The 108,030-nt window shown below is 38.8% G+C and overlaps 2 protein-coding genes across 10 annotated transcripts in view; both read left to right on the top strand.

Annotated features, from left to right (window-relative positions):
- Positions 1-12,603: 12,603 nt before the first annotated feature.
- Positions 12,604-83,405, top strand: Phf20l1 (PHD finger protein 20 like 1). Of its 8 annotated transcripts, none has more exons than XM_051159586.1 (21): positions 12,604-12,760; positions 14,795-14,914; positions 27,495-27,666; positions 27,805-27,889; positions 31,163-31,251; positions 31,483-31,560; positions 35,937-36,150; positions 36,673-36,798; positions 41,558-41,640; positions 45,099-45,348; positions 47,495-47,680; positions 47,893-48,102; positions 56,270-56,326; positions 57,481-57,588; positions 68,262-68,426; positions 70,771-70,952; positions 71,897-71,996; positions 73,564-73,759; positions 77,233-77,626; positions 78,769-78,931; positions 80,718-83,405. In XM_051159586.1, the coding sequence occupies exons 2-21, from the start codon at positions 14,832-14,834 to the stop codon at positions 80,858-80,860; spliced, it is 3,084 nt and encodes a 1,027-aa protein (XP_051015543.1). In that variant the 5' UTR covers positions 12,604-12,760; positions 14,795-14,831; the 3' UTR covers positions 80,861-83,405. The 8 variants fall into 8 exon arrangements, with proteins under 8 accessions (XP_051015543.1, XP_051015542.1, XP_051015540.1 ...); XM_051159585.1 differs by having other exon boundaries at positions 36,670-36,798; positions 78,766-78,931; XM_051159583.1 differs by having other exon boundaries at positions 31,471-31,560; positions 78,766-78,931.
- A 9,779-nt stretch (positions 83,406-93,184) lies between these two features.
- The window catches only part of Tg (thyroglobulin), a 175,191-nt gene continuing 160,345 nt past the window's right edge, over positions 93,185-108,030 (top strand). For both annotated transcript variants that reach the window (XM_051159577.1, XM_051159576.1), the window contains exons 1-8: positions 93,185-93,251; positions 93,683-93,791; positions 94,782-94,879; positions 95,822-96,025; positions 96,344-96,503; positions 104,059-104,165; positions 104,823-104,966; positions 105,165-105,350. In XM_051159577.1, coding sequence (XP_051015534.1) covers positions 93,185-93,251; positions 93,683-93,791; positions 94,782-94,879; positions 95,822-96,025; positions 96,344-96,503; positions 104,059-104,165; positions 104,823-104,966; positions 105,165-105,350 — 1,075 coding nt within the window. The remainder of the gene's footprint in view (positions 93,252-93,682; positions 93,792-94,781; positions 94,880-95,821; positions 96,026-96,343; positions 96,504-104,058; positions 104,166-104,822; positions 104,967-105,164; positions 105,351-108,030) is intronic.

Raw genomic sequence — 108,030 nt, 5'->3', positions numbered from 1 at the left:
CTGGCTTTCATCATTCCATCTTGTTCAGTTTTGCTCTCACCTTAGAGCCTTTGATATGCTACCTGTATGTCTCCCCCTTGTTCCTAAATTACTCTCTCTTCAATTCTCTCTGACACTCCTAGATCAACTTATAAAGTCCACAGCTCTCCACACTCTTCCTTTGGAGTGTGCAGTGTAGTTACACTTAATGAACTAAGAGTCTCTTGATGGTCTATCTCCTGCTTTACCATGAGTGTTGGGAGCTCAAAGCGCATGCTTTTCTTGTTATCTATCATGGTTTCTATGTTTAGAATGAGGTCTAGTACACATTAGGAATTTACAACTACAGGCATTGCATGACCACCATCTAAGTCAGTCTGGGCTTTTTGCCACACACACTACAGAGCTTTATCAGGCCCTGACATTGCCCTTCCAAACAAAGCCTGTGAAAGCTAATAGCCTGCAGAGGGTTGCAGGGCCACCGTTTTGTCACAGCAACTAGGCCACAATACAAACAAATATCTGAATCTGAGCTGTTTGTAGTGATATGCTTTTATTTTCCCAGGTGATGGCTTCCCAATTAGCTAAGCTGAACCTTCCCCAGAACTCTACTTCATTCTCTACCCAGCAACCTGTGCAGGGTGTGAAATGTGGAAATGGAGCAGGAGCCTTGGCTGGTTCTGTGAGGGTCCATGTGCTGCTTAGTTTTGACTCTCAGCTTGGCACAGGCAAGAATCGATGGAGGCAGGAGTCTTACTTGAGGACTTGCCTAGATCTGATTGGCCTGTGGCCATATCTAGGAAGGGGGAATGTGTCATGATGGTTGGTTCATGTAGGAAGAGCCAGCTCATTGTGGGCTGCACCATTTCAACGACTCTATAAGAGTAGAAAGAACTGCCTGAGAGCAAACAAGCAAAGATGTGTATATTCTGTCTTTGCTTTTAACTGTGGATGAGGTGTGACTAGCTGCTTCAGTTTCTGCCTTGACTTCCCCCAAAATGGTGTAGTGCAGCCTGGAATCGAAACCCATGCAAACTCTTTCCTCCCTTATGTTGCTTTCTGTCGGAATATTCGTCACAGCAACTAAGACAATCGCAGTAGGTCAGACGTGGTTTGTACCTCATTTGTGCATAAACACACAGGGCATTTCGATTTCTCTGTGGACCAAGTGCAAAGCTTCAGTCCACACTGAGTCCTCTTTGCCAGCCTCACAAAGCCTAGTTCAGAAGTAAGCATGGCTGTGAAGAAAGACCACCGGATTCTCTTCAAAGATGTTAGGTAGGAAGAGTTGGAACTCTCAGCTGGCATCAGGCCAACGTGGCTGGCCGTCTCTAGCAGATCTGATTCTAGTTGATTCATATGCGTTCCAGTTTTCACTGCTCTGCTCCCCTCTATGCTCACCTTCTGAACCTGACCAAACTGTCCCTTGAGGTCCCTTTCTGCGCCACTTATAAGAACACCAAACTTGACTCTAACCAACATGTATATTTGTGTGAGGTCTAATCCCTACTTTATAATTGCATGTCCCACATCATTCTTAGTTATTCTCCTTCTCTGCCTCAACTGGATTGACATGCCTTGTACTGGGTTGGCTGTACATTGGATATAGTCCAACATGCTTTGGACCATTACTGCATTGAATTTTTATGGAACTGGGTATTGAGCTTAAGGATTTACATATATTAGGCAAGTATTATACCGACAGCTACAGCCATCATTGTTTTAGTATCAAGGCAATAGAGAAACAGCCTCATAATGGATATCCCTCTTTACTTAAAAATATCTTCTCATTTCTGAGTGGAGTTTTGCCATATAGTACAGGATAAACATACTACAATACACAGATCATAAGTAACAAGGAGGATCCAAGGGAAGATGCTTAAATCTCACTCAGAAGGGGAAATAGAAAAGACAGAAATAGTGGTTGAAGAGAGGTAACAAGGTAGGAGAGGGAGCACAGAAAGGTATGAGGGTAGAGATCTGGCCTGGGGAAAGTGGGATAGGTGGTGGGAGACATTAAAGAGACTGAAGAGAAAAGAGAAACTGTGGACAAGGTTATCTCTGTGACAAGCTGGAGACCTAAGTCAAGGTAGGCTCCCGGGAAATATGAGGGGGACTCTGACAGAGACCCCCAGTATCAGGAACCATAGTGACTGAAGAGGATACCCGCTACCTAGACACAATTCCTAGTAGGGAGAAGAGAGCATCAACTCACCCACAAAAACTTTGACCCCAATATTTACCTTGTCTAATAGATTTGCAGAGATAAAGATAGGGCAGATAGAGCAGAAATTGAGGGATCCAACCCCCGACACTATTAATGATATTCTGCTACAACTGCAGAAATGAGCCTAGCAGAGTTGGCCTCTGAGAGGCTCCATTCAATAGCACATGGAAACATATGCTGAAAATCACAGTCAAACTATGGGTAATGTGTACGGAATCTTATGGAAAAGTGGGGGAGTGGGGTGGTGTGAGGAGAAAAGGACCTGAAGGGGACAGGATCTCCACCAACAGAACTAACTAAGCAGGGCCCAGAGGGGCTTGCTGAGACTGAAGCCTCTACCAAGGACCATGCATGCACTGGACCTAGGCCCCAACACAGATGTAGCCAATGAGCATCCCAGGCTTCATGTAGGTCTTCTAGTAAGGGGAGTAGGAGCTGTCTCTGACATGGACCGTGATGCCAGCTTCTTGGTCACTTACTTCCTTCTGGTGGGACTGCTGTGTCAGGCCACAGAGAAAAAGGACATGCTCAGTCCTGATGAGACTTGATGAGGTGGGGTGGGTGAGCGGGGGGGGGGGGGGGGGGGCTGTCCCTTTTCTGAGGAATAAGGGAGGGGAGAGGAGGAGAGAGAGGGAGGGTAAGACAGGGAGAAGAGGAGGGATGGGGCTATGACCCAGATGCAAAGTGAATAAAAATAAATTAATTTTTAAAAAGGAAAAAGTCTATTTTTAGAGATTTCTTTATTTTTATTTTATGCATATGAGTGTTTTACCTGCATGTATGAAAGTGCACCAAATGCACAGACTGAGTGACCAAGTGGTACTAAAGAGGACATTGGATCTCCTGGAACTGGAATTACAGATGGTTATTAGCTGGTTCTGGGAACATAACACAGTCCTCTGAAAGAGAAGCAAGAATTCTTACCTGGTGACGCATCTCTCTAGCTCAGACACCTCCATTTTAATGCAGAACAAAAAGAACAAGAGAATTTACAGAAACACACAATGACTTATAGAGCTCTTTTGTACAACTGGCATTTTAAATTTCTACTCGTGTCACGCATGAGTTGAAATAGGCTGAATGGCCAAGCTCAATGTCTACACAGTATAAAAGTTCCTTTTACCAGTGACAGCATCATAAGTCAAAGTAAAGGACAAGACAAACAGCAGATACCTGTTGAGGAGGAATTACTGAAATTTTAATTTATTATAGTCCTTCATTTTGATCTGAGATAGTTTATTGTGTATTGTGTATTCATTACTCCTCAGGGGACACTCAAGACCCAAATCAATCATGGCAGCAGAACCCAAGTCCAGGATCTCACAGTACCCTTTCCTCACTGTGCTCTGTCTTGATACTGAGGCCTTGAGGCCATCTTATCTTCTCTGTCCAAGAAGAAACAGGCAGAGTAACTTCCACCAAAACTCTAGGAAGAAGAGGTATGGGATGGCCTGGGAAAGACCAGAAGAACTCTGAAACTCGAGGTCCTACGTTCAGATGCTGCAGGATCCTGTAACCTGTGGGTGGGCAAAGTACTCAGTAGAGTGCTGGTTCTGCTCTGCAAACAATAACTCGGGTCACTGGTCTGGGCTTCTGCTTCTGGATACTAAAAGCTTTCATTTTCCATTGCACTCATTACCTACACCTGAAAGTTAAGAGAACAAGCTTTTCATGGGGCTGCAAAATTTCCCCAACAGACTTGCTACTTGCAGAATTGGAAAATGAAAAGATGCTCCAAGTCCCTGACTTCTCACAGTCATAGTTTTGGTTATGTACTACATCAAAATCACATTTGGCATATTTCTTCTGCTTTATTCCATCACATTTCCTATGTTTATGTCACTACCTATAGTTCACTTTAGACATGCTTCCATCTTTGCTTTAATTGTTGGCACATTGAGCTTACTCGATCACTGCTTCCAGGATTTCTACCAAGTGCTACGGGACTTATTCATGGACACTGTCTGTCTTAGTCACTGTTCTTTTGCTATGAAGAGAAGCCATGACCAAGGTAACTCTTATGAAAGAAGAAATTAATTGGGAGCTTGGCACACACATGGTGCTGGAGCTACATCCTGGTTCTTGGGCTGAGAGAATGACATTGGCCCTGGCTTGGGCTTTTGAAACCCCAAAGCCCACCTCCAGATAAATGAGCCACTGCGGAAGGGGAGAGGACCAATGGAAAGTGTCAGGCATCCAGACATTGCTCATAGTTTATGAAACATGAGTCCTGCTCTCTCCAATTAATTTATCACTACAGCTCCATGAAGTAGTTTTTCCATCAAGAAAAGTCAACCAGAGAAGTATCTATTCCACAAACTACTGGCAACATGTCAAGTCTAACATAATTTCTGATTTTATCCCAAGTGCCTGCTTCTGATACACCATTGACTGAGATAACTTCTGAATCAAGCACTAGCAAAGAACAAGCCAGCAGGCTTATTTCCTTTAATTTTACAGGTTTTACATTATGAGCTTTAAGATATTGCTACTCCTAAAACAACAACAGGAAAAAAAAAAAAAAAAAAAAAAGAACTGAGGACATTTGCCCTTATTGGGTAAAATTGTTTCAATAGATTGTTTTGCTAAGTCACAGGAGAGGAAGTCCCTGCAGCTGACCACAGGAGAGGTTGCCTCAGAATCTTACAAGGGGAAGCCAGAAAGCCAGAAGGGTAGCAATGCTGATGCTGAAGATGCTTTGGACTCAACTCTCCCTACCCCTGACCACAGAGAGGAACATCCTCTATCTCAAAGTCCATCAGTTACCTTGGGTTGTAGATATTGTTGTCTTATACTGGACAAGAGAACAAACAGTGAAGCAAATTACAAGTGGCTAGGATTACATGACCGTGTGTGTTCCTCCATACTAACACTCATATTCAACGCAAATGGCCCTTCACTGAAGTAGGTTTGCAATCCCATTTTCATGAAGTTAAGTCCACTTAACTTCCCTATTAAGTGTCTTCAGGCCAGGAACTGAAGGCTGGAAATACGGCTTAATGAGTTACAGCACTTGCTCTGTAAGTGTAAGGACCTGAGTTTGAGTGCCCAGGACCTACATCAAAAGCCTTGGCTGGTGGCATGAGTGCTAGAATTGGAAGATGGGTACAAGGGCATCCTTAAAGCTCACCAGCGAGCTAACCTAGCCAAACCAATGAACCAACGTGACACTCTGTCTCAAGATAGGGAGGTAGAGGGCAGTATTTCTGGCTCTGGCCTTTACATGAGGGGGCTTAGGTCCAAGTCCTGGCACAAACTCATGTGAATTCATCTCAACATACACTTACGCCTCGCACTGTTCTTAGAACATTTCAGATATTCAATGAATGCCTGTGTGAAAGAAATGGAAATAGAGTCAAAATTTTGTTGGCACTGACTCAAACCTATAAAGAGCTATAAAGTATTAATAATTACAGTCAGTGTTACTAGAGAGATGAAAGAAATGGAAATAGAGTCAAAATTTTGTTGGCACTGACTCAAACCTATAAAGAGCTATAAAGTATTAATAATTACAGTCAGTGTTACTAGAGAGATGGTTCAGCAGTTAAGAGTGCTTGTTGCTTTTTCAGAGAATCTGCGTTTTAGTCCCAGCACCCACAGAGAAGTTCACAACTGTGTGTAGTAACCAGTCCAGTGGATCCTACCTCTTCTGATGTTTGAGGGTACCAGACTTTCACATGGTGGCCAGAAATACATATAGGCAAAGCACTCATGCACATAAAGTGAATTAAAAATAATGTATAAAATAGTTGTAGTTTTCATAGAGCTGTTATGTGATGCTTACTTATCCTTTAAATCTAAGTTAGAAAATTTGTCCCTTTTCTCCATGCAGTCTCTCCTGGCCTACCTGGGAAGAATGCATGGAGTCCCATGACACCTCTACTTCCTGCTATTTTATGTATAGCTTCATATGATGTTTGTTTCTGAAGCCGTCTTCTATCGGGAAAGCCAATTTGGTGTGGGAACCTCCTTTTACTTTACTTTCTATTTCCTTACTTTATGTCACTCACATCTTAGCATTAGGTATGGGACGTGTAATTAAAAAGACACAACCCAAAACCCTGCAGACTGCTATGGGCTAAATATATACTCCCTAAATTCTATACTGATGTGCTACTCTTCAATGTGATGGTGTCTGGAGGTGGGGCCATTGGTAATTTTGGGGGTCATGAAAGTGGGGCCTTCACAAATGAGATTAGCTCCTTTAGAAGAGATATGAGAGGTAACCTCTTTACATGCTGTGAGGAAACAATGAGAAGATGGCCAACTACACACCAAAGAGAGTTCCTCAGTGAGTTAGCCCAGACCCAGAAAGAGATCCATGGTATATACGCACTACAATTGGATACTAGTCCAACATGGATGTTCTCTGAGAGTCTTCACTCAGTGTGAGATGGGGACAGATGCTGGGACTTGCTACTGGGACTCCAGGTGAGAGAGGTATGAGAGAATGGGGAGAAAGAAGGACCCAGAAGGTCCAGGAACCCCACAAGAAGACCATCGAGGCTAACAGATCTGGACCCACAGGGGCCTACACAAACTACTGTACCAACCAAGGACAATGCATGCAGCAAACCTAGAATTCCTATTCAGATAGAGCCAATGGGCAGCTCATTCTCCACAGTTGTGTGGAGAGCGGGGACTGACTCTGAAATGAATTCTAGTGCCCCCTATTTGACTACTTCCCCTTGGTGGGGAGGCCTGGTGGCAGTCAGAGAAGGGGAAGCAGGCTACCAGGATGAGACTTGATAGGCTGTGATCATATGGTAGGGGAGGATGTCCCCTTCTGTCACAGGCCTAGGGGAGGGGAGTAGGGTGAAAGAGGGAGGGAGGGGGAACAGGAAGATACAAGTGAAGGGATAACAATCGGCATATAATCTGAACAAATTATTTAAATAAAAAAATAAAAACTAAAAAAAAAGAGAGTTCCAAGACACAAATTGATCAGCATTTACATCTTGCACTTCTGAGTTTCTAGAATAGAAATGCACTTTGGGTTTTTAATCTGCCTCCTTTACGGTAGTATTGCAACAGTACCTAAGTGAACCAGAACTTCTAAGTGATTTAGTAAATGAATGATGAAGGAAGAAATGGAAACATTCGGGCTATCTACTGCATTTGAAGATGTCACCAGCCCTAAGCTCCTTCTTATTTCTAGGATAGCAGCTATTACCAAGAGAGCCTGCCTTACCACTTCCCTGTCCCAAATTATTTGCTGTTTTTATTTTTTGAGGTTATGAGGGATGGAACCCAGGCTGGGCAAGTGTTCTTCAATAGCCACCACTGAGATACTTCCTCAGTCTGATAATTTTGTATTCTTTTGCCATATTCAAAATGGTCTGAATGGAATGGCTAAAACCAATCATCTGTGCCTCATTTTAGGGAACTTTTAGGTTTACTTTTTAAGTAAACAATAGTCTTGTAGATTTTAAAATCCCAAGTTAAAATTTCAATAAATTTAAATAAAAGAATTCATTTTTTGGAAGGATCAGTGCTAGTGGCTGTTGATTTGCATGGATATCATGTTCTGCTAGTCAGTCTCCTTCCTGAAGTTGCAACAATCCCTAACAATGCATCTCTAAGTTGCAGAGACTGGCTGGGAAAGCAAACACTCAAGGCCTCTGAGACCAGCTCACACTGGTCTCTCTCTGGATTTGTCCTTCCTTGGGCTTGCTTTTCTAATTTTGCAGATCAGAAAGCATATGCTCAGCTGTGGAGGGTGGCTGTAACCTGTAATTTGGAGTTAAGATCAGTCAAGCCATTTGAGCTGAATATTAGTTATTTTTGTTGCCAATTTTCATTTTGCCGTTTAGAGGAAGCATCCTAATTTTGCTTTAAAGTTCCCCAGCACTTCCATCTCTCAACTCGCAGGGTTTTGGACAATTTCTATTTCTGCCTTCATGATCGAGATTTGAATCTCTTTCAGATCAGGCTCATGGCTTCCACTCTTAATTCAGAGATAAACTTAATTTAGGTCAGTGAAAGAGTGACTTCTAAGACTTGTTTTTGTGTTCTAGAATATTTGAAGGATAAGTCTGAAGCAGTTAGTGACCAGAATATTTGAAGGATAAGGCTGAAGTGGTTAATGACCAAAATATAGATGCTAAGACTCAACCAGCCTTAAAGAAGCAGAATGAAAGGTGTTATAATTTGATCCTTAAATCAAACTAACTCCAAATTTGATTTGATTGTTTTTATTTAATCTCTCTCTCTCTCTCTCTCTCTCTCTCTCTCTCTCTCTCTCTCTCTCTCTCTGTGTGTGTGTGTGTGTGTGTGTGTGTGTGTGTGTGAGAGAGAGAGAGAGAGAGAGAGAGAGAGAGAGAGAGAATGTGTGTGTGATATGTGGTAGACACATACCTGTGTGTATGTAGTGTCCTTGGAAGCCATAGGAAGATGTTGGATGTTCTGTTTATAAGTTTCCACCTTATCTCATTGCTATAGAGTCTCACTGAATCTAGAGTGAGGATGACAGCCAGCCCCCAGCTACTCTCCTGTCTCTGCCACACACCCCTGGAGTCACAGGCTTGTATAGCCAAGACAAGCCTTTTGTTGTTGTTTTGTATACAGGTGGTTGAGATTTGAACTCAGATCAGAATGCTTGCTCAGCAAGTCCTCGTGATCCAGCTTTCCAATGTCTCCATTCATCATAAGCAAGCAAGCAATTCCTCACATCCTTCAGGTCTGATACCTTTGTGCACATAAAGCCCATTTAGTGTGGCTTATTAAGGCGCTGCCCCCAAAACCAAAAGAAGAATTAGAACCTAAGAATTTGCATTTTAGCAAACAACTCAGGAGGGAGTAATACAGACAAGTGGGGGAATAGAACCTGAGAGATGATGATCTGGTGAGTAAAAGTGGCACCAGCAAATAAGAAGAATCCGAGGAGGTACCATCTGTTTCCATAGCAGCTAAAAGGAGAGAGCTGATCTTCTTTCTTGGAATGGCAAAGGGCAACATGTTTTGAGGCATCAAGAAGAATTCCCAAGTCAAGTGCTATTCCAAAAAAGAACCTGTACATTCTTATTTGCACTTTCCCTTGTTGTATATGACATGGCCCAATCTTTACTGAGACTGCCCAGGGGTCCATCTGTTGCTCTAGAATTATCATTAATAAATGGCACTTTCTTCCACTCTCAAAAGTGTTCAGGGTTGGATGATAAATTTTTTGGACATTCCTGGCTTCAGAACAATTGGCATACTAAGACACTTTGTCTCTCTTGTGGCGTATGTGCACATGCATGATCAAGTGCTCACATACACACACACAAACACACACACACACGCACGCATGCACACACACACACTATGATGTCCTCTGGCATGCCATTTTTAAAAAATCTTATATTTTAGTCAGTAAGACCTGAAGAATGAATTATTATTAGCTTTGTGAACAGATAGCTATGGTAACATCTGGAAATACGATGTCTCTAAGTTTGCTGCTAGCTTGGACGTCTGTCTGTAGTTGATACATTCTGAACAACTTGTTAACTGGATATAGCTACAGACACAAGACAAATGAGCCCTTATTGAACTGAAGTAAGTTATGTTAGTGCCAAGTTAAAGTACCTTAGAACAGGGAGTTTTGCCAGCACTGACTCTTGCAGGCACAGTTCTCCATTAAATTAGTCTATTAACGACGACAACAACAACAACAAAATCTTGAATTGTTTTAATTATTTGGTCTTTGTTGAAGCTAATTACAAACATTAAACAAGCAGAAAAAAAAATACCTGTCTTGTGTTTTCAAGGATGGCTTGTTTCCTTACTGTAAGCTACATACTCAGTTGTTAAATATTACAGCAAGTATTATGGTTCCACACTCATATTTCTAGTGTTGGAGGAATTTAGATCAATGATTTCTGTCTAACGAGTTGTTGTTTCAAGCTAATTTCCCCACTGCTTGTTTGGTTCTGCCCAAACACAGCTGTAAGGTCTTTCTTTCTATATTTGGAGTTGGAATGACTGATGGCTTACATCCACCATCTGGAAGAGGGTGTACTGAGTGGGAGAGAAGAGAGAGGAGATAGCAGTATGTGGCTTGGTTACATGGCTGGGGAGACACCTTTTGAGTCTTCTCTATTTTCTATCAAGTCCTGATCTTAAATTCAATGAGGGAGAACAACATGTGTGAAGGTTCTCTTTCTTCCTCTCATCTGTATGTAGTGTGTGTGTGTGTGTGTGTGTGTGTGTGTGTGTGTGTGTGTGTCTGAGAGAGAGAGAGAGAGAGAGAGAGAGAGAGAGAGAGAGAGAGAGATACTTATTCAGGGAGGTAGGGCCCCTCAGTTGGACCAGGAGTTTGACAGCACAGCTAATCTAGCTTACTCCAGGGATCCCCTTTCTCTGCCTTCTGAGTGCTACCACATCCACATGGCCACTCAGAATTTACATGGGTTCTGAATATCCAAGCCCTAGTTCCTATACTTATATGCAAAGTCCTTTAGTCACTGAGCCATGTTTCTAGACATAGGTGAATTTTTTTTTTTTTAGTTCTTTAATGTCTAATGACCCCATTTTAGAGTATATTATGTACCAATCTCTCCATAACTAAAGTATTTCCTAAAACACTTCCAAAATGTCAATATGACTGTGGCGTTGAAAATGACCCTCATAGGCTAGGGAAAGAGGGAGTGGCCCTGTTGGAAGGTGTGGCCTCATTGGAGGAAGTGCATCACTGGGGGTGGGTTTTGAGATTTTAGAACCCCAATCCAGGCCCAATGGCACTTTCTCCTCCTGCTGCCTGCCTTCGCAGATGTAGAATTCTCAAGCAACGTGTGCTCCTGTGTGCTGTCCTGCTTCTGACAATGACAATAGTACCTCTGAACTATATTCTATCCCCAATTAAATGTTTCACACATGAGACCCAGTTTTAGGCACATACATTTTAAAGCAAGTCTTTTTCATTCATACGAATGTCTGAATAAACATTCAAAAGTCATGCATGGCTTGGTGTGATTCTTCAAGCTGAAGAGCTGCATTGTGCATTTCAAGTAGACCTGGTACCTCTTTGTTAAATAGTAGAGATTCCCCATTGCAATTTAGTGACCACTAAGTATGACACTCCATTTTCAACATGCATTACTCAAGCCACTAATGTACATAAGACCTCATTCCCGTTTATAAAAAAACATACTTTTTTTTTTTATCTTGACAGTTTTATACACACATATCATAACTCACACTCCATTACCCCTCCTTGTCTCCTCTCTCACTGGATCCTTCTTCTAATCCTCTATTTGACTTTCACGTCTCCATTTTGTGTGTTGCTCACTGAGGTTGCTGAGGGTAACTTGCCAGAGTATAGATGGAAGGTCATTCTCATTTTTACTCTATGCTGTTTCATTTAGTAGTGCACTGGACTAATGAAAACAATGGAGGAAATTTCTCATATATTGAAAAGAAGAACGGGACGTTAAACACCATCTAACTACTGATTTATTTACATTGTTTGTGGGATCACCAAACTCAGTGGTACTCTGTATCTATTAGAAACGTACATATGAATGAATGCCTTACTAATAAAAGGATGAATATGAGAATGTTTGCTTACTACCAAATCTCATTATCATTGGAATTTAGAGTTATTTTGCTATTTTCATTGTACACGATGAAGCAAGGTAAATGTAATTGCCATCTGTATGCAAAGATGCTCTTTAAAATTTGGAAGGCAGGGTGAGGAGAAAAATAATAGACATTTCCTTTCAGTAGTACTTTGACTTGTTGGATCTTCTCAAAGCTGGGGCAGGATTCTCATGCTTAATACAGACTCTGGGGCAAAGGAGGCAGTTCAGTAAAGGTAGTCCCTATACCATTAGTTGTGTAAACTTATTCTATAACTGTCCTCCACTTCTTAAGAATGTCTGCTGTTTTGTAAGGATTTCTGAAATTGGCGAGTAGTATAAGCGTGCAGTTGTGATTGTCATGTGGTTTATTTATAGTTCAGTGTCAGCGATAAAGTATCCATTCAAGACATGTTTTTCTGATTTTGTAACAGAGATCAATGTGTCTGTCCTTAACGTGTGCTGGAACAGACATCGAGGAAAGTGTGTGGTGCATTTAAAAGTTTGCACAACAATCACAAGAGGCCTTCATCTTCTTCTTTTCACCTCAGAGCCTAGGTCTCTTTACTCGCCAGCAGCCCAGCCCTGGCCAAAGCCCCGCCCTTAGAACCTTCCTCCAATCAGCTACGCCAAGCGAGCCCGGCCCTCGCGTGTCACGTGACGTGACCCAGCCCGCTTCCGGCGCGTCGCGGGTGGCTGACGTCCGCGGCCGGCGTCGCGCCAGGGCTGGCCGGCGGTGGCGGCGGCAGCGGCTGCGGCGACGGCGACGGCGGCGGCGGCGATGGTAGCGGCCCCCGAGCGGACTTGAGGGCTCCGACCCAGCTTCCTCCCGCGCCTCCTTGGTCCGCCGCGGCGCCGCGGGTCCGGCTCGCCGGGCTCCTGCAAGCTCCCGGGCCGCTGCCCGAGCAGACGCGGAAAAGGCCCGCGCTGGCCGCCCTTACGCGCCCCGGCTCGGCCCCTGACGGCCCGGCTGCTGTGCGGAGACGAGGCCGAGTCGGTAAGAGGCGGCGGCGGGGCCTGGAGGCTGCGGGGTCCCCAGGCCGTGCTCGCGCCCGCGTCGCTCTCGGCCAGCGCCGGGCTCCCTGCCACTCGCCGGCCCTATTGTCTGCGCGCCGCCGCGCTCCCCTGCCTTCCTTCCCTTGCCGGGCGGGCGGCTGTCAACCTGCAGCTCCCGGGCTCTGGGCCAGCCGAGCCGCGGCCTTTCCTAGCTTCCCTTGCCACCCCTGCGTGCCCGCCTCGTCCCCCCCCCCCCCCACCTCTGCTTCGCTTCGCGGTCTTTCCCTCACCACTCTTGTTTCTTTCTCTTTCCTCGCTGTCATCTCTGCTAACTTCTACCGTCCTTACATCGCCGTTCTTTTTCTTTAACCGCTTCCCCTTCTCTTTTCGTTTCTTTTTGTTTCCTCTGCACTCTCTGTCTCCTTGTTAAACAGTTTCACTTTAAGGATCTGTCCAGTAGATTGTCTTTTGTAAGAGTTGTTAGTTCAGATGCCTCCCTTTTTTTCCCCTCTCCCCACGAGAGAATGGAAACCATCCGTGCCTTTTGAGGTACCTCATTCCTGAGAGTCACTGGAGGATTAGATTTACAGGCTGGAAGTTTGGTTTTAGGAAATGTTAGCGTGACTGGCAAACTGCCTCTTCAGCTTCTATTTCTGCGCATTTAAGTAACAGCCTTGTATATTGCACACTTACAAGGTTTCTATTTAAAATATTTATGTTTGTTACCATTACACCCAGTGCACCCTGGCTATGAATCTTAACCTCACTGATGCCTTGCCAAACTACTCTATAGCCCCTTAGCCATGAGCTTGTAAACTTGACACCCCTCCCTCCTCGTTTTTGTATCAAACATTGATACTATTTTTTTTTTCTTCCCTTTTCTGATTCTAAAAAAAATAGGAAGGGGCATTTGGAATTCTGTTTGCTGTTATGTTTTACCTATTTGAAATAGTGGCCAAACCATCATTAAAATTTTCATTTGTTTGGGGTTTGTTTGTTTGTGTGTTTGTTTTTAAGCTGGAAGGATCCTAGTCAGTAGTAATGTAAAACGTGTTTAAGGCATCTTCTTCCAACTATACCAGCTTTATACTCCTGATTACCAGCCAATTATACTTTTATGAGACTGTGCATTACCAATTATATTTTCATTCTGCTATTGATACTTTGAGAATGTGTTCAGTTTCCTCAAATACTCAGTAGTGAAAAGAAGGCCTCAAGTGTGCTAGGTTTGCCAGTGGGGCCTAATGAACAGTAAATATTCATGTGAATGAGCTACAGAGAACTAAAGTCTCCTCTGCAGTTTTTGGTTTTTTTTTTTTTTTTTTTTGTTTTTTTTTTTTGACAAGAAACTTTTTTTTTTTATTGTCATTGTGGGCGCTATATTGAATTAATGGTAGAAAGCATACTCAGAGTCAAACTCTGGTATTATTGATTATTAAATGTGAAATTTAAGAAAAATCCTGTGCAACTTTATGTTAAAAAGTTTGAGTGGAGTGCTGCTGAGATAGGATGTAGTAACCATCCTGATCTTACAGAAAGATTGGTGAGAAACCTCCCTGACATACTGCTTGTCTACTGCTTCCTCCATAGTGTCTTTTGTTTGTTTTTTTCCATTTTACATATGGTTGTACATCTTAACATACTAAAAGATTTTCTGGAAAGTAAGTGAAAAATGATTAAGCTGGTCCCTTCAGTAAGCAGAATTGTCTTAATTTTTAAAACACAACATTTATGGCCTTCTATGGGTGTAACTTTCTTGGGAATTTTTGAGTTAAGATTTGAGGCATTTACCCATTAATAAGTCTTGATAGCTTGTTTCCTCTTTTTAGCTCGTTTTCTTTTACTAATTCCTTACAAAGATTGCTTTCCTGTTCATGCTACCTACAGGTTTTAGTAATCTTTCAATTAAAAACCTGGCAAATATTGTAACTTCTATGTTTTATTTTGAAAGTTACTTAAATCCTGTCTCTACCCTTAAACAATTTTTCCTGTGTATTTAATTCCTTGAAATCTAACTTTCTTTTTTCTTCTTGAGGTAGTGGAAAGAAAATACTGAAGAATAGGATCTCAAGATGAGTAAAAAGCCCCCAAATCGTCCTGGAATCACTTTTGAGATTGGTGCTCGTTTGGAGGCACTGGACTACTTACAGAAATGGTATGGAAAATACAGAACTTGGACCCAAAGCACAAAATCTGTAGCTTTACTAAGTCATTTGCTATTCTAACCACCTGTCAGTCACATGACTATATTCATCCCTTAAATACACATGCACATTGGGTTTTAGGTTTAGGATTTAAAAACTTTAGACATTGTTTAGTACAGTTTGAGATTTGAAAGTATTTGTCTACAGGAAGAGCCAAATAAAGAGGTTTGTACCCTTGAATGACTACAGCTGTACTGGAGGAGGTTAAGGAAGGTTAATTCATACAATCAGCTTCCTATAAATTTGGCTAAAAACTGTGATGTGTCTATTTTCTTGCTCTTTACCAGCTAGTGTTAGTGGTTAGGACTTGTACATGTGCATCCTTCACTCTCCCCCTGAAAACCAAAACCACAACCTAACCATCTCCTTCCTTAAAGAGCAGAACTTCAAGGCTTGTTGCATCTGGCTGTTGTGCTAGAAAGCTAATCCTCTCAGAATGGCACTTTTTCCTCTTGTTCTGGTCATCCGTGCAGGTGGTCGTATAAACCCCCCATGCACGTCACTTACATAGTGGTGTAGGAAAGGGTGATACGCTAGTCTGATAGCCCTGTAGCTAGTAGAGGAGGGAAACAACACACAGGTCACTGGCTCACAGAGCAGTAAGGACAGGGGAACAAGTTGCTATTCCAACTAGTGGCTCATCACTCTGCTGTCTAGGCAAATGTCCTCTTGTTGCCATTCTTGGACCACTCAGAAGAGCATTTGATAGGTTCTACCTGGGACCAGTGCTACCCTTGCTCCCCTCTCCTGACGCTCATTTGTTTTGGAGAAGGGCCTAGTATCTTAGTTTTCCAGGACTTTATTCACTACACACTTTGACATTTTTTCTCACCATAGCTCCAGGAAAGCCATAATGGGAGCCCATAGATTTGCTTGTGATCAGTTTGCATTCAGTCAACTTACTGAATAGGCAATGGCAGGCAGAAACCTTTTCTAGTCATAGTATTGACTTGAGACTAGCCCTAGCCTTTGTTAACATTTAGCTTTAGACCTCACTAGCTTAAATGGCCTCACTTTTGTGCTCTTCTCTGGGAGAGTTTGAAAGACTGCTTTGAGGTTGAGTGACACAGTTATTTTGCCCCAGCTACTCAGTGGGTAGTTCTTTTTAGTATGTATATATAGTGTTCCGTTGAACTTGGGAAGCACCTGAGAAATAGGCTTCATGATAGCAAAGGTGATTAAAAAACAGAATCTATATTTTATCAACTGTCAGCTATGATGTGTCAATGACGGTGGTGAAATACTCCCAACTACAAAATAGTGCATTTACACCATGCAGCAGAAGATTCCAGTTTGTGTAGGGATGCTTCCTTGGTTGTGAGTCAGCCAAGATTGTTTTACTGTGGAGGTACATTATTGAAACTTTGTGAGGTATAAGTATAGAAAGAATCCATTTTTATGTAAATCTTCACTGGTTTTTAAGTGGCTGCTTTTGTGAATAACATTATCTCATACTCATATATTCTCTCAGGCTTATTAGTTCATGTAATAGTTTTTAGGGACATCAACATCATTTTAGCCTTGATATATAAGAAGTTTACTTTTGGAGGTGAAATGTCTTCTAATTCAGTAGCTATTAAATTTTGATCTGGTAATTAAATTAAAAGAAAATATTTTTAGAGAAATACTTGTTCAGACCTTGCCTGATTATACTTTAGTGGCCTATAATTGCTGAAAGCAAGTTGGAGTTGAGAATCTCTTCTCAAAAAGAGATTCATACTTATGAAGCTAATGAAGCTAATGAAATTAGGTTTTAATGTCTACATGTATTTCTAGTAAGTCCAGTGATAATGGTTTTATTGAGAAACATTGGCCAATAAAGCAGGTTTATTTTTCTGTTCTCAAGACATGTACACTGAACTGTATACTGTGGTGTATTTCCTTTTAAAAAGAAGCATTAGAGGGGTTGAAGAGATGACTCAGTGGTTAAGGGACCTTGCTGCTTTCCCATAGGATCCACATTTAGTACCCATGTGGAAAGGCTCACAACTGCCTATAACTCCCGCTCCATGGGATCTGATGCTTTCTTCTGGCTTTTGAAGGTATATTCACTCAAATGTTTGTGTGTACACACACACACACACACACACACACACACACACACACACACACACACACACACACACTCACACACTGCTTTACAGATATTTTTATTTTATTTTATATGTGAGTCTTTTGCCTGCTTGGTGCCTGAGGAGGTCAGAAGAGGGAGTTAGAGGTGGCTGTGTACCATCGTGTAGGTGCTGGGAAATGAACCAGGTCTTAAGAGCAGCAATTGCTCCTAACCACTGTCCTTATAACCCCACCCCACGTATTTAGAATAAAAGAGGGGGGGGGGGAGACACACACAAACATAGCTTCTCCTTGAGAACTCACCAATATTACATAGAGATTGTTACTTCCTGTTTTCCAAGAAGCACACAGCTTAAAATGGAAGTCACTGGTGACTTGATTGCCTGTCTATACTGATGAATGGAGACCTGAGAAGTCATCCTGGAGTTTGACATTTTTACTTTGTATTTGCTTTTGTTACCTATATCTTCACAGATCATCTGCTGAACATGGACTTTTATGTTTTGAGTATCTTGTCATCTTATTTAAAACAATTTTCTTTAATTCATTTTCTGAACAACCTGAATAAGGATGTTATTGTTCTAGATTAGCTAATGTAATCAGCTGTTTTAAATCTTACTTTTCTGTTAAATTTTCCACTGTTACCTATGTCTACTCACATCTTGACACTAAGTTTGGAAGACAACATAAGAATACCAAAACAAGTATTTTTGGTATAGGAATGTATTTAAAGAAAGAGAATGTTCGTAATAAAGTTATATTGGAGATACTAAGTGGATGGTTTTTAATGTATGCAGTTCTTTATTGATCTGGTAACTATGAGAAAATCGTGCTTTGCTTAGCAGCAGCACTGGCTATTATTTATACAATATTTTTAGGGTCAAATATCTGAACTTGCTTTGAATTCTAGAACTTCAAATTTAAATCACTGGCATAAATGCAAAGGGAGAGGGAGAACTGAAAAATAAACCTCTAGGGATCTGAAGACTTCAGTGTCCAGCCTTTTAATAGGCTTTAGTGTTGGCATGAGAGTGAGCTAGACTCACACAGGAAAAACGTGTCACTCCAGCAGGCTGTGAGAGCAGTATCTCTGAGGTATTCTCTGGTAGATGGCTAGATTACAGGGCACTTGTACACACTGACGTGTAGTCACATGCAATGTAGTGGATAAGAGATGATGACACGGTTTTAACAGTTTAGCTGCTGCCTTTTGATGAAGTTGTTACTCTGCATCTGTGATTTATTTATGAGAACACAGCAGATGGAGTGATATGCAGTTAGTCTTACAGTATTTGAAATATAGTCAAAGTACTCAGATGAGCTCTGCTCTTCTGACTTCTTTTGGAATATTCTTATTAATTCTCTTCGAGATTAAAGCAAAGGAAAGCGAGAGATTAAAAAAAAATGTGAAGTTGTCTCCAATTATGAGAGTTTGCTAGAACAGTTTAAATTTGAGTTGGCAAATGCTGTTCCCACACATTTGGAAGGTTTGAACTGTATAGAACATTTGCAAATGTGTTTAACTTGTTCACCAACTGAATTTTTAGAAGTGTGAAAAAAATTCAAGAAGTTAAGATTATAGTAGTGACAGATACCTTTTAATTGAAAATAAATGCATATTTTTTTGAATAAAAAGTAACTTTAAATTGGTGGCTCTTCAGAGGAATATAGAGATGTGTGATCTATACTGAGGGCAGGACAATGCCCCTGCAAATTTGCCATCGTAAGAGTAAAGTGGTGTTAGATAAGTTTGAAATTTATAGAAACACTAGGTGGATACTTTCAAGATTGAGATTCTGTAGCTGATGTAAATAAAGTCTTTATTCTTTTGTGTTTGGAGTTTCTAAAGACGTATTATATATATATCATATATATATGAAATATAATTACTTTGAGTCATTCATTGTTATTGAAAGCCTGATTACTGAACACTCAGGAAAAAAAAGTGGAGTTACCAACATAATTGAACTATATATTCCACAAAAAATATTTGTAGACTACAGTTTAAGCACTTTTTGCAGAGAACTCAAATTGAAATGGTAAGAGCTTTGTTTTAAATTCTGATGTTTAATCTACTTTAATCATTAGATGGCCCTGTGCTAGCATACAAACACTTTAAATTTCTTCAAACTAGAGCTCTGCCTGCTAAGATCGTGACAATGAGTCTCTCCCAACAAAAAAGTATGAAAAGCGAGATTAGAAGTACAGTAGGGTGGTATTGTTAGTTCAGAACACACCTGGTCCTTAACCACATGCTCTCAGTATATTGCTGCATTTCTTAATCAATTTTTTTCTGATCTACATTTTTTTTTTATTTAGCCCTATTTTTTTGGAAAAAAAAATTATTGGAAAAAGTAAAATAAGTTAGAAGCCTGAAAATATGTGTTGTAAATGCCCTTTTGTCATGAGCTTGTGTCTCTGCTTTGGTGTTCTAGTGGGAGTGTTCCGTGGTAGCTTTTTCCAATTAAAACTCCAGTTTCCTTTATCTAGTTTTACCTTTTCTGAGTTGATAAATAATTTAACCTTATTAATAGAAAGACCTACTACAGACATGAGACAAATAAAATAGGTATAAAGAATTTATAGGTAGTTTTTCAAAACTGTCACTTAGATGAAAAAATGGTGTTCAGAAATATAGAGAAAAGCCAGAATAATTTGGAACCAGAGTATAGAAGTCTGAACCATTTGGATGATAGAAACTTGTCACCAGTAAGATCACCTGTACAATGCATTGATGCACAGATTTCCAAAGCTTTTAGGCTGTTGTCCAAATATCCATAGGCCAGCATTTTCCCTGACTTATCTAGTAATGTATGTACATAGTATTTAAGAGCCCTCTCCCGCTCTTGTTCTTAGAAGTACAGTTTTAGGCGAAGCAAGTTAATTTTAGGTCTGCCTGTGCACAATGCAGAATGTATAATGATTGGATAAATGATTCCTATAGACTAAACAACTTGAGTTCAATCATCTATCATTTATTACCTCTTTAAGTTGAACAAGTTATTGGACCTTTTGGTTCACTAGTTACCTCACTTAAAAAAAAAAAAAAAAAAGCAGGTTGAGTTTGGTGTGGTGGCATATACCTGTAATCCCAGCACCCAGGGGCCTGAGACATTCTTTTAAGATCTGGCCAGCTTGGTAGAATCCAGTCTCAAAAACAAACAGTGGGAAAGTAGTGCCTTACAGGAAGAAACCTTTGAGGATTAAAGCATACAGTATACTGAAAGAAGTTTAGAGCTTAGCATGGCTTCTACCAAGTGGTATAGGTACCCGATATACATTAACATCAAATAAGGAAGAGCCAAGTGAAACAAGTCAGTGTAAATGTGTAGAAGTAATCAGTAGGAGCAAAAACCAAACCTTATTGGAAAGTATTCTAAATGCTAACTTTTAAAGAGAAATAGATGCATCCTAGAATTCTGGGTTTGACTGGAACAATTTTTAAAAGTCTAGTTCTAAAAATCTGAACAAATTGTCCAAAGTACATGAACCTTGACTCCGATACAGGTGAAAGGGAGAGCATGATTTAGTGAAGGTGGTGGTGTGTGTGTGTGTGTGTGGGAGGGTTCTTAATCTAATACTTTAGTGTAAGAAAGTAATGGAATAAAACTAAGAAGCAAGTTGAAGTAGAATTTTCTACTGGCAAGTGTTAGGAGTAAGTGGGTATGCAAAAATCTGAAAAATCACTGATGAGAATTTTTACAATTCAGGGTAAGAGAAGATGTGATTTTTGACACAGAACCTATTAGCTCAGTGTGCTTTAGCATCGAGACTCATGTTTTTATTCCATTTTATAATATGAAGTTTGAATTAAGATTTTATTTTCATTGTTATATTTAAAGTATGAAAAAGTTAGCATGCCTGTGGGAAAGTGACTTTTAACTTACCAGCGTAGTAATATTATTGTATCTTCATTGCCAGGGTAGTCAGGAAGTGAATGAGGGAATTTTGAAAATTACAAAGCATAATAAAAAAAAGTGTGTCCAGGAAGCCAACAATATAAAAAAAAAAAAGTTACTAGGTTACAAGGACATTGCATTTGCTATATTTACCTTAGGTTTTATTTGGCAAGTAATCATCTAACAGTTATAGATAAGACAATTCTTACCTCTGTTCCTGGCTGTCCTAGTAGGTTTTAGATATTTTTAGCGAACACATGTTATAAATGAAATTTTTATTCACATAACTGTTTCAGATTGTCAGTCGTTACCTCCTACAATCTCCAAACACTTAGCTTGCTTTCTTTCTCTTTCTTTCTTTCTTTCTTTCTTTCTTTCTTTCTTTCTTTCTTTCTCTTTCTTTCTTTCTTGCTTTCACTTCCATTGGTGTTTTGCCTACATGTATACCTATGAGAGGGTATCAGGTCCTCTGGAACTGGAGTTCAGACAGTTGTGAGCTGCCAAGTGAGTGCTAGGAATTGAACTCCGGACCTCTAAGAGCAGCCAGTGCTTTTAACCATGGAGCCATCTTTCCAGCCCTTAGATTATTCTTAACTTTTATTTCGTTTGTTTATTGCTATCCTTTAAGGCTTATCTGTTTGTTCAAGCTTATATTCTCTTTAAATACTCTTTGTGCATGTTAGTACAATACTGTGTCATCACTCATTCTTACATTGCCATGTAAATTCCTTTACTGAAATGAATTAAAAACTGTTAATTCCTAGTTATAAAAATTATAAATTTTATTATCAGCATAAACAAAATAACTTAAAATATATAACTTGAAAATATATTGGGATTTTAAAAAAAGTACCTTTGCCATTTTGTTTGCATGACATTTATTAAAAAAATTTAGTAGCATATTCTGGTTATATGTAGTACGTTGTAACTTAGTAATAGTTGTGGACTCAGTCCTTTGCACACATAGTTTTTTTATGGTTGACTTTATCGATATACGTTAAAAATATCAGGTTGTAGCAAGCTAGATAAGTCAGAATGAGTTTCTTTTAAATACAGTTAAATGCTTGTTTTACTGCTACCTTAAAATGATATTTTAAAAGTTAGTCAGGTGATATTTCTGGCATAACTGCATGTCTTGCGTTCCAGAAGTTATTTGTTGATAGACATCCCTTTAAAAGTCTAGTTGAACTTACGAATACTTGTCTCTGAAGAAAAGTCATCTATCTCTGCCCTAGACACAGCATTTTGCAACAAAGGAATTCCTCAGTCTCTTGACTTAGTGGATAAGTTAACACAATAATAAATTGAGCAAATGGAGCATATATACATATGAAATATATATCTTATCTAGCAAATTTAAAACAAAAATAAGAGCAATATGAACCAGGAGAGGAATTCACCAGCAGTGACTTCTTTCTTAGACTGCTTGTGTTCTCCTTGTGTTTTGGCAGCACTTGGAAGTTGATGGAGTTGGAAACTGATACTATACAGCTGCAGCTAACTTCTTTGGCCAATATCTTTAGCCAGTGTCTGGTTCTTACTGAGTTATGGATTTAATCTAGAATCTATAGGTACTGTTACTCTCTCAGCAATTTTATGCAAGCTGGATACATTTATAGTGCTAAAATTGCAGTATTTAGACAAGGCTGTGAAATTTAAGTTTTGAGAAGGTAAAAATAAATTATTTTTGTCAGTGGTGTTTCTGTATATGTAGCTATGGCTGTGGCTTCACTTTGTTAGAGGACTTAGACCTGGAAAGGCTCAAGTGCCAACCGTAAAGGCCAGGTAAGATTAGCAGAAAGTATGTTCAAGTGAGATTTTCGGTATTTTTTCATACTTTTCATATATATTAGTCTAAATGCCTGTAATTCATTTTAGAGTGGAAAATTTTCCCTCCATTTTCTAAAAGTAGACTCTGTTTCCAGGCTTCCATAATAAAGGACTTAGAAAAGCCAAATTAAGTCAGAACAGTGCAGGCAATTCCTGATTTCAGTAAATCCCACTAGATTAGAATTTTGTGTGCTCACTTTGTCTACTCTTTGAAGTGGGATTATTGCAGGGAATCTAGATTGTAAATGCTTTGTTACTTACTATTCAGCTGCAGTTAGTATAGGGCCAGAGAGCTTTACATAGAATTTTGCCATTAAGAAGTCATTCTTTTAGTGAGGTGCCATTCTCTTCATTTCTTCATGTTAAATCTTGTCTCTAGTCACTCGGGCACCTTACTTGACACAGTAGACTTTGAATTTCTAATCCTCCTACTTAAATATTTTCCTGAATCATTCATAAATGTCTGTGGTTTAGCCTAATCATTATTCTTTTTCTTTCTTTTTTTTTTTTTTTTTTTTTTTTTTTGGTTTTTTGAGATAAGGTTTCTCTGTGTCGCTTTGGCTGTCCTGGACTCACTTTGTGGATCAGGTTGCCCTCAGACTCACAGAGATCCACCTGCCTCTGCCTTCTGAGTACTGGGATTACAGGCGTGTGCCACCACCGCCTGGCTCTAATCATTATTCTTAACTCTTAACAGCTTTCTGTGATTCAGACTTTAAAAGTGACAAAACCAAAAACATGAACACCACATCTTCCAAATTCAGAAAGGAAAAAATCTTATGTTCAGTTCACAGTCAGTTATAGTAAGGCATAAGTAGCATGTAAAAACATACATGCCTCAAGATAGAAAGGTGTTTGTGAGTATATTTGCTCAAAAATTTTACCCTATGTATCAAAACATACCAATAGTATGGGCCATCTGTTGGAACAGAGGAATTATTTTGCTGTATAGAATTATATTTGATTTGCCATATTGGGATGTGCATTGTACATGTGTTGTGGAGACCTTAGCATGCTTTTTCCTTTCTAGGGTGTAACCAATGGCCCAATTAAATAGGAGCCCTATGCTTTGTAAAACAAAGGATCATTTCATTACCTTGCTATTTCAAAGCCCTTTAAGTTTGAAACAAGCTAACAAGCCCAGCTTAATGTCCTCCTGTTTTCCTTTTTCTACTGTACTGCACCAAACAGAATATTACTGTTGCCTTCAAGTGCCCTCAAATTCAGAAGGTGAAGTCCTTGAGGACAGATGATACATCTTGCTTTCTTCAGTGACCTCATTTGCTGTGGTTTCACCCAGATTCATAATTTGTCAGTATCGAACATTTAATTAACTATACCTTGTGTGTACATTGCATTTGTATTCAGAGCTTAATTCTTGAAATGTCCTACCTAGTCCAATATGGACAGTGTCTCCAGGAACCTTCAGTGAACTTCCCAGTGTTCTCAGAATTATTTCAGCTTGTAGAAGAAAGTTTTCTATTCACTTAGAAGATTTTCTGTGTGTGTTATAATCACTTATGTATAGACTTAATGCACTTACATTGGCGTGGAGTGGAAGCTTTTGTATCAGCATCTGCTTTGAGCAAATGCCTGTACCATGTATATTCTTTAGTCCTCACCTGTTAAGCAGATTATATTATCTATAGCATGGACAGAAAACAAGATACAGCACATATAAAGAACAGTGAACTTTTAGTAAGCAAACAAGATAGAATCTGATATACAAATTAGTATTTTTATCCAGTGCTCCAAATTGAGCTCAATGATAAAATGATAGAATTTAGTTACATTTCTTTTTAATTCTACTGACATTGCCTCCCTCTCTTCCTCTCTCCCTCCCTTCTTTCCTTCCCTCCTTTCTTCCTTCTTTACCAAGTGTCATGTACCAAAACTGAGGCTTTATTCTTGCTAGGCAAGCCCTCTGCCACTGAACTAAACCTCTAATCCCAGCTTTGATTTAATATTCAGGTATATGTTCCAGATTCTTGATAACATTTCTGGCACCTTTAACCTTAAAAATTTGACTAGTAAAACTTATAAAAATAAAATAGATTATAATCTTGTGCATTTACATTTATTCTTGGCAGTAGCATAGGTATGCATATCATTCTCTAGATATTTGTGCAGAAACTAACATGCTGTCACTAACCCTGAAGAGGTTCCTCACGATGTAATTTGTTCTAGTTGTTGCTTCAGGCACCCTTTCAGCCAACAGAATTTAAAATATTTAAGGAAAACCATAAGTTGCTTAAAAATAACAATCTAGATTTACATTATTTAAATTCATTCAGATTTTTTACTGAATTGAATCGTGCTGTGAAAATAGAGATATATTTGACTCTTACTTTGTCGCTTCCTACTTTGAAGAATGTTTTAAACATACAGAGTTCCATACATTTAGAATTTGAAGGAACCTAGGGAGCAAAGCCAAGGGCTTTGGATTTTCCTTAAAATTTGAGTGATGTGATAAGTGAAATTATTGTATTTAACAGAAATACCTTCTCTTAGTGCTGCAATGGCTGGTAATGTAGAAAATATAGGGCACCTTTGTTGAAAGTTTCTCTGTATGCTACAATAATATTATATTTTAAAAATTATAACAATAAAATGAATTAAGGGAAACATTACAATTGATGAGCCTTATAGATTTCGTTTTGTGTAGGTGGATAGGCATGTCTACACAGAAGTATGTTAATTTTAGGTTTCTGGTAACAAAATGTTTCCTTACCTACATCTCCCCATAGACTAGGAGTTAAGGTTAAGGTGAGCCAACATCCTTCATAGCTCTTAAGAAACCTGAAGACTGTGTTCCTTTAGCATCATTTCTTTTTCCTGCTGCATGCTGCTATAGTAGCTTATCTGGTATGGCTGTGCCAGATGCTGAGGGCTATGATAAGGAGCATAGCTTAGGTACACCAGAGCTCATAGGCTTGAACAGTATTCTAGCATCGTGATCCTTAGTTATGCATTGTCTTTAGACATGTTGAACATTTTTAGGTAAAACAGGCTACATGTTTCCTTTTTGGTAAAATCAAGTGCTTTATCTTCATTTACTGACAGTAGCAAGAAGTCTTCTAGTATGTAGCTTAACTTCTTGATTCACTATTCCCCCAGCTTATTTGATGTTGGAGACCTTTTGGGAAACATATAAATGCCTTTGGTGATACGCACACTCACCAGCACTTAGTTTTGGAGCCTATCTAGAGTGGATTTCAACATGCAGAGTTCTGTAGGAGCAATGGAAAAGGGAGTCCAGGAAGTCAGTTTTGAGCACTGCATATTGAGCAACGAGAATAAAAAGGACAGGAGGAGCTGGCGAGGTGAGGCAGGAAAGATATAAAATGTATAAACGGATGGGTGGAAGAGGATGGTGTGTGTGAAGAACTGCAACAGCTCAGATGGGCTACAGAACTAAGAAATCATGTCAAGAAAACTCAGTCTCTTTAGATGTGTAAAGAACTTTGAACAACATGACTGACCCAAAATAATGGTAACCTCAAAGTGTCATAGTAACTTTGTTTAAACTTTTTAAAAATGAAAACCAAAGCTCTGAATTTATTTTTTAAAATAGAAAAATGTGAGATAGACAGTTATAGCTGAATCACCTTCCACAAGTTGCTATTGAGTTCTAATGTTACTTGTATTTTAAACAGTTCAGTCATCTGTGAACATATTAATGTAGGAATAATGTACTTTTCCTTATAAAAAATTAATTGAATTAAATTTCTACTTTGTAATTAATCATAGGATAATCTACCTGTGAAGAAAAAAACAATAAAAATATGTTTAAATTTACAGTTCTGGGTTTTTCCCTTCCCAGCATCTAGGCTTACTATAGAATAAAGAAAAATATAATGTGTGCTTACACTATGTAGAAATAGAGATATAGTCTGGGGAGATAGGTCAGTTGAGATTGTGAGGTCTTGAGTTCTACCCCCAAAATCTGTGCAACAAAAAGCTAGAAGTAGTGGTATGCACTACACCGCCAGCACTGTAGAGGCAGGTAAAGGCAGATGTCTGGGACTTCAGACTGTCCAGGCTGCCTGGCTGATCTAGAAAGTCCAGACAAGAAAAATGGATAGAAGGTATTTGGCAAATGGTAGCTGAGGTTGTCTTCTGGCCTCCATATTAATGGGTACACACAGGCATGCATACACAGAAATGAGCATGTATGCAAAAAGAAGCAACGTGGTGAAATATTTTAAGCATAATTTACATATATAATCCTAAATACAAACCTTCATTTAACTTTTTATTTTGTACAATACAACCATAGCATTTGAAGAGTGATAACTCCATTCTGTTAGATAGCCAGTGTTCCTGTAACTATAGAAAGTCTTCGCGTTTTCCAGCTATAGTCTTTGCAGTTTCTATTTTCTTACTGCAAATTATACATTGTATTTATATATTCAGAGCTGAGATAATGGAATTAAAAAGTAAGGATCTGTTTACTCTTCAACATATACCAGCACATTGGCTTCTTAAATAGTACAGCACTTTATATTTTGCATTCAGAATATACTAGAGGATTTATTTGACAGCTTTTGAGAGCAATCATCTTAAAATGACAAGAATGGTGATGTGTAATTTGTGGGTTCAGTAGCTGATACTGACTTTTCTCATAGTTTTAATGGTAAGTTGTATACGTTAAAATATTTCTGTTTATTAATTTATACTTGATGACATAAGGATTACTCTTGATATGAAGCTTTTGTATTTTTTTGAGGTACCCATCACGAATTGAAAAAATTGATTATGAAGAAGGGAAGATGTTAGTCCATTTTGAGCGCTGGAGCCATCGTTATGATGAGTGGATTTATTGGGACAGCAACAGGTTGAGACCCCTTGAAAGACCTGCGCTAAGAAAAGAAGGGCTGAAGGATGAGGAAGATTTCTTTGTAAGTAGAAAGCTTTTCCCATTTGATGCTTTTAAAGACATAATGACATTTTAAAAGGATCGTGTTAAATTTAAGAGCCTTTTTTGTTAATGAAATGTTTATTATATATGGAATTGATCTTACAAGTTGTTTGAATAGGATTTTAAAGCTGGAGAAGAAGTTCTGGCTCGTTGGACAGACTGTCGCTATTACCCTGCCAAGATTGAAGCAATTAACAAAGAAGGTATGCACTTGACATGACCTGAGACTTATATAAAACTGAGAGAAAAAATTCCTTTATTTCAGATTTCGGTTAAGGTATATAGTTGTTACATATAACTTTTTTCTTGTTTTATGTTGTCCTGTGTAAATTTCCTGCTAGTATTCTTTACAGGAATATTCATTAAATATTGCATAGCATGACATGGCTCTTGACTTTACATCCTGAATCAAAAAGCCAGGTGTGTTAGTAAGCTTTACCATGAGCCTAGAAGTTTTCAGACAAATAATAAACTTGACCACTTACTGTCTTTCAAGGAAACAGTCCCTGCACACCAGGTGACAGCTTTTCAAGGACATTTGGCCTACCCAGGGGATACTTGCTATAAGTTGTGAAAGACTCATAAGCTAGTTAGAGCTAAAAGGGTTTTGTTTGAAATAGATGGGGGGGAAATGGTTGGACTGAAGCAAAGAGCAATATGTGAGGAACTTAAAAATCTCTCCAATAATGGATTTTATTTTTATTTGGAAGTGATGAAAACAATGGAGGAAGTTAAACTTTGGGTTAAAATTAAAAATAAGGTTGAAAGAAATAGAAGGTAAAATACAAGCAACAAACTTGTAAAAGGATGTGTAAGGAATTCGGTATGAAAAACAAACTACAATACTCTAACTGATAATCACTTAACAAAGATCTCAGTTCCATTTATGGTTTTAGTGATTTGGAGCTGCAGGTGAAGCTGTGGTTTCATTTCTAGTGGTTGCCCACTCACTACAGGAAGAGCTGAGAGACCACTCTGTCACTAGGTATGCAAATTGTTTCCACTTTGCCTTTGTGTGCTTAGATTTTTGTGGAGCTGTGTTCCACTATGAATTTTTTAAGTCTTGTACCTAAGCACCCTAGTGTCCAATCCAGAACCTAGCGCAGAGTAGGTCAGTCAAGACCATTGGTTACTCTGTGCCAATCAGTAGCAGTATGGGTAGAAAGAACTCATGAATCTATTCTCTTGGGTGCTATGTCCTTCCCAAACCAGACAAAGTAAAAGCACATGATGCTCTGTAGCTTAAGATCAGCTTTATTGAGTATGGAACACTTTAGGACTTGCCATAATTTCTAAGCATGTGCTTGTGCAATTGTGTACACACACATGCACTATACTCAAACAAACCACTGTCACTGCTTATCCTATTCTATTTATTCACAGGTTTTAAAACAGAAAATTAAGATTCTATGAGTAGAAATGTGATGTTACTGGTACTGTAACAACTGCCATTTCTAGAACAAGTAGTTTTAAGGAGTCTTTAATGAAATACTAAGAGGTAATTTTTAAACTCTTTCCTAGAAGTATTAATGTTGATTTCCATATGTCCCACATGGTAGATAAGCCTGCCTCTTTTCTCGAAGAGGAAAAATGTGGGAGTTGGGAAAACCCCAAAATGGAGCTAACTAATGGGAGCATTTAGATTATTTGTGATACAGATTACACAAGTGAAGAGAAAGCAGTACAGATCTATGAATAGGAAAATGAACATAAATATTTATACAGTAGTTTATCAACATGACCTTTCAGCAAAAATAATAGGTTTCCCCCTTGAACCTATGATTTTCCTAGGCATGAATCTTGACTATGGTACCAGGCCTAAATCTGTGGAAGGGCCTCAAAGCCGATCAAGATAGCAATTGTTTGCCCACCTCCCCTCTCCTGTGTAGGCTTGCCACTATTGCACTAATTAACACAGTTTGTTCAGTAGGTTGCTATTATGCACGTAGAGTAAGACCATTGGTTGCATTTCTCTCCTAGAAGTCTGCTCACCCCATCACCCGCCCCCACCCCCAGACAACAGTAGTTAGACTCAATGGGTTATTAAAAAGAGCATGTGAAGTTGAGGAAAAGATAGGTTATGGGTAGAGTTTGAGGGAGAGAGTAGTAGGGATATGGATGTGATTAAGATACATTGTATCTATGCTTAAAATTTTGAAAGAATTAAAGTGGAGAAAGGATGATAGGAAATGTGGACTAGAGTAGACAGAGAAGTTTTCAGCTTGAGGAAGGTCATTGAAAAGTGCTTAGAGTTTGGTGCAGTACTAGAAACAGGGAGGCATCCAAATGGAGGAAATAGCATGAACAAAGGCTGGAGGAACAAAGGTCCTGCCAGTAGTTTAGCAGACTACATGGGCCACCCAGGAGTGTCATGTGGAGGAAGGAAATGAAGAAGCAGTTGTAGGAGTGATGGTAGTGCAAGGTATGTATATAATTTGGCATTCTTAAAATTTTTCCATTGTCTTTACATCCTTGCTACTCACTTGATCATTTATTTCTTAAATTCTAGTTTAGGTTTAGAACTTTGCAGTATTTATTGAATTATGAAATTATATGAAAATGTGAAATAAAATTGTATTTTCAGGATACAAAAAGAAAATTCTTTTTACATATATGACATTGGCTTTGAAGTCAACTTCATACTTATTAATAATAATGATCATGCTTCTTATTTGTATTTCTTTTGAAAAGGCCAGATATCTACTTAAAGTAATGTTCCATTTTTCATAAATGTAAAATCTGCATAACTTTTTCTATAAACCGTCTTTAATATTGACTTGGAGCATGAGATCTGCCACAGAAAGTAAATGTGTGTCAGCATCTACAAGCAGACAAATGCAGGAAGGGAAAGGCATATCTGGCTGCACAGTGTGGTAGAGATGGCTGTGCTGCTGCCGAGCTGAGTGTCACACAGTTGCTATCCTCAGCTTCTCAAGTTGATCGTGGTGATCTGTAAACACCTTCCATCTTGATGCTTTCTTAGTTATTTTCTAACTTACATTTCACACATGAGAATATTCTTTTGCCACTTTAATACTATTGTAAATCTTCCTGGGAAAATGATTTTATCATATATCAGATCTTTCTGTTTCCTAATTTAAAAGTAACTTTTTCCAAGAGAAACATTGATCATTCCTGTAAAAATACTGTTTCTATAAATTATGGTTTTATATTTATGAGATGATTCTAAGGGTATTTATGTCTTTAAACAATAAATTTCAAAATTATTCTGTCAAGATCAAAGTTATCTACAGCTGAGTTATCAGGAGTTAATTTGTGCATATTTTAAGGAAGAACTAGTTCATAATTCTTTAAAGATGGAGAGAGAAAATATATTTAATAGCTGAATGGAGTACAGGACTGTGCCTGTGTCAGTGCAGCCACAAAACATCTTTTACATCTCACCATTATGTTTAGACTCCAAGGGCTGCTATAATGTTGCAACTTTCTAATTTTTCTGACTGCTCCTATTTCAGGAACATTCACAGTTCAGTTTTATGATGGCGTAATCCGTTGTTTAAAAAGAATGCACATTAAAGCCATGCCTGAGGATGCTAAGGGGCAGGTAAGAGTGTTCAGTATTCCTGGCTACTTAAGGGATGTCTTTCTGAATGGCATTTGATCAATATACTTATGTATATATTTTATTAAATGAACTAATTGTAGGGTTATGTGCTGAGAGCCCCAAATAGCAGCAAGAAAGAGAAGCTTAGTATGTAAAATAAATTATACACTTGATTTTTGCTTCTTTGGTTTTAGACCTGCTAAAGTTATAGGTCACTAGTTTCTGTTCCAGGTGAAATCCCAGCATCCACTAAGCTGGTGTTGTCCTATCGACCCAGCTGGATCGTGTAACCAGTCTATGGGAAGTGAGGTAAGTGCCTTTTTGCTTTTAAATTTTGTTTCGTTATATCTGGTATATAGTCTTATTTAGAAAGCTAATTTTTAATATTAAATTTTATATAAGTTTCTTATCATCTTCTTTCTTTCTACAAATCAGTTATTCACCTTCGTTAAAAGGCGCTTACCTGACACTCTGTAGGCTGTTTTAGGGAGGGCTCTCTGAGTAGCATAATGGAAGCAGTGCATTCTGTGCTTTGTTACTACTCAAAGCAGGAATGAATGGTGAGCATTTGAAGTAGAGTCTGGGATGGAGCTAAAAACATGTTCCTTCTGCTGAATATGCTTCCTCAAAGATTGGAAAGAAAGGTGCCATTAGAAACGAAAACTATTTTCTTTTATGTTCTGCTGTTATTTGGGATTTTCAGCACCTGGACCTACAATTAATTTAAGAACTTGAAAGTAATCAATGAAAATGTCTAATGTGAAAATATGTTCCCTATTTGTTCCACACCATGTAGCGAAAACTGTTATCCTGAAGTGTCTTAAAAATCACATGATTAGTTTCAGTTAGGCCTAAGAACGTTATGTTCTGCAACTGTCTAATTGCACATTTGAAATAATTAGTTTTGAGTATTTAGAAATGTGTGATTGCTTATGAAATGATCAGAGTTTTTGTATGTAATTTAAAGTAAAACACTTTCAATCAACAAATCACATTGTATCCTCCTGTGTTTGTATTAATAAAATAATTTTTTTAAGCATCCAGTAGTGTTCTTTTTAGTTTCTAAGTAGGAAGACTAGACAAAGTATTGGGAGGATAGTTTGCTACATAACTTTAAGTCAGTTTATTTTGCTTTAATGCTGTGACTAACTATAGTTATTCAGATGTCATGAAGTGACACTCTTATTTTGCCTTGAAACTTTCGAAGTGGGCTACTGAGACAGTTTGGTTTGTGGTTGAGTAACAGGCTATAGAAATTAGATTTGTCGGATGTCATATTTAGGAGTATTTAGTCACACTGCAACGTGCATTAACATTAAGAGCAATGCCACGATACAAAACTGCTTGATTGGCAACAGATTTCCTTTAATTTTTCACTGTCCCTTATAATTCTTAATTATATGCAGATTAGAAATATTTACTAAGTATTTTATGAGTTTTCCCCCAACTAAGTATTTACTTTAGCTTGAAATTATGATAAAACAGGTAATGAGGCAAAGCTGAGATTCTTTTTCTAGAGTTTTATTAGTTTGAGAATCCTTTTATGAAAATATAAAGAAAAGCATCTTATATTAACTTAGCAAAGAATAGTGCACTGAGTAAATATATAGTGGAAATGTTCTTCTTTAAATCTTCTTTTGCACCTGAGTAAGATGGGACAATAATAGCAATTTTTATGTACATGAATTTCCAGAATTGTTTTCTTAAGCTTAAGTAAAAGTCCTGATGCTATTGTTCTTAGCTTTGGGGCAGTTTGTTGGAGCTATTTTACTTTGATTGCATTTTAAAGATAGCTTGACCCTTCAGGGAGGTTTCAGAATTTTTTCTGTTTAAGTGTAAGCTGTAAGCTTTCTGGTACTGTGTTTGCAGGCACTGATCTGACATGGTAGACATAATTGACTGTGCAAACTAAAATGCCTGTTGTCTTCATCCCTGTCTTTTTCTGTATAATTTTGAATGTCTTGCTAGTGTTGATCTATAGTCATGAAACTGACATTTCCCAGCATAGAGATCAGTTCTCAGGCTAGTGAAGTATCAAAATACTTGCTGTTCTCCCTGATACTCCCACCCCTATTGAGCACAGCAGTAGTAACTACAGAGCAAGAAACAGGCATTTATTTTAAATTTGAAGTTTGTAAACACAGCCTCACACCTCCTTTATTCTTTCTGAAGGTGTGCTGATATAAAAGTATATTAAATGCACTGAAGATTGGCCTATAAATGACCTATAAATCCTCTGTAATTCCCATTTCTGATATCTTGCATTTGTTGTTGTATTGGTGTTAGCAGATATTTTCATATACATATGGTTGATATTTTTAACCTTGTAATTGTGAAGGTCAGAACTTAGTGAATTGAATGACTGATGTACAGTTTCACTCAGCTGTTACTTGCAGAGTGTCTCCTGACTCAAACCTCCTGATTTCAAAACTGTGTTCATTGTTAATGCACTTCCCTGTTGTTCTGGCTACAGAGCATTTTGAGTATGTCATTGGTTCTAATTCTGATTCATGGAAAAGCATCTTCAGTTAATTTTGACAGTGAAACTTTTCTATGTAGAAGTTCAAGGGCTGGACAGTAGAGGTAATTATTTAATCACATGGCTGTAATGCTTGCCATGATTAACCAATTTATGATTAATAAGCATTTTTAAGTATTTAATTTGAAAGCTACAATGATACTTTTTTGGCTGTGTCTTTTTTGAAGGTAAAATAACTTGAGATGGAAATTACCCCCACCACATCTAACATTGCTCAGACAACTGAAACAAAGAAAACAACTGTAGTGTGGAACACAGAGTCACATTTCCTTCTTTTAATAACTTTGTAAACATACATTCACTGCATGAAGCACTGTTAATGTGATTGTACTTACTCCATCTCCTTATCTACTGTGTTGGCCACTCCATGGTTTTCCTCTGTTGGAGTTATCCTCCTCACTGCTTCATTGTGTCAAAGCTCAACCTTTAGTGATAGCAGTCCCTAGCTAATTCCTCTTCACCTAAACCTTGTTCTGCATGCATTCCCATCCCTGCACACGTTGACTTCTTTGCCTTTGTTTAATGTCTTTCATCTTGTTTGGAGGACTTGTTTCCTCCATTTTAGCTGTCCATTTTTCCAGCCATTTTTTCTGTTTTTAGAGACCAACTCCTATGCCTTTATTTCTGAAATCTCCCATTACTTTTGTTTTCAGTCAGAATAAGGCTCTTCTGTTGTCTCATGGTATTTTTTATTTCTCTAGTGTGTGTCCTTTCATATCATCTTTTCTTCTTTTCTTTTAAAAGATGGTCTCATGTAGCCCATGTTGTCCTTGAACTTCTTATGTAGCTCAGGATAGCCTTGAACTTCTGATCTTCCTTGCCTATACCTTCCCCATCACACTGTCTTATGGTTAATTTTATTTCTTTATAAATTTCTTGACTAGGCCTTTATCTTTGATCAGCTTCTGTGTTTTAATGTTAGACTGATACCTGGCTTTTCTTGTGTGACATTTAATAGAAAATGGGAAAAAAAGAAAAAGAAAAGGAAAAAAACCATGTTAGGTAAAGCACATGATGTGCAGGTTATTTCAGTGATGGAGGGGAGAGAGAACTGTAGATGCATTTGTTGTTCATTCACAGTGGCCTGTTTATCTTTACCATGTATTTTCAGGGATGAATAGTTAGTGCCTATACTTTTTTTGTTTAAATTTGTTAATACTAGTGCTTATGGCTCCTTCATGCAATCCACTCATTAAATTCATTTTATGTTGTAAAATTCTTTTCAGTTGCTTAAAATAAGAACTATGCATGAGTGGATGACTAACTCTATAGAAAAATTACAAATGTTTATTTAGAACATACTTTCTTAATAAACTTCATTATAGCACCACTTTATGCTTCTTACTTTCACAATAAAGAATTTTCAGTTAAAAATAAAAAACTAAAGATTCATGTAGGGTGAAAAAGATGTCTCATCAAGAAAGGCTCTTGGTGCCAAGTCTGATGACCTAAGTTTGATCCCAGGAACCTACATGGTAGAAGGACTTAAACAATTTTTTTTTCCAGCATGCATATTTCATAGCTTGTGTGCTCCCCATACATACAGCATAAATAAATGTTCTTTAAAAAGATTAATTTAGCAACTAACAATTTTCTTTACTAGTATTATAAAAATGTGATAAATCGATCCTAAAGTTTAAATGTTTAAAGAATAAAATAATAGTTTAATTTCTAAGAAATTAATCATGACTCAAATGGAATGTGCATCTGAAAAAGGAACAGTAGCTTGGTCAGTAGTAATACATTTTTCACAGTATTCACAAAAGTATAATGTAATTCTCTTCTGTGTGGCCCACTGTATTATGAGAAGGAAAAATAATACCACTTTTAACTCTAAAACATTGAAGTAGCATGTCATGTAGCATTCCAAATTTTCTAAAGGAATTTTGATTAATTGTATAAAACATGCCCAAGGACTACTTGCTATTGAATATTTTTTCATTTTATAGATGGAGTTTCAGTTCAGCTAATTATTAGTTTATTAAGTTAAAATCTCAGTTATGATGATATAATCTGCCACATAAATATAATTATCTAATTTTTACATGTATATGTTTGAGTAGCTGTCAGGATGCAATACATATTTTTATTAGTGAAGCTAATGTTGAATTTTTAATACTTCATGTTTTATGTTTTTCCTTTGGAGGACTGGATTGCTTTAGTCAAAGCAGCTGCTGCAGCTGCAGCGAAGAATAAAACAGGGACTAAACCTCGAACCAGTGCTAACAGCAATAAAGAGAAAGAAAGAGATGGGGGAAAATGGTTTAAAGTACCTTCAAAGAAGGCAGAAACTTCAGCTTGTATAGCCACAGCAGAGACTGAGAAGAAGGAAGAGCTACCCACATCTAGTGAACCATTTGGTACAAAATACATTCTTATTTTTCTTTCCTGTGACACAGGTAAACTGAGGTAGCAAATAAGCCAAAATCTCTCAGTCACCTATCATTTTGAATTTAGAATTAAATTATTTGCCCCTAGCATGATAGAGTGACTGACTCTACTATCTTATATATAACTTTGAAGATTAAAGGTCAGCATTTGAAATTAGCTGCTTTCAATATTCTTGAGTATCAGTCATTTGACATTAGTAGTTTTGTGTTTGACGTTGTTGGTTTTAGTTTTTAAGGGATTGTGCTGTTTCAGTTTGCTATGTAGAAGAAGCAGTAAGTCATTCTCTTTGAGCTTTGCTTCAAGAATAACTACTCAGTAAGCTTTTATTTCTGTTATATCAATCCAGAGGGATTTGTGCTTGTTTAAGTTATAATCAAACACTAGATTTAAAAAATACATATAAATGCTTTCATTAATTTGCTATCTATTAATTGTATGTCTAACTTTGGTATTCCAGACAAATTCTCATATATGTGTTCTGTTAAAAGTAGGACTTCACATAGACAGCGTTCCAAAGATCGTCTTTCCACAGCCAGAGTGCACATTAACAAACAAGAGGAAAAATAATCAAGGCAACTCATTTCAGGCAAAGAGAGCGCGACTGAACAAGATTACTGGTAAACTACAATGATTGTTTTGGTGGTAGGGAGTAGCGGGCACTAGGGCTTCATGCTAGAGTAGTTTCTTTTAGTAAAGTAAAGTGGAGCTCTTAGCTCGATATAAGGTAAACATTTCTCAACACTGTCAGTTTTGTCTGTTATAAAATGTGAAATATAGTACATATTTTCTACCTACCTCACAGGGATGTTGTGAGGACCCATAAGCTCAAATGTTACAGAAGTCTACGGTTTTAAAATCACTTCCATGGTAGGAATAGTTTCTGTCAGAAAAGGGTTGTCTGCATTTGTCAACTTTGCTGGCTTTATTTCTAGGGCTTTAAATATTTTTACATATAAACAGTCTTACAAATGACAAGGCCTATTTACAAATGGAACCATTTGTGGTTTAAAAAAAAAAAAAGAATATTTGACTAAATTAAGTTCCTGACTCATTTGTTATTTTCTGCTTTTTCTCTTGAGGTTGGTCTACCAGAATACCTTCTTGTAAAGTAGCATGTAGCAGTCTATGGATGGTAAAAAGACAATTCATTCTAGGCTGTGTTCAGTGCTCACACAAGATGGAATTGAAGTATTATATCCAAGGACAATCAGGGTACACCTGAAAGTTCTAGGTTCTTAGCCTAATTGGTTTTTAGTATTTAAATGAAATCATGATTCTAATTCATTTTAAAGTATACTTTAAAGGGAAGCTTAAATATTTTAATGATTTGGACATCTGATTTTTAAAAACAAAATATTTTCAAGGGCCTTTCATCTAATAAAACCAATTAAACCTTTGTTGACATCTGTTTAAGTCCTTTGAAGAAGATTACACCTTCTTTGTTAGATTCTGGAATAAACATTAAGTATGTGTTGTGTCTGTTTTCTAAGAGGAGACCTACTGAAGATGACTGGAGCAGAGGGCTCTTGTGAGCTGCTCTAGGAACAGGGCTCATTGAGTGTTAGTATTTCCCTTTGCACTGAGGGAATCAGGCTTGTTCCATTTGTTTATAGTACCTTCATGCATTACTCTGACATGGGGTGTATTTGCTGTCAGGACAGGAAATATATGACTCCACCCATTAAACTTTTTCTTTAGAAATTGTTAGCCTTGGAGAAATCCAGAATCTTCTCTAAATTGATTGTTCTGCTGTCAACTTGAGACTTCTGTTGAGGCTTAAAATATAGAACTCAGTGCTACTTGCAGGGCAGAGTGGAAAGCTGCTTCTCACTCATGTGATAAAAAGATTGAAACTACACTGTTGGAGGATTCAAGACCAAGGAAGACGGAAATGCCACTGACAGCTAATTGCCAGCTTCCCAGCATCATGAGTTTTTCTCCTTCAGCTCTATAACCTGCTTTTAGTTTCAACCAACATGCTTTCACATATGCCTGCTTCTAAATTACTTATGAGATGGTCAAGCTCAACATTTAAAAAACTAACAAAACTAAAGTCATCTTAGTGTACATGTGTATAATCTCTGTATGGTCTTGGAGAGACAGTAGTAAGGATAAAGAAACCCATTTATTTGTGCCTCAGATTGTAATACAAGTTGCTTAGTAACACTTCAGGTCTTCAATGAAGGAACTTCCTCTTCAGGTTTCCTTAGGAATGTCAACTGTGATGGTTAGCAACAGAGTAACACATAAGAACCTACCTATATGAAGCTACTATATTTTTATTTACTCAGAAGATTTACATGTATCACTGCTTTTATTTTTTATTTTATGTCACAAGGATGTAATGCAGAAACAGTAGATGTAAGACTGTCTTCAGTAGGTTAACCCGGAATTTATTTGTATACAGTGAATCTCATTTGTCATCTGTGGAAAGAAATGAGAACTGGTGTAGAATAGTAGATTCATGTTGGACTTCTGTTCTTTTAAATTTATTAAGTTCTATGGGTGTATTTTTGTCCTTTACTAGAGAGGAATGGGTAAGAATTGTGGCAGTTTGTTCTTACTTACTTTTCTATTTTTCCACTATTTTCAAAAATACTTCCATCTGATGGTTAGTGAACCAGCTACTGGATAAGTTTGACTCTGTAATGGTAGGCTATTTTGCCTCCTTCCCTTCATGTGCATCCTATGGTGATTCTGATCTGAAAACTATATAGAGAATGATAAACTGATGAGGTTTTCAAAGTTTGTAACTAGTAAGAAATGAAATTATAGTTGGGTTCTGTATGTGTATGTATTCTCTTTGGTTATTGTTTTTGAATATATAATGTACTTTATTGATAGTCCTATCATATGATGTATATATATTCATTTCAGGTAGACAGTTTTGCACCAAAAGTTAAAATTTCTAACTTTAGAAACAAGTTGCAATCAAATTGAGTTTTAGTAGACTTGAAAATAGTAACTGTCCACAGGGTAAAGAAAGAAAGAATAGTACTTAGTACACACTGTGCTCTAATTGCTGTAGGTGCTGCTGGAAGTTAGAAATGCTTGTGCAATGTCAGGAATGTTTGAAAATTTTGAAAAAAGTCATGAGATTTAAATTTACTAGTGACACATAAAGTTGACCAAGATTTTAACCACTTTGTTCTTTGAGCACTCCCCTTTGTATTCTAGGGAGCTCTGGTCTCCTCTTTCTCAGTGAAGTAGATCAGTACAAAGTGACTTTGTTTGGTGGTAGGATTCATGATGATTTGATGTTCTCTTTCTACCTGTTGTTACTGTCTTGATGCTGTATTATACATTCCTTAAGGCACACTTCTGGAGCAGAGTCTGTTTGTAATGTACTGATAATAAGTATTTGCAATAATTAAAATTAGCTTCATTTGTGTCTGTTTCATTCAACTTCTCATTTACTCTGGATATTAAATTTCTTCTTAGAATATTGGCAAGGAAAGATAATTGGGTTTGGACTGTCCCTCCAGGCAGAAGTAGAATCTTCTCTTCAAATGCCTATTCTATCAATATCTGCTTTTGTTTATGCCTAGTAATTCTTTTTAAAGTTGATATGCATGTCAAGCATACAAAGTTTATTGTGCATATTTAGAGCTTTTGAATTCTCTAGCTATCAAGTGTAGTTTCAAATCTAATTTTAAGTAGGTTATCTTAAGTGCCTGGGTATTGTCTATGGCCATATTAAAAGGCTTTCCTTTCCCAACAACTACTAGAAATGGCTTTTAATCGTTTTGGTCTATACTATTGTAATAGGTTATGGATAGATTGTTTCTTTTACAACTTGTAATGTATGTAGAAATTTGAGCTTATAATTCATCTCTTGATGAATATAAAAAAATTCTTATCACCTCTAGGAAAGGAAACAGAGTAAGGTATAGTTATTTAATATGTTTGAATGGCAAATATGTGTCATGTTTGAATAGGTTTAAGAAATAGAACTTATGCTCATTTCCTGATATAAAAAGACCTTGATTCTATATCATTAATAAAAACTTAAGTAGCTCATTGATTCTCAAGAATGTTAGCTGAAAAAGAAAAAAAACCAGTGAATGTTTTAAATGTTAAAGAAACAATCTATACTGCATCTTTTGTGTTTATATAAAATATGTTTACAGTGTAGTTAAGATTGAATTTTTGGGTTAAAAACTTCATAAAATAGTTTATATGCCTTTATTTCTCATTTAAATCTATACTTTATAGGAAGTGGGACAGGAAGAAACTATACAGTCTGTTGTCTCAAACTAGGTGGAGTAGTAGTCACTCATGTATCAAAATTGTAGTTTTTGTTGAGCTTCTTGGTTTCATATTCAGTTGGAGACATTCAGTTTTCCAGTAAAGCCAGTGCGCCTTCTGCCTAATGTAATATTTCTATCTTACTACTTTTAGGAGGTCATGTGAATATGTGTGCTTCCATCTAGGTTGCTTAACACCTTTGGGGTAGTTACTTGAGGAAGTCAGGCCAGATTGCCTTATGAGTAGCTCTCGGTCTTGTAGTATTTTAGGGAACCTTTTCTCTCCTAAGTACTAATAGTAACAGTTTCAGTAATAAAGGTGATAAAAATTGCTATAGCAAGTTTACTATTGTTACAACTCCTTATACATGTTTCATTTTATGAACAAAGTAGTCACAAAACCAAATAGTAGTCCTTTTAAAAGCCTAATAAACCTGGTCTCATAAAAGGTACTGACAGAATGAGCAAAGAATTGTATCTAAGGAAATTATTAATGAAGGCACAATTTTGATATTTTTTAAACATAATTATCATAAAGAATTCTGTCTTCTAAAAATCCAGTATTAGGGATATATGTTACAAACAAACAAACAGAGCTTTCCGCTTTGTCATCATGTGTATAATGAAGCTATCAGCCTAGATGTTCTAGGGACACATACGTTCTTCCCCTTTTATAGCAAATGGGTCAGTGAAATGATTTTGAAACTTTTGGAAGAGACATAAGTGAGCAAAGATACAAATGCACAAAGCTCAGGTTAAAGAATATAAGTGAAATTAAAATTTAGAAATAATTTTTAAAGACTAATATGACAGAATGATATTTTACTCTGCTTTGTGAGTATTAGCAATATAAACCATCTTATTCGGGATTTTCAAGCCAGAATTTATACTTTTTCAGAATAAGTATATGTATTTAAGGGTCTCAAAAGTAACATTAAGAAGAAAAAATTTCACCCAGCTATGTGAACAACTCTAAAATTTAAGGATGTTTGCATCTATTAAAAGTTAGCATTTGAAAATACTTCCCATATATTGAAATCTCAAATGCTAAACTTTTAGAAGTTTATGGTGGTGAAATGAGTTTTTTTTTTTTTTTCTAACAAGCCATTTCTGTACAATTTCTCTGAAGGTTTGTTGGCATCCAAAGCTGTTGGGGCGGATGGTGCTGAAAACAAAGACGACCACAATACGACAGCTCCAGTGCTGGAGCAGGTATGAACGGTAGCGTTTGATTGTTTCAGATTCCCATGGGCACGCTCACGGAGCTGCAGTCCGCCCATGATTGCAGTTGCCCCCCTGATCAGATATGGGAATAGAGCACTGACTCATTGATGCTAGATTTTTAACTCTGCCTTCTCCCAAGTATGCAGATAAACTATGGACTTCATGTGCTTACATTTTCCGTAGACTGACATTAAAGCCATAGTCTCCAAAATTAGAAGGCCTGGAGATAGGCATCCCAGGGTATAAGCTTCCAGCTGGACACCTTTCACCTTTAGCTTTCAAAAAGACCCTTACACAAATACTTTTCATTTGTGAGTTTAAACAGGGTTTTTTGACATCCAATTAAGCTTCTTTTATAAGAAGTTTCTTTTCTATTGTAACGGTGTTGTTAGACTGTTTTATGAATTGATCAATGAGCCATACATTTTTGCTAGGATGTATATTTTAATAACTACAATAAACAGAGAATTTAAAAAACTTTTAAGGGTCTGTCTTAAACCACCTAATAGAGAAATTTAAAACTAAAGGTTGCAGTTGCTAGAATTAGCCTTGGCTACCTTTAAGTTCCCACAGTACCTGTACATAATGAACTGTGCATGTTTTTCCATCTTCTAAGGGCTTAACTGCTTAGGCACTGTACAGATACAGTAATAGCCATAACTGGATTTCTTTGGTTCTCCTGTTTTTAAAATCTGAGCCTTAATGTAGTTTCAATATATCCTTTTTGTATAATCTTAATTTTCTTTATTAGTAGCCTAATAAAGAAGACTTTAAAATGAGTATCTTTTGGTCTTCTCTATATGTGTTTTAAGGGATATCCCAAATTTCATTGATATTGTATTGAGTTTTTCAGTGTTTATTCAGGCCTAATTTGAAAGCAGTACATTATTTTGGTGCCTCCATTAATGTTGTATTAAATCAGTTGTCTTTTAAATTGAGATCAATATGTCAGTGACTCATACCTTCTGGGTTTCTGTGAGCATCATACGGTTAAATCTTTGCCATTATTGTCAGTATATCAACCAAATTTTAAGTAACTTTTTTACTGTGTATGACTATATTCAATGTCCCAGATATAACAAATATTTTGTACTCCTACAACTGTTACAGTATACTCAGAATGCAATATATCAGGGACTTGGGTAATAAAATATTTCTGGAAAATTCATTACAATGTCAATCTTTCATTACACATAATCTGTGAGGTAAATGTGATTGTGAAAAGTACTTATTATATGTGGAAGTTAGTTTAGAATTCAGTAGCCACTTCAGAGATACAGTTTTAAGAAGAAAGGAAAATAGAGTGACTCGGCTATTTATTTGTACTTGCATAATTTAAAACTTCTGAAAGTCCTTGCCAGTTTTGTAACAGAGACCAATAATCATTAATTAAACCTTTGTAAACTGTTCGAGAGTTTAAGGAACATCATGTGGCCCTCTTTTATTTTGTCATTCAGGTTGATTTCAATGTGCAAATGTTTTGTAACCAAACTCTTAATTTTAATGCTATATGTTAGCCTTGCTTCTAAGCTAAAAAGCCGAGTTATAAAACTCTAAACTATCTCAGTTGGTATCAGCAAGAGATCTAAATAAGAAGGTTTTTTTTTTTTGTTTGTTTGTTTTTTTGTTTTTGCTAACTTCTATTGTCTAAGGAGTTATAATGCCAGTTATGACAGACTGATAACAGGCCTATAGCCACAATTTGCTGTGCTAATGAGTTTATATTTCTGAACTATTCAAACTGTGGTTTTGAGCCCCATTATCAGATTATTAGTTATAGATTACTTAATTGTATTAGGGAAATGTCGTGTTATATTTACTTTTGGATAAAACTTGCATTTGATGCATAATAATTCAGTAAGGTTTAAATATGTTACTTTGTCCTTGTTTAGAAGTTAAGCACCTTATCAAGTTATTAATTTAAGTTTTAAAATCTTGTTTTATAACTTTGTAACTCAAGAGTAATGGATGCTGTAGTGATGTCTCTCACATATGTGAAGATGAACAATAAAATTGTTTATTTACAAGTAATGGCTCTAATTACTTTTCTGGCAACACCTTTTATGTAAGCTTAGGAATACTTTCTATCCTGGAGTTCTTTTTCAAATAATAGTTCCACTTGCACATGTGAATAGTGAAGAAATTCAAGAGTAGTAAATGAAAGTTAAATGAATGGGACACTTGACACAGGGCCTTTTATGTAAGATGCCTAGCATGCCATCTGAAAAACATTCAGTGATGCCATATTTGTTATCAAATATGTAATTCCCCCACCAGAATCTGAGTACATTTTATTAGTGAGAGCAGAATTATTTCTTTATTTGACTCCCAGTCAATGATCTTTGATATTCTAAAAAACTGAAGATTACAGATTTGATGAACACCTCCCTGCCCCAAATATTTGGAAGTTAAATAATTTCTTGGGGACAGACATGTTATTAATAGGGCTAGCACCTTTGCTCTTTATAGTGGCTCACCAAAATATCAATTTTTAAAAGTCTCTGTCTCACTCATGTTTTTTTGTCAGATATCACGAAGAAAACTAGTGTAGACATCCCAGTATAACAGATTGTGGATCCAATGTGGCTGCTTTCTGTTGTCTTTACCAATAGATGCATTCACACATATTTCTACATGTGCAGGGAATTTTACTGCCATGTGAATAAATTGTTCTTTATGAAAGGACTGACAAAGTTCTAATTTTTTAAAAAGTGTCAGTTGGCAGGAATAAGGTAAAAATTCATCTAAGACTGCGACGTATTTTGTTTTTAAATCCAATGTTTTAACTTACACTTTATCTTTTTTCTGTTGTTGTAGTTGTTGCTTGTTCTGTATTGTTTTTTAGTCTTTTAACTCTCTACTGCTGTTGGCTCTGATTTCATGACGATTTTTGCTTATGAAACTCTAGCTTTCAGCACTAAAACGAGTTAAAGATAATGTTTTGTTAATTTGGTCATTGTTTTCCTGTTGAGATCTTTCTTTAAAGGGAAACTGTCTACTGAGATAGCCACACACTTAATGACAGATTATAAAAACTATTCTAAAAGGCAGAAGTTGAAATTTATTTTCTCAGTGCTCTAAAATATGAAATATTTTTTCATTTACCTAGCTGTTTTAATACCATTGACAATTATAGTTTCAGAAGAGAGTAGTTTCAAATTAGTACTGAAATGTTTGTTCAACAGAATGTATATTTAATACTGGAAGAATTTCATGGGCATTAAAAAAAATAGACTCATAGTTGACAGTATCCCTTTAAAGACAGCCTATTCAACTTTTAGTTAATAATTCGTGAGGTTCTTTTTGGTTTTCATTTGTAATAGAAATGTTATATGTTGCTTAACAATGTTTTTGGATACTAAAGTTGCTTAACAATCAAAAATAGAATACAAGAAGAAAAATGAAGAAACCAAAATAAAAATATCAATTTTTTATTATTTATTCAGGCGATTTCACCTAAACCTCAAAGTCAGAAAAAAAATGAAGCTGTCATTAGCAGTTCTGCCAACACTCAGAAACCTGCACTGTTATCCTCAACTTTGTCTTCAGGGAAGGCTCGCAGCAAGAAATGCAAACATGAATCTGGAGAGTCTTCTGGGTGTATAAAAACCCCTAAGTCACCACTTGCCCCAGAATTAATACAAGCCAAGGATTTGACGCTTGTATCTCAGCTTTCTTCAATGATAAATAAAACTAGTGAGCACAGACTTTACAAATAGTTACTTATCCTGTAAGATAGATTCAAAACAGTTCTGTTGTAGTTATATTGCTGGTTTTTTTTTTTTTTTTTTATGAAGTTTTTTTTAAAAACTCAAAAGTTAAGTGGATATGACAGAGAAAGCTTAAAATTATTTCAAGAGTAGACCATAGACATTTCTTACTGCTTTTTTGCTCCAAGTTTGTACTGCTCATTAAGTCCTGCTATTGAGTGACACAAATCCCATTGTAGTTTCACTCTCCTCAGCTAATAATACAAGGCCTGATTCATTACAAAAAAATACCAAACAAACAAAATACACACAAAAACAAAAAGAACTATAGAAAGACCCTTAGTTGATGTTTTTTATGTGACTCCTCAGTCCTCCTGTGGTCAGGTAGGAGATATCTCCTTTTATTTTTAGCCCTCTTAGTGCCCTTTATTTATTTATTCGTGTTATGCTAACAAGGCAACCCTGAATCCAGTCTCATCCTTAATGAAAGGAGATTGCCGTCTTATAAGATTTGACTGCTGCTGTGCTAATCTTTCAAGTGTTAGTCTTTTGAAAATCTTTTTTTTTTTTTTTTTCCCAACATGGATTTGGCTAGGTAAAAGATAAGGTTTATGTTCTCCCCAAGATTAATATTCAAACCAGTTACCTGGAGTGTCACTAGTCAGGTGACACTTGCCTTTTGCTCCTTTACTTAACAAATAAATAAGTGTTGTAATCAGAAAATAAGGCTAACCCATTTCCTTATGAATCATTCTGTTTTTTTCACTCAGGTCTCATATTTATCACTAAAGCACACACCTCAAATTTTAATCAATCTTTAATTTTTTTAATAATTAAGCAAAGCCAGAGGGAATAGAAAATTCTTTTCCCAGCTGGACGTGGTGGCACACACCTTTAATCCCAGTGCTGAGGAGGCAGAGGCAGAGGCAAGCAGATTACTGTGAGTTTGAGGCCAACCTGCCATCCTGCTTCAGGAGCGAGTCCAGGACACCCAAGGCTACACAGAGAACCCCTGTCTTGAAGTACCTGTCCCTCCCGCTTCCCAAAGAAAAAAGAAGAAAGAAAATTATTTTCTCTGAAACTTCATTAAGAAAAAAATGTCATTAGTAGTCATTAGATTATCACATGACACCAATAAACACTATATTTTGAAGTTTTATATATTGATAGAACTACAGATTTATAAAACTTACATTTGTCTTTTGTATTTTCCCCATTATCATCGTGTCTTTTTTTCCATTAGTTTTCATTGTCAATTATCCTTAAATACTCAAAACATCAGCTCCTTTAAACTACTTCTTTCTAAATTAGCAATAATGTATTATACTATACAATCCTACCTACTATATAAATTCCAGGTTATAGTCTAAAAAAGAACTCTCAAGCATTATAGAATTGTCCCAAAAATTGTGTTAACATTGCTAAAAAAACAAATAAATGGATACAATCAGTTGTTTGAACAAGTGAAAATATTCAAGGGCAAGAATAGTATCATACCAATTAATATCTAATTTGGCCTAATAAGCACATTGGTTTGTTTGTGTTCAATTTTTTGAATGAATCAGGCCCCAGATTTATATCTGTAAAAGTCCATGTGGGAAACTGAGGATGGGATGTTATTTACAGTAGCTTCTTCACTTGGGGAAGGAAAGCAAAACACCAACTGTATAGCGTGTAGAAGAGCTGTCACCTGTGCCCCTGCCTTCCTTTCCCTTTAGAATGCCTAGGTTGGCTATGGAGAAAGATTTTCTCTCCTGATTCCTTCCCTTCCCTTCTCCCTCTGCCTGCCTCTCCCATTTTTGCTTATAAAGAGACTACTACTCTAGAGGCAAAATGGCAGTTCACACAAGAATCCACAGTTAGAGAGCTAGCTCCAGTTTTACACTTGGGGAGAGCTACTGGAAATTGATACTCCTTGTAGGTTTTAGATTTTAGAAGTTTTGATTAACTCCTTTTTTTAAGAGAACGCTCCCCCCCCCCCCCATTGCCTCTGGAACATACCATTTTTTATGGTTATCTAATAGCAGCATCAGAGTGCAGAATATGGCTCATTTTTCCCGCTTATCTCCTTAAGTATTATAAGGTGACCTTGGTATGTATCTGCTTCGTGAACATTGAAGATCTTTTTCTAGGTCCTCCTCAGCCTGTGAATTCCCCTAGACCTTGCAAGCATAGTGAGCGGAGAAGACGATCTCAGCGGTTAGCCACCTTACCCATGCCTGATGATTCTCTAGAAAAGCTTTCTTCCTCTTCAGCCACTGATGGGAAAATATTCTCCATCAGTTCTCAGAATCAGCAAGAGTCTTCAGTACTAGAGGGTAATGTATATTGATTTACTACAGAACCACATGTAAAGGAAGATAAATAACTAACAACAATTATACTCTGCATATACTCATACACTCTACAGATACCTATATGGTGCCTTCTTTTTGCCAGACACTGTGTAAACACCAGTGATCTACACTGATAGGAACTGAGCTAGTTTCTCTATTTTAATATTATGATTTTCTTTTTTAATTTTATATAGTGCCTGCTATTGCACATGTGCCACTCCAGAAGCTGGGGCCCTGTCTCCCTCTTGATTTAAGTTGTGGTTCAGAAGCCAGAGCACCTAGAGGCCCAGAGTTGTCCTCTTCTGGTGGTGACTATTCCAGGGAGGAAAAGGAAGAGGCACCTTTGTTTGCAAATCCCTCATCCAAAGTAGTGAGCTATGTGAAAGGAGCTGCTGCAGCCACTGGTAAGGAAGCTCTTGGTTAAGTCTAGCAAAAACATTTTGATGTTTATCTCCACTTGAGTTTATATAAAATCCTTCTCCATACTTTTAGGCAGTTTTTGTTTTCATATTGAGTTTCTCTATTTTAAGATTCTTTACGTGACTGTTTTTAGCAGTCCCTGGAAATATTTCTTGTCATTTTGCTCTTCATTCTCTTTTTCTCCCTTTTTCTTTTGCTTTTTTGGGGGAACAGAAGTCTCTTAAATTTTTTTTTTTTTTAATTTCTTCACTTTACATCCTGATTGTAGCCGCACCCCCCCTCATCTCCTCCTGGTTTTGCTTTTTTAATGTATGTGTAATATGTGGTATTGCTGCACCTGGAGCTAGCAAATTCTAGCTACTCAGTTGGGTCAACCTAGCAAGTTTTAGGCCACTAGGGCTACATAGCAAGACCCTGTCTCAAATCAACAGTAAATAAGTTATATGAAATGCTTATTTTTGTTACTAGAAATTATTAGAGTTAAATACAATTAGAGAAAATCTTATTCTTGAAGCAAGAAGATACTTTAGGAGATCAGTTCCTAGGTTTACAGACTTCAGTGAAAATTAATTAAATCTAAATAGAATTTAGATTGAATTTAATTGTTCATAACTGCATTATAAGTATAAGAATATCATTTATGAATATAATTTATTATTGTTTTGGGGAACTTGAGCCTATAAAAGCAATCATATTTAGTTTACTTTTAGGTGCTATTATTTTTTATGATCTGAAAATATTTGTGGTGTTTTTTATTAAGTTGGATCTTTTTAATCTGGCAAGATTTATATTTCTTATGTATAGTTGCAACATTTTATTTAGAAGTTTTATAATATTGCAATTTCACAAAAATATATGATTTTTTTTTCAGAATTCAAGTAGTACTTTTCAAGTATCTTCCTAGTAAATTACTAATTTGGAATTGGCTTCTGAGAGATTTGCATCCAGTTAAATCAGGAGACAAATGCATAATAGCTAACTGCCTTGGCAGTAATTGTGCTTAGCAGCATCGTCCTCAAAGAGTGTAGTATTGGCTTCTTGGATGAACCCAGAGTATAGCCTGCACTGTTCTGTCCATGCTACACACTGAAATGGTGACAGCAGTAGCTTAATTTAATGTGCTGTCTTTGACTTGTTCCATTTTACCTGTAAAGATTTAAATTTGTTTCTACATAATAGTCTTTTCTTATTTAAAAATAAAAATGTGCATATCTGAAAGTCTGTAGGATTTGAGAACTTGCTTTTGATTTCTCAGATGTGATCCACTATCTTTGATATCATCTAAACCTGATCTTAGAGTAACACAGTTTACTTTGCCCTTTTTGTATAAGCTTCCTGAATTATCATTAACCTTTTCAGGAAGTTTTTCTGGTAAAGGTCTGATGCATTTTTTTTTTACAGTCTGGAACTCCTTACTTCACTGAACATGAAAATGACCGTGATGTCATAATAACATGTACCTATTGGGAAAATGACTTTTCAATGTGTATGTGAAGATATTTATGTGTTCCTTAAAATACATATTTACATTGATTGTAATAAGACTGAAATACAGATCAGTCTAAGTACATGTCATAATTAGTGCCATGTAGGGCTGGGGCGATGGCTTCTTTGATCCCCAACAACCACATGGCAGCTCACAACCATCATAGCCCCACTCCCAGGGGATCTCGTGCCCTCTTCTATACACATATGGTACATAGATGTAAATGCAAGGGACACACGGACACACACACACACACACACACACACACACACACACACACACAAAGAAGAATGTCATGTCAGCCATATTGTATATTTTAAACATCAAAGCAGTGTTTGTACACTAAATTCATTTGTCCAGACGATTTTGCTTCTAACCATGGGATTAACTTGGTTTTGTTTTAGCTATTTGTTTTCTCTTTAAATTCCCTTTAAATTGGCACGTTTGTAGCTATATTACCTTGGGGAGGTAGTTTTTTGTTTTGTTGATAATGTTGAATTATATAATGGTAAAAGAAAGGCACAACAATGTGAGCTTAACATTAAGAGCACAGTACTCAGCAGCTTTGTTTTTGTTTTTAAGGAGAAAGGGTTCATTTGGCTTATAGTTCTAGGGGACGCAGTCTACCACAGCCGGGAAGTCAAAATAGCAGGAGCATGAGGCAGATTCATCACATTCATGATAAGAAAATGGATATCGATGAATGCTAGTACTCTTCTCTCCTCAATCTAGGACCCAGCTATGAAATTTAGGCAAGGTCTTCTTACCTCAGTTAGTACAGTCTAGATAATTGCTTAAACAAGAAAATGTATGGTTTTAAGTTAGCTACTGAAAGCTGGTATATATGTGATGATGTAGAGTGTATTGTGTGTACATTATTTGTTTAAATTACTACATTTCTTTTGAGTTGGTATTTTGTTTTGTTTCTTTGAAACAGGGCCTCACTATGTCCATAACCCAGGTAGTTTGGCATATTACACCAGACTGGTTTAGAAGTCTTGGTTTTCTTTCCTTAGCTTCCAGTGTGCTAAGATTATAGGCATGTGCCGTCATGTCTGTATTTGATAATATTTTTGTTACCTAACTGTTCTGTACTATTTTGAAGTTACTTTGGGCTTCTGCTTAATTCCTGGGTTGATGTATTTCTAGGTTTTTGTTTCTTCTTTATATACCCATGTAAATGAGTGTATGTTTACATGTATTTGGTGAGTTTCTGATTATAAAAATAAATTCTTTCAATATTAAAACTTCTTTAGGAAGCATTATTTATAAGGACTGTATGAGAAGCTTTTTAAACTTGAAATTCCTAGGCAGTTTAGACTGATAAGAGTATTAGTTAACTGAAAAGTAGTTTAGTAAACCTAGGGTTCTTAACAGATTAAACTCTACTTTTAATTGTGATTCCAGTAGAGATTATGGGCTTTCACTAATTGATCTACATTCGTTCATTGGGTTATATGCCATCATGACTGACTCTAAAGTTTGGAATATTGTTGCTGCCCACTTTAGAAATACGTAAAAATAAAAGGGAAAGAAAAAAAAACCAGTATATTTCTAAAAATTAAAAACAACAACAACAACAAAAACAAAAACCACCCCAACAACTTTGTTTTTTGTATTGTTGTCAGAATGCTTTTTATGACAGCCAGTGAATCAAAGGAAGAGGCACAGCTTAAGAAATCATCTTATTCTCTGGGATGCAAAGTAGATCAAGTTTCTTTAAAAGGATCCTTTTCAAAAGACACCTTTCCTGATGTGGACCTGAGGGTGTCTGTCCTAACCCTGCCATTAAGGTAAAGGGCACAGAGTGCTGAGCTACAGAACATGCACTCAGCTGGGCATGGTAGTGCACGCCTGTAAACTCAAGGAAGTAGAAGCAGGTGGATCTCTGAGTTTGAGGCCAACCCTGTCTCCAAAGCAAGTCCAGGACAGCCAAGGCTACACAGAGAATACTGTCTCAAAAAAAGCAAAAAAGGAAAAGCAACAGACTCTGCACTAAAGAAGCTCAGCATCTAGAAGGAAATCAGGCTAGGAGCTGAACTGGACAAATAAGTGAGAGTTACATATTTCAAGAGTAGAATCCATAAGCAGTATATAGTGGGGTAAAGAGAGATGGCTCAGAGTGTAGAGGTGCTTCCTATGCCTGAGAACCTGAGTTCCAGGGCCCTGATTGACATGAAGGAAGGCGAGATCTGATTCTGTTCAGTAAATTGTCCTCTGACCTCCACAGTGCACCATGACACACGCGTACACCTGCACACATAAAACAGACAGACAGACAGACAGATAGATAGATAGATGAATAAATAAATAAACAGACAAATAAATACCTTAAATAAAAATTTGAAAGTTTGAAAAAGAGGCACAAGGTATTGTTGTATACAGGGAAAGAAAATGGAAAATGTGGTCCTCAGGAGGCCTTCGGCAGAGGAGGAGGTATGCTATTAGCTAAGACAGCAAAAACCATCTGCTTGCCCTCTGTTCTCATTTTCTTTCAGCAAAATTTAAGTAAACTACTTCCTTCACATTCAAATTTTTATTTTAATAATGGGAATTTTGTAGTAGGTAATGTCTGTGGCCACTTCCAGCTCTAAAGTGTTGATTATTTTTATTACTTGTTTGTTTTGTCATTTGTCATGTTGTCGAGAAAAAACAAAGGAAACTTATTCTAAGTACTACCATTTTGTTTTCAGACACCATTTAACCATAGAGAGAAACTAAGTTTAAAGTCTCAGGTCCTAGGATTGCTGGGGACCTCTCAGTAGGTGAACAGCTTCTATTGTAAGGAGAGTTATCTGAGTCCAGCCATCTCAGGGACAATTTGTAAAGAGACAGTTTTTGAGTCCAGCCATTTCAAGGACAACTTCATTTTTCTGGCAGCGTCAACTAAGTTCATGTTCTCATGTCTGGGAGCCTATCCTGATTGACAGAAACTACCTTGATCAGCTCCTTAGTCAAAATATGACTGGACAATGCTGCAGCATAGCGGCTCTCCATTGCTTTATGGTTTCATCCTTTAAATATGCTGTGCAACATCCCTTCAGCATTGTAGTTTAGCTCTCAAATCTGTTCTGTGGCCCTGATGGATCAGTTGTGGCTTGGTAACAATAAGTTTCTGTCACCTGCATTGACCTGGTATTTGAGTTATTCTGGATTTAAGTGGACCCCGCAACAATGCATTTTATGAAGTCATAATTCATACAAAAGAAAAATTATATGGCGGCATTAGCTTTCACCTCTAATTTTTGCCAAACTGGAATTAGTTGCAATTAATATATTATGTGAAAACAATTTGAAACGTTTTTAGTTAGTCTTGTATTAGGAGGCTCATCATACTTTTATTTTCATATTAGTTGAGCAAATCACTATGAAAATATCAAGGAATATTTGTTTTATTGAAGAATATTTTAGTTAATTTGGATATAAGCATTGGCTTGATAAGCATATGAGCACTATATAATACCAGAATCTATTTTTATGCCATTCAATTTTTGGTAAATTTAGATTAATTTTAGATGAAATTCAATGTGATTGCCTGAATTTTTTTAAATGCAATTTTAAATGAAATGTAGAAAAAATAAACATGAAAATGCATTGATTGTCACGGTTAAGAAAGAAGGGCTCTGGTGAGTTCTCTGTAATGAGTCTAGGGATTATATTGTCTGGTTTACATAGCATGTGTTATCACCAAGAAAGCTAGAGATGAGTCTTAGGCTACTCTAAATAGAGACAGCAGTTAGGTCTGCCTGGTCTTCCTGTGGCCACCTTTCAGATGACAATCATTTTTATCCTGTATTTGACATTGACTCTACATTTACTGTTCAGTAGGCTTTTAAAGTTACTTCTGAATTTATTTTCCAGTGCTGTTTAAAACAAAGCTGTAACTGTGTTTTCTGTAATATACTTCAACTTGTCCCTTCACACACACACACACACACACACACACACACACGCACACTTCATGGCTCTGCAGGAGTTAGGCTTTCCATAGTCTGTGGGATTGGAGGCTGGAGAACTTAATGCTCCCTACTCTGCAGTTGTGTGTAAGAGAGTGATCAGCATTCTACTTTTCCTACTGGAGTCTGGGTAGCCCTTTGCTTTTGTTCTTGTATTATAGCAGCTGTAAGAGTTTATTTGAAGAAAATGTCCTCTTGAGAAAATTTTAAGATCACTGTCATTTATACTAATAATCCTAATATTTAGGAAATGATGGCGCATAATAAAATGGTAACAATCATACTTGTTTTGTTTTGTTGAATTCTAGAAAAGGTGTGTTTTGTATTTCTATTTGTATGTACTTCTAAAAATTTCACCAGTGGTGCAGATCTATGTGTTCATTTTAAAGTGCTTATATGTATAAAATGTTGGCAACCTCTGGTCAGGTTCCCAGTTTTGCTTTGAAAGTTGACCATCTGTGAAGTCTTAGGGAGGAAGCCAGTGCCCTTGGAGCTTGCTTTCCTAGAACCACTCAGAACGGCTGTGTGTTCTGCTGTGCCATTCCCTGGTCTGCAGTGCTGGCCTGCTGCCATTATTATTTGTGCTCCACCTAACTGAACTCCACGAATATAGCCAAGTTGATGGGTTTTTGACACACCTCTCTCATCCTAAACAATCTCAAGTTCTGAGTCTTTCACTTGGAGATCCAGCCCTTGAAAGACAGAATCATTGTTAACTTCCCTTCTGCATGCTACACAGTATGGTCTAAGCAGCACTTTCCCTTTGTTTGATTTGTAAATGCTTTCTTGGTTCTAAGAAAACCACGTTACATTTGCAGTTTCCATACTCCAGTAGTCAGCAGAAAGAAGTAATTAAATGTGTTCAACCAGCTTGATAAGTGGGGAAATACTACTGTGTTTATCTTTGCCACTTAAATTGAGGGATATTTTTTGTAGTTTTATATTTAAACTATATAAGATATTTAAATAAAATATAAAATATTTGACAGGATTGGTATAAATTGATTTTTAAAAATCAAGAAGAAATGTAATTAATGGAATGTAATAAAACATATTTGTATATACTTGAGAGTTTTTCCTACATTAAACTGAACTACAAACAAGATAGCATTGAGAAATGTTGAGCAGAATTGTGAAGCTTTGTTAAGGGAGTCTGTGTGGTTTTTTTATTATGTTTCTTTTTTAACATATACATTTATATTATTACACATGAGTAAAATAAACTACATACAGCAGGAAGAACCATGAGACAATCAGGAATTATATAAATGTTACATTCATAGTGATTTAGACATTTGTATTTGGCAAACTTGAAGTAAACATCTTTCCTATCTTGTTGGATCTAAATTTCTGAATGGAGATTAATATCTATCATATCTCATCTCTATTAACTTAAAACATCTATCTTGATCTAAAAACATCTTAACCTCTAACCTACTAAGCTTAATTGAAAGACTAAATTATCTAGTCTTCAGAGTCAGAGACTTGAGAAGGGCTAAAACTTAACAACCTGAGTGGACCCAGAGTGCAGGTTTGCAGCTTCCAAAATGAAAAAATGACTGATATAGTTTGCTGCCTGAACAGTCACCCAACAGTCTCTATAAAGTTGGAGCATCATTTTCAGCCTTCTGGGCCAATATATCTATCACAGACATATTTGCGAGGCAGAAACTATTGAGGACTTGTTTACCCTGTCTTGGCAGAGTTGGGCTGTTGACTCTGCCTCCATCTAAACTTGCCCAGTTTAGTCAGAATTCTGTCTGTGGCAAAAATGAGGATATTTTGCCCAGTGGCTAGTTTGCCATATTTGAAGCCAACTTCATAAGGGAGTTCTTTGATGCTTGAGTCTGTGTTGTTTTATTTAAAGTTAGTAAGGAACAGTATTTTACAAATATAATTTGAACTATTAGGTAATGCATGTCATTAACATGGTATATTTTTATTTGTATTTGAATCTTTGCATTTCACATTTATGTAGTTCAAAAGTAAATAGTAAAATATTCCTATTGGGTTCTTTTTGTTACCTAACAATAAGGGATTTATGCAATGATATAGATGTGATGGAATTTACATGTATGACTTGATTTTATGGAACAAGAGGTCAAATATAAGCCTATATCTTATTGAAATAAGTTATAACTATTGAAAATCAGTGTACTTTGCCAAGAATTTGAATTTTCATTTGGATGCTGTGAATAGTGTCCAAAAGGCTTTCAATACTTATAGGTTGCCTAAGGTTGTGGTCCTGCATCAGCATTCATTGATAGCCTAGGGCCTTTATATAACTTGTATTTATGATTAGAGCCCCATTTATACTATGTCTGAAGTTGTGTAGGTAATTTCTCAAATTCCCTACCCCCAAATAGAAAGTAAAACAACATACTTACCAGGCACTGGCTAAGCATTTACATACTCTGTCCTATAGAATCTTGTAAGAACAGTGACTCATATTGACATTAAGGAAACAGAAGTACAGAGACATTAAACCATATACTCAAGCCATACAAGTAATGAACTGTGGAGTCCAGGAATTCAATGCAGATGGTATGAAGGGGAACCAATATTTCTTGAATGAGTTTTGATAACTGTGCAGACTTTCTGGAGGTAGTGGAGGATTCCTAGTTAGAGTTTTGCAAACAATTGCAATTTTAAAAACTGCTGTATTTTTTCTTTCTAACTAAACTTACCTCTTATCCCCCTAACCCACAGGAATATCGAAAACAGAAAAAAAAGTGAAATTGGAAGAAAAAAGCTCCACTGCATTTGGTATGGCCAGAAGTAATCTTTAAGCAAAGATTAGAAAGCTTGACAGAGAGGACAACATCTGTCTTTTCCCTTCCCTTGCTAGGGCTCCTTAAGGTGCCAAGGTTGTCAGCTTTTGTGCTCAACACTTAGCTGCATAGGCACCTGTTCTCCAGTGCAGAGCTTGTACTTATGTGTGGTCTGTGGGGATTCTCTGGATTGCTCTGAGTGCTTTGCTTCTGAACGTCTCTAGGTAAAATTATGGATAGCTTATAAAAACAAGCCTCCATCTAATATTATTGAGACTTAAGAATAATGAGTGTTATGTTAAAATAGTCATTCTTTTCATACGTTCTTCAGTATGCCTTATTAAAAGGTTACCGACTTTTTCGCTGTCTTTTCTACCTTATGTTGAGTAATGGCTAAAAGTCATGAAGTTATGAATGACAATATGAAGTATTATTTAGGTTAGCTATATGGAGTCACTGAAATTTAGGTTAATATAATTGGAAAATTGTGGGTTAGCCCATTCTGAGCTAAAAAAAAAAAAAATAGATTGTAGAAAATTTTGTTTTAATTTGAGATGTTAAAAATGTGTATTTATCTTCTTTAAAGTACATATGATTCAAGAATGCTTTTTGGATTTTTGGAAGTAATAGAATGAAGTAATTTTTTCTTGTTCCTTCATTTATGTATGTACAGTAAAGGTATTTAAATATAGAAAGAGTTATATATAGATTAGTTTGATTTCCTTTGTTTTTCTTTTCTGAAGGAAAAAAAGCCATCCATTTTTTTTTTTATCTTTCTAAAACATTAAATTATATATAGAAATGCTGATTCTCCATTGTGAGGTCTTTTTTTTTTATTATAGAATTTCTTGGCACATAGTAGGAATTTAGTCTATTACGCATTTAAAGATTTTAACTACTGTCTGTGTTAACTTTAAGGTGTCAGGAGTTGGGATTTTTCAACACTGCTAATGAAGATCCCTTCTTATAGTCCAATAAGCTAAGCAAGAGTTCCAGACTCATGACACGAACAGTTTAATTGAATCCGTCCACTCTGGGCAGGTGACTGGAATCACTGATGAAAACATAAATGCTACTTTGAGGGTAACCACAAAGGAGCAACTAAGGATCATTCACAATTATTGAAGGAATTGCTTTTATTTATTTTAGGTAAAAGGAAAGAAAAGGATAAGGAGAGAAAAGAGAAGAGAGATAAAGATCACTACAAACCAAAGCAGAAGAAAAAGAAGAAAAAGAAAAAGAAATCCAAACAGCATGGTGAGTATGCCAAGATGTGTTTTACAGGATTTTGAGATTGCTCAACTTTTTCCCATCAAAGTACAGGTATGGCGAGAGCACTATGTTGTTGAGAACTGAGACATTCTTGTAACTTTCCTTTGTCTTATCATTTAAAAAACACACAACTTTGGTTTATAAACTAAGTTGCAACTGACTAGAGACTTTTAACTCCAGCATTATAGTGAAGTAAGTACTGCGACCTTAAACCCTTTAGCATCATGAAGGAGGTTTTTCTCCCCACTGTGTATGTGTATATGTGTTCATGGTCTTTTTTTTTTTTTTTTTTCCTTTCCTTTCTATGATGTGGGGGGGGGGGGGTGTGTATGCGCATGCACCACACACAATTCTTTACAAGTATATACACTTGCCTGTCCTTGTACGTGTGAAGGCCAGAGGTCAACATGTGGTTTTCTTCTATAGTTCTCTTATTTTTTGAGACAGGCTTCTTTAATGAACCTGAAACCAAAGCTTATCATTTCACATAAACTAGCTGTCCAAGTATCCTCTGAGATCTTCTTGTCACTGCTCCCTCAGCACTGGATTTGTAGACATACTGTATGATGCCTAGATTTTATGTGGGCGCTAGGTCTCCAGGCTTGATAAGCTACCGCCATACCTACAGCTAAAGTGAAGGAGTAATTCCAAACCCACAATTGTAATGTCCTTTAAATTTATTTTGTAGGAAAAGAGAAAAAGATACATTTTTTAAATTTTTTAGAAAAACCAACAGAATTAGGCACCAATGAATAAAGGAAATTCTAGAAGATGCACTTAAAAACATAATCAAAATGGTGGCAGAATGAAGGTGTGAGATGCAGAAGATAGGACGGCACACTGTAAATGTGTGATCAATCTAAACATTGATTTTATGAAACAATTTTATTGGGATGAAAAAACAAAGTAATAGAAACTAAAATATATAACACTGGCTTTATATTGGGAGGTAAACCATTATAGTTCATTACTTTGACTTCCTTATATGATTGCTTATAGGTTCTAAGAAGTTCAATTTGCATGTTCAGACTTCTAAGCCAGGAATGGTGGCTCACACCTGTAGTCCCAGAACTCAGGAAGATGAGGCAGGAGGATTTGCACGAGTTTGAGGTCAGTTTGGATGACATAGTAAGTTCTAGAACAATGTGGGCTATGGTGTAAGACCCTGCCTATGAAAAAGTAAAATGGCATAAAAATATTTATAATATAAACACCAAGGAATAGTAGGATAGGATATAATTTCCTAGATAAGAGGGGAAAGAATATAGTATATGAACCATCTACATCCAAAGATGGCAATTTGACTGAAAATTAGAAAATAATAAACTATAAATAAGGTGTTAGAAATAAATATATCATTAGTTATACTGTGTACTTATGAATGAATGGCAGGACTGAGGTAAAAGCTCAGTCTGTATACTTCTTGCAGGTGTGAAAATCTGAGTTTTTTCCCAGAGCTCACATAAAAAGTTTAGGTATGGTAGCACACACTTGTAATCACAGCACTGGAGAAGCACACAGGAGGATTACCAGGGGCCTCATCCATTCTAGCTGAATTGGTGAGCTCCAGGAGAGACCCTGACTCAAAGGAAATAAATATTATTCCTGAAGATGCCACCCAGGGTTGCTCACTGGTCTCCCTATTCATGTGCACATAGGATACACAGCTATACACGTTCATTTATAAATGAGTGGGTAGCATGTATGTGTCGGTCAGCTTTCCTTTATTATGATAAAGTACCTAAAGAAGCACCTTAAAGGAGAAAAGGTTTGCTTTAGCTCACAGTTTGCACAGCTACATTGCTTTGTAGTCTTTGGTGAGATAGAGTCCTATGGCGGAGAGTGTATAGAGCCAGCTTGAGGTAAGCAGCCAGGAAGAAAGGAAGAAAGAAGATGTAGATGATAAGATATCCCTTCAAGAATATACCTCAGAAACCGGCCTCCTCCAGTAGCCTATTGGTAGTGTGTTTGAAGTAATGAATTTCTTATTGGATTCATTTATTGGTGTAGTTAGGGTCTTCATGAAGCAGTCACCTCACAAAGGCCCAACTCTGAGCTTTTGAGCTGGTGTATGGGAAAGCAAGACTTTTAATGTGTGCATTTGGAAGGGACATTTCAGATGCAACCATAACAATAATTATTTTTTTAATTGAATTATCTTATGTGTAAATTATATATGCAAATATAAAGATAGATGAGATAGAGAAATGTTGAAAATAAAAACAGGAAAAACTGACAAGCAGATTAGGGTAAATAAATGAATAACAAAACATTCATAATGCTTGAGATAGATTACCATGTATGACAAAAATATGGTCTACTTTATAATTTCAGATATAAACTTTAGACATAAGTTTCAGAATGTTGTCACTAACTAATGTCATTATATTTTTGATAATTAATAAATTAAGAAAAGTAAACAATATTCTGACTTGGTGTTATGGCATGTATCTGTAGCATTTGAGAGTCAGAGGCAGTAGGTTAACTCTCTGCAAGTTCCAGGCCAGCCTGATCAGCATGGGAAGTTCCAGGCCAACCATAAATACGTAGCAAGACCTTGTCTCAGGCACTACCCTTCCCCCAGTAAAACAAAGCAAGGCAAAACAAAAACATATCCTGTAAGAATGAGAGGCAGCCTTTTCCCATATTACAGCTGTTACAATTTAACTGAACAGGACACCAAACTCAGTAGCTACTGAACGAAGATCTTGTCATAAGCAGTTCTAAAACTGACTATGTGATACAAGTTTAAACACATCAGCAAAGTAAAAAAAAACAAGCAAACATAGCAACAACAAAAAAATAGCAAAATCAAACCATGGATGTAATGCAGACCTTTGATGTTTCAGAGCACAATGGTCCACTAGCAACAATTCCATGAAGATAAATAGAGTTGCCTCATTTGTTTAGAAATGATACATCACAGTACTCCATAGCTCATGCATCAAGGGACAAACATAAAGGGGAAATAAAAAGATGTTAAGAATGTGAAAGATGATGGAAATATTAAATGTCTAAACTCAATAGTGTAGTTTTGTTGTTTTGCTTTATTTTGGGGGGTTGGAGGAAATAGGGTTTTACTCTGTAACCTAGGCTATCTTGAACTTCCCTCTGCCTGAGCCTTCTGAGTGCATAATTTACAAGTAAATACCACCACACTCAGTCCTTTAAAATGATACTTAAGAAAGCAAAATATATTTTTATTAATACAAGCGTACAGCTTAAAGAATTAGAAAAGGAGCTGAGGAAATGGCTGACTTGGTAGAAGGCCTGAGTTCAATCCTTTGAAAATCCATGTGAAAATTCCAGGTTGGTGGTACAAGCTTGTAATCTTAGTGCTGGTAAGGTGGAAACAAGTGGATCCTTGGGGCTTCCTAACCAGGTAGCCTAGTCTGTTGGACAAGTTCCAGGCCAGTGAGAGACCTTGTTGCAAAAAGTAAGAATGCAAAGAGTCTACACTAAGTGAGGCACAACACCCTATATTGTACATTGCCTTCTACATGCATTTGAACATACATGTACTACCCACATTCAAACAAGTATATACATGTGCACATACAAATAAAGTTAAATAAGCAAGAGTGAGTGAGAAATAATAAAAATGAACAAAGTAATAAATTATTCTAGAATGTTTTAGTTGCTCACATAAACAGCTTAAGCTAATAACTTGAAAAGTTAAATGAAAAGACAAATGGTTGCTAGAAATTAACTTCAAGGTAAATAGTCTCCAAAGCTTAAAAGAAATATAACTAATGTGTTAAGACCTCCCTAACAAAAGCTTTTCTGTTCACTTCTTCCAAACATTAAAGGAAGAATTTTGGTTTTTTTGTTTTGTTTTGTTTTGTTTTTTCAGTAATTTTGTCTTGCTTACCTGTAGTTCCAGTGTGTTAGGAAACAGACACAGTAAGATGACTTTAGTGCAGAATATTGAAATCAGTCTGCGCAACATAGTGGAAATATCTTCAAAAAATAAGTATATAATTACAAAATTACAGAAAAGATGGGAAATTTCTCATAGTGGTGGTGAATGTACCCTCCCAAAATATGTATTCACTACTAACTGCTTGTAGCCATGAATGTGACTGTGTTTGGCAATAAAATATTTCCTGATATGATTAAAACATATCTCAGAAAGAGACGTCAGGATTTAGGGTAGAGTCCTAAATGTAGGATTTTGAGATTCAGATATGAGAAGGCCCTGTGAAGACTGAAGTAGGGATTGAGGTGATGCAACTTTGAACAGTGGCCATCAGATGCTTAAAAGAGAAGCAGAGCTTTGCTCCAAACTTCAGAGGGAGCCTGTATCTGTCAGTCAGTGTCTGCATTGGAACTTTTGGGCCTGAAGAATTTTAGGAATAAACTTATTTTGTTTTCTTGTGGTACCCATAGGAAACTGATATAATTCCACATATGACTTAAATGACTCCTGTCAATAAAATGAGAAAGGACAATAATAGGCTCTCATTTCTTAAATAACTGCAAAAAGCCATAGATATTATAAAATCAATCTAGTGATTCATGGGAATTCCACTCATAGGTGGAATGCAAATGTGGTTGAACATCAGAAAAATTAGTTCATGAAATTCAACATAGTAAAGGTAAAGGAGAAACATAACTACCTTCATAAGGCAATAGAAACCATTTGGTGAACCATCTGTTAAACTCTGAATAGTTGATTGTAAATTTATTTAGAAATATTTAGGAAGGTATGTTTATGTGTTCACAGGTCAAAAAGGATCTTTGCAATGTGAATCCTAGAGGTTAAAAATGGCTGTATTAAAATTTCAAACTTTAGTTCATAAAAAAAAAAATCATAAAGAGGTGAAAAGACAACCTTCAAAGTACAAGAACCAATTCTATCACATATACCTAATGAAAGATCAATATTTGAAATATCAAACTAGGCCTGGAGAGTAGACTCAGTAGTTTAAGAGCATGCACTGCTCTTTAAAGGACCGGACACCAAAATACATAATGTAAAAAGTAAATTCTATAAAATATCTAACTCTTACAAATAAAAGAAACTGTTAAATGTAACCAGGCAAAGTAATACATTTCTGTTATCTCAGCACTCAGACTCTGAATCAAGATTGTTAGTTAAAGGAAGCTTGGACCATAGTGAGTTCTAGTCTGTTCCCAGCTATGCAGTATGACCCTGCATCAAAGAAACAACAAGAGATAGTAGAGGGCAAGGGAGAAAAGAGAAAATGCAGTATAAGAAAATAGGCCAGAGACATTAACAGGTATGTCACAGAAGCCATAACCTCTTTGTCATAAGGTAAGACTATACCTATAAGGTAAGATGCTCAGGCTTATGAATGGCTGGATACTTAGGTTTTGAAACCCTACAAAGTACAATTTATATCGGAGACACTGGCACAAAAAAAAAAAAAAGAAAGGGGGGGGAAAAAAGGGTAGATAGTATCCGATGTTGCTGGGGGGATGGGAATAACTGTGCCATTGCTGGGGGCAGTGGTTTGAGTATCAGCATATGAAGCTGTGGAAGTTGTTACACAACCTTTGTGTAAGCTGCAGAGGAGTCTCAGCTGCTGACCCAAAGCAAGTCCACCAACATACACACCTCTGAAAGTAGCTACATCTACAAGACAAGACACATGTTTGTCCAGCGGCGTCCATATCACAGGATAAAACACTGAATCGCATCTACTGAATGTTAAGCTCCACATGAAGTCACCAAAGAGAATGGTTTTATTTATGGAAAGCCACAAAGTTATATTTATTGCTAAGCACTATATGTTTTAGGGATTCAGCTGTGGGGAAAAAAAAAAATGATGAGCCTAAAATTCAGGTCCTCTAACAGAAAGGACAGAACTGTTACCATTTCTAGTTGGAAAGTGACACAAAAGCCTTGACAAGAGTTTTTTTTTAAAATACAAAAACATTGCATGGGCATTTTGTATTAACAATATACTTTATATCATATCTGTTTTGATATTCACTAAACCTTTAATAAAGCTAATTTTAACATACAAAGATATCACAGTAGACAAATTCTTCATATCCAGCTCTTTCTGCAAATCTAATTTTTCTGCAGAATATGACATTTTCACATTTTCTAACTCTGAGTAAAATTGAAGATTCAGATCAAAGTGGGATTGACAAGCTTACAACCACTTCCCACGGAATCTTGAACATCCTAAGCATTCCTGTGACCATCTTGTTCCTCACCCACTCCTATCCCATACTGTCCTAATCCCTTCATTTACAACACTGTAGGATACAAATCCGAGATAACCTCAGTTGAGGAAACACTGGAGCCATGTAAATAAATAGCACTAAGCAAGGCCCCAGAATACTGAATACTCTTCTGAGTGTGAAGTAAGTGTCAACCTGCTAATGCAACTGCTAGATGGATGAACTGGCCTTGGCGCTCAGGGCAGTGACAAGAGCTGGTAATGTATACATCAGATCTCTGTCAGTGTATTGGTGTGCTTCACTGTTCAGTACCTGACAGAAAACCCAGGAAAGTGGAGAAAGGAGACCAGGAGGCCAAAGGAGGGAACAGGGAGGATTTGTGAGCTGGAGGAAGTAGCACCTGGAGGGAGGAAGGGTATTCAGGATTAGCAGAGTAAAATCTGCCCTTAGATTGGGGATCAGTTTAGTATCCTTTTAAGAAGAGCCATACTTAAAATACCACTTTAAATTAATAGGTGGATCTATCTCCTGAGATAAAGATATGGTCCTATCTCTATATATATACTAAATGTATGCATGTTAAAAGCTGTGTAGAGGTCAGAGTACAGCTTACAGGATTTAGTTCCCTCTTTCCAATTTTTAGGTAACAGAAATCAAATTCAGGTCATCAGGCTTAGCAGCAAGCATATTTATTTACTCACTGAATCATCTCTCTGGTCTATGTATTTATATATTTTAACTAAAAATCTGCTTTTGTTTACATTTTAAAGTCAGGTGTATAAAAGTAACCTTAGTCCAAAGAACTATGGCAAACATTGAGTATGTGTGGAAGCCATGCTATTTATAAGTAGGTAAGAGTTGTTAAGTTTGGTCATCTCCAGCATCTTCAGTATTAGTTATTATATTAAAGAAAGCTGTTCTGGCTTGTTTGCATTCATCTTAGAAGTGGTGCTTTCACAAATAATTAGTATAGTCTTTAAACAGGAAATAAGAGATTTCAAATGGCTAAAAATGTAAAGATAGTTAGTGCTTAACAGTTGAAATTATTGCTGTGTAAGACTTGTTTTAAACTGTTTGAGCCTAACTTTAGCACAGTGGAGGAATTAAGTCGTTTATTTACCACTCAGTGGTGTTTTGTATATCCTGCTTATATCTTTTGTATACCAAACAGTATCTGAGGATTTCATTTATGTGGGTTTATCATATTAATCTTTTGATGTGTAGCCTGATAGATACATTTTATAGCTAATATAATAGACAGGAACTCATATAGCTACCAGGTACTGAAAATCAGATTCAAGTCTACACAGTCAGCTTTAGATTGTTTTTAACTTTAACCATGATGCTAGATTGTATATTTTGCTTCCTTTACCCTAAAGATTGCTTCAGACTATATTCTTCCTTGATAAGTTTTCACTTGTCTCTATTGGTGTGTTGAAATGTCCTTTTTACCTGTTTGTGTAAATGACATTAGGAAAGTAGTCATTTATTTAAGTAGCTCTTTATAATCATCTCATGCAGTAGTGGGTAAACATGCACTCTGATTATCAGAACATCTTTTCCAGATTAAAAAACTGGTATTGTGTCTACCGTGTGCATGGTAAGTTGCCATTTTGGAATTTATGAGTGACATTTTACTAGATTTTAGCTTGTTCTTTGAAGAGGTCTCCTATGTGCCTGTTATTGTGAGACCAAAGGCCTCCTATGTGCCTTTACTGTGAGATCTAAGGGAAGTAGAGCCGGAGATGTAGAGAACCCAAAACTACAATGAAAAGTTTCCTTCAGTGAGCTTGCATGCACGCATTGGTATATCTGGTGTAAGTGGTAAAACACACACATGGATGTGTCCCTGGAAGACATGGTAATTATATAAGTGTGTTAGGAAATCTGTCCCAAAGCTGGAGGGTTCAAGGAAGGGCAGTAATGGTACTCTTACTTAACCCTTGCAACATAACAGAATTTCTTCCAAATAGCCAGAAGGGATTGAAGTGCGTGGGAATGTAGGTGGGCTGTGGAATGCCAAATCATTGTATTTATTTTCTAATATAGAATAGACCAATAAGTGTCAGCTATGTTCACTTTTTGAACATAGCTGTGATTTCTTTCACTATTAATATAATTGGTATCTACTTAATTTCCTTTTGCTCAAAGAGCAGTTACTATAGGTTATAGGTTTCATTTCCTGGGCATAACATTTACAGCTGAGTAACCTCTGGCAGATCATTTATATTTTCTGTATCTCAGTCTCCTCTCCTAGAATGGTTACTACAGTTTCTACTGTGTCTGAGTAGCATCAAGATTAACTAATATTTATTGTGCAGTGCTATACAAGATATGTAATATAATCACTGTTTTCATGCTTGCCTAGATGATAATGTGGGGTCATGCGGATGACTCGCTGTGAAACCATGTTATGTAAAGATGGTTCCATCATCTGGCTGCAGCAAGATGTCTTGGCAGTGTTCCCACTTCCTATATACTGGGATGGTAGACAGAAAACTGGACGTATGAGACTGCCAGTTTCCACAAACTTTAAATTCTAGTACTCTTATAGGTTGTTGGTTAAGAGTGAAATTCCTGGAATCAGTCTAGCAGGACATCTGGGTGTGATTGTTGCTTTTGCCAGTGACAATGGACTGTTTTTGAACAGTGTACTTAATGTGTTCTGCCTTGATTCTTTGATTCATAAAATAGCATCAGCAGCCAAATCCTATTAGTTTTGGGAGAATTGAGAGTTAGCACACAGGGGTTAATTAAATTGTCTTCTTGGCAGAGTCTTTAATTGGTGTCAGGTTAGTTGTACTCTAGTTTGTGTGGTGATCATCGTGTCAGCTCTCCGAGACAGCTATTAAACTATCCTTTATAAGCCATATTCAGATTCTAGAGGTCAGATGTGAGTCTGGCTTCAGTCTTCTCATCTTCAAAGGAACATTAGCCAGCCAAGTCTTGCCAGGATTGGTTCTTTTGCCTTTTTCATTTTAAAATAGGTCCCTAGGATTCTACTAGGCTCACAGAGATATCCTATAGCATGTTCCCTGGTTTACAGTCAGGTAATTAATTTAATTTTACCTACAACTTGAATTTGCCTTCACCATGATACTTAAGTGTGTACAGGGTCCTGGGACTAGGGCATGAACATACATGGAGGACTGAACTTAATACCAACCAGTACTGTCATCGATGTGTTCCTATAAACTGCATTTTGCATCTGTTATTTACTCTCTTACCTGCCTCAGTGGTTTCCTTTAACTCATTCTTAGTTGAGAAAATAGACACAGGAAGTGAAAAAATTGCTTTCTGTTCACACATATGCACTTCCCTGAACATACTCATCATTTCCTCTGTCTTTGCTAACATGAAAGGAATGTCTCCCTCTATTGAAATCCTGGCATCCCTCAGCACTTGACTCTCTACCACTTTAGATCCATATAGATGGCGTTGAGGTAGTTTTCTCCACCTGAAATAAAAGTCCTGCTCTAACTATCTGTTTGTTCTCTTATTCCCTCTCCCCATTTACTCCCTAACCCCATCACAGACTCACTTTCGCCACTTGATCCCTTGAATAGAAACACAATCCTGATGCTACCCACCACTCTTCTCGGCTTCCAGTCTAGTGTTTCTCTTCAGCCTCTTCTCAGCTGTCACCTTCCTAGTCAAAGCCACCAGTATATCTTGTGTAAGCCAGGAACTGATCTTCCCATCTCTCCATGTCTCTTTCACTTCCTGCTCTGTCCCAGTACTAGCATGATCTTTCAGAAATGAAGTGGACCCATGTCTTATCATGTTTTCCTTTAAAATTTGTGAATGGTGTTGGTTATATTAGAATAAAACCTAGAAATTAAAAAACAATGTGAAAAGCCCTTAGTACACTGTTGTAGCTGCTTGCAGTGCAGCCTGTCCTACTTATTTCTCACACTGTGCCCTAGCAGTCATGAACTTGCCAACTGTGCTCTGTGCTTTTGGCTTCAGATCTTCCCTCCCACCCAACCTCTTCTTCCTTTTCCCAGAATCCTCCCTCGGTAAGCTGTATGAGCCTTTTTGCTTGTGTCTGTATGAATTACCCAGCTGAGAACAGCAGATGTCTTATGTGTGCATGTATAAGATTAATTGATTAAATTATCACTATACTCATTTTAGACAAATGTAGGTAAGAGTAGGAGAACCTCTTACCTAATTAAAAGAAATAGGTTAATTCATTTGCCTGTCATGCTGCATACATAGCTATGAATATAATGGAGGAAAATGTAGTAATGACCCTTTACCTTTTCTTCATTATAAGAGTGTACTGGGACCAGTTAGATTCTGGCAATCCCAAGTATCTGCACTATTTGGGGTTACTGATTTATTTGTTCCTGTCAGCACATTTATCACCTGCATAATGCTCTAGCTGCTCACAGATGACAGAAAGTGATCAAGTGATTGATTGTGTGTCCTCATGAGTTGTGGGGACTCATGGTTCCTTAAGACTTTACTAATGTTTCTTTTTGTTTCTTATGTTTCAGACTATTCAGACTATGAAGACAGTTCCCTAGACTTTTTGGAAAGGTGTTCTTCTCCACTAACTAGATCTTCTGGGAGTTCTCTGGCTCCACGAAGCACATTTATGGAGAAAACCTCAACCTATCAGTACCCGAGGGCAATTCTGTCTGTTGATCTTAGTGGTGAAAGTATGTGTGACTGTGTAATGGTTAAAATAAGACCTGAGATACCTCAGCATGAAACTGAAAATAAGTATATGTCTTAGGTTGCTGTTCAAGGAGGCCACACACTTGGTAGTAATTACATAATCTGATAGGAATGTCACAATATTAGATTTAAGTACGTGTTTTTCACTACAAACTAATAATATTTTATTATTATCTACATCTTATAGGTTAAATAGGCAAACCTATGTTTAAGTAATTATGTGGGTCTAGTAGTGTTATAGTTAAAATTCAGTAAAAGTCTGTCTTAAGGGTAATCCCTTTTCTACCAAGTTTTGTTGTTGACCATTGTTTCTTCCTTCCAGTACTATAAACTATAGGAGGAAAATCTACTTTGGCTTTAGATACTGGTATCAGTGACTTGAAGATAGAATTCCAACACAGTAGGGAGAGATGTGGAAGGAAGGAGGAGCCTTAATCTTTGGAAAAGCCTAGGATCCTTATTAGTGGTCTTACTTCCTGCCTGCCTTTCTGAGTACCCTAGATGATAGATACCAGGCTGTTTTCTTTGGCCTGTTACTGTCTACTGTTTTCTAGGCCTGACTCATCTGCTAAGAAGGAAGAACATTTTCTTCCCTTTACTGCTAAAAATAGTCAACATGTGACTTTTAAGATCGTAAGTTTCAAAAATTTGAGGTAGGGGAGAGGGATAAGAAAAAAAGTACCTCCCTTCCCTGTGTTCTCTTTACCAGCAGGTGCAGTTTCTTTTTTCCATTTGGTCCAGTGTTTTTTAACTGGACCAGATGTGCACTTTGTAATCCTTGCTCTGGTGTCTTTAAAAGTTTACAGTCTTGAGTCCAACCACAGAGCGCAGACATAGTAGACATTTATGGGAGGATCCTGTCGAGATAGAATAGCAGCTTGGTGACTTTGGGAAACTCCTAATGTTGCCCATCCCATTTTTTTTTATACTTTTATTTTATTACACGTGTATAAAACAAACTACATACAGCAGGGAGAACCATGTAACAATCATGAGAATAATGAGTTCTATACATGTTACATTCATAGTGACTTGGCCATCTGCATTCATCTCGTTTGGAGTAAGTGTCTCTCCTGTCTTGTCGGGTCTATATTTCCGAATGAGATTCAATATCTATCCTATTCAATTCTAGTAGCTTAACTTCTTTATCTTGATCTAAAATGATCTTGTCCCCTTACCAACTAAGCTTGGTTGTCTTCAGTGCCCCTCAGAGACTTGAGAAGGAATAAAACTTAAATTCCTGAGTGAACCAGCACTGGGTTAGCAGCTTCCAAATTGTACAAATTGGCTTAAGACAGGTTACTGCCTGACCAGTCACCCAATACACTGTATAACGTAAAACACATTCTTAGAGCCTTGCCTTTGGAGTGCTTACTGACAAATTTCCAGGTGATGCCAGCATTGCTGATAGGGAAGCCCTCCTTTAAGAACTGCTATAGGAAATAGCAGTGATCTCTGAGCGGTAACAGTTTAGAGGGAACAGATCTTAAAAAGCTGCTTGGAGTGATTATCCTATGGCTTCTTTCATGTTAGTGTAAGAGGAACATTTGATTTGTATATCTTACACAACTTTCACCTCAGTGACCCAATTGTTTGTCCACCAAATTGAGCCAGACTTACGTTTAGTAGTTATGAACCAGTTATTTAAACAAGATTTTCTGGTTGATTTATTAAGTATGTATGCTAATAGCATGAAACCAGATCATTTCTATTAATCCCTTTTATTTTAAAGTCTCCTGTATATTATGGTTGCCATTCTTTTATTGTCTCTCTGTGTAGCGCAGAATGACCTCAAGCAATTGATCATCCTGTTTTAGCACCCAAATGCTAGGTTTAGAGGTGTGAGCCACAGCGCCCACCTAAACAATTGATGCTTAATTGTATTTGTCAATATCTGGCTACACAGTTCAACCATGTTATATGGTGTGTGTAAATGCTTAATATAATCCTTATTATGTATAATTCAGTGGTAGTTGATTAAAAGGTTATTATTCTATAGTTCAAATACTAAAACTCAATCTTTCACAACCAAAAAGAGGATAATATTTGTGAACATTCAATCAAAAGTTTGCAAACTGTATAGAAACTAATAAGTTTCATTGTCAGTATCAGTCTTGGCCATAGCCTCTGTCAGCAATGTATGTATATATGAGATGGAAAGAACTAGAACTACGAAAACTTCAAAGCTGATCTGATTGGTTCAGAGGTAGGCACTCAGTTCACAAGTGTTTGCTCTGCTGAAATGCGTATACTCACTTCCTATAGCTCCTTCCTGAGAAATGGCACAGTAGAATGCACTATGGTATGCACTTTCATGTGTTCTAGACTTGTCAGATGTGGAGTTCCTGGATGACTCTTCGACAGAGAGCCTGCTTCTGAGTGGGGATGAGTACAATCAAGACTTTGATTCAACTAATTTTGAGGAGTCTCAGGATGAAGATGATGCTCTTAATGAGATTGTACGCTGTATCTGTGAAATGGATGAGGAGAATGGCTTCATGATCCAGGTACTTGGTCAGCCTCTGCCTGCAGTTCTGGATCACTGTGGGTGCTGAGCAGATGCATCAGAGAACTTTCCTTTTTACTGGCCATCCCTCACAAGATAGTTTTTAACACACTGTCATGCTTTCAGTTGCAGCAGTACTGCTTAGGAAGTCTCCTTACTGAATCAAGTAGACACTTGGCTTGTGAGTATCACTCTCCACTTGTAGGGTATCTCTTAACACACTGAGACCTTCATACTGAAGCGTTTGAAGGCCCAGAAGGTGGGTCTCCCTTCACAGTGTAGGACTGACTACAGCATGATTTTTGTTGACACTTCATAATTAGCAATATTTACTTACCCTTTGGGTAGTGGGAACCAAACCCAAATGTCCAGGATTCCCAAAAAAGAAAAGAGAACCTTTATAAGGGTGTATCTAAGAAATCAGGGAAGTGTGGCCTGTATTTGTGTTGACATGTAGGAAAATTAGAAGCCATTGGTTACAGGAATAAACAAACAAAGAAAAGTAGCCACTTTTTTCGTTTGTCAGTGGTGTTCTCAAATAAAGGTGCTATGAACTTAGAATTTACCACATGAGTATTACCTTAAGTGCCCTTGCACAGACATTTTGTAGATTTGCTTCAGTAAGTGTTTTCAGGATTTGATTGCGTGTGAGTCAGTGGGAAACACTTGAGGTATTTCTCTTAATTTGTTAAATCATATTTTAATACATGTGATATAAAGAAATTCTTGAAATAGTTGACTATTTCAATGATAAAATTCATCTTAAACATGACTTTTTCTTGTGGCACATAGGACTTGAACTGGCAAGCCAAGATAGCAGGCCAGCTAGTAAAAGGCGGCAATATGTGTCCTTGCCTTGCCTGTCCTGGTCTGAGGGTGCCGTTTCTGTCCTGGTCTGAGGGTGCCGTTTCAGCCAGCACTATGGGTCTCTTCTGTTCTCTGCAGTGTGAAGAGTGCCTATGCTGGCAACACAGTGTGTGCATGGGGCTCCTGGAGGACAGCATTCCGGAGCAGTACATCTGCTACATCTGTCGGGACCCTCCGGGTGAGGCCCTCCGCCCCGTGTGGGTTGTGTGACGCGGACTCCAGAGTATGGCCACTGTGTAGAGCACCTGCACTTCTTGGTTAGCTAGACTCCTCTGCCATAACGTGGGTTGAAGATACTTTTTGCCTGTTACAGCATGACTTTCATTGTAATCACCTGCACAAACACATTTATGTAGACATGTTGACATACTGACCACCTTAGCCAAAGGGAGATCATGCCTTTCTCCTGTAGCTACCTTTTGTATTGATTTCTAGCTAGGATTGTTTATGCTGATTGGAGTAGACTAATACTCATGGACTGCTGACCATCTGATGAGATTTGAAGAAGTTTTGGATAGTGCCACATACTCAGTTTATTGTAGAATAAACAGGATTCCAGAGCCTTGCCTATATCTTTTGTTTCCATTATGAAGCAGCTAGATGTGTTTGTGCCTAAAGAGGTAACCTAGTGACATTGAAATGAAAACTGAGCTTTTTGACTCCCAGTCTTTTGTACTTGCTTTGTCATGCTTTCCTGTTGCTAAGTACCACATTCTTCATGTAAAATATAATTTCTGCTACCAAGGTAGAGAATAACTACTTATTAGGCAAGTGAGCTGTTCCCATGCCACCAAAAAGATAAAGGAAAAAGGTATAAGAAGTAAAAGAGGAGTAGGGAAATGACTTAGTTTGTAAAGTACTTTCTTTCTATTCAAGCAGGAGGACCACTGTTCTGATCTCTAGTATCATGTAATGTAAAGAGCTAGGCATGTTTATAATCCCAGCAGTGTAGAGGTAGAGCCACAGGGTACCTCTAAGCTTTGCTGGCCCACCAGTCTAGTCAAATCAGTTCCAGATTCCATTAAGGAGCCTGTCTCAAAAACTGGAGTGAAAAGTGATCAAGAAACATAATCTCTGGCCTCATACATGCAAATAAGAGAATTATTCAAAGATATGTGACTGTAAATACTCTTTTGTTTCTGCTTATAGGCATTTGCTATTCATTGTATGTCTTCAATAACAAATATAGACTTTCACTCTTTGTTCAGTTGCATTTATTGTATACATTCTATCTAAACATTGTAGAAAGATGACTGATTCAAACTATTCATATACCTTATATTTAAACAGACACAGGAAGCATCTAACTGGAAGGATCCAGTATATATTAGCATCAAGTTCTTGGATACTGTGGGGTTTCATGAGATGATATTTATGAAGGCAGGATCCCTACGTGCTCAGCTACAGCTTTGTTTTATCTGGGTATGAGATTAGTGGAAGAAAAACCAGTGGTTTCTGCCAGCCATCTTAGAGAAAGGTATTTAGTAGATACAATTGAAAATAGTACATCAGGGTTCCCTTGGCAGATATCACCTGCCATTGACCCTTCAGTGGCATTCCTTCTCATGTGCAGGCACAGCAGAAGTGCAGAGGGGTGCTTGTCATCTCACCCTTCCTCAGCATACTATCTACTGCAGTTTGGAGTCTTAGTGGTAAAACTTGTCTTACTCACTGAGGAACATTAGTGGAAAGCAGAATCTGAATAAGTAGAATCCTTTATGACTTTAATGTCAACTCATCTGCAGGTCAGAGATGGAGTGCAAAATATCGTTATGATAAGGAGTGGTTGAATAACGGAAGAATGTATGGGTTATCTTTTTTAAAAGAAAATTATTCTCATCTCAATGCCAAAAAGATAGTTTCCACACATCATCTGCTTGCTGATGTCTATGGTGTGACTGAAGTACTGCATGGGTTACAGCTGAAGATTGGAATACTAAAGTAAGTGAACACACTCCCTTTTACAGTTTTAAAAGCTATTTTTATTCTCTGTGTACGAGTGTTTTGACTGTGTTTATGTATGTACAACACATGGGGGTAGTACCTACAGAGGCAATAAGAGGGGTTATTCCTGGGAACTGGAGTTATACATAGTTATAAGCCACCATGTGGGTGCTGTAACTGAACCCAGGTCCTCAGCAATAGCAGCAAGTGCTCTTAATCAGTGAGCCATCTCTGCAGTCCCATTCTTAAAAGTTTGAATACAAATTTTAACAACTAAAAGCATAATATCAGCTAACCACAAATATAAAAACAAACCAACAACAACAACAAAGACAAATGCAGGTAGGCTATTTTAGTTATTATTTTATTTGGTAGGAGGTTTAAAAATAAAGCTCTGTTTCTTTACAGATTGTAACGTAGTTTATTAGGTAGTCTTTTGAGGGTCCAGAGTAGCACTTTAGAAGACAGACTATTAAAAGAAGTATACAGTTAAGAAAAATGCTGAGCACTGGTAGCACACACCTTTACTCCCAGCACGTAGGAGGCAGAGGCAGGTAGATCTCTTGAGTTCAAAGCCAGCCTGGTCTACATAGTGAGTACCAGGACAGGCAAGGCTACACAGAGAAACTTGGTCTCAGGGAAAGGAAAAAACAAAGCTCTTTGGATAACAAGTTCTGTCTACCTGGTTCATATCCTACTATTTCCAAAGATGTTAGAGCTAATGTTTTGTGCACAGAGCTGACTACGGCTGAGTCTATTTTCATTCTGTGATAATGATGTGAGATGAATGTGTTCTTCAGTCAGCATAAGATGGACTCAGAAAGGGTGAGGAGGCAGCAGATTCTGGATCCTTTTTGCTGCTATGCATCATGGTACTTTATAACCTCAGACAATACTCCCTTAAGGAAAGCCCAGGTCCTTCTAGTAACAAACTGATCTGGATATCTTTGAGGCCTTGTATTCATTCTTCTAAAGCCAGATCAGAGTTGTTTGAAAAATAAAGGAAAGAGCCTTTTATGTTATATAAAATGAATGTTGTGCTCATTCTTCCCAAGGTTTGTCTCCCATGTGCATTCTGAGCCCCTCCCCCATTTCTTTCCTGTGAGTCCTGAGTTTGCTGTGCCTTTGACTTGCTCTTCTGCCTACTTAGTTGTCTCAGCCAGGGAGCTTCATTTTACATGAGACGTTTCTGTGCCCTTGTGTTTCTGTGGCTCTCTTCTTTTGGTTCATTCTGCACTCTTAAGAGCAGCATTCACATTAATGAAGCCAGACATTAGCCTCTGTCATGCTGTAATGCCTTCTTGCTGCCTCTCACCAAAGGCCTTGAATCATAGGAATTTTATTGACATACCCTCCTTAGTATATTGACCAATCTTTCCAGCTATACCAAAGCATAATCTCTAAATGAAATATGCTTTCTTAGAAATCCAGGTTTTTTACAGCTAGTTTCTCTAGAAGATGCCTTTCCATCATTGCCTGCTGGCTAGATTTGAGCCTGCTCTTCTTAGTGCATTACATGTATAACAAAACTACCATTATTTTTATGTAGGCCTTGGGCCTTGAAGTCCTCCTAAATTAGGATTACAAATGTGTGCCACAGGCCCAGCTCTAGGCATAGGTTTTCAGAGGGTTATGCCACCTCTCCAGATTCCTCAGAGGGCACGGCAGGATTCATTCCACCAGAGTGTGGAGCCAAAGAACTAGATTTCTTTGATTGACATTTTTAAGGGATGATTTTCTAGATATTAAATTGCTACAAGTCTAAAAGATAAAAGATTATAAACTAAGAAATTATAAATGGGTATTACTAGAAGAAAACTAACTTGAATTTTATTTGGAAATTATTAATTTGCAACCATCATCAAGCCTATATAACAGGGGTTCTTAGCCTGTGGGTCACAGGCTATATGGGTCTAACCACCCTTTTCTCACAGGAGTCACCTAAGACTACCAGAAAACACAGATATTTATATTACAATTCATAACAGTGGCAAAATTACATTTATGAAGTAGCAATGCAAATAATCTTATGGTTTGGGTCACCACAAACATGAGTAACTGTATTAAAGGGTCACAGCATTAAAAAAGGTTGAGAACCACCGCTCTAGGGGAGGACTCATACCTTCTGAGTAACCTTGCACTTAATTCTGATGGAACCATGCTCTGTTTATTGGAGAATGTATTGTGCTGCAAAGTTACCTACACATGATCTAACTTGTATTTAACATGCAACACCCTAAGCAAGCATAGGCAATAGTCAGGGTATATATAATCATCTTTGGAAGACAGTTGTTCAGTAGCTAAAATAAAAATAATTTTTATTCTGCAGTTCCTTATTTTGAAATTGATCTGACTGCAGTATTCTAACTTATGTGCAATTTTACAAATTCACACAAATCTATTGGTAGAGCACTGACGGGATAGATTAGACTGTCAATACCATTTAACCATTAAAGTCTAAATAAATAAAATTTGTGTGTATTATTGTGGCAAGATGCCTACTGTGTGCTATTTAGGAAAAAGGAAAAGTATGGTGAGTCCTACTTATATAAAAAGAAAAACAAGTATATTCCTCTTAAAACAACAACAGCAAAAGACTTATTTATTCTCATGTGTTTGGGTGAGCACCCACATGTATGTATATATGTCAAGAGTGTGCCAGAAGAAGGCACTAAGTTACTGGCAAGTTGTGAGCCACCTGATGTGGTACTGAAAACCAAACCAGCTGGGTCCTCTGGAAGAACAGAAAGTGCTCTTAGCTGCTGAGACATCTCTCAAGCCCATATTTTCCTATTTTTAATAATTTTGTATGTGTAGAAAAGGCTGCATATATGGTATTTACAATTGCTATAGACTTGCTTTTTTGTGTTTAGTTGTAATTTTTTCTCATGAATAGTGATGACTTTTTGATTGATTAAAGGGTATAAGATATGTTCACATGAAGTTTATGTACCATACAGTGAAAAAATTCTATGAAGAAACATATATGTATGTATACATACATATATATCAAACAGTGACACTAATAATCAAAGGAATTAAGGTCAGTGTTGATTTTCTGAATATTGTTTCTTTAAAGCTGAGAAGACTTGGATTTTGGATAAAATGCTAGAGGAGTCAACTTAAAGGACAACTTTGTCTTTGATCCTGACCTTTTCTCACATGGTTACGAATTACAATTTTTAGCTTGCTGCCGTTTTTTTTTTCCTGAACTGCTATTTCTCGATTTTTTTTTACCAGTTAATCTTTTATTCCTATTGTACACATTAATATTTTGCAGAAATAAAAAGGTCAAGTATTAACCTGCAATTACATGCCTTCTGAGTCCCTTCTAGTGTAGAGACCTAAGTTTTTACACAAATGTAACCAGCACACAATAATTTCTAGTGTAAACTAACATCTTTTCTGATTCTAAAACATGTTTACACATAATCTTAACACATGCCATTTAACTCTCTTCTTATCTTAAGGAATAAACATCATCCTGACCTTCGTTTCTGGGCTTGTTCTGGGAAGAGGAAAGACCAAGGTCTGATAGTAGCTGGAGCAGAGAAAAAAGTGGCACATCAGGGCACGGCTGACTCAGAGGGAAAGAAATATGTACAGAACCACAGAGAACCACCTCTGAGAATGGAAGGAACTTACATAACAAGTGAGCACAGCTATCAAAAGCCACAAAACTTTAGTCAGGAGTGCCAGTTGCTCACAGACCCCAGAAGCTCAGATGATGATGAGGATGATGAGGATGATGATGAGGATGAGGATGATGATGATGCTAGTAGTTGTGAAGAAGACGGGGAACTCCATGTGGGAGATAAAGGCCATCTTCTGTACTCAGCAAAAGGATGTGGATTGTCAGAGAAGGTAATGGTTCCCATAGAACAAGAAAACAAGCTGATGGAATTAAACACACCTAGCCCTCGGGCTTTGCTAATCCTTAAATACCTGTTTAAACACTTATTTTTTCTTTTCTCCACCACAAAATATTATCCATGTAAACATTGAGTTTTGTAATCTATTCAACTGATAGCCTAAAGTTTTCAGTTTGTACACACACTTGGATGTCTCCAGTAATTAATGAACTGCATTGTGTATCTGAAAATGAGTATGTGTGGGACCATTTGGGTATATATGGTGTCATAATGTGTCTTCCTTTAACGTGTTTGGAGAAAGCATTGCACTGTAGCATATTTGTCTGCATATCAGTCCCATTATACAGTATCCTGTGTCCTGTTGGGCTTATCGATGAGATTGAAATGAGTTCTCAAGTTTTATTGGTTTTCTACTAGCAAGGCCACTTTAAAAGTAATTTTTAAATATTCTCTCTTTTTTTAAACATCAAATAATAATCACCACAAGTTCATAACTGAATTTGGAAAGCTTGTATTTTATGATACTTGTGGCAATTTATTTTGAAAAATTAATATCCTTCTTTGAAAGTAATTAGCTTTGGCAAGTCGAAATCCAGGTTTTATATATGTGTGTTTTAAACGGTTTGCATTCTGAAGTTTTAAAAAATTTCTTACCTTCTGTTACCTCATCAGTGTAAACACAACAGTAAAGGCCAATTTGCCATTAACTGGACTTTTAAACCATTCTTTGACAGTGTACTTGATTTTTTTCCCCCAATCATTGATTTGCTCTCACTTCATTTATGTTACCAATTAAAATTGAGAAAGAAAATGGTCCACATAACCTAGTCATTCCAATTATGGAATGGAATTAGTGTTTTTATTTACTTAGAACGTTTTACTAAAACCTTCTTCTGTGGTTAACACTTTGGAAGGCATTGAGGAGGGATAACACCAGATAGAATGTGATGGTATGCAGGAACTTTCTCCAAAGACTTTATCAAAGTCAGATTGGCTCTTGCCTACCTATGTAGGATAATGAGTTTTCTGTTTCATTCTCATTTTGAAGTAGCATTTCATCTAATTCTCTGTGTTTTCTTTTTTTTTTTTTTAATTATGTTTTGTTTGATTTTTCCCACTGATCCTTTGGAGAAGAATCCAGCTTCAGGAAATAAAGTGTTTGTTTATAATGATAAAAAGGGCATGGAGGGCCCAGGAGATTCGCATCTTCAGTGGCAGCTAAATCTCCTTACGCACATAGAAAACATACAGAATGAAGTCACCAGCAGAATGGATCTCATAGAAAAAGAAGTGGATGGTAATGTAGCCAAGAGCTCAAGTGTAGCTACTGTTATTGTGTGTGGTGGTGTTATGAAGAAGCTGTTTGGAACTAAGTTGTAGGACCAATCTACAGATACACTGCCTGCCTGCTGAGCTCTGTCTCTTCATTTACACTGTATTTAGCATATGCAGGGTGATGTAGGCGCAATACAGGATAGCTGGATATTATCCTTAGTAATTGTTTCTTGTCCATTTTGTTTTATTCTTAATATGATATTTATTAAATACTTCCCATATGCCTCGTTCAATATAGAGTATTTGGGGGTGTTTGCTAGTTTCTTTTTCTTTCCCAACCCCTTCCCTCCTCTCTTCCTGGCCCTACCCCCACACCCTTCCTTTCATTCAGTCCCTCTCTTTCCTCCCAGAGAAGGGAAGGCCCCCAAGTGGTACCACTCCACTTTGCCACCTCAAGTTACAGGAGGATTAAGCACATCCTGTGCTTGCTACTTTCCTTGAAAAGTATTTTCTTTGAAGTCAGCACATTCATAAACATGTTCATTTCTACTTTGACTCATATTTGTTGAGTAGAATTAACTCCTACAAGTTAAACAAGTTTACATACACATTTTCAAATTGTTTTCTTTCACAGTTTTGTAAATGTTATTATCACATAGAAATTAAAAAATAGGCAGGAAAAAATACCCCCATATTATATTTGAGATACTGGAATAAATTGAATCCCTTGATTCTCAATCCTATATGTTTCCTTTGCTTTGACTATTTTGTCCTGACTTGATAGACCACAACCTGCCTCCCCACATTAGTCCTCTCACTGTAAATATTACACTGTGCTAAGGTAGATGTACTGTGCATGTGCCTTTTCTTTTCCTTAAGAGAGAAAATGCATATCTATTTCAGAGACATCTTGCATTTGATTTTAATTTGATTGGATAGAGTTAGTTTGTTTTATGTAGATTTTTGAAGAAATGAAAATATAGCCAGGCATGGTGGCGCACGCCTTTAATCCCAGAACTCGTGAGGCAGAGGCAGGCGGATTGCTGTAAGTTCAAGGCCGTCCTGGTTCTACAAAGCGAGTCTAGGACAGCCAAGGCTACACAGAGAAATCCTGTCTCGAAAAACCAAAAAAAAAAAAGAAAGAAAGAAGAAAAGAAAATACATATTGACAACTCCATATTTTAAGTAGCTTTTTAAAGGAAACAATGAAAATTGAGCATGTAATTGATTAATTGATTTCTACATAGTATTTGAGTTCACTTGTATAAATAGATTTTCTTTAATGTTTCAATAAAATAGTGATCCTGGAAAGGACACTGAGAAACTGCTACAAGTTTCCTTTGTTAATGGAGAAGATGTGGTCTGGGGAGATGGCTCAATGGTAAAACGCTTACTTTGCAAGAAGACCTAATTCCAAATCCATAGAAGCCAGGGATCTAGAAGCTAGATGTGGTGGCATGTACTCATAATCCAAGCAGTGATGAAATGGGAAGTGGAGGCAAGTTGATTCCTGGCACTTGCTTGCCAGCTAGCTTAGGTGCTTGGCAACATTTCTGGCCAGTGAGAGGCCTGGTCTCCAATAAAAGGTGGACGGTGTCTAAGGAACAACATCCCATTTGTCTTCTGACAATCACATGCTGCACATAAACAGATGTGCATAACACAAAGGAGAATATGAAGTAAAAATGATTTGTATCTAAATTAGTAGAAAGTTTGAGTAGGCACAGGAAACTGTTATGTTCTGTTGCAGAAGAGAGTGAAGGAGGCATACTAATGAAGTGTTTTGTTTTTTTTCCCCTCTCTTCTAGTTCTGGAAAGCTGGCTGGATTTCACAGGAGAATTGGAGCCACCAGATCCCCTTGCAAGACTGCCCCAACTTAAACGCCACATAAAACAACTCTTACTTGACATGGGCAAAGTACAACAAATTGCAACTCTTTGTTCTGTATAGCAATGGTAAACACTCGGTGACAATGTGTCTTTCTTCAGTTGACTCATTTTTTTATTGCTAAGTGGATAGTAAAAGCTTAATGTTTGGTCATTTACTGATTTTGACATCAATAATATGACATCTTGGAAGGATGATGAAGAGCAACTTTATCAAGGAAGCTAACATTAAAAATGAGTGAGCAAGCTGCAAATGATAATGTCATCTATGCCAAGAATCAATGAGTAGAATACAAGCTGTACTAAGGGAATGGAACTGGCAGGATTCTAATAGTTGCTTTCATGAAGTTCAACATACTGTAGAGAGAATTATGGTGTGTTTATATAGGTTTTAGAAGAGATACCCATGTTTATAAACCAGCATTTGGCCAAAACCACACTGTTAGGAAATTCAAGTTCTGGAGAGTTCTACAAGTTTGCTCTTAAGAATTGCCTTCTGGCAGTTGGATCCAGCTGCAAAGAAACTAAGGTTATTTAAACTTCTGTAGGATCATGAGTTATTTCTTGGGTGATGAATGTATTTAATCAGAAAACTGACAATGGAAGTCTCACTTTGGGGGAAACAATTGTGGAATTCTAACTTCATTATGAATGTATTTTAAGAAACCCACCAAATAATTGGAATTTATTACGGGAATTGTGCTCTTTAAAAACAAAGTGGCTTACAGAGGGCCCAATGTGCCAAATGTTGATACTGCTGGAGAGAGGATTTGACTATTGCAGAAATCCTTCCACCCCATACGCAGTGCCATTAACCCATACAAACCTGTACACCACATGTTGTATGTGCTCTGTGTAGGTGAATGGCAGTATCCAGGCTTCAGCAAACATTTAATCCTGGATACTCTTGGTGTTTGCCTTTTGAAAAAAAAACTATAAACCTCAGCTGGGATGAGGAGTGACAAAAATATCAAAATAATCTTTGGCTGTGGATTTTTTTTTAACTGCTAGTAGCGGAATACTGGAAAAGCTTCATTTCTAAAGACAATTTTTATTTTAAAATATAAATATACACTTAAAAAATTAGCTTTGATCACAAATGGACAGAACTATGAAACCAAAGGCAACTAAGTTGCTTACTCAGCTCTTGCTGGATTTTTGAGCCTAGATCCTACTGTCTGCCAGTCCTGGTGCGAGTTGTGTGTGCCCTCCAGTGCTACATGCACAGGAATGCGTAAGTGAGTATGCTTGTTTAAAGAGTCAACGTACATATGTACATATAGTCAACTCATATTTATATCACACATATCTAGTTTTATTACTATAGACTATACAAATCGATGGTTAACATAAAATGTTACCTTTTAACAGACTGTTTTTAAAAACTAAAAGTGTATGTATAGGTTTTGAAATTTTTTTAAAAGGGGGAAGAAAAGACTGTTAAGAGGAAGCTATTTGATGACATTACACTTGAATATTTTTTGCCTCATTCTGTTTATCAGTTCTGGCAATCTGTATAAATGCACTTAGAACTGATAGACAGTGAACTTGAATTTATCTTTGATAAGAATACATGCCACTGTAATTCAGATATTATTTAAATTTGCAAAAACACACTGTTCTATATGTAAGGTACTGTATGTAAAACTCTATTAAAACTATTCCACATATCCTAAAACTTCAGCTTGCCTTTTTGCGGCCTTATGTTTTGATGTGAAGATTAAAAGAATGTGCAGAACATTGAGAAATTTTTATTGCCTTTTGAGATTTTTCAACTGACAAATGTGCCAAAGATCACCATACATAAAATGTAGTTCTCTGTATTTACTTGTGATACCTAAACTTTGTTAAAGATCCTACTGATGAAAGCTTTAGCAGAAGTCATTGTGGGATAGTCGCTTAAGTTTGCATATTAAAGTAAAAATTAGTGCCTATAACCTATGTGTGGAGTAAATTAACTAATGTGTGTCTTTCAAGATTGATACTATATTGTTGATTTGTGTTTTAAAATGGTGGCTCTAAGATTCCCCATCATGACTGAACCCTAGACATTGATCTATGTTGTCTTTTCAGAAATGGAGCCAGTAATGGTCTTAGGCTGTAGGTAGTGCTGTTGCCTTGATTCTTGTCAAATACGCAGATGCGCTCTTCATTCAGTGATACTCAGCTTCTCAGTTCTGGTGACCATGGTGAAAGTGATGCACAATGTTATAGTACAGACCCTGTGCCCCAACACAGTCATAAGTGTGTCAAATATGGAATGCCAACTGGACTCCTCATGTGGCAGGGACACTGTCAAAATGCAGGATCACTAAAAATGCAGTGTACAACATCTTCAAGCTGTGTGTTTAAATTGTACACAAAACAGTAGTAAAGTTCATGTTTAGACTTAAGTCTCGTGCCAAGAATGTGTTAAAATAAAATATAACAATTCCAGCATCTAAGAACACCTAAATCTAAAAGATTTTTCTTCTTAAGGATTTCCAGTAATGAACACTAAACTTGGATCTTAATATTTGATCAATTATTGGCAGCTGACAAATTGAGTGCTTCATTGATGGAGTGTTAAATGTTCTGCTCTGCTTATTTGTCAATGAATGAGAGAGCTTACTTTTTTGTTTTTTAATTTTTTTATTAATTTATTCTTGTTACATCTCAATGGTTATCCCATCCCTTGTATCCTCCCATTCTTCCCTCCCTCCCATTTTCCCCTTGTTCCCCTCCCCTGCTCAACCATGTTCATAGCAGCCTTATTCATAATAGCCAGAACATGGAAACAGCCTAGGTGTCCATCAGTAGGGGTCCCACTCAAACTAAGGCACCAGCCAAGGACAATACAGGTGGTAAACTTTAAACCCCTACCCAGATCTAGCCAACGGTCAGAACATTCTCCACAGTTGAGTGGAGAGTGGGATATGACTTTCTCATGTACTCTGGTGCCTCACATTTGACCATGTCCTCTGGAGAGGGAGACCTGGTGGCACTCAGAGAAAGCTTTTTCTTAAATTTAGATCTTTAGAGAATATATCAGATTATATGCATATATTCAGTTACTGTAGAGCCTACCAACAATTGGTTCAGGCCTGTTTGCAGATAGAGGGCAGAACTTTTCTTTGAGAGAATGAAGTAACTTCAGAGAAGCAAATCTATTGTGAGATGCGTCAGGTAAGGTTTGTTTTTTCCTTTTAGTCCTACCTAAAATCATTGTATTGAAATGGAAGCAGTGAGCTGGAGAAGGTAGTTTCTTCAAAGGTAATGTTTCATTTCCAAACAGGCAGAGAGAATGAGCCTTGGTGGAGGCATTCCTCCTCATAATTCTGGCAAATATAATTTGTACTTCCTTGTGGTTGTCTGTGGTTCCACTGACTGTTGAAGTAAAGTATTTTCTCCGTAAAGGGACTTGTTATTCTTAGGCTTTCAGGTAAATTCCCTGTTCTTCAGTTGTTTCACCTCAATGTTCATACTAAAATATGCATATTTCATATGTTCAAACTGAAGCGTAATACTTCCTCACCAATAAACTGAATCTGCTGCCATTGTCACTGTCTTGGTTAATAATATCCTTTCAGTCTACACTTAACATGCAGAGTCAGCATTTAATAGTCATTTCATCACCACATGTAGTGATTCCTCAAAACAATGATGCTGTCTTCCTCGGGTCTGTTCAGAGCCTGTTGTAAGAAAGGTCATGGAGGTATGAGGTAGTTTTGCTTGCCTTTTTCATTCTAGCTTTGTTTTCGTTTTGAGTCTTCAAAACTGTCACTGCCACACTAGAGAATTTCACTTAATAAGCACCTGCTTCATGCCAGGCATTATAATGTATCCTACAGTATCTAAATTAATTTTCAGAGGGCAGGTAAGAACAATCATTTTCTAAATACGCATGGTGAGGTTTACACATACATCCAGATGTATCCTGAATTAAGAAGTGGGTTTTCATGCTCTGTGTAGCATGTGTACCTTGACTATTCTCATCATTTCAGTTTTCTACTCTGACACCTCATTGGAATAATTCAAACTCTGTTGGGTCTGTGTGATGGGGAACATGTGCAAGCTGACCTAGCCTTTTCTTGGGTTCATGACAGCAGAGTCTGGCTCTTAGGACTGTGGTTCTCTCTCTGACCTTCCTATCACTTCCTTGTGTGAAAGATCTTCACTTGTTCATATTTCTATAAATCTAAACACTCTGTCTTGAGCATCTCTTCCTAAACAAGAAGTAACTCATTTCCAAAGTCACTTCTACAGTATCAAGCTTGAGAGGAATTTTGTCACTTGGTAATAACTTGCTATACTGAAACAGGTGCAGATTGTGTAATGCAAGATTCCTGGCAGTTCACTAGCAGTGTGAGCTTTGGTTTGCTTGTCTGTAAAGAAGGATATAGCTAATTTGAAAGATTGCTTTGAAAGCTAAACTACCAAGAAACGTATGAAGTGAATTGGAAATCTGAGGTCAGCTAACATGGTTAGAGTTGGTTAAGAATAAGATCATGCCCTACAGGCTAATGGAGGCAGATCTATTTTCTAGTGAGAGCCCAACCAAAGAGACAAGAGAAAGGAAGCTAATTAGAGTTAAGGGTGGTGGGGCAGGGAAAATATTCTCTTAAATTTGACTAGAACCTCCAGGAAAAAAATTTAAAGCATTGTAATTTCTAGTGTCTGGAGAGCCCAAGACAAAACTTCTAAGTGTACTTAGCTTATTAGAAATAAAATATGAACAAGTCAGTAGCAGCAGAGAGAGGTGAGGGGAATGGAAGAGGGAGGGAGGAAGCAAATAAGCAAGAGTTGAAGTCACTGCTATGAGCAACGGGCTTTGATTCTGCCCTTTTAAATTTATCCTAAATGCAGTGTGTACTTTCTAACTTGTAAATATTGATATTATATATACAATCACTGAGAATATTTTACAATGTGTACAATTGAATCTGATGCATCTTGTTCTTTACCAATATTATTTGTTAAAGGACATGAGCAGAACTTTGAGGTGACATGACAAGTCTGGAAGTTGCCTGCATGTGTCTTTGTGAAGAGTCAGAATAAGAAAAATAAAATGGGTGCTATCCAATAGAGAACTTTGGAAGTCCATGAAGGTGATGATAGATCAGTTTAAAGTATGTAGGAAAAGGTGGGCAACGTGCTGAGGAGAAGTAAATTAAGTATCCAGTATCATTACTCCCTGGTATAGGGAGGGAAAGCAGACGCCTCATCAGAAAGGTGATGCTGGTGAGAAGACTGAGAGTCCTACCCTTAAGACACATTTACAGCCTTTAGAAGCCTTAAATCCAGTTGCAGGTTTTGATGAGACAGTAAATGCTCTTCTAGTCAGATGAGCAGTGGCAAGGAATCCTGTTTTTATCTCTAGTGGATGCCGTCTTGAGAACATGTTTAACACTGAGCTATTTAGGTACCTGAAAATGGTATGATCACTGGTCAGCCTGTGTTTAACTTGCTACAATCCCAAGGTAAAGGACAAACTCAGAAGGTCTTTGTGGACAGTGTTAGTAGGCTGAAAAGCATAGATGCCAGGAAGGCCTGCCCAGACCATGAATTACACACAGAAAGGTAGCCATGCTTTGATGGCTGGGAGCAAATGTCCCTACCCTGAACTGCTGAAGTCTCCAGAGCTTTGAAGATCCAGAAGAATTAATGTCAGGATGACCAACTAGTTTAAAGTCCCCAACTCAAGTCTCTGCCTCCTGTGAAGACCCAACACAATACTTGTTACCCACATCTACTTTGCAACAGATTGATTAATACTTAGAGATTTTAAAGGTGCAAAGACAGTTCTGGGGCCTATATTAATCTACCATGGTAGCTCCCCTCACACACAAATAAAGGAAACTACTTTAGTGTTCATGGCTCTGGTGGACTTCAGTTTTGAAGTACAGAGTTAATAACTTCAACTGGCTTTTCTTTACCTGTCTTTGGTTCTAGAGAACTTAAGGCCACTCTAACACTTCTTCCCTTTTTTCTTTAATAGTGTCAGGGGTTGGCTCTCTTTTATTTTCAGCATTTTAGTTTTTTCAATTTCTTTGCTAAGTTTCTCATCCAGTTTGCTTTTTCACTCTGCTGGTGACTTTTAGGTGCTGGATTCAAATCATCTTATTTGTATGATTTTTGAGGACATTAATCACTTAATAGAAAGCTTCTGAAGTCTGTATCTGGTATTTTACCAATTTCAGTATTTGAGTTTAGTAGTATTTAACCTTTTAGAGTTGTGTTACCCTATTTTTTCATGTTTACATAACAGGCTTTATGCATTTGCTATTAGAACATTGTAATAAAGATGTCAAAGGTACAACAAAACAATGCTTAAAGCCTCCTCCTAAAGGGCTACTGCTCATAGTGCTTGAAGGCACTATGCAAGATGCCAGAAGAGGAAAATAATAAGTAGTCCTACCCAGCTGTGATGATCATGAACCACAATGACCAGCACAGTAAGATATCCTTAAACATACACTAGTGGCACTTATAGCTTGGCAGTGGCTGACAACTATATATTTAGACTTAAGACCACTCAACAGGAAGGAAATGATGCCTGGTACTACTGCCATCTTTGTGGCTAGTGAGATCATGAATCTTAAAGGAGAATGTAGCACTGTCACTTTCCTATGCCATTATAATTCCTAATCCTAGCTGAATTCTTAATACTTATACTTACAGGTTTTTTTTTTCCAGCAGAGAGATGCCATTATAGAAAGCAACTGGTCAAAATGCAGAGAATAGCTGAAAACAAGGTGTCCAATCACAGTTGGGAAATCTACAAAACAATATCTGTCTACAAATCCAGCCCTAAAGAAGGCACTAGAAGGAAAACTCCACCCTAAAAACTCAAGGAAATGCAGGAATAAGTAATCCCAAACCAGCACATATCACACACACACACACACACACACACACCATCACCACCACCACCACCACCACCACAACCACCCCATCACACAACAACAAAAATGCACTTAATGTATGAAGCCTGACAACCTGAGATCTCTCAGACCCACGCGTGGTGGAAAGAGAAACCAATTCCCCAAAGTTGTTACCTGACTTACACATGGACACTGTGGCATGTGCACCCACACATGTATGCATAAATAGATAAATAAATATAAATAGGAATAAACAAAGTCTTAAAATGGACATTTTAAGACATTAAAAACAAAATTAAGTCACTAGAGAAATGAAAGATGTCCCTTAAGGATTGGCTGAAATGATGATGGTGATGATGATGATGATATAGAAGAGATATAATACCAAATGTGATCTTCAGACTCAATACAACCCCCATCAAAATCTAGATGACATTCTTCACAGAAATAGAACACTTAATCCAAAATACATAGGGAAATATTAAAAAGTCCCCAATGGCCAAGGTAAACAATTTTGAAGTTATTATAATACCTAATTTCAAATTATAGAGCTATCATAACCAAAACACTACAGTAGTGGCACAGAAATAGACATGTAAATTAATGGAATAAGAGAGAGGACCCGGAACTAAAACCGCAGCTGTCACCACCAAATCTTTGACAATGATGTCAAGAGCACAAAACTGTACCCTTTTCATGAAAAACAAAAACAAAACAAAACAACAAACAGTTCTTAGAAACCATATATCCATACGTAAATAGACAAAGGTGTGTATTGCTTACCCTACTGAGGAAATATGGAGAGCTAGACTCTTCCCCCATCTCTCTCTGCTTTCATAAGACAGGGATTCTCTGTATAAAACATCCCTAAACGTCCTGGAAACACTTTGTAGACCAGACTGGCCTCAAACTTAAAGAGAGCTGCCTTCCTCTGCCTCCAGAGTGCTGGGATTAAAGGCATGTGCCATCACTACCCGGCTCATACTTCCTTTTTTGTTTGTTTGTTTGTTTGTTTGTTTTGTATATGTGATGCCGAAGCGAGCGCTCATATTTTAAATATAAGCATTTAAAGCTATAATTTCCAACATTGAGTACGATATATGTAAATGTAGATATATATAACTCTAGACTTCACATATGAGAGAAAACATACTGTATTTATATTTGTGAGTCTGGCTTATTTTGCTTAACATAACGATTTCCAGTTGTGTTTTTCTTAAGGTGTTCTGTTTTCCTTATGATAGCCATGTTGACTGGGGTAATATAAAATCCCAGCTTATTTTAAATTTCATCTTCTTTAGTGGCTAAGGATGCTTAACACCTTTTTTCCAAATATTTATTGGTCATTTCTATTTCATCTTTTGAGAACTGTTATACTCAATTCTCCAGAGGTTTGGTGTTTAGTTTTTATGGGTTTAAAAAATAGATTCTGAGTACTGTTCTCCTGTTAGATGAATCTTTGGCAAGAGTCTTCTATCATCCTGTCTCTGCTGATTTTTCTTTTGCTGTACAGAAGCTTTTTCATTTCATACACCCCCAAGTTCTGAGATTGTTTCCTGTGATACATAGGGTCCTATGTGCCCTGAGTGCAAGCCCCACTCATCAAAGTCTCCAACTTGTTATTTGTTTTTGGTTTTTGTCCCTTTTTTTGTTTTGTTTTGTTTTGGTTTGGTTTGGTTTTTGGTTTTTTCAAGACAGGGTTTCTCTGTGTACCCTTGGCTGTCCTGGACTCACTTTGTAGACCAGGCTGGCCTTGAGCTCACAGAAATCCACCTCCCACTGCCTCCCAAGTGCTGGGATTAAAGGCGTGTGCTACCGTGCTGGGGCCCAAAGTCTCCCAACTGGTAAACAGAGAAACTCATTTGAAAGGAGAGAACCTGAACTGAACTGAGAAAATAACTTTTCAGTGTCGTCCACAGTTTAAGCCACTCTTAGAAGGGATAAGAGAAAACGCTTCTACTCCATCTTTATGAATATATAAATTAAGTGTGAAACAACCTCCTTGTGAGTCCCACAATAAGGAGAGTAGGGACTACTACTGACATGGACTCTCACACCCCCAGTGCTGATCACTTCCCCCTGGCAGGGTGGCCATTCCAGGCCGTAGAGGAAGAGGATACAGGTAGTACAGAGGAGATGATATACTGAGGTCAGGTGTTAGGGGAAGAGGGCTCCCCTTTCTGAGGACTAGGAGAGGGAGGCAGAGGGGATCAAAGAAGGAGGGTGGGATCTGGAGGCATTGAGGGAGGGGCTAGAAACAGGAGGTAAAGAAGTCAAACTGCAGAACAAGCAGGTAACTGATAGTGCTAATCCCACTACATGGGAATAGCTCCGAGACTGGCTGGGAGGAAGGATATAATTTTGAGTTACAGGGTTGGTGTGTGGGAAAGGGGTAAAAGCTGTCCCTAGAGAGAGCATAGGGCCCAGCAGTACCAAATACTGTGGGAGATCAAAGTAGGAAAGAGGCCTAGTAAGTGTTCCCTATGAGGGTCACAGGCATTGATGGATTCAGAAGTGAAGTTCCATTCGTAATACCTCCCTGTGTACCCCAAGGACTGTGTTTTCCTCACATCTTCAGCATGTCTATTTCTGTACAGAGGCCTTGTAAGGGAAAGGAGACAAAGGAGAAAGCTAAGCTGTTGCATTCAGAACCAAGGAATGCCTGTGTCAAAGAAGAACCCTCCACCAGAGTGATGGAGGACTTAGCCAGACAGAGCCTTGTTCTGAGTCTCTGTGGAGAAAAGCACAGTAGAGGTGAGGAGCTGAGTCATCATGAGTAGACAGCTTCACATGGGGGAGACTGAAGGTTCTGCTCTGCTCTGCTGCCTGGGTAGAGAGAAGCCCTCTTCTGGTGGGGCAGGGCTGCTCTGGTGTGGTCTGAAGCTCACACTGCTCTCCTGAATACTGAGCTCACACCACCCACTTCAGTGGTCTCTCAAGTGAGTCTGGGCATAGAGTACCTGTCTCTGTCCCCCAGAGCCCTCTTCATCCTGCTTCATGGGCCATGCCCAAAGGTCCTAAAGTGCCATACCCAGTGGAGCAAAGACACCCCGGCTGGCAAGGACCAGGCTCTGTCACCTATACTCCATTGCTTCAGAGGGTCAGAGCCAGGCACAGTGACTAAGCACTTAGCCTGCCTTGACTAACCTGGAGTATGGTGAGAAGCAGGAGGAGAAGTGGGTCTGTGACAAATCTCTTTGCTACCACATTCAACTTCCTAACACACATCTGCTTGGAAAAGTCTGCAAACAGAAAGAGGCTGACCCATGGGGTGGTGTGGTGCTCTAGCAGGGAAGGTGCTGATGACATCCAGAGCAAGGGGTCACCAGGGCCCTTACAGCATGGGCAACAGGCGCTGGGCGCAGGAAGATCTTTCTCCTGAGTGTCTTTCAGGATGATCTCCCTCCAACTTTCCAGAGTGACTTAGGTTTCCTGACCCCTGGTGGCAAGCTCTGAATTTTCTGACATTTTCTAGGACTGTCCCTGCAGCTCATGAAGGAGACACCATAAGCTCCAGGCAAGAGCTCTTCTGCCATGCTGAGCTATAGCTGTGAGGATCCAGAGATGAAGAAAGGGGAGGGGGCAGGGACTAGAGGGGGAATAGGGGGCTGCCTGCTGGGATTTGAAGGATGTCCATTGTGAAGACTAGGGAGGATCTCAGACTGTCAATCACAACTAAACCATCAGTGTGGGAAGCATTTGAACTAGAACAGTCTGTGAAATGCCCAGGGAGAGGGGACCTGAGCTCTGGGGAGAAGCCTGGATGGAAGCTAGGGAGTGGTGGGGAAAACCCTGAAAGTGAAGTTGCCTGGGAAAGCAGTATGAGCAGGGTTTCTTACCTGTCTTAATCCCACACTCAATTTGTCTCATGAACAGAACATACTTAGGTTCTTGGGGGTGATCTGTGAACTCCAAATCCAAATTCCTATGTTGAGCCTTCTGTCAGCATGGCTGTTATTTAGAGATGGGGGTCTACACTAAAATAAGGCTCTTTAAGGTAGCAACCTAACATGGCTGTGTGTTCAGGAGGAAAGACTGTGACCCTGATACACAGAAGGGAAATACTACATGAACACATGGATTAGCTGGTGAACCGTAAGACACAGAGTGGAGCCTCAGAAACCAACCCTGGCACCTTTGTTTCAGTCTTCCAGCCCCCCAGAACTCTGAGAAGAAACTTGTTGATTTTGTAAGCCGCTACTCCCATGATAGATGCACTGTGATGGCAGCCCAAGACAGCTAACACAGTTGTGAACATTAGGTACTCATGTCCAAGACTGTGAAAGCCATAGTTAACCTGCATGGTCTCTGCAGCACACACACACCCCTCCACTCTAATATCCAGTGCACAGAGGGAGCCCTTGGTGCCTGCCCAGTGGAAGACATGCCCTCTACCCACAACTCTCCTTCCTCTTTCAAGGACACCGGCTGCTCTTCAAATTCTGATATGCTCCTCCTCCACTCCACCCGTGAGAAGTCATTCTGCCCTCTCTCCTGCTGGGCTGTTCTATGTAGTTGTCATCACCAGTCACAATGATGCCCTTTGCACATCAAGAAGATAATGACAACAATGGTGATGCCACAAGTGGGCCACCTTCCTCAATTCTTGATTTGCTGTCTTGAAGAGACCCTGTGGACAGGCCGGCATGCACGGCCACTGTCTGCTCAGCTTCGTTTCTAAGGACATTGTGGCTTGAGAATATGGCTCATTTTCATAGGTTACAGAAGGGCAGCTGGGAAGGAAGGGAGCTAATCTTAAGAAAAAGTGCGGGGACATGCGGGCCTTACTGTGAGAGAACACCGCTTCCTGCCTCTGCTAGCTTAGCAGGGCTTGGTCCACAGAAAAGAGGAGCCTGAGAAAGGTTCATATGTATGCATGTGTGCTCATGCATGTGAGAGAAGGTATGTGAGGTATACTTGGTTTCCTTCAGTTCAGTTCAGTTCTCGTGTTTACTATTAATGAGGCAGACTTTTTCTGTTTTGTTTTCTGCCATGCTTCATTTTCTAGAGTAGTGCCTATAGATGTTGGGCTCTAATACAATATTGTAGGAAGGAAGGAAGGAGGGAAGTGAGAAAAGGAGGAAGAATGGAGGGAAGGAAGGAAGGAAAGAAAGGAAGAAAGGAAAAAAGGAAAGGAAGAAAGGAAAGAAGAAGAAGAGAGGAGACGGCCGTGAGAGAATCAGGAGGAAAAGAGGAGGCATTTTATCTTTCATGGAGTTAAAATCCAATTCTCTCACTCTAAGGGTACAGAACCTGAACATTTGCCTGTGAAGAGGAATTTCAATACCGTTCTCCCATTTCTTGTCCCCACATCCTGGAGTGGTCACCCTACTGAGCACTCGAGTATTCTTAGGGGGAGCAGACTCGTGTAGGAGTTCCTGTGACTGGCAGAGAAAACAAGGTGAGCCACTGCCTCGTCAAGTGTACTTGAGCATGACAGCAGCCCTTGCACTGTGCTATAAAGGCTCCCTTATGAGGAGACTCAGGTGGGACTCTTACCCCTTCATCCCAGGAGCAGGGGGAAGATGGCCCTGGTCTTGTGGGTCTTTACTTTGTTGATCTCAGTCTGCCTGGTGGCAGCCAACATCTTTGGTAAGTTCTAAGGCTGAGGCCATAGTTTGAAAAGGGAATTTTCAGGCATGGGGCTCAGCCAGGCTCTGGCCAAGGCCTTTGAGCATGCTGGTTCTCATCTAACCCCACAAATGCCCAGAGGCTAGATATTTGCTCTTTACTGTTCAGATGAAAGAGGCCCAGAGACCTGTATGCAGAGAAGTGCCTAATATCCCAGAGCTAGAAATTGGTGGAGTAGTGATAAAGAAACTGGGAGAACGGAGATTCCCTCCTCCCCCCGCCTCCCCAGGAGAGTGCAGATGACTAAATGACCTAATTGTGCACTAGAGATGCTATTAAGGGCTGTCAGTAAGACTGAGAAGGTGAAGGCCGTGTCTCTGTATCTGAAGGCCTGTCCTTGGGGGTGGAGACAGGGCTTGCACCCTTCTCATGTGTTGCTTCCCTTCACGCAGAATACCAGGTAGACTCACAACCGCTCCGTCCCTGTGAGCTGCAGAGGGAGAAGGCCTTTCTGAAGCAGGCTGACTATGTTCCACAGTGCTCTGAAGATGGAAGCTTCCAGTAAGACTGGCTTTAGAAAGAGCTCCAGGGCCCTAAAACACCTTGAAGAACCTTTCACAACTTGTCCCTGTGATCCCCAGTTGTATCCACCCAGTTCCTCAGGTTCCTGAGCTACACTATCTTTGGGGGGGGGCTCCTTCTCTGTCCTCAAGTACAGACAGTTTGTTGCTTCTGACAGCTCCTCAGGTCTTGCTGAAGCTTTATCTCAACTGATTTAAAACATAGTTTGTAAGGCCTTATGGTAAAGTCCAAATAGAGGTGACGGTGCTCCTAGGCACCCACCCCACCCGCCAGTTCCCTGGCGGGGCAAAGCAGGAAGTGCCTATTACTTGGCTAACCCCATTTTCATAGATTCTCTGGGCTTCCTGGTTACTTCTCTCCAGGGAGCCCTGCTTTGAAAGGGGCTCTTTTGCAGGTACTCTGACGCATCTTGAGTCCTGGCACTGTGTTTGTCCAGGTTGAGTGAGGTTATGGTCTAACTTTCTCTTTCCTATGGAGGAAGACTCCTTATCCCTCTCTACTGTGCAGTCACAGGCAGAGTCCTCACCTCCGACTTTAGGGATACCCTCCCTGCTCCTATCACTTACACAGGCTTCCCATAGGCACAACCACTGGCCAACTCTAGTCAGGACCTCTGGGAATTCAGGGTCATGGGGGAGGGGTTAAGGAGTATACCTCTGCGGTTTTATTTTCTTTCATTTGTTTGTTTTGCTTTTACCAGTCTTGTACATGTTTCTTTCTGAAATTTCAGCCCTGCCTTGTCCCTAGGAAGATCCACATATGCTCTCCTCTTTATCCACCACATTCTACCACAGGCTACCTAGTGACTCTCGGTGTAATCTCCCCCACCCTAGGAACTCACCCCATGGCTTTGTTTGATCAGGACTTTGGCTTGCCTATGTGACTTGCTAGCCCCTGGTCTCACTGATCTGGAAGCAGATTGTGGCTTCAGGAAGCCATTCTGGTGTCACATGGGATTTCTCTCTTCAGGACAATCCAATGTCAAAATGATGGCCAATCCTGTTGGTGTGTGGATGCTGACGGCAGCGAAGTACCTGGGAGCAGGCAGCTGGGGAGGCCAACAGCTTGTAAGTCACACAGGGGCACCCAGTGGGGCAGGGACACTTACACTAGTTCACATCACATCTAGGGGCAAGGACTAGGCTTAAGGAAGTGAAGTGGGCAAGTCTGGATCCTCATCATTGCATATACAGAAGATCCAATTTCCTAAGGACTCCTATGAAAGTCATATGAGACACTCAAGCATAGCCAGTAGCTAGCAAGGGCTTCCCATGAGGCAGCCAGCATGCCCTATACTGAGTCAGTTATGACCGGCAGACACAGAAGGGTTACAAGCCAGGTTTTATGGTGTCAGCAAATTTTTATCCAATGGTGAAGGCAAGGCTTAAAGTGAAGCTCTTTTCCAGTGGGTAGATGATGGTTCTGAGTGTCTGGTTTTATGTGGCCAGCATGTCTGGTTTGGGGATCCTGATGGCCCGTCACACTCTCTGACATCATGACCTTAACCAAAGTCACCTGTTCTCTCTGATCTACACACATCCAAGCCAAATCTGCAAAATGAACGGAAACCCCGCCTCACCCAATGTGATGGTTTGCAACATGATAAGCCTGGTGCATAGCAGCTATCCACAAACCTGGTGCGTGGCAGCTATCCACAGGGGCAAACAGGATGTGGCTTTTCCCCCCATGTCCGGGGGGGGGGGCGGGAGGTGGCTATCTTTTCACTTGTAGTTAGGGAGAGAAATGTAGAGTAGTGAAGCCACTTTTCAGGCAATACAGGTAACCCTCACAGAAATCCCGATTCAGACACTCTGTTAACCTTACAGCAAGCTCCTCTACAGTGACGAGGAGCTAGTGAGAACCACCCTACACTGACTCAGTTCCCAAGATGCTGTAACGTTCTGATGTCTGGCTGAGTGTCCCTCAGGGAGGAAGGGTCCTCCTGAGCTCGATGCTGATCCTGCTTGCTCCCCAACAGCCCTCCGCTGATGCTTCTCCTTGTCCCTCAGGTCTGTCCTTCTGCCAGCTGCACAAGCAGCAAGTCCTGCTGAACAGCTACATTAACAGCACAGATGCGGTCTACCTTCCTCAATGCCAAGATTCAGGGGACTATGCACCAGTGCAGTGTGACCTGTGGCAAATGCAATGCTGGTGTGTAGACACAGATGGGATGGAGGTGTACGGCACCCGTCAGCTGGGGAGGCCAGCAGCGTGTAAGTGTCACTGTCATGGGCACCAGAATTCCTGGTGGGCTACAATTTGTCTCCACGTGAATCACATGGTTGACAATACACAGAATGCCTAGGCTTTGAGGGAGAGGAAAAATGCCACAGAGGCAGTTGCATGATTTTTAAATCATTTCCACAGATCCTGGCTTGCTGGCTGACAGTACAAGCCCAGACGAGATTTCAACAAATACTTGTGAGCCTCTGGTGGCCTTTTGAGCACTATTGGGTTTCCATGGGTCATATGGGTAGCATAAATACCTAGCCATGCATAAGTACTGAACAGCTTTGCCTGAAAATGTTTAGGTCCAAGGAGCTGTGAGATAAGAAGCCGTCGTCTCCTCCATGGGGTAGGAGACAAGTCACCACCCCAGTGCTCTGCAGAGGGGGAGTTTATGCCTGTCCAGTGCAAGTTTGTCAATACTACAGACATGATGATTTTTGATCTGATCCACAGTTATAACAGGTAAGGGGGCGCGAGGGGTGGAGGGGAGCACTTCAGGGGCCATTGGCCCTTCAAGCTTACATATGTATCAGGATCTGGGCGTACCGTGTGTCACATGCAGCCTGGTAAAGAATTAAGAGATGCCTTGCCCTCATTTGTCACTGACAGGCAAGTTCAGCCTGTTGGCAGGTCTTTTAACAAAGCCATCTGGGAACAGCTATTGAAATTACAATTGCACGGTCTTGGTCAGTGTTTCATCGCTGTAGGGAGACACCATGACCATGGCAAGTTTTATAAAAGAAAGCATTTAAGTGGGGGCTTGCTTACAGTTTCAGAGGTTTAGTCTATTGTCATCATAGTGGGAGGAATGGTAGCATGTAAGCTGAGAGCTACATCCTGATCTATGGGCAGAGAAAGAGAGACTCTAGGCTTAGCACAGGCTTTGAACCCACTTCCTCCAATATTCCACACCTCCTAATCCTTTCAAATAGTGCCACTTCCTGGTGATCTATGGAGGGGGGTCACCTATGATGACTATTCACACTCAAACCACCACATACATCACATACATGTATGCTCAGCCTCACTAGCCTACCATGCAAATACAAATGGCAGAGTGTGAAGACCTACACATCAGGTTCTTTGTTATCTTGTTCCCCATCCTAGAAGAGAACTGGGGAGGAAAGAGACTGTCCTGCAAACAGGGAGAGTGGCTGATTCAATGTAACATACCATAAATATTTGTATAGCTGCTCAAAAAAAAAAAAAAAAAATCGGGGGCATCAGAGCCAGGGATGTTGACTTGAGCAGGATGCCAAAGCATGTATGCTAACACAACCCAAAATGGGCAGTGCACAATTTAATTATTAAAAACCTGTAGCACAGAAGTTCATTTATGTGCACATATGATCCTGTCATCAGATGAGTAGTCTGGGTCTGGCTAGAACCAAGAGTAGAAGTGATATGAAGGACCACATGGTTGTTGAGGGCCACCTGGAGATGAGGGCTGCAGGGGAAGAGTGGACAGAAAGGGAATCCCCATCAAAGGGAAAATAGCCCATTAGACAGCATGGGTATGATGGCACACATGCATTTCTCTAAGTTCTGCATGTGTGTGAATTTGTAAAGGACTTTCCCCTCTAAATAACAAATATAAAATGAGAAGCACCTTATACATTCTGTCCCAAATATCCAGGTAGTATCTGGCTATCCTGGAACACCCCGTGATTGTGAAGGGCCCCGTAGACTTTAGATGACATCAGCCCATTCTGAATAGAGAGAAAAGAAAGCACAGCTTGTGTGAACACTGCTGTGGGAGAACCTGAGCTGCCATGTGGCTGCCTTCCAGAACAGCCAGTTTCTGTGTGAGAGAGAACGTTCCCATGCGTTGTGCCAGAGGGGTCATGGACAGTGCCCCAAGTGCAGGTCCCACAGACAAACTTGATCTGAGTTGCATAATATTTTAGAAGCTTGCCATTTTTGTTAGGTCACATCCTGCAAGGTTTTCACGAAATTCATTATCAGCAATTTCCTACGTTCAGCCTAAAATACAAAACTCACAATACACTTTAAAAGACTGAAGTCGGAGATTGCATGCATTTATTTATTTGATTAAGAAGGTAGCCTTCAACTGTCTGCTTTGTACCAAACCCTTCTGTGTACTGGGTCCCTCAGAGTTTCTCCACCTCACTCCTGTCAGTCTTGTCTTGTTTCCAGTACTACTCTGCCCCATAGCCTTTGCCTCTGCCACCTGCAGTGTTCTTTGTCTGCCACTGTTTTGCAACGGGACCTGGTCACTTACCTTTCCATAGCCTCCCCACTGTTCTCTGCTCTGTTCACTGGCCATGGTTAAGCTCTCCTGAGACTTCACTTAGGAAGCCACTGAGAACATGCACCATCCCAACTTGCTCATCATCAGGGAATTCTTGTGCATCCAGTTTCAGAAAAATATAGGTTAGATTTCCCCCTGCTGGTGACTACTGATTAGCTTAGCTGAGAGCACAAGGCCACATCCGATGCTAATTGCATCCAAGGAATTTTAGATAACTTTAAAGCAGACATAGTTAGAAAGCATAGTCTCTGGAATACAGCCAAGAGAACTGAAGACTTTAAAGAGCTCACCCAAGGAAGCATAGTAGACTTTAGACGTCTGCTGTCTGAATTTGTGTGACTAATTTCTCTTCTCCCACAGCATAAGGCACAGAGTTTTGCACACAGTAGGTCTACAACCCCCACTTTAGAGATTTGGTGGATGCATCAAAACCTTTGGGGCACTCTGACATTGAGGCTCAGTTCATAGATACTGACACAAGAGGGCACTCTAGTTAAACACAAAAGTTGAGAAGCAACTTGCTTGTTAATGCTAACAAAGGCATTCACTTCTGAAATGTCCTCTCTCTCTCTCTCTCTCTCTCTCTCTCTCTCTCTCTCTCTCTCTCTCTCTCTCTCTCTCTCTCTCTCTCTCTCTCTCTCTCTTTCTCTCTCTCACTCACTCACTCACTCACTCCAGGTCCAATGACTCCTTTGGGCCAGTGGAAAGAGCTGCAAATCCATATAGAATAGGCCCAGTTCACCTGGGGTTGACAGATAAACTATAGGACAACCAGTTGCAGTTATGTTTCAGATAAGCAATGGACAATCTGTTTTAATGTATGCCCTTGGCAGTGCTTCAAATACTTTAAGGCATGGGAGTAGGGCAAGGCTCTGAGTAGGTAGGGCATTGCCTAAGCACCACCAGATCCTAGACTTTAAAAAACAATATCCTGGGGGTAGGGAAGAGCAGAGTGAGTACAGGGATTGCACCCCAAGTTCCAAGTTCTGAGGGCGATGATGGTAGCTCCATCTAGGCGCAGCAGTAGTGCTTGGGAGATGAAGTTCTACTGAAGACATATTTATCACACAGGACTTCAGCATGTGAACAAGAAATAACTGGAGGAGAGGAGAGTCAGGGATGGCTCCTTCTGAGTAGATGGTTGAAAATGTGCTTGGGAGGAAAAAGCCACGATTTGACTCTGGAATATCCCATGTAGATATGACATAAACAACTGACTTACTTCCAGGGAGCCTTAGAAATCCTGAGACCCAGGGACAGCTCCTTCTACTCCCCTGTGAGGTTCTCAATGTACTGTGCCATGATTTGTGCTTGAACTTGGCCACTGTAGGTCCTTTTCCTCCCTATGAGGAAAAGCCATTACTTACTATAGCAACTTGGCTGAAAAGCTAGGAGCCACGTTGTGATGGGTAATAGATATTCTGGCTCTTCTTGATGCTCCATTTTCCTTATGGCCACAGCCAAGTCACAACTGTGGGACTTTGTCTTACCCCAAGATGCAGGGGGAGCCCTGAAGAATGTAAGGTATGGCTGGTGCCATTATCAAGGTTTTAGAAACTTGAGTTCAAATTCTTTTATCGACCCTTATCATTAATTGTTATGCTTGCCCTGCCTGCCTAGCAACAAGCCTTTCCTGAAATGCCCTAGCACATCTGTTATCCCATTTGTCTTGTGGAAAGAGTCAGGAGTACCTTAATACCACACTGAAGCATCATCATAATTGGCACATGAGACTTTGGGGAGATCCTCACAGACACTTCATCTGGTCCCCTTCAAGGCAATTTATTCGAGCCAATTTGACTTGGGTACCACGTTATGTCATGTGTGTGGCCCTCTCCTAAGGACTACCTGCTCCAGTGTGGGAGAGAATCATCACATTGTCAATTTGTTAACATATTTGTTGCAGGTTAGGTTTCTGAAGGCCTGCCTACAAGAAGAATAAGAGACTCTAATCGTGTGGAGGGTGTTGCAAGGGAGCCGGAGTCATGGGTGGCACTCTGTAAATCCATGGGCTAGGGCTAGGGACCAGTCATCCAGATTCCACCGGACTTCATTTATACTAGCTCTGAGTCTGGGGTGACTCAGTGTGAGCATCAGCTCAGAGATGCTATTGCTCACTTCTGTCTAGGGTTTTCTGTCTGAAGGTCTCTGCCTTCTCTGTAAGATGAAACACACACTTTTTGTTTCATTAAGTATATCAGTTTTATCTTTCTTGGCATGTGCCTAAAACAGGATAAAGAAAGTTAGTGGAAATCATGGAGAAGACTGAGTGGAAAGAGAAATTAAGAAATCAGGACAAAGAATGGTCTAGAAAAATCTTTCTTTAAAGTTATAGAAGTGAGATGGGATTTGTATTTGCCTTTGAGCTCTGGCTATAATCAGAGAAGAGATTATTTTTCAGTCAGAATAATCCAGTTTCTCAGGTAAACACACCCTCTTATTCTATTAAGGGTGGAAGGAGCTGTTGTCCTTGGATACTTAGCAAGGGAGCAGTGCCAACGCCATCTTTGGATGTAGAGTTTGACAATCCCCTCCTGCTAATGAGGGGCCAGTGCCCATAAGCAGCCAGCCACACACTTGATTTCAGTGATGGATATCCTGGGCCTTGGCATGCTCTGCCTTGCTTCTTCCTCCTCCAGGGCTGTTCACCTCTCTGCTCTCCTTCCCTTCCCTTGGGGTATGTTTTGTCTGGATGTTGGAGACATGTCAATGATCCCTCTAGACATGTCATCCATTCTTTCCTGCTCAAATAGCCAGTGGTAACTTTAGAATGTAGCTCACGTTTTCCTGCTTTGGAATCCTTCTTGTGCCAAATCCATCAGATCTAAAAATGGAGATGGAACCAGGCTGTCCTTCACTGGGGCCACCAGCTCTGTTTCAGGACACTGCCTTTATGTGACTGATGTAGGGAAGGGAATTTGTCATGGTGACAGGTCAACAATGCCAGTTGAAGAGGCAACAGCCAAACTATTATAACAGTGGGAATAACTATAGTAGAGGAGGGGTCCTCAAACTCACAGGTGGGGGCATCATTTCAAAACCTACCCACAAAAGTTAGATTGTATTAAATTAATTTGTAAAAATACAGGAACTCAAGAATCACTGCCAGTTGGAGGTAGCGCCCCAAAGGGCCACATTCTATTTTAGTGACTATCTTACTATCTAGCCTTCTCCATGAGAAAGGAACAGTGGGATCAGGATGCCCTGGTCCATTACCACTCTGCATGTCAACTCGCCTAGTTGTCATCTGGAGCTTTTTTTTTTTTTTTTTTTTTTAAGGGGAAGATGTGAGAATCAAATGGGCTATGAAAAGTGCTTGGCAGCATGTCTGCCTGTTCCCTACACAGTGCATGTTACTGTTTCTGAGTGGCATTAACAGTGACAAGAATTCTCCCATACTTATTCAAGGCCCCCAGGCCTTCTCAGTGAATACAGAATTGATGAGAAATGATCATGCAGGCACAGGGTCTGCTCCACAGGCACCGAGGCTTGTGCTGGGGAGTGGCAACAGCAGATCTCCAGGTAGTAGTCCTGAAAGGATGGAAGGACCGTCCTCTGGCTGAAGTCAGGGAGAGACTCTCAGAATGCAGGAAAGGGAAGAGGTCAAGAGAGGCCACATAGAGAGCACTAACAGTACTGCTCTGTTCATAAGACCAAGAACCTCAAAAGGGGGACTAGAAGTCATCCATAGTCCCTGGAGGATCATCCCTTCCCCTGGCCTGAGGTGGGCCTCTGGATGTCCTCAGCACTTCATGGTGTAGGGAAATTTAAACATCATGTGCCTCTTGCTGAAGGGGATGTCTGAACCCCCTCAGCATTTGGGGAACTGGTATGTGAATTTGTCCTTAACATGGCATCTTCAGCATCTCTTAGATGCCAGGGCAAGGGAGTTGTGGAGCACCCACAGAATAATGTCCCAACAGACACGTGCATCAAAGGACATGAGACAGAAGCCAAGCCCAAAGCACACTATTGGCATATTCTGGAATCAGATGTTGGATAAGGGCAAATGTGAATTTAGGGTACTAGGATTAGGCCAGAAAGGCAGCCCATATTCCTTGCTGCCTTCATCTCAACGCTGAGGTGAAAATGATACCATCACCTTGTGAGGAGCATAAATGAGTCAATACGTAACGGAGCATTTTGCAGTTGTCTTTTGCAATGCAGGGCTTAACAAACAGAAGCCTCTGCTCTACTGTCATCCACACTTTTAAAACCAAATTATTTCAGTTTCCAATGAATGAGCTTTTGTTTTTTTGTTTTTGCTTTTTGTTTTGTTTTTGTTTTTGTTTTTGTTTTGTTTTTGTTTTGTTTTGTTTTTGTTTTGAGATAGAGGTTCTCTATCTCTATGTGCAGCCCTTGCTATCCTGGAACTCACTCTGTAGACCAGACTGACCTCAAACTCACCTGCCTCTGCCTCCCAAGTATTGGGATTAAAGGCATACATCACCATTATCCAGAGAACTTTCAAAAAATTATGTATCTCCTATCTGTGGGAAGAAGACAGAGCTTTTTATTTCTACTTTTGCAGCATCCATTTCCACATAATCCATAAGCCCATGATAATAGGCAAGCAACACTGTAACAGGTCTTTAATTATATAACACTTTCATGTATTTTTAAAGCAAACTTGGCCTTTGGACTCTAGGGTCCTCAGGTAAAGAACCAACTGATATCTTGCTCATAAAGTCCACTCTATTAACTAATACCTGTGTCTGCCCGTGTTCAGAATTGGACAGCCTCCCACCCCTTACATTGACTTCCAAGCTGGATTTTCATGATAACGACCATTACGTGTGTATTTGCTATCTTATACCTGTCCCTTTTCAGTGTTGTTCCCTTTTGCTCATTTATGAGTATCACCGTCATCTGTAGTATTTTATCCAATGTGGGGGCTAACATAGTTCACTTCAATTCCTCACCATTGCACATGCAGGCTCTTTTTAGTATTCTGCTAGAAGTTCTTATGTAGCAGTAGAACTCTGTGTGCAGAGAGCAACTTGCCATGCTAGGTTTTCAGACAAGGTACAAGCACACCCTTAAATACTAGTTACACAGGAGCACACGCTTGAATACAATCTACTAGTTACACAGGACACGAAAACATCTCCTGGTACTGAATAAACAGGAAATTTTTCCTTGCTGACTACTTCATTGCTCATGGGAGGACCTCCTCTATGACTAACAGTACTTTAGTCTCCTCAGATGCAAAGATGGGGACCCAGCAAATGGGCTCAGTGTAGCATCCGCCGAGATAGAAACAAATGATGAAATCGATTTGATTTTGTGGCATTTAATGATGGAGTGGCAACACTTCCTCCTTACAGATCTCCTGTAATAGAATCTGTCTTCTTCTTTACAAGCTCTTGAGAATTGTAAGAAGCTCTGGAAGCAGTTGCTCTCACAAAATGAAGCCTTCTGAATCATGCCTGTAACCAAACCTGGCCTTTGCACTCTGCGGTTACGCTGTTGGGGAAGCTGATATACTGCTCATCACGACCTGCTTTCTCTCTGGTCCTCTGAGACACATGTGTGAACCCAGCATGGCAAAATGCTACCCCTGAGGAAAAGGGCTAATGGGTAGATGACAGTTAAGCATAGTCTGACCTTGCTCTGGCTAAATTAAGCCAGCATAGGAAAGAGCTGCAATGGCAGTTTCTCAGCTGAGGACTCTGCCACAGTGATTCTGACTGAAGATGGCTCATCTTTTATGAAATGGTGACCATGCGTCTTCCTCTCTGTCAGGTTTCCAGAGGCGTTTGTGACCTTCAGTTCCTTCCGGAGCAGGTTCCCTGAGGTGTCTGGGTACTGTTACTGTGCTGACAGCCAGGGGCGGGAGCTGGCTGAGACAGGTAATCAGCCACACTTCTGGCATTGCAAAGGGATCAAGTGCAATTCTTGGACTCTAGTGCCTAAGGCAGAAATAACACTGGCATTCTACATCCTTGCTGGGTTGCTGTGGGTGTGGAAGAAGCCAGCTATGGTACTCTGCCTCTGCCGAAGCTTCTGCTTGCTTGTGTTGCTGCCATTGCAGGCTGAAAAGGGTGCCCACCTTGCTGTGTGGCAAGTGGAAGACAGGGCAGGTTGTCAGCCTCCTTCTTCTGGTAGCATTCCTTTGTGATCTCAACACTGCACAGCTACAACAGCAGCCTTGACTTTGTAAACTATTAGAGTATTATTCCAGGCACGTCCAACCTATGGCCCAAGGGCTGCATCGGGCTGCATATGGCCAAGGATAACCACAGATGTGGCCCTGCAAAAATCAAAAACCTATTTAAAATGCTGTGCCTATTTCTGTCATTATTTTCTAACTCGGCTGCATGGTTTGTTTTCAAGCATGAACTTTGTAGCCAATGACAAAGTGCAGTGTCTATAGGATGGACATTCCTGGACCCACTGCAGAATGCTACTGGTGAAGATTCCGGTCTTTTGACTTCTGTCAGCTCAGCAAGGTTAGAGCTTTCTTTCCTGAGAACCCCATCCCTGAAATCCTATTTGCATGTTCTCAGGTTTGGAGTTGCTACTGGATGAAATTTATGATACCATTTTTGCTGGCTTGGACCAGGCCTCCACCTTCACTCAAAGCACCATGTACCGGATATTGCAGAGACGCTTCCTGGCCATTCAATTAGTCATCTCTGGAAGGTTCCGATGTAAGTAGCCAGCTAGTAACAGACATGTGCTTCTGCTGTGGAATCACTGGGGTCTTGGAGTCACTTCTGTTTGCATGGCTATTGCACCAAAGTAAGGTTAGGGAATTAGCTCTGGGGTAGCAAATCTCCATGTAGGCAGTGAACACACAGACCTTACTCACATATGCCTCCTTTGCTGTGTGGTGTGGTCTTTTCTAGGTCCCACCAAGTGTGAAGTAGAGCAGTTTGCTGCCACCAGCTTTGGCCATCCATACATCCCAAGCTGCCACAGAAATGGGGACTACCAGGCAGTACAGTGCCAGGTGGAAGGGATGTGCTGGTGTGTGGATGCCCAGGGTCTAGAGATCCCTGGCACTCGGCAGCAAGGGCAGCCACCATCTTGTGGTAAGTTTCCTCTTACAGGTGAGTATTCTGCTCTCTGCAGAGGCTGTGATTAGAGCAGAGATTAGAGAGCTCACTAATCAACTGCTGACTGATTGTCCCCCAGAGACCTTTCAAGCTGTGTGTGACTGAAGACTGGCTACTGCTTTTAACTTGCAGTGGGTGTTTGGTCTTGTGTCAGACATAGTTACTGTCTCAGAAAACCTAAGGAATACCACTGGACTCATAGAAAACAAAAAAGACAAGAGAACTGAGTTTTCATGTGTTGTGGGAGGAGCATGTACAGGAAGCTGACAGAGCAGCAAGGGAAAAGTTTGTTAATTCTATTTCAAAGGATGAAGGAAGGCTTCATGGATGAGGGACAGTTGCTCAGAGTGTCTGTAATGGAGGCTCTTCCTATCAGTTCTGAATCTATAAGGATGGTTGAGACAAGGCTGCAATATGAGGTGCACATTGTGACATGGGGGAAAGGCAGGAAGAAGCAAAAGTGCATCCTTTCTCATAACCAAGGCTTAGGCTTTATGCTGGAGGAATTGAGGCTGGTATGAGGCTCATCCTGGAGAAACCTGTTGGGCTGTGTGTGGGATATATGCCTCCCAGTAATGTTAGGTAAGGAGTTGGAGGAAGCCTTGAACCTGAGATAAGGCAGCCAATTAGAGTGTTACCTCAATGTCCTTAGGAAAGGTAGTGAGGAGGTCATGACTTCTTAGAGCTGTTGTCCAAAATTAACACAAACAGAGTCCCTTAAGACAGCCAAAGCTCACTCAACAGTTTATAGGACTGGAGGCTGGAAGTCCAAAGTCTAGGTGGGAGCAGAGGCTGTTCTGTGAACTCTATCGGCAGCCTCTCTTGAGGCCACCCATCCTTTGACTTCCTACTCCAATCTCTGCCTTCTCCCCAGTGCCTTTGTGTCTGTTCTTAAAAGAATATAAGTTGTGTCGGACTAAGAATTTTCAATCCAGTGTGGCCTCATCTCAATCAGTGACACTTGCAGGGACACGTTTGCTACAGTAGTACATTCTGTGGTTTTGAGAAGAGATGTATCTTGGAAGGACATTATTCTAGCTGGTGTGCTAAGGCAGAAAGAGGGCAGGTGTGAACTTTGGCTCTGTCACCAGGCATCTCAGTAAGGCCCCAGGGATTGGGAAGGATGCTGTAATGTGGAAGGAAGAAACGCAGGCGCACATAGGCTTCCAACTGGGAGAGCTAAGCTTTGAAACAGAAAAAGAACTCAACTCTCATAGCTGCAAAGTAGATAGAGACAAATGTTGATATAAGTCCTATTAAGTCCATCAACTTCTGTACCCTGACACTTTAGATAGTCTTCTTATTGTTTGGTGAGTGTACAGATGTCATAAAAGAAGAGTGTAAGGCCTTGCCTTGGAGGTATTTGCAACCACCACCCAGTTACATCAAAACCTAGAGAATGTTGTACCTTGCACCCCTTGGATGAAAAGGAAGAATTGTGGTTTTCCAAGTTAAAGCAGGAAGTCTGATCAATGTGTGGCTGGGCCTTAGGTTTTCACTCTTTCTCTGTTTGTCTTTAGCAGCAGTAACCAACAAATATGCGGAGAGGATCAGTTCTCAGTGTAGGCAAGCGAAGCAATGTATTCACTTCCTCTATGCCTCCTGTGATGTAAATTATGGGATGCCATGGCCTTGCTAAGGGATCTGCTCAGCTTTATATATTGCCAACACACACACACACACACACACACACACACACACACACAGACACACACACACACACACACACCCCTCTGTGTGTTCCATTTCTTTCCCTGTTGCCTGGTTACAGAGGAGAGTTGGCTGGCTTCCTTATGGCATCTGTTTGAATCAAGACGAAAGAATTATTTTTACAAGTTGAGAGTGGGGTGGTGGTTTAGAAGGCCCCTTAAGATTTGTAGATTTATGGAGGGGAATGGAGCTTGGTTATGTCCACCTATGTGATGAGAGCCAGATGCTGCTCATGGTCTGGCTTTTTTCTCCCAAGGACACTTACACTGAATGTCCTGGCCATGTGCAGAGTTGACTAAATCACTTACCCTTTCACCAGTAATTTCATGGAAAGCCCAAGAAGCCCAAGGAGTGTGTGCCAAGTGTGCTTGCTGGGGCAGCACTTTCTAATTATAATATAGAAAATAAGACAGTAGTAGAATATGCTGTGTCTTTTTTTTTTAATGTTGTGTCTTTAGTATTACATATTACTATATAGGAAAGTGTTTCCTAATCAGAGCACAGTGCTGGTACTGGTCTCATTCTGAAAGAGAGTATAAACTGGACAAGACCACACACTGAAGGAAATAGAGAGTCACAGGAAGAGCATATGGTTAAGTGTTAAAGTTCATTGAGAATTCCAGCAAGAGAAAGCTGGGAAGCAGAAGCTTAGCAACACAAATAGGACTTTGTTAGCAAACTGGGCCTCTTAAGGCTGCCAGAGCCAATCGCTACACAGTGGGTGCCTCACAGCAGAAATTTGTTCTCTCACAGCTCTCACACTGGAATCCAAAAGTCAAGGTGGGGACAGAGCCATTCATACACTCCCTTTGAACACTGTGGTTGGCAATTTCTGGCATTCCTTGGTTTTATGACTGCATCTATCGGGCACTCCAGGCTGTCTGTCTTGAGCCTCACATGACCTCTTTCCTGTGTCTCTTCCTATAGAGCTCTCAACCATTGGATT

The sequence above is a fragment of the Acomys russatus genome, chromosome 17, assembly GCF_903995435.1.
Source record: "Acomys russatus chromosome 17, mAcoRus1.1, whole genome shotgun sequence".
NCBI lineage: Eukaryota > Metazoa > Chordata > Mammalia > Rodentia > Muridae > Acomys > Acomys russatus.
This window is presented reverse-complemented; position numbering and strand designations above follow the sequence as displayed.

Coding starts and splice junctions, on each gene's coding strand:
- Phf20l1 (XM_051159580.1), top strand. CDS start 14,832: ATGAGTAAAAAGCCCCCAAATCGTCCTGGAATCACTTTTGAGATTGGT. Junction 36,151..36,669: donor CACATCTAGTGAACCATTTG/GTACAAAATACA, acceptor TTCTGTTAAAAG/TAGGACTTCACATAGACAGC. Junction 47,681..47,892: donor AGAGTCTTCAGTACTAGAGG/GTAATGTATATT, acceptor AATTTTATATAG/TGCCTGCTATTGCACATGTG.